This window comes from Phlebotomus papatasi, chromosome 1, assembly GCF_024763615.1.
Source record: "Phlebotomus papatasi isolate M1 chromosome 1, Ppap_2.1, whole genome shotgun sequence".
Lineage (NCBI taxonomy): Eukaryota > Metazoa > Arthropoda > Insecta > Diptera > Psychodidae > Phlebotomus > Phlebotomus papatasi.
Genome location: NC_077222.1, coordinates 4,503,810 through 4,607,986, shown reverse-complemented (window position 1 = coordinate 4,607,986; position 104,177 = coordinate 4,503,810). Strand labels below are relative to the sequence as shown.

General features: G+C 32.7%; 4 protein-coding genes and 1 long non-coding RNA gene across 12 annotated transcripts; 2 read left to right on the top strand and 3 right to left on the bottom strand.

Annotated features, from left to right (window-relative positions):
- Nucleotides 1-556: 556 nt before the first annotated feature.
- On the bottom strand, nt 557-2,240 carry LOC129798505 (ataxin-10). Its single transcript, XM_055841691.1, has 3 exons — nt 2,034-2,240; nt 846-1,975; nt 557-777 (listed from the first exon to the last, which is right to left on the bottom strand). The coding sequence occupies exons 1-3, from the start codon at nt 2,117-2,119 to the stop codon at nt 608-610; spliced, it is 1,386 nt and encodes a 461-aa protein (XP_055697666.1). The 5' UTR covers nt 2,120-2,240; the 3' UTR covers nt 557-607.
- Nucleotides 2,241-5,410: 3,170 nt separating this feature from the next.
- LOC129798511 (putative GPI-anchor transamidase) lies at nt 5,411-8,176 on the bottom strand. The gene is made up of 3 exons (XM_055841706.1): nt 8,053-8,176; nt 7,379-7,987; nt 5,411-7,316 (listed from the first exon to the last, which is right to left on the bottom strand). Exons 1-3 carry the CDS (start codon nt 8,119-8,121, stop codon nt 6,951-6,953), a joined length of 1,044 nt encoding a protein of 347 aa, XP_055697681.1. The 5' UTR covers nt 8,122-8,176; the 3' UTR covers nt 5,411-6,950.
- A 57-nt stretch (nt 8,177-8,233) lies between these two features.
- LOC129798509 (RNA-binding protein squid) lies at nt 8,234-37,874 on the top strand. Of its 8 annotated transcripts, none has more exons than XM_055841698.1 (8): nt 8,234-8,546; nt 18,200-18,240; nt 18,307-18,581; nt 22,612-22,843; nt 22,988-23,152; nt 27,380-27,406; nt 32,562-32,636; nt 36,377-37,874. In XM_055841698.1, exons 1-8 carry the CDS (start codon nt 8,398-8,400, stop codon nt 36,445-36,447), a joined length of 1,035 nt encoding a protein of 344 aa, XP_055697673.1. In that variant the 5' UTR covers nt 8,234-8,397; the 3' UTR covers nt 36,448-37,874. The 8 variants fall into 8 exon arrangements, with proteins under 8 accessions (XP_055697673.1, XP_055697675.1, XP_055697677.1 ...); XM_055841697.1 differs by having other exon boundaries at nt 8,247-8,546; nt 22,612-22,844; nt 22,968-23,152; XM_055841700.1 differs by lacking the exon at nt 27,380-27,406.
- On the top strand, nt 15,721-17,787 carry LOC129798528 (uncharacterized). The gene is made up of 2 exons (XR_008751425.1): nt 15,721-17,404; nt 17,512-17,787. It is a non-coding gene; the product is annotated as an uncharacterized LOC129798528 (long non-coding RNA).
- A 3,513-nt stretch (nt 37,875-41,387) lies between the features above and the next one.
- LOC129798492 (cadherin-99C) lies at nt 41,388-102,925 on the bottom strand. The gene is made up of 11 exons (XM_055841666.1): nt 102,678-102,925; nt 76,009-76,434; nt 65,272-65,416; nt 64,973-65,151; nt 64,783-64,905; nt 64,506-64,682; nt 60,152-60,217; nt 59,010-60,056; nt 52,094-55,110; nt 45,525-45,710; nt 41,388-42,204 (listed from the first exon to the last, which is right to left on the bottom strand). Exons 2-11 carry the CDS (start codon nt 76,009-76,011, stop codon nt 42,063-42,065), a joined length of 5,085 nt encoding a protein of 1,694 aa, XP_055697641.1. The 5' UTR covers nt 76,012-76,434; nt 102,678-102,925; the 3' UTR covers nt 41,388-42,062.
- Between the last annotated feature and the right edge of the window lie 1,252 nt (nt 102,926-104,177).

The following is a 104,177-nucleotide window of genomic DNA, read 5'->3' as shown; positions in this document are numbered from 1 at the left end:
TTTTTGAATGATCAACGGTTTTTCTATTTTGTGCAGTGTGAATTTATTTTCTGTCTGACAAAGAAAAAGAGAATTTTCTTCATGGTGTGCTTATGTTTCATTTTTTATCACAATTATGTATTAAAGACTTCGATACAATGTTAATAATACTTTAATTCACTCTGGACAAACTTCATGTTTAGTGAAAATAATTTTGAATATATCAATTGCCAGTGTTTGGCAGCTGTCACCCGGATATCGAAGTGCTGGATATCGAAGAGTCTACTGTAATATAATTCTAGGATTCTAGGTCGACTTAAAATAGTACGGAAGGGATCCGTCGAAATTATCCTACGTGAATCCAAATTTTCTAGGTATTATGATGCTATTTCGCGCGGTTTTTTCTATGTTCACGCGGTTTTATAATAAGCGTGATGAGCACTTCGACAAAGTATAAGCCCAATCTGGAGAATTATTATTCCGCAAAGACCACAGTGGATGGCATTATAAAGAGTCTCATCTAATAAAACGGCTCATTCATGAACTGAGGCTTCTTGATAATAAAATTACGCACAAGTTTCATCCATTTATCTTTATTCTTCCAATTTCTGAGCTTCTTACACCGTTTTTATTGCTCCTGATTGCGATTTATTCGAACTGTACCATTTTCCATCGTCAACTCACTTAGAACGTTGTTTGCTGCAGGACCCGTATTTACCATGGATTTGATGATGTTCTGATTCTCAAGATTGCCCTCGAGGAGATTTTTCAGTGCCACAATTGCCCATTCTTTCATCACTGCAAAAGAGATAGTGCATATCTTAGAAAGAGAATCTTCCGGGAAGGTTAATTATGGGCATTCTTACTTGGATTCCGGGCATCCATGGTCGTACAACTGCAAATGGTTAACACAACGTTGAGTTCTCTGGCTAAATCCTGATTCTTGCGATTTTTGTGGGATAAATTTGCTATCAGTCGGACAAGGAGGGTTTTCAACTCAAAGAATACCTCCTTTTCTGCTTCCTGAGCTGCCTGGGATTTGGTAGAAAAATCCTCAAGCTTTCCTAGTGGTTTAAATTGGGAATTTTCTTGGGAACTGAGTTGATGAACTGCGACTAGAAGGGCACTTGTATTGATGAAGAGAGAAGCATTATCCTTGAAGACTTTTCCATATGTATCACTTCCAGTAATTGCGACAAAACATCTCAGAAGAGCCATGACTTCCTTCGGATCATCCTCTTCGTATTGAAGACTACTGTTGAGAATACACTGGGATTTCTTGTTGAATTGACCAGGAAGATACTTGAGAACTTCTTCCTCAATTTGAGGCTGTCTGCTATCTTTCACATGGTCGGTTATGTAGAAAATTGTCCAAGTCCTATCAAAACCATTGAGCTGGGAATAGATATCTCTGAATTTATCAACTTTTGAGAGCACATACTCAAAAGATAAGTGCACAAAATCCATTTGGTTAGACTCAGCTGCTCCAACATTCCTCTCCAGAGTTCCTATCATTCGCCTGAAAATTTCTGCAGTGGGAATCTCCTGGACATTTTCCTCCATGGCTAATCTGAGGCAATTGTAGAGGACTGCAGCAGTTATTGGTGTATTTTCATGGTTCCCTGTCATCTCAGTCAGGAGAAAATCTCCAAAATCTGACCAAATCAGTCTCAAAGTGTCGGAATTGCCCACAATGACGTTGACCAGGAGATGCCACGTCCATTTTTTCAATATCCCATCTTCTGGGGAATTTAAAATGATTTTTATTGCCTCCAAAACACCCTCTTTTCCTGCAATCATTCCCTGAAGAGACTTTCCATGGGCGCAACTCACTTTAAGAAACTTCAAGCACGCCTGAAGAACTGTCCGGGAACCAATATTTTCAGCTTCTTGGCAATAAATACGTGTGATTTCTATGAAAATGTCGAGAATTTGAGGAAGGGCGTGCAGGAAATCACATTTTTCATCTGTTGGACAGAGTTTCGTGCTGGAATGCCTGAAAATTAATTTTTTTTATGATTTGTTTGTAAACAATTCCACGAGTTTAACCTCACTTTTTGATACTCTCTTCGATAAATTCCACAAAATTCGAGGTATTTCCTTCCTGGATGGAGATTTTGATACTCTCTGGAGTGAACATAGTGACTAAATAAAAATTTAATTGGGTCACACTTAAATTATCTAGTAAAATCCACGAAGATTCTGCAGCACAAACTTTTCCGGACGTTCCCAAACAAGGGGGAGATATTAGTCCGAAGTGGTGTACAGCTGAAAATGAAGTGCTTGGAAGTGGGAATATCAGAAAATAGGTCTTCTTTGTACAATTCAGAATTTAGCAGAAAATATGCTATTTACTTTTAAGTTCAGATTTTAAATTCATTTAAATTCGAGCGGCAGTATAACGTCAGTTAAATCAGCATTTGTCGTAACTTCATTTTTGCGATTTTTGGATATATACATATTTAGAATCGGCGTAATTTTGTTTATTAAATTCACTTGAGAAAAAGAAACATTTATAGGCCCATTAAAAATTATTTTAAAGAAAAATTATCGTAAGTGCCCTTAATTAATAAAAATTTATCAGAATTTGTCGTAACTTCCATTTTTGGGGAAGTTACGACAAATTTTCATACAAAATTTTCTCTAATCAGCATTTGCCGTAACTTCTTTTGCTCGTTTACGTGGCTTGTAATTTGCAGTAAAAATTTAATATTTCTCATTAAAACGTTCACAAATTCTTCCATATATCCAAAAACAGTGCGAATAATGCAACATTAAATCATTTTAATTCGATATTTGTGAGAAAAAAGTGAGGAAAAATCTCTGCCCATCTGTCATTAATTCAAAACAAAACAAGCGATGCGGCGCACAAAATTTATTAAATAAAATTTATGAAATAAAAGCTTTTAGAGACAGGGACCACAGTTTAATTGACTAATTTATGAAATAAAGGCACTCATTATCACTAGAGTAATTAAAATTGATATAATATGTTTTTGAAAATTGTCGTAACTTCCAAGATCTCCATACATTAGAAGTTACGGCTTTATAAACGATGCAAGTTACGATAAAATATTATTGTGTTTCTTCTAACATATATCTCAATATTTCAGCTTTTAAATAATTTTATAAAGATTTTCTCAAGTTAACTTGCAGTTTATTAGTGCCACTTTTATTATTTTGACTCAAAAGTACCGCATTTGGGGCTCATTTTTAAGAAAAATAATATTGAACTGCAAATTTCGTCTCCTAAAAAGTTATCAAAAGGAAGTTACGACAAATGCTGATTTAACTGACGAAACTGTCTATCTGAACGAGGAAAGCGATTATAAAGTTGTTTTCTAAAGGCTATTTTTGGCAAGAAAATTCTATTCAACCATTCTGAAAAAGCGAAAATGGCGAATTGGGCGAGATACATTTGACGAAATCTGCCGAAAAGTTGCCGAGTAAATATGTCACTAAAGTGCAGAATATAAACAAAACAAAAAAATGGAAAGAACTGTTTTGCGTTCTTTTTAAAAAAAAATCTTTGGATTCAGCTTATTTTGTCAATAGAATTGTCAATGTCAAGTCAATAGAAAAAACTATCTACACGTTTTCTCGTTCCGGATGGATTCATTCAGGGATTGTAATTTCATGAGTGCCAATGGAGCAATTTTATTTAGCTCACAGACATTAGCGATGGCGACAAGTTTTTTAGGTATATTGTTTTTGCTGGACGTCGTCCTCTCTTTCTTGTTTTTTCTTCTGCAGATTCCCTTTTTGATTTCGTTTTTTTTTTAGATTATGTCCATATTGGATCTACTCCCCTTTTGGTTGGTTCTTTAGCCCTTTGGTGCTGAATGGTGGCGTTTGGCGGGAGGGCGTCTTTGGCCTGTCGTCTTGTTTTTCTCACATAATTCCTTCGCTACATTCCTATACTTCTTTGAAGTTTTTCTACTGACCGTGTTTAATTTTTAATTTTTGCTCCTTCATTCTTAATTTTTCATATTTCATATTACACATTTTTGACTTCTTTACTACCTATACAAAGTCATCGTTATCATTTTTATAGATTTATTTATTTATTTTTCTCTTCTGATAGTTTATTTCCTTTATTTCGTAAAATTTGGCGGTTGACTTTACCGAAACACCACTTTCCAACATTCGCAGCGCCAGCGAGAGTTTTCCTGGATCAAATGCTTCATTTTTCATTTTATACTCACGCTCCATCTCACTTTTCTATATATTTTTTTTTAACAATAAATCATTTGTGAACTAAACTATTTAAATTATTACAATGCCATATTTTCAAACCCTAATGTTTTCTCATACGCTGAATAATAGAATATGGAATTTTCAAACTTTTGGGAATATGGAGAAACGGAAAAAACACACACGAAACTGCAAATCGTTTAGGTTTAGCCAATGCAAAATAAACAACAAATGGCGACACATACAATGACGTTTCTTTTCGCCGTGAGACATCAGAAAATGCTTCGATTTTTGTTACTTTCTGACCCATTTCTTTTATTACTTTTTACCCCAAGTGGTCATTTTTAATAAAATGATTTCTGGAGAAAAGAATATTCGGAATATGCTAAAACGGTTAGCGGCTTCGTATTCAAAGAATCCAAATCATTTAGAAAATATTTACCAGTGCATCAATATTGAAAAATAAGTACAGTAGACTTTCTCAAATTCGGGCATTTGAGACTGAAATGTCAACCGAATTAGAGAGAAATTCGGGCAGCAAATTGTTTGAAATGCAACGATTTTTTGTTCATCTGCATACTCATATTGAGTTTACATGCTAATTGCTATTATAAATTTCATTAAAACTTCTTAATAATGCAAAATCACATCAAAGCTAAGACAAATCATGATAAATTTGAGCATATTTGCGTTATTTGATAAACATAATCGAACTTGAAAAATGTCAACAAACTTTTTTTCGAATTTAACTGCTGCCCGAATTAAAAAGTAGCCCAATCTTAAAAGAACCGAATTATCGAAATAGGTAAAAATTAATATCTTTTGCAAGGAAAATATTTCAAAAATAGGACTAAAAATTTCAATATTTTGTATTTTCTAAATTCTTTGTTGGAATTCTAAGAAACTTACGACATTGAAGAAGGTCTATGGAGGCTATATATGGAAAAAAAATTGAAGCCACTATCTCTTTTATTTCGGAAGATATTGATTTATGAAATTTTCGAGTTGTGACATTTCATCCCAATCTAACCTAAATTATTGATTTCTAAATACGAGAAAGTGCATGAAGTGCTGGAAGTATTGCATCATTTTCGGGAGTATCCCGAAATGCTGGAAGTGTAAAGGCTTTTCCATGCAAATTGTGGAAGTGTCGGGTAGTAGTGTACACATTTTCACCTTAATATCTCCCCCTTGTTTCCAAAGAACATTGACCTCGCGGTTCAAAATAAAAAAAGGGTTAGGATGAAAAATAAAATTTAATGAACAAATTCACACAATAATTAAATAAAATGCTGAAGAATTCTTCCCCCAGAATAATCTAATGTCGTCGCAATTTTGTGTTGACATCCGGTTCCTTGAGATTAGTTGGTGCTGCTTTCCTTTTGGGTCTAGTCATTGGGATTTCCTCAAGATTCTCTACTTTAATTGGAATTGGGTAGTCTGGATCTTGAACTATATTTGTTTTATCTGCCAGCTTTACTCTCTTGTATTTCTTCTTTGGCTTAGATTTGGATGCAGCTTCAGTAGTATTTACTGATGGCTCAAGAGGAACTGGACAGGGAGAATTCTTGGTGTCAGGAGACTTATTTGTAAAAATCTTTTTTCTCACAGATATATTTGCCAAACGGCATCTTTCATCCTTTTCATCTTTCTTGGGAAATGCTATTGGTGACTCCTCCATTTGGGTGGTTTCCCTGGATGCCAAATTACTGTGTGGAGTGCTTGAAGCAAATTTAAGAACAGTCACGAGGGAGCTGTGAGAGCTCATTTGCAATGATGAAACATTCTTGGAGTTTTCTTCGGCAATTGTTGACATGAGTCTGCGGCAAGGCTCGTCCGGCTGTTCCTCTTCTTGGAGGGAATGTTCTTCAATTAGTGGAAGTGGTTGTTCGTCTCCAAGAGCGGAAGGATCTTCATTTTCCTGATCTTCCTTAGAAGTCGTCTTCAAGCTATCCTGGCTATTCTCTACGTCCATGTCTCTAACTGATAAACGATCTGCTTTAGCCAATGGCACAGGACGCACAGGACTGAGCTTTTCCGGATGCCGTGATCTTCCAGACCTTCGCTCAAAATTCACATTAACTGCAAAATCCTTTGCAGAAGACACATTTTCATCTTCTGATTCAGTCTTTCTAGAATTCTCCTCCTTCAGCCACTCTTGCATGCCATCCAGGTCCATGTTCTCCACATCGAGTTCATCTGTGGCAACTGGCGGAGGGATTATTGTTCCCAGACTGTGGCATCTTGAGTTCCGGCGTCTAATATTGACATTGTTGACGCGATCCGGACTGTGAATTGTGGACATTGCCATGGAATTGGTGACTGTTGAGTGCCTCACCTTCGATATTTCTTGCTCAAGACTCTTCCCAGGAGTCTCTCCGAAAATCTCCAATGCCAAATCCTGCATTGTCTCTGAGATCTTTGTGAATTTCTCCACGACGCTCTTCCTAAATCTCGCACTTTCTTCACTAATCCTCATGATTTCTGCCTTTTGGCTCACCACTATTTCTCTCAAATTACTTGATTCAGCTTTTAATTCTGTCACCTTGAGGATCAATTGGCGATTTAACGCCTGATACTGCTCCATTTCGTGAAAATCTACCAAAAAGATTTGGCGAGAAAAATTGGCTTTTTTGTCACAAACCGGTCTGCTGCAATTTTTCGTATTCAAAACTTCCCGTTGACCCGGCTGAACTGCTCAAAATTTCCCAAAATTTCCCATTACGCGTATGCAGTTGCAAAAGTGAAATTTAAAAAGATAGGTTATGTTTTTGTTTTTATTGGAATAATTTTCCGGGGAATTGTTCTATTAGATTCAGCTGGTAATCCACAGGATCTGAATCAACTGAATTTTCCTCTTTGGTATCCTCAGGTTCCTCAGGCAGAGTCAAATTCAAGCGTGTCCGGACAATTTCCGTTTGTCGGATGGAACCAAAAAAATTGGTAATTGGAACTTTGTATGGATCTTTTGGGTATAAATCCTTCCGGATTCCCACAGTTGAGATGCAAACTCGCTTTGGGCATACTTGAAGGAACTCCCCCATGGATTTTTTGCTGTCCGGTGTGACTTTTTCAAGGAATTCCAGGGCGTAGTAAGTGTATCTGTCGATAATGTAAACTCCAATGGCCGGATCAACGTGATGCTGGAAGAAAATAATAAATTACTAATTTTTCTGGGGAATATTTTACTTTCAGAGATACTTACAGAGAGAGAATCCTCGCCGACTAAACTGCTGGCAACAGCAAGGATGTTTGGGGAGTAAAACTTTTCATACATGGAAGCTGCCTGGCAGGTGTCTATCATGAAGAAAAGTTCATTGTATCTCTGTTTCTGCCACATCTGCTCAATGGCATCGGCAAGTTCTTGGCTGGTAATCTCCTCTGAATCTTGAAACTTGAGAAAGCCATCGCCTCCGTGTCCTGTGAGGTAGATTAGAACGTTGCTTCCGGGATCTGTGAGGAGTTTTTTGGATCTCGTTGTGCCATTCTTATTCCTTCCAGTCAGGAGTCTTACAAAGTTCTCCACGGTCACCTCATAGCCTCTGTAATCCACCTCAACGTCGTCTCCGTAAACATTGATGTGCTGATTGGCATTATTGAAGACAGTGGCTGGACGAGGATTTCTCGGATTGCATGCCATGTCGTCGGCTATCATGAGGATTATCTGACTGTCTGGGATGCCCAGTCTCTTGACTGAACGGTAGATTGACAGAACATTGGCCACATGCCTGTAATTGAACCAGAATCTCGAGGTATCCACCAGAACTGCCCAGTTGTTTGTATGCGAATCGCTTTGGACAAATTTCTCCGGCAACTGAAACCCCAAGGAAAATAAATATAATTTATTCTATTCACTGAATTCTATTTTGAGATTTTCACCTGGATTTCACTGGAAAATACTGTGGTCAGGAAGGAAAATAGCAATATTTGGATGAATGGGAAAATCATCTTGAATCTTGACTGGGGAATTCCCAATTCCGTGATTTGAGGTTATGTTGGTGTTTACAAAATGCCCCGCTAGAAAAGACCATGGCGCTGCATGAAGGGAAATTTTTAGTTAGCAGAACGACCGTCAACAACATTGGTGTCTTTTCCGGTCTTTCCATTTTCTCTAGTTTGTGGCTGCAGTTGAAGTCGAAGGTTAATCTTGCAAAGTTCTTTGAAAGTTCACTGAAATATTTGTTACCGTGGTTTTAAATCAAGAGTACAAAACAGTTTGAAGAGATGGCTGATCAGGAATACGATATGAACGGTGAGGATTTCTCTCAAGATGTTAAACCAAATGATGACGATCAAATGAATGGTGGCCAAGCCGGTGACAACGGGGTGAACAATGGAAATGCTGCCGAGGCTCCTGGGCGCGACGATGACAGGTAAAATAGATTAAAATTGCTGTAAAAACCATTTCCATATCATGTGGTGTCCATTTGATAGATTATTTAGGTGAAATAGGCATTTTTACATGGTATTTTTGGCGTGTGAAAAAGTCCATTAGATGAGTGGCGTCTTGGAAAATTTTCCAAGTTGGGCTATGGCCCCGAGAGCGTCTTTGATATTAAATCCACAATCATCGGTGCCATTTGCAAATATTATCATCATTTTATTTCATCATTCTCATGCCAATACCATTGCCTACATTTTTACTCAGTTATTTTGCTAATATCATTTACCCTTACCGTCGCAATTGTTCATTTTCCTTTTTCAATTGTACCACAAAACCCACGCAATGGTCGAAGCGTGTGCAAAAATGGCGACCGGCGATGATGCTCTTTTTTACTCAACATTTTATGTCCGGAAACAAAAAAAGAAGCTACACACGCTCACCTAGAGATTTTTACCTTTTTGTTGCATTTATTTTATTCTGGATAAATTTTTACTGTTTTCTGTGATATTTAGAGATTATCCATCTATTTAAATTAAAATGTTTATAAGTAATAAAAATGCTAAATAAGAAAAAAAGGAGGTTGAGTGGTTAATGAAATGCCGCAAAAAAATCCGGGTGAAATTTACGAACATCAAAAAATAATTGCGCGTCAATTTATTTACAAACAAATCGTGAATTTCTGATGAAATATCTAAATAAACTTTAATTTTTAAATCTAACAATTTCTTTTTCCAACAAAAAAAAATAATAATAATTGCAAAGCAGGATGGAGTTTATTGGCCTTTTGAGACTTGTCACACGGAAAAATATAATTAATTTTTCTAGCTTGGTATTTTGTTAAAAAAAATACAGTAAAAAAAAAAGATTTAGCATTCTTTCCAGCTCTAGATTTCATTGTGTTAATTCCAAGAAAAAAATCTAATCGACGTTTTCACTATCAGTTTTGGAGGCATTGAGTGAGAGAGAGACATTTTATCAGAATGATAAGAACATAGGATTTTCTTTATCAGCCCACTTGTGATTCTGTTATTGATCATGTTCTCTCAGGATGGTTTGTATTTAATATTTTTGTACAATTTCGTTTATAAAATAGACATAATTTTTAAGAGAATTCACTCAGAGATATTCAGGGAACAATTTCCAGGAAAAAAACAGGTAGATTTTCTACCTTAATCATTTACCTTCATTACCAAGATAATGTTTCTAACTTTATATTGTTTTAAAAGAAGTCCTTCTAGAGAATTTTTCTTTTGTCTAATTTGTAACGGCTTTTCCTAATGATTTTTGAGGGTTTTGGCGTCGGTTTTAAGTTAAAATTGAAGCCTGAAAACTTAAATTTCCAACTGAATTTTTCGACTTTACGCAGCATTCTAAATCTAAGGCAAAAAGACAGTTTTCTTTTGACTGAAACCGAGAGACGGCTTAACGTAATTATAATCAATATATTGATCAGATTACATTTTCATCAGTTTCTAACTAATCCATCTCTCGGATTAAGCCTAGAATCGGCGTAGTTAGTAGAAAACTGATAGAGATTTAGTCTAATATTGCTTATAATTACGTTAAGCGTCTCTCGACTTTAGTCGTAAGGGCTTCGGCAGACCTGAAGATTAGCCGAGAGACGGTTTAGCGTAATTGTATTCGAAATAATGATTAAACTACATTTCCATAATTTTCCACTAAATTGTCTCTCGGCTTAAGTCGTAAGTGTGTCTAATGCCCTACCTAGACACACTTACGAATAAGTCCAGAGACGAATAGGCTAGTTCATAGTCAAGTCAGTTCCTGACACTGAAAACGAGAAATAGCATTCACTAGTATCCACAAAATATAACTTTCGTGGGTTTCTATGCAGATATTTCTACTGAAATGCACTAATACTACTCGGAAAATGAGACTACTCGTAATATCATGTCTCAGTACACGTGCAATAATTATTGTTAATTACAATTATTTCTGAGGTGGAAGCTAACTCGCGACTTAAGCCAATTTAGGCGATTCTAGTGAATAATTCTTGTTATTATACGTGAATTGTGAAGTAAATTTAAAAGTAGTTTCATTTACTAGTGCATTTCAGTAGAAATATCTGCATAATAATCCACGAAAGTTATGTTTTCTGAGTACTAAAAAATGTTAAGCCTCGTTTGTAGTCTGTCAGGAACTGATTGGCTATGAACGAGCTCAGTCGTCTTTGGACTTTAGTCGTAAGTGAGTCCAGGACATAAGGGGCATATGGTAAACTGCCGTGCAATCGGCCGGTTCCTCATTTCGGTCAGTGGGGCTATTTATTGAATTTAGTTAGATTTGTTATAATATTCTTAACCATTTAATAAATGTATAACAATTAGACAACATCGAGAACACTTTACCCTGAGATTGAAACCCTAATTTGGCTTAAAATTTAGATGAAAAGTCGAATTAAAAAAAAAACAATATATTGATACTTGATATTTGAAATTTAGGAAAGAAATGAGGTTCAAAAAAATAATTTTATTATTAGAGGAACTGGGGTACTATCGAACACAGATTTTTTTAAAATTAGATAGACTTCATGGGACGAGACCTGGGGTGAAATGATAACTAGCCCATTGCAATGCGAGAGTAAGGTTATAATTCACTAGGTGTGGAAACCGGTGAGCGTCGGGTAAGAAGAAGCAAAGAAAATTTTCAAATTCTTCCCAAAGCTTTCGGCTCGGACTCCAAGCCTTCCTCAGTAGTGGTCAAATTTTTATTATTTTCTTGCTTTGTCAAAGGGTCTTTTTTGTTCATAGGGCATGTGATTTGGGGCACTGCACTTAATTTTCTACTTATTTTTAGAAAATTAAGTGCAGTGCCCCAAATCCCATGCCCTGTGAGTGAACAAAAAAGACCATTTTACAAAGCAAGAAAAGACAAAAAATTTGACCACTGAGGAATGCTTGGAGTCAGAGCCGAAAGCTTTGGGAAGAATTTGAAAATTTTCTTTGCTTCTACTTACCTGACGCTCACCGGTTTCCACACCTATTGAATTAATCCTCGGAAATTACCAAAAAAAATTAATAATTCACTGCCCCTAAGTGTCACAATAACGAGCCGATAATTCGCGTGAATGGCTTACACTCATTTTTCATCATATCATTTGGATCTAACGATACTAGAGGTTCAATAGAGTCGAATCGATACTAGCGAGAACCAAAGTTATAATTTCACACCGGTATAAATTCAGAGATACTATAGGGAAGCTTATCTACTGAAGAAATTGTCTAGATAATCCTCCAAGTAGTTTATAAAAATCAAATTAGTGTTCGGTGGCAGAGCTCCAGTCTGCCCTTCACGTTTTTTTTTCTTCTTTTTTTTTAATAAATCAATATTCCAAAATTTATTGATCCGTCAGAAGAGAAGTGGCATATCGTATATGTGATTTTTTGTTAAAATTCCTTATTCATTTTCTGAACGACGTTTAATGCCCATGTAATGTTAAGTGTCCATTTGAACACTTAAGGGATCAGCCTATTCAATCAATCAGATTACGCGATAGAGCTTTAAAATATTTTATCAGATTTATCAAATATTTTTAAAGAACGTGAGATGATTTACAGTAGACTCTCTCAAATTCGGGCATATGGGACCGAAATGTCAGCCGAATTAGACAGAAATTCGGGCGACAAACTTTTTGAAATGCAACGATTTTTTATTCATATGCATATAGATATTGAGTTTACACACTCATATATAACGTAAATTGCTCGAAAATCTCTCAATAATGCAAAATCACATCAAAACTAAGACAAACCATGCCAAATTTGAGCATATTTTGATTCATTTGATAATCACAATCAAACTTGAAAAATGACAACAAACTTTTTTCAAATGTAACCGCTGCCCGAATTAAAAAGTAGCCCGATCTTAAAAGAGCCGAATTTGCGAGAGTCTACTGTACCATTAAAATTATTACCGCTCGAACTCCATTGAGAGAGCAGTATGATTCCTCTGTCACACTGTTTGTCCGTCTGTCCATCCGGCTGTCATCAGCTCTAGAGGCCAAACGGTTAGAGATAGCGACTTGGGACCTAAGGGGGACGGATCCCCCCCCCATAAGTCAGTCGACCCAAGGATCGTTAACATGACCCTCATTTTATTGGCTATATGGACCTGATTGAGTCTGACAGCCAAAAACATAAAAAGAGAGAGAGAGAGAGACCCTCATTTTCCCCCACCCCTCCCCTTCCCTTCCAAAACCATGTTTTTTGGGATTGCTCGAAAATGCGTCGTGCGATTTTTTTCATTTTTGGATATGTTTTAGAGATTATCCAAGCGAACTTTTCGTCTATATACGAAAATAGCGTTGAATTATTCCTAATAACGGTTTCTCAAGGTCAAAGATTAAAAAGACACTAGAGAGAGCATTTATTAAGCGAATGGGTCATGTTTGGGGTCGTTGTAAAAGTCTTGAAGATTCCGACAAAACTGAACCAGTTCCCATCGGTTTTGAACCGGTGTTGGACAGGTTCATAACCGATAACTAATTTTTATGCGAAAATTAACTGTATTACTTTTAAATCTGTTTTGGGGAATCTTCAGTGATCAGTTCAAATCGGTTGAGAACCGCGGTAAACGGTAAATTATGCGAAAATATTTTTGCGGTATAGCATCTAAGTCACGAATTCGAGCAATTCGCAAAACCTGGGATGCTTTGCCACCCCTTTTTTCTAGAATAAGATTTCTTTTACAACAGTGAATTGCGGAAGGATTTTTTTTAACTTTAATTAATGATTAAAATTATAATTTCTTTTTATACTGCAATAACATTATCGAGGAAATTCAACAAAAATTTAAGAGTTTATAGAGGAAACACGAGAGACTTTCCTGAGAATTGTTTGCCTGTTCAGAAATTCACAATTTGAATAAATTGGAGGAAAATGCTAATCCTCCAGTTGAGATTAAGTGTTTCAAATCGCTAACCTCCATGTTGATTGCCGTATTTTTTTTATTATTAAATTGTATAATTGATAGTGAAGAAAAAATAAACTTTATAAAGATCATAAAGAAATAATTAACCATTTCCAGCTCACTATTATTGATAAATCATTTATTTAAACAAAAAAATGAGTAAATAAATAAGAATGAAGCAAGAACAATTGTGGATTTGTTTTTGGTATGATGCAGGAGAGAAAAGTATATTTGTGGAAGAATAATTTTTTTTTTTGTGAAGTAACAATTTCTTTCCAGCTATATAGTATGTCCTATTATCAAAATTCTGGGTATTATTTTATAATCCTAGTTCTATTTTTTGTTTAGTTTTAAAATTTTTATTTTGCTATATGTGTCATTGATTAATATTTTTACATAACAGCAATATATGAATATTTTTTTTTAGTGATTTTCAGATTGTTCCCTTCCCCCCAAAAAAGATTATTTGAGAAATGAAATATCCCCCTTTTTGAGAAATTTGTCTTGTTTTTTGTTTTCGAAAAAAAAAATTATAGCGTTTTGTGATTGGCGAAAACTATACAAAAAAAGAATTTTAAACAACGGATTTGTTGCGCTTTGTTGTGTTGAACGAAAAAATCTATAGAGTCACATCGAATAAGTATTACAAATTTTGTCATTTTTACTTTGAACAAATAACAATTTTTTTATCTTAATGTATTGTATCTTCTTTTCCTAGTGAATACTTTTATTGTAGATAAAACATCGTGGATTTGAGATAAAGTAAAGCAAAAAAAAGATCTTCCTTTATAGAGAACGTGTCTAAAGTTGTTGTGTCATCAAAAAAAAAGTAAAATTGTCTCATGAGATCCAGTTGAGCAAATTGATCCGTTTTATTCGACGCACACGCAATTTAATGGTAATATAAAACAAATATAATCTTTTTGTTGGTTAAAATGAGGATTTGGCTGAAAAAGAGAAAATCATCCGGAGAAAAATTACATTGCAAAAAAAAACAGTCAACTTTTAAAGCACGGAAAAAGGCGGGATTAAAGAAAGTTTAAAGAAAATCAATTTGATTTAGGGAAAAAAAAATTGTGCCTCCTTCTCTTCTGTGTCTTCCTTCCCCTGTTGAATAGAGCGAACTAACCTTGTTCCTCTCCGGCAGGTGTGTTGTTGAGTGAGAGTGATGAAGATGAATCCCCCACTGGAGTTGTGTCTCCTTCATCTCTAAAAAGCCGGAGAGACAAATATCCCGACAACCAGATGATGAGAGAGAGAAAACCTGATGGTATTTATCACACAAAACAAACCAAAATCAACCAAAATTCTCAAAATGCAAAACCAAAAAACCAAAAAAAATTGAATGGATGGAAATTTCGCACACACAAAGAGTCAAATGAAAAATTGAGATGAGATTTTTTCCTCTATCAAAGAAAAAAACATGCCAAATAACAGAAGAAAATGCAAGATGAGTCTCTGTTAGAGTCAAAATAATAGAGAGAAAGAGCAAATAATAAGAAAAAAAAGTTAACAAGACATGGGATGAAAATTTGTCAATGTTCCCGGAAAAGCTGTTGTGATCCAAATGTTTGTTGATGTTGCTGATGAACAATGATCATGTCGATGCGCTGGCTTTAAGATTTCACATGAATTTTCCAGTCAAAACAGAAAAAAAGTCTTAATATATTTCCTATCACTTCTTTTTGATTCGCTGTCTTGATGTTTTTGATTCACAATTCACTTCTTTCTCTCTTCCTTTGTTATTTATACAGTGGATGTCAAAAGTTTGTTGCCTCATGTATGTTCGGGAAACCAGGTGCAAAAAATGATAGAAAAAATTACTTTTTAAAATTTTTCTTTTTGCAAATTAGTAGCCTGTTATCCGTAGATCTTATTTATATATTTCGGAAAAAATTATTGCATTTTATTTCATATGAAAAATTATTGTTTTACAAAAGTTGTTCATTTTTGAAAAATCAAAAGTTTGTTGCTTCATTTGAAAAGTTACTCAAAAGGGTCAAAAACATGCAACTAACATAAAATAAACCGACCATATTTTGAGTTTATGTCATTTGAGAGGCCAATGGTGCGTTTGGACATTTCTAAAGTTGTATATGATAAATAGGGTAAGGGCTCATAATTTTGGACAGTCTGCTTATAAGCATCGAAGTTCCAAGTTTGAAGTGCGATATTTTCTATACTAATTGACATTTCTTGTTACTCTCTTTTCAGAAGGGTTGTTTAGAAACTTAGCTAGCTATTTATCGTCTTATTTTTATTAAAATTAGTTTTAATACGTTTAAAAATGATTTGATGTGTAGAGGTGACTTTGGCTCTTATTTTGGACAACTTGGTTATTAATTTGGCCAACTTGGCTGTAAATTTGGACAGCTAATCCGCCTCAACAGGATGCCCATTGTTCTTCATTTCATGAACTAATCTTACCAAGTCCTCTTCCTGTTCATGTAAGGGAAACGTAGAATGTCACAGAAGCCCGGAAACTTTCCATATCATTCATTAAAGTGAGTTGACTTCGATACTCCAAGTACGTGCGGATTCGCTCATTCCCTGACCTTTCCTAGTCATCACAAAAGGTAAAACTTCACGAAATTTCGTGAGAAAAACACCTGTCCAAAATAAGAACCATCACCTTACTGGTAAATGTCTTAAAAAAATTTCCCATTTTTCACACGAAAAATCTAATTCACAAGGCAAATATCACTTCAGATCAAATGTACAAATCACCACTAACGTGAATCCACACAATTTTCAATTAATATTCAATAATATCACTCAAAAAAAGCGAGGAAACATTGTTAGTACTTCACCACAGCTAATAAGACTAAACACGAAGTTCTGTCATATTTCTCATAAGCAATTGCTCACACTGAATTTTCAACAAAGCAATTTCAACTCAAATCATATTCAAAATTTAACGTATTTAGTGTTAAAATCTTCCAAAAAGAATAAATATTTAGATAGAATTCATTATTCATCAAATATTGGAATAAAAATCCATCATTTTAATTAATTTATTTTTAGTGTCCAATTTTATCCTCAAAGTGTCCAAAATAAGAAACTGGACAAAATTATGAGCCTTTCCCCTACCTCATTAATATAATATTTGAATATTTTATGTCTAACCTTTCGTAATTTTCTATTAAATTTGGCAATTAATGACGCAGATTCATTCCGGCAGTATCTCTGGACGATTTCTCACCTTTCAACTTTTTGTAATTTGCCATTTTTAACCTAAATTACAAATTATCAAAAAATAGATTATTTCTTGTTTTCTATAATCACTTTTATATACATATATTTACAATTGACAACTTTAAAAATGTACAAACCCACCATTTGCCTCTCAAATGACATAAACCCAAAATGTAACCGGTTTACATTAAGTTGGTTGCATGTTTTGATCATTTCAAATTAGTTTTTTAAATGAGGCAACAAACTTTTGATTTTTCAAAAATGACCAACTTTTGGAAAACAATTATTTTTGATATGAAATAAATTTTTTTTTTTTTTTTTTTTGAAAAATATAAATAATATCTACGGATTACAGGGAACTCATCTGCAAAAAGCAAAATTTGGAAAAGTAATTTTTTCTATAATTTTTTTCACTTGATTTCTCAAACATGCATTAGGCAACAAACTATTGACACCCACTGTACATAACGTAAATCCCCGGAAAAATAACCTCTCTGAAGTGTCTGTAAAACAAGAAAAATCTCATTGTTGTTTTCTTTTGGGGGTGATGCTTTGCCGAGCGATGAGCCAGTGTTCGAATTTTGTTCAGAGCAAAATGAAAAAAAAATCAGCTAAAAGTCAAATGAGAAAAATACTTTTATCAAATTGAGAGAGTCAACTACAGAAAGAAAAGTATCTTCATCAATTGAGAGACGGACGTTGCATTTCATACTGAAATTTGTGGTAAAAAAAAAACATAATGAATTTTTTTCTAATAATTCTTTTTTTTAATCTTATTAAAATAAACATTAAACAAATGAAAAACTTTTTCTATCCCTTCTTTTTTATAGAGCTTGTGTTTTTATTGCAGACGAGATTGTGATTTACCCATAAGTGAGCGAGTTTTCCAGTTAAAAAAAAACATTAAAAAAATTTCACACTGAGAAAATTGAGAGAGATAAATAAGTCGAGAGAAATTGAGATAAAAAGAATTTTCATCAATTGACAGAGCATAATTCTTGGATTTGAACCGAAACAAAAATTGATCAAGTTTTTTTTACAACTATAAAAAAAAGTTATTTGTAAAAATAATTGTAAGAAGTATTGTTCATTTTTTAAATAATTCTTGGTATAATAAAACAGATTTTTAGAATAATTTTTTTTCTACAACTTTGTTTTTTCATGTAAGAAAATCTTGTTTTTTGTTGTTGCATTAAATACAAATTAATCTAATAATCTTTTTCTTCCACCTCTATATGAAAACCAATTTAATTGATAAGTAATTAATAAATACGCAAAAATACAATTTATATTTATTAAGTGTAATCAAGAGAACAAAAAATTATCTTGATGGAAAATTTTTAATTTAAAAAACAATTGCCTTCAATTTTTTATTATTTATTTTTATTATTTTCTAGATATCCTAACGTAGATTTTGTAGAACATTTTTTTTTGTTTGTAATATTTTTTTTGTCCTTCCCCTCAAAATTTGCAAAAGCATTCACTAACACTGGCATTGTTTTTCTCCGGACTTTGCAGAAAACTTTTCGTTGGCGGTCTCAGCTGGGAAACAACGGAAAGTACGTTTTGTTTATTTGAAGAAAAAATTACAGGGTTCTAAATTGTTTAAATTGTTCGTGTTGCAGAGGAACTCCGTGAGCACTTTGGACAGTATGGCGAAATTGAGAGCATAAATGTTAAGACAGACTCACAGACTGGACGATCACGTGGATTTGCTTTTATTGTCTATGCTTCGGCTGATTCGATTGACAAAGTGACAGCAGCCGGTGATCACATAATCAACAACAAGAAAGTTGATCCCAAGAAGGCCAAGGCTCGCCATGGAAAGATCTTTGTCGGTGGCCTGACAACAGAGATCAGCGACGATGAGATCAAAACTTTCTTTGGGCAATTTGGAAATGTAAGTTTTATCTTTCTATTTAAAATATTTATTTTTCAGGATGGTAGCATTTGTAATAGGGTGGAAGGAACATCTATTGACACTTTAAGAACTCGTGTCAAGACCTTTTGATACCCTACTCTGTACCATTTGGAATACGAAATTTACTAATCTTTATCGAAAAACGTAGATTAATGAAAAAAAAACGCCAGTGAAGCTCACTGGATGCAATCCGAACACCTTTAACGCCAGAAAAATTCCTGGTGACCTAAAGGGGCTTCGAACCCGGGACACTTGCATCATAGAGCGAGTGCTCTATTGAGTCTAAGGAAGCCCCGCCTAATATTAAGAGTCACGCCCTTTTCAGGTTTTAAACAAGTTTTGATGAATTATAATAGAAGAAAGCTATAAAAAACATGGAAATCGTCTTCACCACTTCGTATTGAAAATACATTTTAAAGACTGCTAAAAATTCGTAAAGTAAAATTCTAAAATTCTTGTAAAATTTCATATGGGCGTGGCCAATTTTACTGCTGTCAGAAGTAATTGTGGATTTGACTTTTTTCAGAGCTTATTAGCAATGATTTAGACTGTTTTCCAGTTATTATTCAGTTGATTATAGAGAATATTCATAAATTTCTTCTCAGTTTGACTCTTGGTTCCGGAAAGATGGGTGTGACTTATTTTTATTGCTCGAACTCTACAGAGAAAGCAGTATATTTGATCTTCCGACTTTGTGATGTGTTACCAATACTAGAGGCCAAACGGTTGGAAATAGTGACTTGGGAACTTCAGGGACCCCTCATTAGTCGACAGTAAGGGAACCCTAATCACAGCGAACAGACTGGGATTTTTTACATGGTCATTGCTTTTTTACTCCTTCATTGCTTTTTTACACGTGGAAAAAATATCCAAAAAATTGAGTCATCAAACCAATTTTTGCATCAATTTGATCTTTTTCCATTCTCTGAGACAATATTCTGTAAAAAGAAAATGATATTTTAGTAAAATTAGCCAAATTTAAATACCTTGAACAAAAAGCAATTGCACGGTCAATTGCTTTTTCTTGACAATTCCATATCACATAGTCCGTTAACATTCTCTATTTGAATTCACTGTTCGAAATTTCATCGACCGCCATCGAAATCAGCTGATGCCAGGAAAAATCAAAACAAAGGATATTTTACTCATAAAACTCTTGTGAAAACTTCTGAAATACATTTAAAATGAGTCTAGGCTTAGTGAAATTAAAGTTTAGTATAAAATACATGTGAATAATGTGTTTTGAACAACTTAAAATATTTCCCGCCTTGTACATTTTACTTACACTGGATGGAGCTGTTCTCAGTGAGTTTTCTAATCGAAAACAATGAAGGTGTCATATTCATTTCTCCATTGCTTCTTTGAAAATCGATTAAAAGAGCAATGGCCCAGTCTGTTCGTTGCTAATCACATCGAACAGACTGGGCTTTTTTACATGGTCATTGCTTTTTTACTCCTTCATTGCTTTTTTGCACGTGGAAAAAATATTCAAAAAATTGAGGCATCAAACCAATTTTTGCATCAATTTGATCTTTTTCCGTTCTCTGAGACAATATTCTGTAAAAAGAAAATGATATTTTAGTAAAATTAGCCAAATTTAAATACCTTGAACAAAAAGCAAAAAGCAATTGCCCGGTCAATTGCTTTTTCTTGACAATTCCATATTACATAGTCCGTTAACATTCTCTATTTGAATTCACTGTTCGAAATTTCATCGATCACCATCGAAATCAGCTGATGCCAGGAAAAATCAAAACAAAGGAAATTTTACTCATAAAACTCTTGTGAAAACTTTTGAAATACATTTAAAATGAGTCTAGGCTTAGTGAAATTAAAGTTTAGTATAAAATACATGTGAATAATGTGAACTACATTGTTTTGAACAACTGAAAATATTTCCCACCTTGGACATTTTACTTACACTGGATGGCGCTGTTCTCAGTGAGTTATCTAATCGAAAAAAATGAAGGTGTCATATCACTTCTCCATTGCTTCTTTGAAAATCGATTAAAAGAGCAATGGCCCAGTCTGTTCAATGCTAATAAGTTCAATACTTGGTCCACTTATGTTTTGACTATTCATCAATGACCTTCCATCTGTATTGCAAGGTTGTTCGTATCACTTGTATGTAGATTATTTGCAAATATATTTTTTGGAGGGTGTCCCTTCAAATCCTTCGTCAGCCTTCGATCTAATGAATGAGAATTTATCTAAAATTGAGTATTGGTCGTCCAGTAATGGAATTCTCTTAAATTCTAAAAAATCACTGGCCCTCGTTATCTCTAAAAGATCTGCTAACTTTCCTGTAAGCCCTCTGTTTCTCCACGGAGAAATCATTCCGTTTACGGATCAGGTTATAAACCTTGGAATCATTTTCAACAGAACCCTATCATGGTCAGATCATGCTTTTTCCATTTGTCGTAAAATTATTCTCTATACCCTTCGACGCTATCGGGACATCACATCTTATGAAGAAGTAAATGCCGCATAAAGAGCGCATTAAGAGATATCGTTCCCGAAACTACACAATCGTAATCGTAGAAATTTAATAGCGGAAAAAATGCGATTCAAACTTTTACTGGAACTTGGGAGGATCTCTGAGCGATGGATTTGGGACTCTCTAGGAGCACAGGAGGTCCCACGGGGTAGAAATACTGAGGGAAATCGTCTGTTCCGGGAATAGAATGTGGAATTATGACAAGTTGTAACGAGTGCAATACCCGTTGAAATCTATGCTGATTTTCACACTGTATTTCTTAAAGATTGGACTGAAGGACTGATGACCACAAGGGGAGGGGTGGTTATTGTGGGGCCACTATTGGCAGAAAACTGCTTTTTGGAACGAAAATCTGAGGCAAAATATGCACAAATAGAATGCAACTCAAAGTGACGCCACGTAAATTTTAACACTGGATTTTTTCATAATCACTCGTATAAAATCTTGAAAATATGCACTAGCAGGATTTATTTCACTTTTTTCTTGAGGGATTGGGTGTTTTTCGTAAAATTAAAGGCTATAAAACTCAAAAAACCAAAGAAAATACTCACCGAGGTGGATGCTTCCAGCAGCTGTCAAATTATAATGGCGGTTTTACACGTTTCTGATTACACGCACCAAATTTTACACGATGCAGAATATTTACCACTTTTTAAGTGCACTTGAATAGTGGTAAAAATTACATGTTTGAATTACACGCTGAAAATTTTTACACAAATTATTTTTTACACAAAAATTGCCATTTTAATAGTGGTAAAAATCAAAATTACAATTTTTGAGTGGTGTAATTTAGAAATTACACGTTATTTTTTTTACACGATTTTTTTTACTGTGGTTCCAATCGGTTCTGAACCGGTAATTATACAGTAGACTCTCACTCAATCGGCTCTTTTTCAATCGAGCGAAAAATTTTGTTGACAATTTTCACGTTTAACTATGAAGCTAATTTGCTCAAATTCGCTGTAGTTCTTCCTATTTTATCGTGATTCTTTATAATTGAGCGCTTCTTGTTGAATTTACAAAGGCTTTGACGCTCAATTCTATCGCTAAACCGGATGACATTTTGCCCTAAATGCCCAATTGAGAGAGAGTACTGTATGCTCATAACCGATAAATAATTTTTATTCAAAATTCAATTATATTACTCCTGAGCTGTATTTTGGCAATGTTTTGAGTGATTTATAAAGCGGTTTTAAATCGGTTAAAGTCTAGTAAACAGTAAATGATACGAAAGTACTGTTGAGATATAGCTTCTAAATCGGGAGTAATTTATGGACTTAATACACTGAAGCAAGGGGGTGACATTACCTCTGAAAAATGCGACCGGTTTTAGTGTAATTTTTTCCCTGTTTTCGTACACATTTCACGAGATATCTTCATAACCACGTGCACTGAAGCATCCGAAACGATTAAATATCTGAATAAAAATTCAATATTACAAAAAAAAACAGCAAAATGTTCTGCTCTTTTCTTCTCAACTAAATTATTTATTATAATTTCTTTGTTGTGCAGATTGTTGAGATGGAGATGCCATTCGACAAGCAGAAGAACCAACGGAAAGGTTTCTGCTTCATTACCTTCGATTCGGAACAGGTGGTGAGTGAACTGCTGAAGACGCCCAAGCAGACAATTTCAGGGAAGGAAGTCGATGTGAAGAAGGCCACACCAAAGCCAGATAATATGCCCATGGGAATGATGAGGGGTGGTGGCCGCGGAGGACGCGGTGTTCGTGGTGGTCGAGGAGGTTAGTGCCAAAGAACTGCATCTGTAATATTTGATGAAAGCGGAGAGTCTTCATGTGGGAAAATGTCTTTTTTTCGTTTCGTTCTATGAAAATTTGCTTCTCATGTGCTTCCCGCCATCACTGGCTCATCAACGTCCTCATCAGGTGGTTATGGACAAGGATGGGGCAATCAGGGCTACGGCGGCTATGGCCAGGGCTATGGCTATGGTGGCTATGATAACTACGGAGGTGGAAATTACGGTGGTGACTACTACAGCGGAGGATATGGTGGATATGGTGGTTACGATTATACCGGATACGGAAACTATGGTAAATACCCGAATAACACCTACTATTCACAACAACATCAACATAAGAATAATCACTAGAAAAGAAAAAAAAAATAATAATCGGAAAAGTTTTTTTTTTGCTAAAGAGAATGTGAAAGCGAAAGATTCTTTTCTATATAAGACTTTATTTTATTTTTTTTTTTTTTTGAATATTGAGAGAAAGGGTTTGCGAGAGAAAAGTATATATAGAAAGTTTTTTATGAGAGAGAGAGAGGGAGACGTTGGAAAAGAGAGAGAGAGCGAGAGAGTTTGATTGAGAACGGAAAAGAAGATTTTTTTTTGCGAAAGAACCGTTTCGTATAATTCTTTAATTTTCCCCTTCAGTTCTTTACATATCACTCTTAAAACATAATTTTTTTTTTAACTTTAGAGAGAATTTTTTTTGTATCGTAACAATTTAATAATTTTCATTTTTCGTATCTAAATGAACTTTAGTAATTAACAATAATAATTTTTTTTTGATTTTCTTAGGCGATATATTTGGAAGTAGATTTCTTTTGTCGTAATTAAAATATTTTTTTTTTTTAGAAATAATTACAGTAATCTTTTTGCCTTAAAAATTTATGTCGTTGAATTTTGGATAAATTTGTTCTATTTTTTTGGAAAAAAGAGAAATAACACAGAATAAAATAAAATAAATTACGGGAATTATACAGAAAAGAGGAAGAGAATGAAGGATTACATTTGAGATCTGAGGGAACAATTTAGTCAGGAAGATGGAGAGAGAGAGACAGAGAGAAAGGGTGAAGGGAAGTTCAGGTGCGCACCATTAGTTTTGTTTCAAAACATTTTGAAGGAAAGGTTTTTGGCAACGATGTTTGTACAATTGGTTTTTTTCTGAAAGATTTTCCTACTTAAATTTTACGGAAAAAAAACACCAGAAATATCAGTTCAAAAACCTTTCAATCAAAGAAAAAGTTCTCAAAACTGAAAGTTTCAGCAATTCATCTAGAATTTTGAGCAACATGCAGAGTACATTTAGTTTTGTAAACTAGATCTTATCTTCTAAAGTCAAGAAAAATGAGCAGAATGGACACAAATTCGCATCTTTTATAGAAAAAAGTTACAGAACAAAAGTTATGGCTAATATTGGCCTACGCAGAACAACTCATTGTTTTGTAAGATTATTTTTGAAACTACAACAGTGAACAAGGAGATTTCAATCTAGATTCTTCTTTTCTTAAAATATCAAGCAATAGATTTTCAAGCAAAAATTATTTTGTGTTGCTCTGGAATGAGTTCGAGTAATTAATTAGTCGGTAAAGGATCTACCTAAACTCATACACTGAAAAATGAGTTTTTTGTTCGGGACACTGGTGTCCCATTCGTCCTTAAAGGAGTAATAAAATAATGTTATTTGATTATAGTACAAAAAATAAATAAAAGGTTTCTAAGCTACAAACCTTGGAAGGCTAATAAAACTTTATAGGTCATTAATATTACAAACTTTGCTCCTAGCAGGTCATGTCCCTTCTTGCAATATGTACTTTTGCATTCCTTATTAACCAAAATAGTGTTGTACAAAAGGGTTTTTCTCTAACCTATCTTGAATTTTGGGACAGCTCAAAAGAATATGAGTCTTCCAGCTCAAAATTTCATCCCAATTTTTTTGTTGTAATATCGACAATTATTCACAATTAACCCAAATAACTGTATTCAGCTAAATTATAAAAAGGATTTTCTTGTAAAAATGACTTATTATTATTATTATTATTTTATTCCACTCAGGCTTGTAAAAATGACTTAACTCTAAGGAATTAAACAATTTTCACATTAAAAAAACCTCTCATTTTCTCTACATGAATTTTCGCCGCATTTCGAAAAATGCCAACAGGCACCACCAAATTCACTTCGGTTTTTCTCTTATCTCAAGCCTGTTTTAGAGATTACCCCGGGGGGGGGGGATTCTGTAACTCTGTAAAGTGAGATTCTGTAACTTGCGGTAGCTTCATGTGAAAGGATCGCTTTGAGGTTATATGCTTCACTTGTCAATTTTTCAGTGAAGATGTTATCACTCGGTAAAGCCAGTGAAAAATTTTTCCATATACAGCTTAAAAACCAACACTACATCCTTTGTAACACCCAATTCTAGTGTTTTTTTATAGTCACTTAGCTGAAATATTGATGAAAATCTTAAATTTACGGAAAATTTCAACACACTTCTCTCGCTTCACGCAAAGTTACAGAAGCAGTCGTGAAGGGAAGCTCGTGAACCTTTCACTAGAGTTAGAGAATTCCTACTCAGGAGGGGAATTCTGTAACGCTCTGGCAATGCCATATGACAAATTGGATTCGAATCTTAGGAGAGCTTTTTCGAAAATGCGATTCAGTAGCCGTGACATTGCCATTTTAGCTCACGTGGCATTGTCAGAAGTCACGTATTTAACATTTCTGACATTTCAAATGACAATGAAATTTGTTAAACAAATTAACAAATACGTACTGGATTTTCATAAAATTATCATGAAAAGGGATTTCATTAAAAAAGTCAATGAATTGCATTTTCGAACTCATATGATATGACAAAAAAAGCTCGAATGGCATTGTCAGGTTTCGAACTCACGCGTGACAATGCCACGAAAATGACAGAATTTCCCTACATGTCGACATTTGAACATGTTTGAAAATCCCGTTAAACCATTATTAATAACGGGTTTTCAAGGTTAAAGGCTAAAAAAGGCTCTAGACTGAACCGGTTCCAATCAATTTGCGCAGGTTCTCCATTTTTATCACTTTTCTCAGCCAAAACACAACCTTTTTCAATATTTTTTTCAGAAATGAAAAGCTGGCGAAATTCTCTTGAAACGTCAAAAAAAATCAAAACAAAACTCAATTCCTATTGTGACTAACTTCATGTCGAAAACTTGACATTTAAATCCGGGACACGCTTTAATTCTGTGGGATCTTTTAAGTGATTTACAAATCGGTTTAACTCGGTTAATAAACCGGTAAACGGTAAATGATGCGAAGGTAGTTTTGAGGGATAGCATCTAAGTTACGAGTTCGAGCACTTCGCAAAGCCTGCGACGCTTTGCCACCCCTTTTTTCTGTGTATGATAATTTATATCAAGGATACTTTTACAAACAAACTTTCAAATTAGTTCACGACCAAAATGTTTGTTATAATTATTAATGAGCTACAAATCTCGGCCTCCAAAGTTTGTAACCGTATAAACCTTTGTTTGCAATTGATTTGAATTGCAAATTTGTCTGCTAAATTACAAACCTGCAACTTCAAAACTTGTTCAATGTTACAAATTTATCTCAAAGTTTACAAACTTTTGACAAACTTTTTGTCTCTGTCATTTCGAAATGAGTGAAAGCTGGTTCTAGTCATCTCTTTCACTCTCACAGGAAATTTCGCAAACATGATTTACAAAACAAAAGCTACTTTGCTCTGTTCAAAATTAGTGCATTGTTCGGTATCTTTTTGTTTTGAAAACGTATTTTGGCAAAAGGAAAAACAAAAATAATTGTGCGTTGCCTATTAGCGTGAGGTGTTAAAGGGGAGGGAAATGTCGTTTACAAATGAGAAAAGAAAATGCATTTGCAAAAGTGAATGTATTTTTTTGTAAATATTATTTTAATTTCGTTTTTGTACAAAAAGAGACGAGTGATGAAAGAAAGAGTATAACAAAAAAAAATTAGGCTAATAGGGAAGAACGAACACTGAGTGTTAGTCGCAGTTAATTCAATGTTAAAAATTGGATTAGTGCATTTAGTTTTTTTTAAATAGAGAGACGAACAAAAGGAAAAAGAACATGAAAACAACTCAGGAATAGCATTTTTTTTTAAAGTACCGCAAGGTGCACAGTGCCTCTGATAAATTATTGAGAAATACTTTCTAAGGATAATGGATCAACTGTTTTTTTATCCTTATCTTTAAGTATGGCTCTGAATAATTTTTGAGAAACTGTATTATTTTTTTTTTGTTTCTGTATTTACCTCAAAATATTCGTTTTTTTTTTATCTTTCCTCTCTCAGCTAAGATTATTTTTCTCTTAAATAGATATATATATTTTTTTTTAATTTCTTTAAATCCAATGAAGAGTTTAAAAAAAAAGAAGAAGAAATAGCAAAGCAAATACTAATCCCAAATATTTACAACAAAAAGAAATATTTTCATATTATATAAAATATCTTTTTTTTCTCCTTTTTATCTATATTCAAAGATGATAAATATTTTCTATTTATATTATATTTACAGATGATAGAGAGAAAAATGTGAACAATAGTAAGAGTTCTAAGAGAGAATATAGACCATATTCATATTCAAGGAAATAGATGAGATGAGAGAGAAAAAATATGCTTAAAAAAAAGAAAAGAAACAAAGCAAAAAGAAACGAGATATGTTTGCAATATCCGCAAAACAGAGCCTATATATTTTTAAAAAAAAAAATTAATGAATTACAAAACTGAACAATATTAAAAGAAAAAAATAATAATAATAGAGCGTAAAAAAAGAAGAGCAAAATATCAAATCAAGCTTAATGAATTAAATAGAAGAAAGATTATTCAAAAATTCAACACATAAAATTTAAATTTATTTTTTTTCACATTTGGAAGTATTTGGAAGGAAAATACTGAGAAATTTTGCTAAACTCTTCTTGAAAAAAAAAACAGTTTAAAAAAGAGAAAAAAAAACAGAAGAAGAAGAAAGAAATTGTCAGAATTTTTCGTTTATAATTTTTCATACAAAAAGATATTTTTTTCTTTCTGCATGGTTCCAATGTTTAGATTATAATTTCATTTCTTTTTGTTTTATTATCAATGTGATACCATATATTCCCCTAAAATGTGCCACCTTCATTCAACTATTTCTTTTGAAAGCGCGCGCAGCTTTTTTTTCTTCACCGCGAATTTCCATTGAGATTTATTCTCAGATTTTTTTTTGGTTGTTTTTAAGTTAAAAAATATATATTTTGAAATATGAATTTAATTGATAAGAATTTTTGAATTAAAAAAAAAATGAGTTGAAGAAAAACACAAAGTTCATTTAGTAGAAAAACGAAAAACAAAAAAAAACTTAAAATTTTCTTTTAGAAAATAACTTGAAGTATTTTATAGCGAAAATAATAATAATAATATTAATAGTGTGAATTTCTTAAGAAAAAGTTAAAACCACAAGAAAAACAAGATTTGATGTGAAGTGAAAAACAAATGTTAGGTGACACATTTTTTCGTGAAAATAAGGTAATAAATAATATATGGAAAATACATTGTGAAACATTGGGCTTTTTTAACGTCAATTTATTTTCGAGAAACTTTCAAAAAATTAATATTGGAAAAGATTATTTAGTAAAAAAAAAAATAGAGAAAACTGATGAAAAACCAACAGCGAAAATATTGTTAGAAAATGCATAGAAGGAAAAATAAGCAAAAATAAAAGACAATGTGTTTGCCATATATTTATTTATCCTTGTTTTCTTTCCGTTTTTACTTTACTCGTTCATCATCGAAATTTTCACACATCGCACAACCTTTTTAATATAATTAGTTCTTAATATCTATTGGGAATTTTTTTAGTCCTTAATTTTGAGATAAAAAATGTTTTAAAAAAAGTATTTTGTATTTAACAAAAAAGGTATCGCTTTGATTTTTTCATTTGCCAAGAATATTTCACTATTTTTGTCATACTGTTAAAAAAAATAATAATTTTTATTGACCAAAGTGCTGCATGTCCTAATAATTCCAAAAATGAAAGCAAAAGGAGTCCAATAGGATAAGATTGGATAATTTGGAATGATGTCTAATTTAGAACTTTGAGAATTCCTAGTACTTTTAGATGTCAAAAGGAAATAAAAAACGAAGAAGTACTCTAGAATGTAAAGTCTTGTACTTCTTCACGGTTTTTCCTTTTCTCTTTGATCATCTGACACAGTGAGAAAATCTCAAAATTTTAAAATAGACATGATTCCGAATTACCCGTTCTTACCCTATTTAAAAAATTTTGGTAATTTAAAGATTTAAAGATTTAAAACTACTAAAGAAAAATCTAAATTTGTAAAATACCTAGTCAAAAAGTTTTTTTTTAATGATCTACACAGGATTCTAATGTCTCCGGCACACCTTTTAAATCAGGAAATTTTCATAAAATCAAAATTCACTGCTACCCCTCTTTCTTTCTCAAAAGATTCGCCTAAGTCTATCCCACTCTTTCGGTCTCAACTCTCTGTTAGCACCGGGATTGCCCAGTGCTAACAAAGAGAAATCCCAGCAAAACCCAAAAAGAAGAAAAATACGTAAAAATTGTGCCAAATATTATAAAAATTGTGAAAAAAGTGTGAAAAATAGTGCCCCGTTCCCTCTTATGCCCTGTTATAATCCTGATCCTGACCAAATCCCTGAACGAGTCTCAGAGAAAAAATTGCAAGACTTGACCACTGATGAAGGCTTGGAGACTGAGCCGAAAGCTCTGGAGATAGTTCATGTGTTTCCCTGAGTGATTGTTTTTCCCTGACGACTTCCGGATTTCCCTAGTGTTGATTGTTGACATGCAAACCTTAAGAAAGAAATGATGTGAATTTTGACTTTATGAAATTTTCCTGATTTAAAAGGTGTAGCGAATGCGAACATTTTATTTTTCTGTTCCAAATACTTTTTTTCTTTATTATAATTTATCTCAGAATTACGGAATTTGTGTCATGTAAACAAGAAAATTAGTTGTACATTTTCTTCATTTTCTTTTTAGATTTTATTGTTTTACAGCTGAATGTTGAAACGGGGAATCAATTAATTTTACCATAAATTGAATATTCCACTCACTCAGAGCAAAAGTGGGCTATTTTAACAGGGATATGTATTTGCAATAGGCCCTTTTGCTTTTAACATCTGAAATGGTCTTCAGAGCTGGTTTGTCGACATAGCTTTACTATTTTAATTAAAGATCTTCGAGAACTGGGCTAAACTTCAACCGGCTTCAGACCTAAAGCGGTCTTCAGGCTAGTCAGCCCAATTCCTGAAGGCCTGAAAATCCTGAATATCAACCAATTTTATTGTTTTGTCAGAATCTAATCACAGCGAACAGACTGGGCTTTTCTACATGGTCATTGCTTTTCTACGCCTTCATTGCTTTTTTACACGTGGAAAAAATATTCGAAAAATTGCGGAACCAAACCAATTTTAGCGCCAACTTGAAGTTTTTTCCGTTTTCTGAGACATTATTCTTTAAAAAGAAAATGATTTATTAGGAAAAATTTGCCAAATATAAACACCTTGAATTACGAGCAAAAAGAAATTGGCCGGTCAATTGCTCTTTGCTCTTTTCTCAAGGTACTTATAAAATCAGAAATTTTTACTAATAGGGTAAGTGTACCAAATTCCGGCCAGCTTGCAATTCCGGCCACATTTTTTGTTCCTCGATTTTTCATGAATTTTTGGTTTTTACATACTTAGAGATACATTACGCATTGCTTTAGAGATTATACACTGCAAATTTTTTCCACGCGTAAAAAAGCAATGAAGACGTAAAAAAGCAATGACCATGTAGAAAAGCCCAGTCTGTTCGCTTAGGTATTCAAAAAGTAATAAAATTGCTCGCTTTTAAAGATTTTGAGACTAAACAGTCCTAAAAGTTATTTTTCCCAGGACATCCATTATTTTCATTTGGGATTTAGCACAGGTGAGATTTGCCGATAATGTCTGGAGGACGAAGAAGACAATATTTACATCCTGTGCTATTGTCCGGCATTTGCAATACAGAAGATATCTCTGGGCTCTGTTTTTGCCCTGTTTCGTTATTAAAACTTTCCAACTTGGAGCTTTACTGTGGTTTATTAAGAACGCCAAGATAAAATTCGAATAAGTGAAGAGGATGGATACAATAAACTGACTAGTCGCGATTCCCAGTCCTAAGACCAGCTCATGACACGTAATACTGATATTGATAACATATCGTCGGTTGGATCACCAACTGGGTTATTTGCTTTTGCTTTGTATCTGCATTAGTTGGAAACGACACAGTGCAATAAATGCAGATAGCTCAATTTGCTGATCCAAATGACATTTACGCGAATCAGACGATTCCTGCGAAATGATGTCCAACTATTTGTTCGTCCATCCTTATGCCTCCGGCACACCTTTTAGATCGGTAAAATTTCATAAAAACAAAAGTCGCGACCCTTTCTTTCTCAAAAGATTTGCATAAGTCTATCCTACTCTTTCGACTCCAAATTGGACTGAACTAAATATAATTTGATGTGATGTTCAAAAAAAGAAGAAGAGTGCGAAAGAGTAGGACATATTCGCAGAACTTTTGAGAAAGGAAGAGATGCGAATTTTGATTTTATGAAATTTTCCTGATCTAAAAGGTGAGCCGGAGCCACTAATATTGTCTTCAAATCTAGAAGCTAAACAATTAGGGGATAAAAACTTGGGATCTTCATGGACATTTCCCTGGAAGATTATCGATATTCCTTGTTTCGACATTCAGTTGCTAAAATCTCCCTATAATCTTGCAACCATCTGTAGTATTTACTGATTTCTATTTAATTTTTTTTTAATGGAGGGAAAAATGTTAGAATTATGCAGTCTGTGGAAAAGAATTTTCAACAGCGCATTATGCCCAACGCACAATAACTTTTGGTTTGTACAGATGTTTTCGAAACAGCTTATAAGAGTGAGTGAGATGACTAGATCTGTGTCCATTCGCTCTGCTCTCATTGAATTGTCAAAAATATGTTTTCAAAACAAAAGTTTTTGTGTGCTAGGCATTATACTATAAGTGCATTTACTTTTCTATTGCAAACATACTTTGGAAAATATAGTGATCGAGATGACTTACCCAATTTCTCGTTTTCTAGCTGAAGTGTCAAATCCACGTGAATGAAATCTAGATCTAGTCATCTCGCTCAGTCTTATAAAATTCAGAAGCATGTCTACAAATCAAGAGTTATTTGGCAATGCTTACTATGCCAAACGCACAATAACTTTTGCTTAGTAAACATGTTTTTGACATTTTTAAATGAGGATGAGTGAGATCTAGATCTAGTCATCTCGCTCTTTCTTATGGGAAATTTTGAAAACATGTTTGCAAACAAAAGTTATTGTGCAATACTCATTAGAATGCTGAATTATTGACATTTTTAGTTGATAGTGATATATTTCAAAAAACAAAAATGCCAAAAGAAAACAAATTTCAATTTTTTGACCAAAGGAAACACTCAAGACCTGTCTTCAGTTTCTTGCTCAGAGTTTTTATTAAATTATCCACTATAGTTTATTGAATTTATTTTCTATTACATAAATATTTATTTTGCTAAAAATTATTAAAGTAAAATGTCTGAAGATTTCTTTTTGATTGAAATTAAATTTTTGCAATGCTTTTGAGACATTTGCAAAAGAAGACAAAGAAAGAAAAAATAGTCTAAAAGAGACTCCTTTTTGCCCAGACTATGGTGGCTATGGCGGTGGTTATGACGGAGGCTACGGGAATGGCGGGCGCTCTGGAGGGCCACGGGGCAAAGGTACTGACAGAGATTTTCCATCCTGCAATGGCCTTTTTTATTGCATAATCCACATAAAAGCATAAAAGAAGACAAGTACAAGATGAGATGATTTGAGAGAATAATTTTGATTTGATAAATTAGAACAAAAAAAAAAACAAGCAATTGTCGGATTTTCTTGCACCCAAATCTTGCTTGAGTGTGCATTTTATCACAGAAACAAAAAAACATTTATTTTACAAATTTTATTTATCTTTTGAATATCCTCTTTTATCTCATTCTTGCTACTTTTTCGAATTTTTGTAACACTTTTTCTTTCAAACAGTAATTATTTCTCTTTTATTTTGTGTTCCTTAACGAGAAAGTGTTTGTGTTTCTTCCTCTTTTCCATTATATTTATTTGATGTTTAACTCATTGAGCAAAATTTTTCGTTCAAAAAATATATTAACTATCATTTATTTGTTTTTTTTTTTCTTCCAAATTATTACTATTGCTAAAAATGTCTTGGTAAATTTGGCATAAAAGTAATGTGTCGAAAAGTCGTTTTAGACGAGTGTGTGATTTGGTGTTGGTATTGTTTTAATTTATCCCCTTGGAATGTTTCCCATCCTCAGACTGATTTTAACCTGCAGCTTTGGTAGTTACACGGTAAAAAAGGGATAAGGGGGGTAATATTTACCCAATAGATGGCTTAAGGCCTCTACACATTGGGAGCAATTTTCGTTAAAAATCATATTTTTGACAGAATTTTGACGTTTCTACCTACAACAGTGCAGACGATTTCCTTCAAAAGAGACATTTTTGACGAAAACTGCTTGCAATGTGTAGACACCCTTAGTGAGAAACGTAGTGTGCTGAACAGACTTAAGGTGTCTACACATTGGGAGCAATTTTCGTCAAAAATTGCGTTTTTGACAGAAATTTGACGTTTCCCCCTATAACGCTGCAGGAAATTTCCTTCAAAAAAGCAATTTTTCACAAAAATTGCTCCCAATGTGTAGAGGCCATTATGGCGTAAGCTGAGAGATAGCATAACGTAATTATAATCAAAATAATGATTAGACTACTTTCCCATCAGTTGCCGACTAAGCCGTCTCTCGGCTTAAGCCGTAATAACATATCCTAAACTGAAAGTCATCGATTGTTTAGTTCTTCAGATATTCCCAAAAGAATGGTTTCTGGAGGATAAGAAAATTCATGTAGAGGAAATTTTAGTGTCATTTGGAGTCCTTATATCAACTTACGGAGGATAGTGAGAACATTTGAAGTCGATATCATCATCCATATGTCCAGAAAATAATATTTTTTGGAAAAATTTGCGCTAAGCTAGAGATGTCGTATTTTTAAAAAATGGCTAAAATAAAAAAAAATTAGGTATTTAGAGGAATCGGATCAGGATGTCATCTATGACCGAAATGTAGTCCTAAGTGGTATCTATTGTGTGCTGAAGAGAGTACATTGATATTTAGTTTAGTTTAATTTATATGATTTTTTAAAATGCTCCTCTAAGGTATTTTTTTGAGAATTTTTAGATAGACTTGATTTTTTTGCACCCAGGGAATTTTTCTACAAAAATCAAGTACATTACAAAGTTGAAGCACAACTAATTACCTTTCCAACGGACCTAAACTTATTAATTTATGTTCACTAGAACTCGCGATATAACGGATAATATAAGGCAAAGCAGAGAAAATATAAAAAAAAAATAATAATTAACAAAAATTGAGACGTCTAAGAACAAAACCAAAAACATTCTTGATCAGGAGACTCGACCCTATCAAACGTACCATGCGCGATCCGTGTACCAAAAATCGTGTTGCATAGTGATATTGATTTAGGGTTGAAGAAACGGGATCAGATGTCTTCGTTTTTTACACCTATGATTTTCCCAATTTCTCTTTGAAATCTGTCTTCGGTAATCTTTGTTTTTTGGACACTTTGTCGTTAGAAATCTCGTATTTCGTATATTTTACATTGATAACTTCCCAAAGCACAGAAAATTTCCCTTTTCCCCAAACGCGATTCTGATAATTACAGCTTGAAGTTTGAATTTAAACTCAGACCCGAGGCGCATAGCGTTCTTGACCTTGTAAAACTGCAATTTTATTATTGTATTCGTTGATATGCTTATGTGAAATGTATGGCAGACGAAATGTAAAATACGAAATATCCTAAACTACGAAGTTTCTGCAATACGAAATGTAAAATAGGAAGATACTGTAAACCTCCAGAAGGAGGTTATCTCCTCATAAGTTTACTTTTGTAGAAGAAATTAGGGCATTTTTGAAAGGCAGCTTTGAAATAGGTATTATTTTCCTATTTTTAAATGGAATTGAGCTATATCATAAAATAATTTAGTTTCACAATCTGTTTGTCGAACTAAATTATATCAACTTTATTTAAAATTAGGAGAAATATTCGAATTTCAATGCTGCCCTCTATATATATTTTTGGAACTTGCTCAAATGAGCATTTTGTTCTTACATGACAATAACCTTGAAGCATACCTTAATTTATTTGCAAGGTCAAAGGTAGGGGAAAGCGCGCTACCTTCGGACAATTTTTTTTCTATGTGCTTTATACGGCCTTCAAATCTAAGGCTTAGCCATGAGGTTTAACATCTATAATTTCTTATAAGTCGAAAATTTTTGGAAAATGTTGACTTAGAAGTGGATTTAGGGGAATTAATCTATTTTAATCTGAAGAACTAATTAAACTAGTTGCTATTTAGGATTTTGAGACTTTCGGAAACTGGTCTAAACTTGTTGTCTGAAGACAGTCTCTCAGTTCTGAAGGCATTGGATGATTTGAGACATTGGACTAGCTTTATTATAATGGGCCGAATAATTTATAACACATTGAAAAAAAAATGAATTGTTCGAAGCATAAATCGTCCGAAAAAAGCGTGTTTTCCCCTACTGCCGTTTCAAAATGTCTTTTCTTCAGCTAATCATAAGTCAACGCTAAGACGGCGGTGGACACTGACCCAATTTTCAAATGTATCTTATCTTTCCTGTGTTTTCATAAAAAAAAAGTTTATCTCGCAAGAACTTTTTGCTTTAAATTAATTAAAAAGAGGTTTTGTGAAATATAAAAATTGCATTACAAATAGTTTCGAAATGAGAAGAGGATAAGAAAAATTGAGTATTATATTTTTATTCCTGGATCGACTTATGGGGGAGGGTTCTGCAAACATTCTCACCTGTTATCTCCCGCCGCATAGCCTCTACGCTAGAAAAAAGCAATTTTTGGCCTTTTTGACTTTGCTTTAGAGGGTGCACATCAATCAAAGTTTCAATACATTCGTTTCTGAATAAGAGAGTTTACTTAAAGGATTTGGAATAGTATCCCATATTTTTTACCGTGTAAAAATGAAACCTGCATGCCCCTTTTTAGTAGTAACCATCTCATTTCTGTATCATACTTTCCCTTATTTCTATTTAAATTTATTTTCCCGTAGGCTTAGTAAATGTATTCTAGTGGCTAAACAATTGGGATTATGATTAAATTATCTATTGTACAACCTCAAGAGAGGTTGAGAAAAAACAGACTCAAAAAACCAAGGGTGTTTTTTTGAGAGCAATGTAAAAGAGTTTCTTTTTTTCGATGAAAAATCTGACAAATCAAAAATTTAATTTATATTGTTCACCAGGCTTATTTAGAAAAAGACAAAAAACCCACTGTGCTGGGTTTAGAATTTTAAGCTTTTTTTCAGTTTAGGAGACGCAGGAGAGATTAATTGCATTTCTTTCTTGTCCAGGTGGAAACTACCAGGGTGGTAAACAGCGAGGTGGCGGCGGTGGACGTCAGCAGAGGCACCAGCCCTATTAAAAAAAAAAAAGAAATTACTTTGGGGCCATCACAGCAACAACAAAAAAAAACATTGTAGAGTCCCCCTGAAGCGTCTTTTTCTTCATTTTAAAAAGAAAAACAATTACTTTTAAGAGACATAGCCCCTTACAATTTAAAAAAAAATAAAACAAAGCATAAAGAGATTTTTGAGAGTCTCTTGTGTATTTCATGAATTACAAGATTTAAAAAAAAAAAACAAGAGAAAGAATAATAGAAAGAGAAATATTAATATTTTTTAACGCCTAGAAAAAAGGAGAAGATTTTATTCTTCAGTCTCATTGAATTTTCTGTGTGTGTTGTACGTAAAAAAAAAACAAGGAGATGATAAAACAAATAGAGTTACAAGAAAATGTAGGATCAATAGGAATGTTTAATTTCAATGTGATTTCATAGATGAAAAAAAATTGTTGAATGAGAGGGTTTGAGGTTTTTTGAAGAAGAAAAAAAAACACAAGAAAAATTTAACAGAAATGACCTCTCTCTCAAGAGTTCAATATTTCTTGACCTCCATCCATCCTCATCATTCCATTTAAAAAAAAAAGAAAGATAGCGAAATCGTTAAATCCTGAAATTCATTTAATTTTGAGTAATTTTTTTTTATAATCATCACTTCAAATAAAAATATTTACTAATTAACACTGAGTTTCCGCCCAAATAAATTTTGATATACAAAAAAATAAATAGAAATTGATTTCCCGGATTTTCACTAAAATTTTTAAACTTACCGCTACATTTTATAAATGACAATTTTTCTCAATAATCCTTTGTAATATTTCTCGAAAAACAAAAAAACCGAGTTGTCTTTCCAAGAAAAAAAAACCTCAAAATATGATTCTCATTTAAGAAAGAGTTTGATAAACATTAAGAAATAGTGGATGAAAATAATTGTATTTTTTCTGCATAAACAGAATTTTAATTCTGGATTAGCCCAAAAAAACAAAAATAATCCAGATTTTATTGTACGAGATGAAGAACAATAAGTAGTTCACAGATTTAGAAAATATTTTGTAAAATCTTACAATATTTTTTTTATGTTCAAGCTTAGAGATTTTCAATAAAGTCTATTGAGTAGAGAAAAAAAAACTAAAGCGGAACTTGCATCTGGCTGGGGTTTGGGTTTAAGTGTGCCCCAAATAAAAATCTGGAGTCCAATTTGTGGGGGAATGCCGAATTAGCAAAAAAAACAAAAAGAAGGATTTTTTAGGAATATTTCACACAAATTTGTCCATTTTACCTTGACATTATTCTCTGTTCTTCGCTAGCATTTAATGTGTACAATTATAAGGAGAAAAGAAGGATTAGCCCGTAAGATTTAACTTAATTCTCTGATACAACATTTAGCATTGGTAATCAACTTTAATTCAAACTAACATGTACTTTGAGACATAATAAAAACCACCAAGATATTTCATGCCTTTTATTCGTCCTTCTTCGGGAAAACTCATTAACTTTTTCCAGAGCTTTCGGCTCGGTCTCCAAGCCTTCATCAGTGATCAAGTCTTCACAAACGTTCTCTGAGATTCGTTCATTAATTGGGTCAGGATGTTTACAGGGCATGCAGAGTGAATGAGGGCACTTTTTTTTACAATGTCCTAGAATTTCTCTTAACACGGTTTTTCACAATTTTCTTCACTTTTCTTTCTTGGGCTTTTTCGAGGTATCTAGCAGCTTGTCTTTGTCCGCACATTATTCTTCCTTTATTCTCCGAATATCAGGGAGACTTTTCCATCAGATTGTCCTGGACGGGAATTCTGTAACGCTCTGGCAATGCCATATGACAAATTGGGTTCGAATCTTAGGAGAGCTTTTTCGAAAATGCGATTCTGTAGCCGTGACATTGTCATTTCAGCTCACGTGACATTGTCAGAAGTCACATATTTGAGATTTCTGGCAATTCAAATGACAATGAATTTTGTTAAACAAATCAACTAAGACGTAACTGTATTTTCATAAAATCACAAAGTAAAGGGATTTCATTAAAAATTCAATGAATTGCATTTTCGAACTCATATGATATGACAAAAAAGCTCGATTGACATTGCCAGGTTTCGAACTCACGCGTGATAATGCCACGAAAATTACAGAATTCCCCTACTGGAGGGGATTCTGTAACGCTCTGGCAATGCCATATGGCAAATTGGGTTCAAATCTTAGGAGAGCTTTTTCGAAAATGCGATTCTGTAACCGTGACATTGCCATTTCAGCTCACGTGGCATTGTCAGAAGTCACATATTTAAGATTTCTGACAATTTAAATGACAATAAATTTTGTTAAACAAATCAACCAGGACGTATACTGTATTTTCATAAAATCATCAAGTAAAGGGATTCAATGAATTGCATTTTCGAACTCATATGATATGACAAAAAAAAGCTCGAATGGCATTGTCAAGTTTCGAACTCACTCGTGACAATGCCACGAAAATTGTGGATGTGGATCCTACTGGATGTGGATGTCTAAAAAATTGGAGATAATTCCTGGGGGCGGATTCAACAGGAAAAGTTAGAATGTCATCCCAGTGAATTCGAAATGAGACTTCTCACTTGAGCTTTCCACTTCTCACCTCGAAAATCTTGTCCGCACTAAATCGGATTTGTATTGTTGCTCACTTGGCCTTCAACCTAACATTGGAGTCTTTTTAACACATTTTATCACAAATTAAATTGATATTTCTTCACCAATTTGCACTCTCATAGTTAATTTGCTCAACAAAAAAAACTCAATTTGATACTACGATTTACACTAGAGCTTTGGCATTGCGAATATTTAGCCGAGACTCCCAACATTTCTAATGCTTTCGCAATCCCGCTTTTATAAAATATTCAAATATTCTACTCTGAGATATAAAATGTTCTAGTGAAAAATCCAAAAATCATATACAATTGAGTTGCTCGTAGTCAAAGTAGTCACTAGCCAAGAAAATTAGAATTGACTAGATTTATTTTGTTATGAAAAAGAATCGACGATGGATGTGAATTTTATTTTCTTAGGATGGATTGTTATTTCGGCAAGTGTTGATATTATTGAGAGCAATCCAAAATTGTAATAGACAATTTTCCGGAGCATTGAACATCTATTTATGTCTTTTTCAGTTGTTCTTAGTTTGTCTTTTTTGAGTATTAGTCAGGATTTTATTTAATTTTTCCTACATCAGTTATTGAAATTATAATTAAGAGAGAATTATATTCCCTAATTTCTTTACAGCAAAATAATTCTCTCCTAACTATATAATTTCAAAACCTAACGTGGAAAATTTAGAGAAAATCTTGAGTAATTTTCAAAAGAAAAGACAAACCAAGAACAACTGAAGAAGACACAATCACAAAATATTATTTGAAAAGTTAAAAAGACTACAATATTCAGGGTATTTTTTCTCCAAAGAATAAAAGTGATAGAAAAATGAACCAGTAGAGATTCAGTTAATGTACCAATATGATGATAGTGATGGATAGTGATGATCTATATATGTTAAATATTAAAAAGGGACAGATAATCCTAACCGGCTTATGTAGGTGAGATTCTTAACGTGAGCTAACTCGGAATGTACACAAATTCGATTTAGAGCTGAAGTTGGGGGACGCCATTCAGTTATCTTGAATAAAATTCGTGAAATTATACAAATTTTGTATTTAAACCAAAATGTCAAGGATTTGGATGGACTGGCAGAAAAGTGATATATGGTTGAAATGTAGGCTAGAATGTTCCCTATAATTTTGCCATAGAACTTGATCTCATAGATTAATCAGAAGCTGAGATAAGCGAGGTTACAGTAGACTCTCACTCAATCGGTTCTTTTTGAATCGGGCGCAAAATTTTGTTGACAATTTTCACGTTTAATTATAAAGCTAATTTGCTCAAATTCGCTGTAATTCTTCCTATTTTATCGTAATTCTTTATAATTGAGCGTTTTTGTGGAATTTCCAAAGGCTTTGACGCCCAAATCTATCGATAAACCGGATGAAATTTCGCCCCAAATGCCCATTTGAGAGAGAGTCTACTGTATTTGTTTCTAAACTCGTTTTTCGACCACAACGCCCCAAGTAATCATCAAAATCGGTTCAGCGACAGGCGAGATAATTGAGGTTATGTGATATTGAAATTGTTTTTTGACTGTGGCGCCCCTGGTGTTGGACCCACGAACTTCAAATGTTATAGAAAGTTGTATTATAACCACAGCGCACTTACGACCCTTTTTGGGAACATCCTAGACTTACTACACTCTAAAATTTGATCCTTGGAAAGTCCAACAGAGTCTGATTCGGTGTATTTTGTACTTCTATGAACGATAGGGACAAAAGTAGCTCAAAAATTAAGTAATTTTTCTGACAATACCAATGAATAAAATATTTTTCGCTTTAATGAAAAATATTACGTATGAGTATTGTAGTTTATATTGCCAAAAGGGTTTTGCTTAAAAAAATTGGAAGTACAAAAAATAAATAAAATCAATTATGAATTTGAGAATTTAAAAATTCGCTATTTTTTTAGCTTAAATATTTACTACATATCAAATAGCTAGAGACTTGCAAAAAATATTCTAGATTCCTTCAACCTTCTGCTTTACAATTATGTACAGACATAAGAAAAAAATAAATTTAGGTAGTCAGGAAAAATTATTTTCTTTATGGGACACCGATGTTCCAATCGTCCTTAAATTGTTAAATAATATACTTTATTTTTCTTTTTAAATATGATTACTGATCTGTTTTTAGCCATGTTGTATTGATATAGCACGACTTTGTTTACCTTCAAACATTGAGATCATACTTAAATTATGTATACACCCGATGTGTCTTGAGTAAAAGCTCTAAAAAGCTCCTCATTGTGGATCTTGGTTGAATGATTCTCCTAGAAGCTGAACATTTAAAATGTTTCCTCTATGAACCATATTTTCTGAAGAACTAAAACAAGTTCTATTGCTGGATCATTTTTTTTTTAAATTTATTTTTGCTTTATATAATACAGTGAGTAATCACGGAAGCATTTTATACTTATTACACATTCTATAAATTATTGTATAGTACTTTAATAAAATATATAATATTATAGCAATATTTACACTATTTCGTCATTTAATATTGTTACTATTTGCACTGAAATGCAATGACTGAATAAACTAAATTTCTAATGCTGGAGTCTCAATATTCTATCAAGAATTTATTGGCAAAGAGAAGTCATGTAGTTAATTGATTTAAGGATGGTCTTCTTTCTAGAACAATTATTACATTGCTTCGAAACTGTACACTTTCCCTCATTCTTACAACATTTCTTTTTTATTTTTAAATTTAAAACTAAATTTACATGGCCTAATTGAAATCATATAAAATGCTTTTGAGAAATAAACTCTCAAAAATACTCAGGCACTCCCTATAAAATAAGTATACATTTATTTAAATTTTCTTTTAAACAAATTTAGTCGATTTCTTTGAGTATAAAAGGAATAAATAATTAAGGATATTTCTTTTGCATCCTTTGACTCATTTCCTATGTAAAAAAAATATATTCTGTAAATAACTACACTCCTCCAAAAACTTATTAACAAATTCGAAAAACAATTACTGGTCCATTTGGCCTCGCCCCTACCTGAAAGCAGACTACAATTCGGTGGTGGTCTCCACATCGGATCGATCAAGATCATTCAGGTAGGCAAAGCCCAGCGGATTGTAGTCCTTATTGGCAAATGTGACATTCTCATTTGTTGCACTCGGATGATTAAAGTGTGATCCGCCGTATTGTCTGCCATAAGAAATAAACTAGATTAGAAACAATTGAAGTCAGGTGGGGATTTTTATTTTAGATGTTTAGCGCAATTTGCAATTCTAATTAACTTATGCCTCTCTCTCTAAGTATATGGCTTGCGTTTTCTCTGACATGATGGCTTTTTGTTGCAGAGACACATGACAAGTTCAAATGATTTTTGTTCTGCACAAAAACATAATCTTATGCAAACAATGACTTTTTTCCTTCTTTGTCAATTACAACCAAATTAATTTATTTATATAGGGCATCGCTCTTGAACTATTTGGGCATAAATAAACTTGCTCCTTCTGATACTGAATACAAAACCTAAAAAAGCATAAATAATATTGCAGAACAACAAAAAAATGAGATGAAAATCCTTTGGGTTCTTGGATAAATTCCCTGGTATCCTCTTTAGATAAAAATTCTTTTTTTTATGTAAAGCTATTTTATAAAACAAATTTTAATTACAATTACAGTAGAGGAAAGTGTCTGTCTTTTCCACGGTCTCAAGCCCTATAATGGCTAAATTTTTCAATAAACAGATAGGGCTTATCGCGCCCATATTTTAAAAACTAGGGAAAATTATCCTGTTTTTAAAATATATTTCGAAGTCACATTTATACAGAAACAGAGGAAAAATTTAGTCATTATAAAGCTTGGGACCGTGCAAAGCATGGGCATCTTCCCCTACAATGTGCCTCGGGTGCGAATTTCAAGAACGACTTGCCTTTTAATTTATTTATTATTTGTTTAACTAATTTCAAGAACATTGAAATTGTTCGAAGTAACAGTAAAATTCCACAGTTCGCAAAAAAGAAAAATTTTATTCTTCTTGAGAACGGTTAATTTTTTACGGTTCCTGTGAACAGTTAAATTCTTTACTGTTCCTAAGAACAGCAAAATTTCTTGCAAACAGTTAAATTTTTACTATTCTTGCAACAGTTAAGTTATTTACTGTTCCTAAGGACAGTAAACTTTCTTGCACAGCACATAGCACAAGTTTTACTGTTCTTATGAACAGTCATTTTTTTATTATTCCTCGAACAGTTAAATTTTTGCTGTTATTAAAAACAGTAATATTTTTTGCAAAGAGAAGAACTTTTTATTGCTCTTGGAAAGAGTATTAATTTACTGTATTTATTGTATGAATAGTAGATTTTATGATATTTCTGAGCACAAAAAAATATTACTCCTTTGAACAGTGTAATTTTACTGTTCTGTGAACAGCTAATTTTCTTACGGTTTCTGCAAACGGTTAAATTCTTTACTGTTCCTAATAACAGTAAACTTTCTTGCAAATAGTTAAATTTTTACTATTCTTGCAACAATTAATTCTTTACTGTTCCTAAGAACAGTAAACTTTCTCGCAAATAGTACAATTTTTACTGTTCTTATGAGCAGTGTGACCATTTTTTAACGATTCCTCAAACGGTTAAATTTTTACTGTTCTTGTAAACAGTATTACTGTATTTACTGTATGAATAAGTAGATTTATGCTATTTCTGACCACAAAAAAATACTGCTCATTTGAGCTGTGTAATTTAACTGTTCTTGTGAACATTTAAATTCTTTATTGCTACCAAGAACAGTAAAATGTCTTGCAAACAGTAAAATTTTCACTGTTCTTGTGAACAGTCATTTTTTACGATCCTTCGAACACTTTTTGCTGTTACAAAGAACAAAGAGTTACTGCCGTTTATATTTTGCAAAGAGTATTTTATTAAAAAATACTGTTCCTTTGAGCAGTATAATTTTACGGTTCTTGTAAAAGGTTAAGTTTTTACGATCTCCCCGAACAAGATAATTTTTACGGTTACTAAAAATAATAAAATTTCTTGCAAACATTTAAATTTTTTACTGATACTAAGAACAGTAAAGTTTTTACTGTACCTCTGAACAGTGCAATTTAACTGTTCTTGTGAAGAGTAAATTTTTACGATTCTTCGAACAGTTAAATTTTTGCTATTACTAGAAACTGTAATATTTTTCTCGAAGAGTAAAATTTTTACTGTTCTTATAAACAGTAGCTTTACACAGTTACGGTTACTGAGAACTGTTTTTATAGACAGTAAAATATATTTCAAGCAGTAAAATTTTTATTGCTTTTATAAACACTTCATTTTTTTTACTATTCCTGAACACAGTAAAAAATGTACTGTTCCTACAAACAGTTAAATTACTTACTGTTCCTAAGAATAGTACATTTCGTATGGAAAGTTTAATTTCTACTGTTCACAAGAACAGCAATCTTTTCTGCTCCTATGCACAGTACATGTTTGTTCGGTTCTTGCGAACAGTTAAATTTCAACGTGGGCTTACCCTATCTGTCTTTTCACTGGTCCAAAAAGAATTTTGTTAGAATTTGGTTAATCCAATGATAAAAAATCGATTACTAGAACCATTCTAAGAATCCTGTGTTGATTTTCTGCGAACACTTAATTTTTTGTTCTTCCTGCGAACAATACTGTTTACTGTTCTCAGTCTCAATGAATTTGAATGTTCGTAGGAATAGTAAATACAGTGCCCGCTTCGTTATCCGGATGATTGGAAGACAATATGACAGATGTCCGCTTCGTAATCCGGATGGATTTTTTGAATTTGTTCAACGTCTCGAAAATATAATACAAGGTTTTTTATAGAATTAGAATAAAAATTTCAAAGAAGCTTAAAAAGACATAATTAGAGAATTCTATGCTATTATATTTCATTTATTAAACAAAAACATCACAGAATAATTCATTTTCATTGCTGAACACACATGCATACATGACCTCAAAATTATTTTAAATGTAACGGTCGATAACTCGTCCGGATTACGCCGATCCGGATTAGAAAGCGGGCACTGTATTGATTGATATTTTCAAAAGCTCATTTGAAACCAACGAATTATGAAAATTTCATGAAATTCATTTTCAAAACAATTCTTTCTTGAATATTTTCCAGAGCAATATCTTGTTAATGCTCTGATTAGTTAATAAAAATGATTGGAATATATTCTGAGACAGTTGTTCAAAATTAATTCAAATATGAGTTCTTTTGTAAGCTTTTTGAAATGAGAAGTACGAATGTTAAAAATTTTTTGTAATGTATTTCTTAAAAAAAGTCTTTCAAAATTCTAACAACCTTTGAAAATTGCCTCATGGAAAGACCTCTAATGTACTCTAGATTAGAGAGGGTTTATAGCTCTACCTAGAGCAATCATGCGTTTTGCTACCATATCAAATCGTCTGCCTCAACATTATCCTCCAATCACTCTACTAATGAAAATCTTAAATTACTTTCGCAAATATCTCGATCTACAAAGATTGACTTACCTTTGTTGAAATAGGGGACTTGTGACTGGCATTATATCTTTCTGATGCCTATTATTTCGGCCCAAGGTGTTTGTCATGAGTTCGTTGCTGTCGCTACCGCTGTATATGTTGCATGTGTTGCCATTAAGAGTATTGAATGTGTTATTTTGGGTCAAGTTATTTCTACTCAGCGAATTCATGCCGTACCTGCGGATAGAATGAGCAAATATTTATTTTTATAATTAAAAACTATAACCTTATGATATTTCGTATCTCTTAAAATTTCTCCATTTTATCTCTAAAATTTATTTCCGCGCATAAAATAAACATTAATGCAAAAAGCACCATTGAGATGAAGCTTGGGGAAACAGGTTAAAAAAAAAACTACACCCTATGTTCTTGCCGGTATCAAAAGAATCGTCTCAATTTTATATTATTGTCTTTGAACTGGACTCTGACTAATCCCGCCCACTGTGAAAAAGGCAAACAGGAACAGACTACATTAATGCACATATGAGTCTGTATAAGCAAGTGTTTTTGTGCGATCTTTTGCTACAGGCCACGGTGGATTACAATAAAGCTCTCCACTATACCTTTGGACCAGAGGTGTAGACTATCCAGATAATAATAATAATCAAGATAATAATCTTATTAGACTTCTCTTGAATTATAATGAAATATATAAAAGATCTTTGAGAGGGACTTTCCGGTGTTCGCCAGTGAAAAAGGGTCACCCTAAGATGAAAACACTTTTTTCGTCTTGCCCAGAGCTTTCGGTCCCGATGTGGACCTTCTTCAGTGGCTAAAAAGGGCATGAATTTTTATTTTACAACAGATTGTGTTAAAAAAATTTTTACAAAGGTCATTTTTTGGACAATTTTGAACAACACTCACTCGACTAAATAATGTTCTCGCAATTACTCTTAGGGATCGTGTACTAACTTCACGGTTTGGAAATAAATACTAAGACGGCAGTGGACGTAAAACGTAAACAGTTCCTACATTTTTAGATCTTGATCTTCTAAAGCATTTTAACGATAAATATAATCTATGTATGAATATTCATTATTTATATCTCATAATTCATATATCTGGTTAATAATTCAATAATTAACAAAATATTGTCAATTAAATTGAAAATTGAAAACGGTGTACTGGCTACTGCGAACTCTTCTGAAAAAACTTTACGAACAATTAACAAAATTTAACAAATATTTTTCTGTATGTTTACGAATATTTAGGGTTAAATAAGGTAATTTGGAACCATTTACAATTTGGGACACTTGAGATTTTCTCACTGTTTCAGATGAGCAAAGAGAAAACAAAAACCGTGAAATGGAAGTAAAAGACTATTAAGAAGAAAAGGAACAGCATTTCTTCCTTTTAAATCTCTAAAACAGTGAAAATATCTCATATGTACCAAATTGTAAATGGTTCCAAATTACCTCATTTTACCCAACAAACAAATTTTTGTAAAAGAAAAAAATTATAAGATGCAGGGTGAGTATTTTTTTGACCCATTAGTCCAAGAATACTAAAGGAAAGCAATAATTTGACATCGCGGAAGTCCATACCAAAAAAATTGTGGTCCTTGACTTCCGATGGACGTTCAAATGTTGAAATTATAGTATGACATTTCCCTTAGGTAGACACAACCATTTTACTTGTTTACAGATTGCTGAATTTGATAATTTTGCCCTAGTCCCCGACGAGTGGCCTTCAAAGTTGAAGCCAATTTCTTACTTTCACATACAAATGCGTATGGGAATTTTTCTGCACTCGTGATCGTTATGCTAAATATTTAAAAAGTGAGAAGTTTTTCCGTATTATAAGATACTTTTCCGTATAGAAGGATAAATATACTAAATTTTTGCTTAAATAATTTTTTTCCTTGGAGCACTGTGAGCTAAGTCCGAGATCAATTTAGGAATTGGCTTCAAATAGCTCCATATAAAAAGGCCAACTTGCCAGGAGCTTGATTTTGCCCATCAGGGAAGCTTATCTTTAGAAATTGGCCTCTAACGGCCAAACGAAGCAATTCATTCACCCAATCGAGCATGACCTTTTCTTGAACACCGATAAAATTTAATGCATTTTGGAATTTTTAGTGTGCATATAGAGGTTCTCTTCAGATATTTGTCTCATGGTTATTTGCGATATGTCCATCTCAGGGACCGTTTGTCTACAGCTATGACGCGGATTTCGTTCAATTTGCTTCTTTACCTAAGGACGATGGTTGACAATGATGCAATTTTTTCGACGTCCACCATAGAGTTTTATAATGATTGCAGTAATCGCTGTATCGAGTTATATTTCAAAACTCAAAAGTTTTAATCCTATTCAGGTTTTGAAAGGACCTAAATATAACCATAGGAACTTTCCGGTCAAATATAGAGCAATCGCGCCACAATGTTTGAGTGCTACTACGGATAAAAAATCATTAAAAAAATTCATAAATGCTTTTGTGGGCTTGTAACCAATAAAATGAACTAACTTCAATGTTAGATTTAGTTGCAGTTCGATTGACCCACCCTGTAGATTGAGATATCTTAATTAAGATAAGATTTATTTTATCGAAAAATAAAAGTTAGTTTTTAAAGCTCGATTTAAAAAAAGAAGAACTTTAAAAACTAAATATTGATTGATTGATTTATTTTCATCTCTGTTTTTTCCCCACCCTCATGCGACCATCGCCGTCTTAGCGTCGGTTCCAGAATATGCTTCCAGAATGCTTCAGATTATTCAGAATGCTCCCATCTTATACAAACTGATGCTATATTAAAACATCTAGAAGGATATCTAAGCCAAAAATCTGTTTACCAATTCTGTTAAGTATTTTTGGAACAATGTTATGAAAATATTCTTATGAAAGACTGGGGCAAAATTTGTCAAAACGAAAATTTCAATATTCACTATTTTCTAAAATAAAAGAGACTGAGGTTTGAAATTTTTATTATAGCCCTCATGAACCTTCTTAAACTTACAAAGTTTCAAGGAATTCGCGGAAGGATTATGTTAAATAAAAAATAATGAAATTTTGAGTCCTTTTTTTTTGGAATATTTGGCTTACAGAAAATATCAATACTGATTAGCTCAATTTAAGCACATTTCTCGTTAAGATAGAGAAAAATTATCTTCGACAAAGTTGTAGAGGAATAAATTTCTTATCAAAATTTGTCTATTTGATATTTTTAACGTTTGCGAGAGTAAAATATCACAAATTATCCGAAAACTGACAAAATTTGCCCCAGCAATTTTGAGAATCTCCACAAAATCGACTTTTAGTAAATGATTCGAAAATCACATTTCTTTCGAGATAGAGGAAAATAGTCTTCTGCAATTCATTATAAAAAGTTTAAGTTTTTTCAGAGCTCGTGAAAGAATTAAATATGCGTTTTGACAAGTTTTGCCCCAGTCTCCCCTAAGTACGTCACTTAGAGAGCAAACTTTAAGCTTTAAGCCTTGGAAAAATTTGGTAAAATCGAACAAAAAGTCTTTGCTTACATTTTGGACTTTGGCTTTACAAAATTTAATTCTTTTTACTGTAATGTCACACTGAGTCCTTTCCATAATGTTTATTTAATTAGACTTTTCAAGTTCTTAATTCTCACAAAATTTTTATTTTTTATATCCTGTATCTTGAAATTTTTGCTCTTACCTATTATTCCAAATGAGACTAATTTATTTTTATGATCTACTTGTGTAAACTAATGGATTATATGCTCTTTAAATCAAGTATCTGTCATTTTCCTGAAGAGGCTAATTTTTATAAGGCTGCCGTAGTCGCAACCAACATACCACATAGGGAACTAAATAATAATATTTATAATAATTAGCTCAATGAACTAGGAAGCTCAATTTAATTTAGTTAATTAACGTATTTCTTTCTTCTTTCTCATTTGTTCTTAGAGATATCTTCCCTATGGTACATCTTGTTCTAAGAATAGAATTTAATTTCTTTTTTAGCTATTCTTTTTCCTTATTTAAGTAATATCATTTAAAAGTATATTATCTCTAATTAACATGATGAATAGTCATCTGATATCTCATTTAGATAATAAAAATAAAATATTATCTCTATCTTATCTAGAATAAAAGTTTTTAATTTCGCTCACAGCTCTACTTTTGGAGTGAGAAGCTGAATTTCCAACACTTGTGTAATTAAATCTAGTGATAGAGAGAGGTTGGCAAAAGAAGGCAATAACAAATGCATGAGTATGTGGAAAAAGAGACTCAGCGACTCTCGATATTGAGCCTGGAATTTTGCTCTAACTCACTTCTTGTATCTCAACACTCATACAATTAAAAATTGTAGTCAAGTGGAGTCAACCTACAGAGGTTCTAGTTTTTCTATTGAGCTTCAGACACAGCTCTCTTTAACAATCTCGAACAACTTGAGCAGGTGGTAATCGAAAAAAAAAGTCACAAAGTGGTTTCACGTTGTGTCGATTTGATCATCTAATAGCCAGAAGAGACTGAAGAAAACTTTGCTACTCAACGGGACGATTTCACAATCAATCACCCACACAATTCTAGTCAGAATTTTTGTGAAAGATCTTCGACACATTTCCGCTTTAAACTTTACTTCTTTATTTTGTCGGATTGACCATTAGGAAAAAACCTGTCTTGACTCAAAAGATTTTTAATCCGATTGTAAGAGACTTTGCCAAATTTATGCCAATACCTTTTTCACAGACAGATTTTTTTTTATGTTTTCAAGATCATGAAATGAGATGTTGAGTAATCATCTTGATGAAAGCTTTGCTATAAATCCTATTCATACAAGAACTTAATATTTAAATGTTTTTTCAAAAATGAAATGCATGGACCAATAGAAACGGAACATATTCAAAATGGCAGATACGTTCTTGAATTTTTCATCTCTTATTTTTACGATTAGCACCATAGGTATTGTTTTTACAAAGTCTACATGGTTAATTTTGAACTTAGAAAGCGACTGATCACTCTTTGCACTATTTAGTCAATTCTTAACAATTTTCTTTCCCGAAGTATACTCTTAAGTGTTAAAGATTGAGTTTAGATTTAATGTCTAAACTAAACGGTTTAAACACATTAGATTTTTTCTTTACTTTATTTAAATTTCAATTTATTTAAAAAAAAACACTACAAACAGGGTACAACCCTCTTACTTAATGCGTTGCAAGCAAAAGAATATACATAAAAAGGAAAATCTACAAAAAGAAAAAAAGGGAAGAAAAAAATAGAAAAGCAAAGTTAAGAAAAATAAATCACTGGTCAAGCCCAGACTGGAAATGTCTCTGGATTTCCCGTGGTACCGTACGGGCCTCATGGGGAAGAGAGCGTTATACAAGGAAACACAAGTTATACAAAGAAGATGTTTAAATGCAAGTCTATCCTCTGTGGTTCCAGAACGCTCCCACTTTTTAAAAGCCATGTCACGACGTTTATTATGGGTGACAATAGATTCATTGATCCATGGAGTTTCGAGCGAAGGGACTAGTACCCGCTTTTTGGGAACAACGATTTCAAACAGGCTAGTGAGCCTATCGGTTAAATTCTCCACTTTTTCAGAGGATGAAGAGGGGAAAAAGAGAGAATCCCAATCAATCCCCCGTACCGCTAAATTAGCAGTAGCACTATCACAATTCCCAATATAAGGAATAACCCTGTACTGATTTCAAGGTTTGGGAAGCCGTATGTTATATGAACCAAAATCGATTTTTCTCAAATGTTCCAAAATAAGTTTCAAAAGTAAATTAAAGGTACTTTTGATCCTAATTCTTAAAAAACTTATATTTTCGCTTTAAAAAAAAATTGTTAACGACTTAATTTGAATTTAAAAAAAAAATAAGAAGAAGAAAAAGAAACTTTGAAAGGTTTATAAAAAGGCCTGTTGAATGGAGCGATCTGCCATAATTTTTCATTTTCGAATCGCTCTCTCTCTCTCTTGCAATGTCAGGCGAAACTAAAACATCCATATTTTTTCATCGCGAATAAAATCCCAATTTATCATATTAATAATCATACTTTTGCTTCTGGATTTGTGAGTTTCTTAAAGAACTAGTGCTGTAGAAGATATCTAAATAAAAATTTTGTGAAAATATCAGTGAGTTGTAAAAAAAAGGAGTTTTCTGTCACCATCGAAGCATCTTGAAAAGACACTGGGAAAAATTTGATCCTCCTTCACACGGATATAAGCTCTGCCACTGACTCATCGTAATTTACAGGTTAATCCCCAACAGTAATAATATAGTTTATTAGGTATCCGAACCACTTTAAAATAATCAAAAACGGATAAAGAACCCAAAAAAACATCAAAGAAAAAGACAGAAATCAAATCCTAAACAAGTTTCAGAGAACGTTTGTGAAGACTTGACCACTGCTGAAGGCTTGGAAACCGAGCCGAAAGCTCTGGAATAAGTTGATGTGCTTTCCCTGAGTGAATTAATGTTTCCCAACGACTTCCGAAATTTCCTATTTCAAATTCGGACCCCTCTCAATAAAATCCCGGCCACGTCCTTGTAATGTAAACCCAAGAAAACTTCCCCACAAAACTCAAGATTTCACTTAAAAACAATTTATAAAAATATAAATAAAAAATAACTCACCCATTGTTGTAGTTGTTCCTGTCAGACTTTATTCTCCCAAGTGTGAGCGTTCCCGAGTTCTTAACCAAGGTATTGGCATTATTGCGGTTGACTTCGAGGGCTCTATTGTAAGTATTCTGGTGATTATTCCCATTACTGGTTTGATTGTTGAGATTGTTGTTGTTGTTGCGCTGAAGAGTGGACATTACAGCCGTTGTGGCTTCTGAATGCGAAGGACTCCGTCCACCATTCTCCTTGTGCGTAATATAGCTAACATTATCGAGCGTAAATGCATGATTCTTTGTGCTAAAGTCCATCTGAAGATCATCTTCTGTATCAGCATTGACTGCCATGGCCAACACCTGAGTTTCATATTCTTTTAGGCTTGTTGTACTAGCATCAACATTTTGATTGCTAATGATCACGGGATCGTATCGCATTGGATTCGGTGGGGTTGGATAGTGTCTCATTCTTTCCTTGAAATTCTTATATCTCGACCATGAGATACAAATATATATTATACCAATGGTACCAAGGATAAGGATTACTAGGGACACTGCTATTAGGGCGTAGGGGAAGACATCATTATCAACTGCTATGGCTGTACGGACTTTGTGTATATGCTTTCGAGTTTCAACTGGAGCAAAGATTCCCTGTGCTGTGGCTTTAGCTATTCCCGAGGCTGCAAAACTCAATTCAGACTGAGCATCAGCCTCAATCAGACTGGCTTCGACTACGGTGGAATTCCTTTCGAGGATCATCTCGGTTTTAGGATCTATCACATAGAACCAGACATCAGTAGCGTTGGGATCTTCTTCAACAGTTCCATTTGCCGTTAGGAACTTCCTACTGCTAAATCTCTCTATGCCAGCAATGAGACCAGATGTTTTCTCTGAGATCAGTTCCTCCAGAGCTTTACTATGACTCCGGACGTCCTTTGAGCTGGCATCTGAGAATACCAGAGACATCCTGTTGATGTCTGATATTGTGTTAATCACAATTCGCGCATACGCTGTATTGAAATGCCCATTGCTCTCGCCATTGTTGTCCATAGCTTCCACAGAGAAGGTTACTGGGAGATTCTTGATGTTCTTAACACTCTTCTGTAGCCGAACAATACCCGTATCTTCGGAAATTGTGAAATACGAAGTGATTTCTTTATCATTTCCCACAGAATTTATCCCAGGAGAAAATATTCTGTACTTTATCATCCCAAACTTTCCTGAATCCTTGTCTGTAGCCTTGACTTGGAGGATTGCGGTATCTATGTCTGCATCGACGGGAACTACCCCGTAGTAAGTGTCTGAATGAGGACTATTTGTGGAATATGAAGGGATCACAAATACAGGAGGATTATCATTTTCATCCTGAACGACAATTTTCAATTTTGTCACACTCTTCAAGGGATTCACGAAATACTTGAGAGACGAGAGTTTAACATCCAAATCATGGAAGGACTTATTCTCAAAGTCTAGCTGTTTGTTGATACTGATGATACAGGAGTGATTCTCAACAACTGACCAGAATTGCCCAAAAATATTCCCCTTGACTATGTCACACTTGAATCCCGGATTGACCTTTGTGGCTTTCTTCGAGTTAACTATTTGAATGGCCTTTACCGTTGTGTTAACAGGACTCGTTTCCAAAACATGCGCAACATAGTTATCTTCACTAAAAGCCAATCCAATCTGATTGCTGAAGGTACCACTGTTAAAATCTCCATTCTTCACTTCAGCTTCATATTCTTCAGCTCCTCCATTGGGATCATTCAGGAGGTGCCTCACGAAAACTGGCAAAGTAGCAACTGAAGAAAGTTGCGGATCACCCAAATCAAAAGCTCTAACATCAACCTGATACTCAGTATCATCATCCTTGTTCAATTCATCCCGAAGACGAATGACTCCGGTATCCGGATCGACTTGGAAGTACTTCTGAGCCTTGCCCCTACCCACCATTTCGTACCTAACTACATTCCCAGGAGCTGTACCATCAGCATCAATTGCCGGCATTGATCCAACAATTGTTCCAATTTTCTGATCATCATTCACTGTAATTGGTTCAGGTACACTAACAAATACCGGCGGAATATCATTGCGATCCTCAACATCTACATGAATCCTAACAACATCCCCAACATCATTTCCATCATTCTCCACAGTCCCTATAATAAGTTCATGTGTTTTCTCCTTCTCATAGTCCAATCCTCGAATGGTTTTAACTTGACCATTCTTCGGATCTACACGGAACAGTTCCACTGCTCCCTGACGCAATTGATATGTAATCTCTGGCCGAGTATCGGGATCAGTAGCTTTAACAGTAGCAATCGTGAGATCAGGAACATTCTCCGGAACTCTCACATCAATTCTATCATCGGAAAATATAGGAACTTCATCTGCCACATCAGTCACTTTAACAGAAACACTCGCAGTCCCAAGTCTCGTATCAGGAGCCCCATCCTTGGCCGTAACAACAAATTTGTACTCTTTCACCTTCTCATAATCAAGGGCAGTGATTGTACGAATTTCCCCAGATTGAGGATGAATCTTGAAAGGAATGTCCGATGGCAAGGAGTACGTAATATTAGCATTCATTCCCTCATCAGCATCTACGGCATGAACAACCCCCACAACAGTATCAGCTCGACCTTCTTCAACACTAAATTGATAAGGCAGGGAATTCTCATCAAATTCCGGATTATTGTCATTGATATCCGTCACGCGAATATTAACTGTGGCAGTTGAAGAAAGGCCCCCATTATCTTCGGCCCGTAGAATCAATTGATACCGCGTAAGATCTTCACGATCAAGTTTTCGAATCACACTAATAACCCCAGTATCAGGAGCAACTGAAAACTGCCTCAGATCATTTCCCGAAAGTATAGCATATTTCACTGGATCATTTTCCGGATCTTCTGCTTTTACCACCACTATTGTGGCATTTATATCTGCACCTTCACTCACCTGTACCTCGTACACGGGTTTCACGAAACGTGGAGGCTTGGTGTTAGGCCCAGGAGTTACAGATACCTCCACAATAGCCTGCATTAAAAGAAAAGGCATATAAAATCCAGCACTGAATTACAGCCAGGAAAACGTTAAATAAAACGTATTTTTAGGTTTGAAAAGTCAGTAAAATAATTCCGTTTCTTCATAGGAAATTAGAGAAATAGAGCGGTAAAACATTTGATAAGGAATATGTAAAACAAAAAGGTTTTCAGTGTGATTTTAATCAAGGGACTATTATTGATCACAAGAGATCATATCACCGGATATTACAAATCATTATTAAGAGATTACAGGATTTTACGATTAATACTAAAAGATAGCAGGATCTTATGATATTCTTACTCAAAAATAGGTGTGATTATGAAGGAATGACACCTAATAGCAGGATCTTACGATTTCTTGCTCAGAGATCGCAGGATTTTACGATTTCTTCATCAGAGATCGCAAGATTTTTCTTTATCTTGCTCAGATTGCAGGATCTTATCATTTCTTGCTTAGAGAATACATGATTTTACGATTTCTTGCTCAGAGATCGAAGAATGTAACGATTCTTTGCTCAGAAAATGCAGCATCTTTCTATTTCTTGCTCAGAGATCGCAGGATCTTATGATTTCGTGCTCAGATATCGCAGCATCTTTCTATTTCTTGCTCAGAGATTACAGGATTTTATGATTTCTTGCTCAGAGATCGCAGGATCTTACATTTTCTTGCTCAGTGATCGCAGGATCTTACGATTTCTTGCTCAGTGATCACAGAATCTTGAGATTTCTTGCTCAGAGATCGCAGTATCTTTCTATTTTTTGTTCAGAGATCGCAGGTTTGCGATTTCTTGCTCAGAGATCACAAGATCTTACGATTTCTTGCTTAGAGATCACAGGATCTTGAGATTTTTTACTCAGAGATCGCAGTATCTTTCTGTTTCTTGCTCAGAGATCGCAGGATATTACGATTTCTTGGTCAGAGATCACAGGATCTTATGATTTCTTTCTCTGAGATCACAGGATCTTGAGATTTTTTGCTCAGAGATCGCAGTATCTTTCTGTTTCTTACTCAGAGATGGCAAGTTTGCGATTTCTTGCTCGGAGATCGCAGGATATTACGATTTCTTGGTCAGAGATCACAGGATCTTATGATTTCTTTCTCTAAAATCACAGGATCTTGAGATTTTTTGCTCAGAGATCGCAGTATCTTTCTGTTTCTTACTCAGAGATGGCAAGTTTGCGATTTCTTGCTCGGAGATCGCAGGATATTACGATTTCTTGGTCAGAGATCACAGGATCTTATGATTTCTTTCTCTGAGATCGCAATATCTTTCTGTTTCTTGCTCAGAGATCACAGGATCTTTCTTTTTCTTGCTAAGAGCTCACAGGATCTTACGATTTCTTGCTCAGAGATCACAGGATCTTATGATTTCTTGCATGGAGATCGCAGGATTTTACGATTTCTTGCTCAGAGATCGCAGGATATTACGATGTTTTGCTTGGAGATCACAGGATCTCACGATTTCTTGATCAGTGATCGCAGGATCTTACTATTTCGTGCCCAGAGATCGCAGGATCTTTCTGTTTCTTGCTCAGAGATCGCAGGATCTTACGACTTCTTGTTCAGAGATCACAGGATTTTACGATTTCTTGATCAGAGATCGCAGGATCTTACGATTTGTTGCTCAGAGATCACAGGATCTTGCAATTTATTGTTCGGGCATCGCAGGATCTTACGATTTTTGGCTCAAAGATCGCAGGATCCTTATATTTTTTGCTCAGTGATCGCAGGATCTCGCGATTTCCTGTTCAAATATTGCAAAACCACACGCTTTCTCGGTAAGAGATCGCAAGATCCCATGATTTCTGCACTGACATTGCAAGAACCTATGATTTCTCCATGAATGATCACAACATCTCACGATATCTCGTTGAGATCGCAAGATTTCACGATTTCTCACACAAGGATCGTAAGATTAGAGTTTGAGTGAGCAGTAAATAGGACACCTAATAATTCCAACAAACCAAAGTCTTACAAGTGTTCAAATAATGTAATGAAAACGTTAGTTGCACGTCAATCAATTGACTTAGAGTTACCTTGAGCTCTAGGTACTCTATTACCTCAATATTACGTTATTTTTACTTAAAATAATTACGTCAGTCTCACGAAAGTATTGTTTATAAAGTTTCGGGACCATCTTTTCATATTTTCCGATAAAAAATATCGTTGTTGACTTCATTAAACTACTTGGGTATTGAATGTGTTATAAATCAAATAATATTTTTGGGAAAGAATATCTAATGTCTTTTAGACAAATATTCAGATTAATAAGGACAAGACGTATCAATACAAAGTAATAAAAAAATCCCAGTGATAAATTTAATAATTTAGCAAAAATTTAGTTGAATTGTGAATATTTTTTGACTAGTAAAATATGCAGACAGTGATTTGGTATAAAAAAAATTACGTTTCGGTATTTTTTCGTTTGCCTGTTATCGATTTAGAGGTCAAACGATGCGAGATATCAGCGTATGGTTTTCAGTGAACCTTCTGTTTTAACTAACTGTAATTATTGGGGATCTCAGTGGCGCAATAGGCAAGACTAATTAACTAATTTACTATTAAATATAAAAACTGCAATTATTGAAACCTCTAACCTCATAAAAATATTTTACTGTTCATTTTCTCTGCTGAAAAATTATTAATTCTTTTGAAAAATAGGGTAAATTAAGCTAATTCAAAACCTGCTCCAAATGGAAACTTTTCGCTACTCCAAATGGAAACGTCATTGTTTTCATGATAAATACAGTACTAAATTATTATATTTATATATTTTCTATACCACAGTTTCATTATTTAGTCAATTTTGCTCCAAATAAAGCAAAAATCCATTCATATTCACAAATTTTAATTTGTTAATTTCTCAGAAAAATTAAAAGTGTACCTTTTCACCATCGAATTTTTAATCGATCGACAATGTTTTCCGATGAAAAATACAATGAGGTGACTGTTGTTTATTCGTTTTGTTTAATATTTATGCCATATTTCTGGCTAATATGAGTTAAATTAAGTGATAATCTTTATTGATAACGGTATGTGAAATTTTCAAATGAAATAATTACCCATTTCGTGAACAAAAAGGGTTTTTCTGAAGTGTCTGCAAATGCTTCAATAGGAAACCCCGGAAATATGATTTTTTTGGAGAGATTTTCTTATTGTTTTAGATGGGAAAGGAGAAAAGATCAGGAATAAGAACAAATCCTGCATTCATTAGCAACTCAACAAGGTTTTGGAAGCCTTTAGTCGCGGTTTCACTTACACTGTTCGTCTCCAATTAGAAAATTTCCCTTGTCTCCATTTGGATTAATTTGTTTCCAATACAAGCATTTTACGCTCGCGTATTTTTCCTGTATTTAAGAAGTTTTCAAATTATATTTAAAGAATTTTCACTAAACAGTAACATTCTAGAAGAGTCAAGGAGCAAATTTATGTAATTTTTTTCAGAAAAAAAGAATAAACTGAATGTGTTGAATCTTCTGTCAAAGTCAAAGCGTCTGCAAATGGTTTTGTATTAGGACATTTACCCTACTAATATAATATTCTAATTTTACTGACATTTTGCTGTTTTACTGACTTTCTTATTACTTTTTTTAACACTTTATAGTCCTTTTTAAGATCGTTTTTAATTTTTTCATTATTTCATGTTTAAATAAAAGTCATTTAATTTTCTTTTAATAGAAAAAAAGCCAAATAAATATTCTGTATTTAAGTAAAATGGAATTTATCATATTTTCAAAGAGGTTTTCGCTATAATAAAGTATAAAAAAAAAGAAATTGGCGTAAAATGGCACTTTGGACTTTAAGTGTTATTCAATTATTTTTTAAAAATTTCTCAATTATGATAAAAAATTGTTTCACTAATGAGATGGAATTTTCTTAACATTGCTCACCTGAGAATGTAGATTTCCAATGTCTGATGCTTGAACGGTTATACTGTACTGTTCTCCTGCATTGAGTGGCCCCCTTGTCTCAATCACACCACTCCGTTCATCAATGGAGAATTTCTTCACGCCATTGTTGGAGACATGATATATGGAATAAGTAATTACGGCATTTTCCCCAATATCATTGTCCGTAGCAGTGACTTTGGTCACGAAACGCGTCTCATCTCCTGCCATTATTGTCACAGGTGGTATCATGGGCAATTTAGGTGGGTTATCATTCACATCCCTCAGTGTCACGGTCAAACTGATTGGTGCACTGGCAACATTTGTGGATTTCTCCCGTGATACCACCTGAAATCGGAACACCCCAAGATTTGGTGGATCACGATCGAGATTTTCTTCATTCACAAGGAGTATCTCATCATCAGACACGGTGAAATACGGGGTAGTTAACTCGTAGATATAGTCCGGTTTGGGATCGTCTGCCGAGAAGTCTGCATCGGTTGTCTTGAGACGAATGGGATTGCCCTGGATGTCGATAATTTTTGTGCCCACCGGTGAGTTTTCATCTACATAGCCTTCGGTGTGCGAAGATGAAATCACCGGGGGATTTGAGTCAACTGGTTTGACCGTTATTGATAACTTGGCTGTGGTAAATCGTCGCGACTCGGACACTTCTTCAGCTTTCACAATGATATCGAATTTCTTAGCCACCGATGTGTCAATCACCTTCACTTGTTTCAATATCCCCGTCTGATCGTCAATGGTAAAGAACTCATCATAATTCGATGGCATCCCACTGAGAAAAGTATATCGAATTGGAGAACTTATTGTATCCAAGTCAATTGCTTGAATTTTCTCAGGTAACACCGATAGGACACCCTGTAGTGATCCCGATGGTACAGAAGCTGAATATTCTGGATTAATGCAAGCCCCATCCAGAAGAATGCAGCCCCGGTAGATGAAAGATGGGTCCATATCATCGGAATCTGCCACATTAACTGTAAGTGTTGTTGTTGCCGACAAACGCTCTGAGACATTTCGCGCGCGATCCTACAGACAATTACACCGTTGGCAATTCATATAAATGGCTATTTATATACATTCTTTATATTGTGAGACAACCACTTATAAGTCAAATCACTCACCGATGCCACAATTGTTAGATGATATCTCTGAATTCGCTCATAATCCAATGTTTTAACCACAGTGACCTAAAACATTAAGTGAACTGTATAAGGCATTGTAATCATTGCTAATTCACTTTTAACTATCATTCAATGCATCTTGCATATATATTTTATTTAGAATCGAAATTGAATGATGTGATAGTAAATAAAAGCGAGATTTTATGTAATTTCTAGATTAAACTTCAATTATCTTTGAGCATTTAGCAGTTTGTAATTTAAAAAAAAACTATATTAGGGGGAGGTTTTTTTAAGATTTTTTACTCAATGTCACACAAACCAGATCAATTATACAACTATGTCAAAAAAATCTCTTACTAATTAGGTTCATAGTTCCGCCTCACAAAATTCGTGGAAATTCTTCGATTTTCCTCTACAGAAAAACGAAAATTTAGTGGCGATTTTTACGAAGCTGCCCTAGTTTGCTCAGCTTCGTACAACATTTCGCCCACTTGTGTAGGTCTAGTTTTCCCCGGAACCATTACACAGGACAGAAAATTTTGGGCATCACTGTCTAGAATGCACTATTATATACTTCTTTTCACCGTTTTCACCATTTCTAGGAGGTATCACGCAATAAAAAATCAATTTTATGCTACAGTAGACTCTCGCTAATTCGACTCTTTTAAAATCGGGCTACTTTTTGCATCAGTTAAATTTGAAAAAAGTTTATCGATATTTCTTAAGTTTTCGAATGAAGATAATATTCTGAAATTTGGCATGTTTCGTCTTAGTTATAATGTGATTTTGTATTATAAAGGGGGTTTCATGAAATTTACCATAAATGCGAGAATGTAAACTAAGTATGAGTAGGGTAAGTGTGCCAAATTTCGACATAGTTGCATACAAGTGCCAAAGTCTCAAGTTTGAAATGTAATATTTTTAATTACAAATTGAATTTCTGTGTTACTTTTTTATAAGGAGTGTTGCTTGGAACCTTGTAGACAGTTTATCGTCTTTATTTTCTCTAAAATCATTCTTAATACATTTTAAAATGAATAAAAATGTAGACATAGCATTGGTGGCCTATTCCAGCCACCTTCATTCTCATAGTTCCTTTCTCTTCCGGAATTCTTCCAATGCGTTTTTCAGATCATCTTGCTCGTCGAAGCGATATTTTTTGTTATTTTTTGCATTGTATAATCTCTAAAGTTTGCAAAAACTGAAAATTCATGGAAATTTGAAGAACAAAAAATGTGGCCGAAATTGCGAGCTGGCCGGAATTTGGTACACTTACCCTATGCAGAAGACGAAAAATCGTTGAATTTCGAACAATTTGATGCCCGATTTTCTCTCTAATTTGGGTGACATTTCAGTCCCAAATACCTGAATTTGAGAGAGTCTACTGTATTTTTATAACACATGTTTTTTGACATTTGGATTGAAAAACCATTTTTGCACTGCATTCTGACAGTCAATTAAGTGCTTTGTTAGGTGTAATTCTCTCATAATCACACCTACTGTAATCTTCAGATTTTCTATAACACCTCCAATCTGTCTTCAGAACATCTTTTGAACATAATTCATTCTGAAAATGATCAATGATCAATCTAAAGTAAAATGTGAAAAATTCCGCTTGAAAACAAGCAAATTGGATGAAAAATTCTCAAAACGTACCGTATGAGCAATGAAAGAACCATATTGATTGTTTAATTTGTCAGAAGCAAAACAAAAATCATCTGATGAAGTTTCATTTTGCTGTAAAAGTGCGTGTTTTTCTTTGAGATTTTCGTGAAAATTGTTTAATATTCCAATTTCCTTGTGAATTTATTCAATAGAATCTCTGGATGGGTCCAATATTCCAGAGCGGTGTACACTGTGTCACCGAAAACCGTGAGGAATTTTCAAAGTTGGTGGTCAATAATTTTGACAGATGTTTTTACGAAGCTACAAAATTCAATTTTCCTAAGCTGCAAATGTGGTAAATTTGGTGAATTTTCTTCCACCCACAAAAACGACCTCCTTCGAGCAAAAGATTTTCACAGTAAATTTTATCCCTGATAATCCCTTTATAACTTGGAATAGTTGCTTTTTTTCGAAAAGACACTGGAAGTGTGAAAAAATGCATAAAATATTACACATCAGAATTACGATTTCAGGCCCATTTTTTTATTTTTGCCTTTTGAACCCAGGAAAAAAAGCCTAGGCTTCCAAGTTTGTCAGGAAACGTGAGATGTTGGACTAGCTATTAGAATAGATCATCAACTTTTATTAGAAAATCAACTTTTACGAAGCTGTAAAACCTTCCCCTATATTACTTTTTCAATTAATTCTGGACACAATTTTAAATACAAATTTTGTAAAAATTCGAATTACTAGAGTAGGGGAAAATGCCCATGCTTGATACCATTGGAAGCTTCGTAATGACTAATTTTTTTCCTATGTTTCTCAATAAACGTAACTCTGCAATATATTTTAAAAACTAGCCACTTTACCATAGTTTTTAAAATATGGTTGCGATGAGTCAAATATATATTGTGAGACATAGAAAATTTAGTCGTTACGAAGCTTCCAACGGTATCAAGCATGGGCACCTTCCCCCAATTGTTTTATTTTCGATTCCATTCCATTCTATTCTAAATTAGAGTCAAAGGAACACCTTTTGGCACTTTAAAATATCTTATCGTGATCTATTGGTACCTTATTTTGTAACACTTGGAATGGGAAATAAGAAGAACTATCATAAGAAAAAGTATAATATATAATAATATAATATAATATATATAAGAAAAAGTAGATTAAAGAAAAAAAGTCATATTACTTGGATTTTATTAGATACATTAAATTAATTTCAATATTTTTGACGAAATTTTCAATAACTGTTCCCTGCCGAACAGGTGTTCCTTCACTGAGAAAAAAAGAGGGTGCGATTAACTTTTTTTCCTCGTAACTTTAACACTTTTTAGGTGTAAAAATGAATCAACATTTTTTAATGTTAATTTTACACTTTTTTAACGGTAAAATTAACATGAAATAGGATTAATTTAACCTCTAATACACCTAAAAAGCATAATATTTACATCGATTTCGGATCAATAATGCAGGGTAAAATTAACATTTCCGGAATTTTATTTTAACTTTTTCAGATTTCTCTCAGTGTTCAGAAGATATTTTATTCCTTCACTGAGAGAAATCCGAAAAAGTTAAAATAACATTCTGGAAATGTTAATTTTACCCTGCAGTATTGATCCGAAATCGGTGTAAATATTACCTTTTTTAGGTGTATTGAGGGTTAAAGTTACCCTTTTTTCATGTTTATTTTACCCTAAAAAAGGTGTAAAAATCACGTTAAAAAATGTTGATATATTTTTACACCTAAAAAGTGTTAAAGTTATGAGGAAAAAAAGTTAATCGCACCCTCTTTTTTTCTCAGTTTTGCATCAAGCGCAAATTTGGTCGTAATTGGACATTCGAGTAATGAGATAGGGGAGACTGGGGCAAAAAGTCACAAAACGGATATTTTATTTTTTTACAAGCTACTCAAGTAGCTTCAATAATTTCGAATAGGCTTCTAATTTCAAGCTATTTTAGAAAAAAAAAACACTTAAAAGACTACAAATCGTTTGACCAATGCAAACAACAAGCAGCGAAACATGATAATGACGTTTCTTTTCGTCGTGAGACATCAGAAATTGGTTCGCTTTTTTGTTACTTTTTGCTCTTTACCTTTTGTTACTTTTTACCCCAAGTGGCCATTTTTAATAAAAGGATTTCTGGAGAAAAGAACTTTTGTGAAATTCTAAAACAGATAGCGGATTCGTATTCAAAAAATCCAAATTATTTAAAGAATATTCACCAGTGCATCTGTTTTGAAAAATAAGTAGGTAATAATTGTTATCTTCTGCAAGTAAAATATTTTAAAAATAGGACTCGAAATTTTTTATATTTTTTATTTTCTAAATTCCTTGTTCGAATTCTAAGAAACTTACGACATTGAAGAAGGTCTATGGAGGCTATTTATAGAAAAAAATTGAGTCGCTATCTTTTTTACCTTGGAAGATATTAAATTTTGAATTTTTCGATTTGTGACTTTTTGCCCTAGTCTCCCCTATTCTTTATTTTTTCATAAACTTATCACTTTTAGATTACCGCATCAATATAGCTTATAGAGGATTTCAACGCCTTTCCAATGGACCCAGATATATCAAAATCATTTAAGATATTCAGAAAAATAAATCTAGAAAAGTATCAATTGAAAGAAAATCATTTTGAAGGCCGCCATTTTGATTTTTTTAACCCCAAATCGCAGTAAACTGTTTCATTTCTATTTATAGTAAATTTAAAAAAAAAATGTGCAATAAAACTCTTAAAGTACCTGTCCTTGATGAGGAAATCCAATGGAAAATGTGCCATATCCATCAGCTGTATGAACTTTGTCATCCGTGATGTTCTGAGTACCCTCTACAATGAAGTACTCCACGAGACCATTGACACCGGCATCTATATCTTGGGCCAGAATGTCTCTGAAAATTGTTGTACCAACAGGTGTTGACTGCAAATGAAGGGGGGGGGGGATAGGTATGAAAAAGGAGGGAATAATAAATTGCCTGTCTGACAATTATTCTATAGAGTCAAGTAAATTGTAATCTCACCTCAGGAATAGTTGTTTCATATGGAGTTTTAATAAATACTGGTGGATTATCATTAACATCAGAAACGCGAACTATTATTGGAATATTTCTCTTGCGGTTTGTTGATCTGATGGTGCAGGAGATCTAGAATTCCAGAACATTTCTGTAACACAATTTGCGGAGTTGACATTGAATTTATGTGACATTGTACCTGGAAAATAGTATGACTCAGATTTTCTTCATCCCTGTCCAAGGGTTTTATCAAATGAAGTGACTTTCCATCGAGGTTGAACATCTTGTTCCCCTTTGGGAAGACCAACTCCAGGAGGATTTCACTGTAGGGATCACCATAAATTGGCAATTCTGGTGGGTTTGTTCTCTGGCCGATGGCTGAAGTGGAAGAAGAAGCGCATAAAAGTACATTGCAATGATCGATGGTTTTATTTTTTAATAAAAAAAAGAAAATCAAGCAATGTGATACTTTTTAGTTGGATTAATTTGAATACTAACAGTTGCCACGACTCTCCTCAATATCCAGAATGATATTTGTTTGTCCAGTCTCCACTTCACATGGCTGCAATTTACCCCACGCACCTTGAACCGCCTCACAGCAAACTTGCAGAATTATGGGCAGTACCATCCAATGCCACGGTGTCTAGTTATTGCACAAAAGAAAGAGAAATATTTTATTTGCTGTGAACAGCATTTCATAGTCATTTTAATTCATCAGGATATTATAAGATATTATTCTTGTTTCACTCTTATACTTTGGCTATGTTGGATGATGTTTAAATCAAGTAAAAGAAAAATATCGTGCAAGAATAGCTATAAACTAAAATTTATCTTTCACATAATTGTTAACAAAGATTTATACCATTTTTCCGGTATATACTTATCATAGAATTTCTGTCAAGAATGGGTAACCTGAGAAGAATATACAATATTTTGTCAAAAGAGTGAATGTTTTATTTAAAATTCATAAAAATTCTAAACCAGCCATTCTTACTAAAAGGTCACAGAATTCGCACAGTTGGCACAGTCAGTTGCTTTTTTGTCGCTCTTTGGTTCTTTCTTAAATCATAAACATAAACTATAACATTAACACGGAAACAACAAAAAAAATCGGATAAAACTTAACCGTCACTTGCATATCTACCACTCGATATCTTTTCAAACTCTATCCAAAAAAAAAAAAAAACTGCAATAAGTTTTTGCTTTATGTAAGAAGTGGATGACTCAAAAAAGTACTTGAGGGTTGAACACTTTAACCAGTTCAAAAAACACATTAAAAGAGTGAGAAGTATATGTGAATATAAAAATCAAGTTTTACTCAAAATGTAAAGGTTATTTTGTCTGAGAACTGTGGCTGTAACAAGAGAAAATGTATAATAATACAAGTTGCAGGAAATTATTGACCCTTGGATTGTACCACCGTGTTACCAGGAGAAGAGATTCTCTTGCTCTCTTCAACATTTTCTTCCACTCCTTATATCTTTAGTACTGCCACACCAATTACATATATAATGCCATTCAGATTCATAAAACACACCTACACTGTCATGTAATTTTGGTATATATAATACAGTAGGTCACAAAAGTATCTGGACCTTAAAACGTACCTATACAAAGTATTAATGTGAACTAGGATAATTGTATCTTAAAAGTAGAATAAATCATATCTTTAGAATTTTAATACTATTTTTCATTCTTTTGTATGAGATCTTATTTTATACTTCAAACTTAAGATAAATCCCACAAAACCCAGAGTCACTATCGCTCACCGTTTACCCTTTAAATCTATTGTTAGAGGCGTACAGTGTGCAAGTAATACTTTACCAGTCTTTGATTACATTTAAGCAAATCTAAATTTATTTTATTTTATTTTTACTTATTTTCTTCTTAAAAATTACTTATTTTATTAAATAAGTAATTTTTCAAGTTCTAATGCAATATAGGGGAGGGTGGGGCAGTTTCAACTTTTGTATATTCTTCTTATTCCTTTGAAAGGAATGGGATAAAACCTTCATGTTACTGAAAAGATAACTGAGACTCATGTTCATAAAAATAATTAATTTCGTGACGCTTCTAGTTTGAATTCTGTAATTGATTTTATAAAACTGCATCAAAATGAAACTTTTTGTAATGTTTTATTTTCAACAATTTCTGAACTATTGCACTTATCTATCGAAGTAACATAATTTTATTAAAGTACCAGTGGTTTTATGATTATTATAAGGCACTTAAGACTGAATGAAATCTAAGACTGTTAACAATTTTCATTTGAGTTTCGAAAATTCGTGAGGGGCAGTTTCATGCAAGCACACGGAGTGTCTAACAATTTACTTTTTTAATCAAAATTAACTTAAAATGATCTTTTAAAAAGTTTTGTAGCTGTTTTGTCGATAAAGTTCGAAATTATGGAAAGTAGTATTTCCTAAAAGTTCATTAAAAAAAATTTTAAAAAAATCTTTCAGTGTTTTTTAGTTGTTTAAAAATGATGAATTTAATTGTTGTAATATATTTTCAGAGTGTTTTCATGAAGATATTGTAATTTTTTTAGTATTATAAAAATTTAAGACTTTAAAATACTATTATAAAACTGTTTTACTAAAAAGGACATGTTCTAAGGCGATATAATGATCCAATAATGTACTGAATTAGCTTAGCACTACAAAAGACATTTCTTTCGTTTAAAAAATTATAGAAAATTGTTCAATTAATGAGAAATAGGCTTGGAAATCTTTGGCGATATTTTATTTTCTCTGTATGATCAATTAGTGTTAAAATTCTGTTATAAAGTTCTTGTTCGATTATATTTTAAGGTTTTAGGGTTAGAGACTTAGAAGGCTTCAAAATAGTAATTTTAATCAATTCTGGTATCGCAAGTTTCCTATAAACACGTGTTTTATCTTTCTCAAAAATTGCCTCAAATTTATCATGAAATTGCCCCGCAATGGGGGACTTTCGCACATTCTGCCTTGTAAGTGAAATGAATTTCTTTACAATAGACTAATGAAATTAAAGGATTATTGTTATTATTTTTATTAACCCTAAACCCAACTGTAATTCACAGAATATACAAAGTTTTACTTCTATTTATCATTTTTTGCAAAATGGTGCCAAAATCCATTTTGCAATTTAGGGGTGAACTGCCCCATCCTCTCCTACTCGTACATGGCAAAATTATTTATATTATATTATTAAATTCCTTCTTAAACAAGGCGCCCTATATGAGATATAGCAATGACTAAATTTCTATTTTTTTTTCTTAAATAAATTAAGAATTATTTAAGAGAACAAATATATGATAAACTACTTTTCAAAGTTTCAAACAATATCTATGAAGAATTAATAACATTTGTATTAAAACTAATGCACTTAAAAGTTAAAACCCTGGTGTTTAGGGGTATGTGGGCATGGTTGACATGGATCAGCCTTTTAACGATGCTAAGTTCACAAATAGATAATTGACTGGAATTTTAATCATTCATTTGCAAGAAAAATAGTGCTTACATAATTACAAAAAAAAAAGTCTTGGAGTCTTGGAACTTTAGTCTATAACAATACGTAAAATTTTTTTGATTGCGGTCGAAATTATTTCTAAATGTAATAATGAACCTATACCCATCCATCGTTCTAACCTTGTCCTCGCAGACAAGGTTTGCATATAACCCCATTCCTTCATTTTTCTAAAAAAAAAAAACCTTAAAAAATCAGAGATTTTTTTGAAAAATTAAAGAAAAATGATTTACGAATCTAAAAGGAAGAAATATAAACATACTATTATCTCTTTTTTAATTTGAGGATTTTCAGACTTTTACTTTTAAATTAAAATTTTATAATAAATATTGGAAGATTTCTAGAAATTCTAAAAAAATTATTTTGGTTTAATAAACCTCAGTTAGACGGGCACTCAATGGGCCAAGTGGTAAAGCACTCGCTCTATGATGCAAGTGTCCCGGGTTCGAATCCCCTTTAGGTCACCAGGAATTTTTCTGGCGTTAAAGGTGTTCGGATTGCATCCAATGAGCTTCACTGCACTTGATTCTACGGGCATGGGACTGACAACCTCATCCCGTACAAGAAAAAAATAATAATGCATTTCTAGAAATCCCCTTGCGGGAAAGCCTTGTTCCTTCCTGGAATGTTGTGCCAGCATTATTATTATTAAACCTCAGTAATTATAGATTAGAACCCATAATTTAAAAAATTTAAAGCCCTTTTGCACTGAACTAAATTGTCTATTAGAATTAATTATTTTCTAAATTCCAACTTCTTAATGATACAGGAAAACTTATTAATTATTTTTTCGTATTTGAACGCCTTACACTCTTCTAACTAAACTAACTAATCAGCGATTTTTTTTTCAAATAAACTGTAAGGGTGAGTGGGGCAGTTTCAAGTAATTAAAGATTTTTTAAACTCATTTGCCGAAAGCTTTTGAACTATATTCAAGCTAATAAAGTCCAGCGAGTTTAACTTACTGAACTTTATTATCCCAAAGTTTTGTCCTGAAAGTCATGCTTTCGTGAAACTGACCTGCTCTCCCCTATCGACTAATTTTTTTTTCAGATTGTCATGGTACTTTTGTGACCCGCTGTTTAATAAACAAATTTCCTATAGAGATTTTTTCCTGATAAATTGTACAGCAAATATTATCACTAAAGTCACAAGAGTTGTACGAAAGACTTCAATGAGTGAAAACACGACGAACCTGTTATTCTAATGCCCACCACTTCAATTGTGCTAGGTATGGAATAATTATTGAGTAGTTTATTGTTAACTGACATTTGAAGATGTTAGTGAAATAGTGACACGATGTCTACTTTTAGCGCATTGAGATTGAGATTGATTCTTCTCCAGTGACTTTACTTTAAAGTTCTCTATTTATCTTGGCATTTTTCGAAAATTATGTCATGAAGCTATTATATGTATCGATGCTTCAGCATTTTGTATATACGAAAAAAAGGCGGCAAAAGAAATATACGAGTAGATAAAAAAAACGAACTCAAAAATATTGGATCTTTTTTTTATCTTTGTCGATTTCGAGAGTGAGATAAGTCATAAGATATTATTATCTTTAACATTTGATTGGTAAATAAATTTTCGCTCATACATTAAAGAATTATGGTCATACATTATACATTGTATGGTCCACAGTACATATAGAGATTGTTTCCAGCGAACTCGGAGATTTTGCACCCAAAGAAACACGATGTTGGATAATCAGTTGGCATTTCATTGTGGCATTACCGCACGCAGCCAATACTTTATATGAAGAAAATGAAATTTGTCGAAAAAATAACAACGCGAGATGAAACTTTTTTCCATCACAAATGTATAGGAAGAGGTATAAATATATTTTTCTCAACAAGAAATGAATGAAAAAAAGTGAATTAACAAACGTATCTTCAAGGGATCGTATAAAAAGACCATTCAAGAATGTACTGGGTGACTTCATATACTTGAGTTACTGACGATTGAGAGAAATGTGCTAACATCACTTAGATAAATCTTAAATGTATAGAATAACGGCATCGTGACATACAAATATCAAAAGAGCTTTTACATTCATATACTTATATATGGATATATATAATGTGCATGCAGGTAATATCAAATATTTGAAATATGTTCTACCTACACCAATATTACAATAATCCTATTGAATTCCTTTCAATGAGCATGCAAAAGGGAGATCATTAAGAATTCCTAAACATGAATCGAAATCATCAACTAATAATAATTCTTGTGATTCAGGAAGGAGAGAGAAGGCTCGGGTAAGCTACAAAAAAAAAGTATTAATCACCAGAGAATCGCAATCTGTTATGTTTATAGCCAAATGTTTTTGTGAGAGTTTGCGGCATATGAAAAGCCAATTTCATGACTTGATATGCCATATATGTACATATGTATACATCTCCTGAACAATCACCTAATGCGTCGGATATTTTGCTTTGCTGACAAACACAAGACTCTGTTTCTATTACTTCACGCCTCTAGCTTAGAGCGGCTTTAGAGGAAGTTATTGCACGCGATTGAGAGGTAATAGTTGTTTGGACATGACGAGTGCAACATGGGATGCAGAAAATGGTAAAAATAACCCTAATCAAATTTGATCTTTTGCCTGCGAACTGCTACACATTAAATGTTAATCACTTGTGGAAATACCATATACTAAAGAATTCATCAAACATGCTAATACAACTTCATGAGTATAAAAAGCAAAAGCAGAAAAAAAGTACCTCATAATTTATTACATTTTATATACATTACTTTCTTTTTAACTTTAGGCTTTGAGGTCAAAATAATTATCAACTGACCTGAACATATTAATCAAGTTACAAGCGTTGAGTTTATATTGCATTAAATGCGGCTGAGGTAGTTGTAATGCATCACTTTCGACAACAAATTTATTACTGTGATACTTAAAGATGCAAAAAAGAATCCTAAATAGCCCTAATAAAAAGAATATTCACAATCTTTATATTTTATTCATCAATCTTAGGGAATATGAGTTTCATAAAACAGTAATAAAGAAAAGAATTCAGTTGGGACTCGCTCATACATATTTGAAAGTATAATAACAAAAGAGATAACTAGAAAAAAAAATTTTATATTGATTACTGTCAATGAATCGCCATTTCCATCAGTAAGTATCGTAATCATTTTGCTGATTTCTATTTTTTAATACATTTGAAATCAGCATATCTTCCATTATTTATGCATATTGTAAAGAAGGGTCAATAAATAATAAGTAGACATATTCTTTCAGGAAATATAAAAATAATTACTAATTTAAATATTAAAAATTTCAACTTAATTAAAAATAAAATTCACGATTTTCAACTCAATAAAGTGCAGTTTTTTTTTCATTCAAACAAGTTTTTTAAACTTGCTGCACTTTATCCATATGTGTACCCTACAGAGTGAAAGGAGTAAGTTCTGTCACTATGGACTTTTTATTGTTCTAAAGTTTAAGTATGACTCGACTCTCGGTAACCAATTATGACTTCAATTTTTATAACTTTGAGTTCTTAAGGCGGTTTCCTTAATTAGGAGACCAAAAATGAGAGGTTTTTGCGATTTTTTGAGGAGCAGGAAACGACCAAGCTTCATGAAATTTCTAGTATAGTTTTATATTTCAAGTACTTAAATATATTTTTCGAAAAAAAAATATCACAAAGTAGTGGACTAATGAGTAGTCCACTGGAGAGCCTTGTCGCAGTGCTCCCTAATTGGCGGGAAATCTCAAGCACGTAGGGGAAAGCGCTCTTCCTTCGGACGACTGAAGCTTCACACAATTCATTTTTTTTTCAATGTATTTTATATTAATTTGGCCCATTATAGGGGAAGTGAGGGATGGTTCGCACGCTTTTTGGAAGTCAATATTCAAGATTTTTTTCTGGCTGAACGGTAAAATGGGCAATAAATTGCGCTATACCACAAGAATCTGTGGTCTTTTAAGTTTCTATGCGTGCTTATTCACTGCCGTAAAATATGTTCTTTTTCCTGGATAGGAAAATGAAAAAAGTATGATGATTTGTGCGAACCTTGCCTATGGAGGCAAGATTCGCACGATGGGTTGTTAAGGTTCGTCATTGCATTTTTTTCTGGAATAACTCTTGCTCACAATTAAAAATTATTTACCGATTATTAGATTGTTCCACGAATCCACAGAAACCATTATTTCACTAAAAGAAGGTATCTAAAACAGTTTTCTTCTAATTTTTCTGAAGCACTGTTTTTCTTCCAAATTTATGTCGAAAAATCGACTGAAATGTGAAAATTTCAAATGTGACAACCCTAAAAATTTATCAGCTGTCTTTTCTTTATCTTCCTTTTCCTTTGTTTTCCTCTTTGAGGTTATGTTGTGATTTTAAGCTGCTGGAGTTACCGGATGAGTTGGCGAACCATAACACTTTCAGTGGTTGAACCAATACGCAGTGTAGTATTTAGGATTTTTTCGCCACTCGGAAAATAATTTTCCTCCGATGCAAAAAATATTATGTAAATATCAACCCAGATTAACCCTTCATCTATTGGTGTAAGTGATTATTTCTGAAAATCAATTTAACTGTGAGAAATCACACGAAATGTGAATCATCAAAATTTCCCATTTTAGGCCATTTTTGCATTTGTGATTCTAGAACCTAGGAAAGAAGGGCTAGGTTGCCTATTTTTGCAGTGAAGATGAGGTTTATGATTATCTATCTAATGCCTAAGAAATGAGGAACTAGCACTTTTCAAACAAAGAGAAAACTCGGATTGTTCGAAGGCTCGAGCGTGCGAATCCCTCACTTCCCCTAATATTATATTTCAATAGCTGATCCAATGCCTCAAATTTCCAGAAAAGAAGTGTGTGTAAAATCCCTTAAGAACATAGGAAGAAATATGAGTTGTCCGAAGCTTGAGTCATCCGAAGTAGCATGTTTTCCCCTAATTCTTGTTTGGAGAAAAATATGTAAAAAAAATAAGTCAATTTTCATAAATATATTTCATAGTTAAACCAAGAAAACCCGAAGAAAATCGTGGAATAAAAACTTTACTTTTATTGTTAGGGGGAAGCGCGCTACCTTCGGACTACTTAAGCTTCGGACAACACAATTTTTTCTGTGCTCTTAATGGTTTTGACCTATGGCTATTATCAGGATAGTCGAAATACTTAACTAGTTATCAAATTAATGGATCAACTTCATTAAAAATTTGGTGAAAAAATCAGTTGTTCGAAGCTTGGATTTTGTCGTCTGAAGGTACGACAAAATCCCTTTGAGGATTTTCTGAATTGAACTAACGATAATCTTTATAAATAAATAGCATTTCTCGACTTTCCTTTACTGCACTGGACGAACAGATAGTGAAAAAATATTAATACTTTTTACCTGCATCAGACTGTGTAGGGGAAACTTCTCTCCTTTCGAACGTTCATACATTCGAATAATGTGAATTTCTTTAATTTTACATACGATACTTACACATAATTATCAATAACTGATTATAAGCTTACTATAATAGAAATGTGTAAGTTTGTTATGAAAAATAAAAGAAAATTCATATTATTCGAAGGCACGAACGTTCGAAGGGAGAGTACTTTCCCCTAGTACTTTGGTAAAAAATGTCACTAAAAATTAAATTTAGTCAGTGATTATAAAACAGAAATCGTAAATTTTATACGCTTAAAAGTAGTGAAATATCCATGAGCAAAGGAAAATGGATATTTTGAACCATATTCATATTATCGATTTGATTTAGAGGGATTTATGATAAATTTTTGCTTTTTATCTGTTCAAAATCGATTTTTTGCTCACAATTTTTCAGATATTTTCTGCTAGTTAATCCACTAATTTACACACTAAAAATGTTTTCTATTTGTTTTTTAAGTTTTATGAAAAATATTTGGTGCTGAACGGCGAAAGAATTGTTTAACTTAAAAATTCATATCCTGAAAAGTTTGACTATGATAGTTACGATACGATATTTGTTGATGAAAGCGTCAATACTGAGCAACAAAATTCGCCTTGATTATTTAAAATGCGAAAAGGTGTCACGTTTGGTATATCGTACGTGCTAAAATAGTATTTTCTTCGAACTGATGGTTGATGTGCTTGATTAAATTTTGGGTTTAACCAAACAATCTTACTCTCTCCATTTAAAGACCAAGGTATACTATCTCTTAATTTCACAAAAAGAATTGACTTGAGAACTTTGAGAAAGAAAAAGAACAGACTTTGAGAATTTGACTTGTAACTGGATGAAGGACTGGCGTGATACATATAGATAGGGGACTCTCCTCAAGAAAATTTACTAAAAAAAAAGTTGAAAATCAATGAAAATAATTTTCCAAAAAACTTTTCCAATTGTTAATTTGAAAGTAGTGATACCTCTTCCAAATCCACACGAAATAACGATCCTCATAAAGTACAAGAAACATGGTCCATATTCAGGACCGAAAGCTCTGGGCAAGATTGAAGAAGTGTTTTTTTTTTGAAGAAGTTGAAGAGGTGACTTCAAATTTAAACCCACTGACCACATCACCGGAGATCTCCCTATCTTGACTTGTAACATTGCAAAAACTTATTAAATACAAAATTTCTGACTCTCTTGTTATGTACGTTTTTATGTTTTATCTACAATTTAGTTATAAAAAATTTTTTATTTCGCCGATTTAACACCTAAAAATTAACGATCTTTATTGATCACATCTATACAACAACGATTTAAAGATTTAATAAAGCTTAAAATTTATTTTTTTTATTCAATTTTTCCTAAGACCGCGAACAGAATTCTAGACTCTATCTAAAGCTAAACAACTTTCAAGTTAAATTGTAACCACTAAAAATTTTTGGCAAAAATAAATAAATAACAAAAAAATTAAATTTTCTCAATAAAAAATTAAAGGAGGTCAGTAAAAAATTTTAATTGATCACAAACAATTAAAATCGTTCAGTAAATAATTAAATTTGGTCTGTAAAAAACTAGATCTTTACGAAAATGGGTCTATAAAGAAAAAAATATATTTTGTAAAATACTTCATAAATATTCGTGAATTCTCGCTTGGAACTCACGAAATGCTTAATAAATAGTCTACTAAAAAGTTTGTAAAAGTTTGTTCCTTTTTCACAAACATTCTTCTAACATAAGCACTTGATGAGCATTTCTTGTTCTTTTCCAAAGGTTTGTTCATTCATTTTGGTGTGACTGACAAAACGTTACGAACAAATGAAAAAACTTATGATTTTTTTTGTGATTTTAAAACATTTACGAGCAAGTGTTTGAAAATACCAAATGTTGTAGAGAGCAAAAAAAGCAAAAAACTTAAAATAACGTTTGTGGGAAAAGTACAAACTTTTACCAACTTCTCAGAGGATTTCGTAAGTTCCCAGTTACACACAAGATGTTCGTAAAATTTTGTCATTTGTATGTAAATTTTTGCCAGATTAACGAAAATTTACGAACAAATGACAAAGTTTTACGAACATTTTTTTGTGTGTTTAGAAACCATTATGAACAAATGTTTGGAAAAGAACAAAATATGCTTGTCAAATAATCATGTTACGAACACTGTTTGTGAAAAAAGCACATACTTTTGCAAACTTTTTAGTGGGAGAGATACGGTTTACGAGCATTTTGTAAGTCTCTCATATATTTTTTCTGTGTATATGAAATTGCCCGACCATCCTCTAGCACAAAAATAAGCAGACAATACTTATATTTTAATCTCTAAATATATTGATTGAGAAGTCTTACCATTTTTCATGTAGTTCGATGATGATGAAATTTTTTGTTTGAAGAAGATAGAGGTGGGTGTCTCCAAATAGTATTTAGATGTTGGACAGAGAAAATTGTGCGAAAAATAATCTCTACTTAATGATATCCTCACGATGCCACGTTCATGTACATAGTTGCCATCAGTGGGCTACACCAACACAATTTATTCACAAGTAAATTAAGCTTAATGCTGCTAATACTTAATAAAACAAAAGATCATGCGATGCACACAAAAAAATTCTCAAAATAAATGTCATTGTGGAATTCACATTACTTTTTGCACATAACTCTTTCAAGCACTATTTATCTCCAATGCAATTAATTAATCACACGGAGTCAGCAAATTTTTTTCCACTATTTTCTTAAAATAATATCCATTTTCTTGTCTGCTCCAATCAGCAAGGTCTGCAAAAATAAAAAAAAAGAAAAACACGGAATTGAATACATTTAGTATATGAAAATTATTGTTTATTTGTAACATCCGCAATTATAATGTATTTCATTAAATAAAACAACTTGCTAATAAATTTTAGGCAATATAGAGGAAAAAAATTATACAGACAAGACAGTTAAACCTTTTTTCATAGGCATAAGATTTTGGCAAAAAACTCTTATGGCCCACATTCAAAATAAACTTTTACCAAACACCATATATATCTTTTCACACCATTCATTGTCCTCAATCTTTGTATTCTTTTCTAATTTGCACAATATCGCAATAATTTGTAATCTTTTCGTTATTTACCGTCTTTGAATCCAAAATATTCTGCATTATGAGGAATAATTTAGAATAAATTTAAGGTTGAAGGTATTTTTCCAAGAAACTGCTAACAAATATTGAATGAATCTGATTGAAAATATACAAAACCTTAAAGACACCTCATCAAAATACAGCGAAAGTTTATTGTGCTGACACATATACGTATCGGTTATACCTACATATATTTAAGAAGGTGAGGCCTTTGGTTAGAGATTATAGAGAGAAACTCTCCGTGAAGGTATGAAAGAGATGAATTACACGAGTTCCAAAGAGATCACAAAATGGTAACCCTGCAAGACAAGTGAATAGAAAATTCTTCCGTATATCTTCAAGCGAAAGAATCCCGGGTTAGAACAATATATAAAGTAACATGAAATAGGAATGTTTGTTGCTCATTGAAGATTACAATCTTATTTAAAACCTCTAAATTGGTGCAAATTCTGCAAAATCATCACAAATTTGATTCATTTCCACTGAAAGCTCTGAGCTCTAATTGTACAATCGCATATTAAGTACAGATATAATTACAAAGTTTAAGTATGCAAATACACAGGGTTGGAATGTATTTAAATTGCTCATTAAATCAGTAAGTATTAGTATTAATTAGAAAGCAAAATAAAAATCATTGTTATGAGAAACTTAGGGTAAGTGTACCAAATTCCGGCCGGCCTGCAATTCCGGCCACATTTTCTGTTCCTCAAATTTGCATGAATTTTTAGTTTTTGCATCCTCTTGAGATTATACAATACAAAAAATAACAAAAAATATCGCCTCGACGAGCAAGATGATCTGAAAAACGCATTGAAAGAATTCCGGAAGGGCAAGGAACTATGAGAATGAAGGTGGCCGGAATAGGCTACCAATGCTATGTCTACATTTTTATTCATTTTAAAATGTATTAAGAATGATTTTAGAGAAAATGAAGACGATAAACTGTCTACAAGGTTCCAAGCAAAACTTCTTATAAAAAAATAACAAAAAAATCAATTTGTATTAAAAATATTACATATAAAACTTTATACTTTGGCGCTTGCACGCAACTATGCCGAAATTTGGCACACTTAACCTATATACATTTTGTTTATTTTCAAAACGAACACGTAGAAAAAAATCTTTTTTTTTTGTCTTTTGAGCTGCACAGAAAAAACTATTTTCCAAAATTTGTTTGCAAATGTTTATGAAATTGGAAAAAGGGAAATATTAAGATTTACGAAATTTTCATAAATTGTACGAGTATTTCGTATTTCGAACTTCTGAAACTCACTAAAAAAAAAGTCCGTAAAAGTTAGTGCTTTCTTCACAAACATTGTACATTATTTTCAATAATAAACTTTTCGTAGTATTTTGTCATTTGCTTGTAAATTTTTGTTTGTCTGCCAAAAATTTACGAACAAATACAAAATTTTAAGAAAAACGTTGATACTTGTTTACGATCAAATGTTGGTAAAAAAAAAGAACAAAAAAGTTAGTCAAGAGATCATGCTACGAACAATATTTGTAAAAAACTGAAAACTTTTGCAAACTTTTTAGTAAGGTTAACATTTCGTAAATTTCCACTGAACCTAAAAACATTAACAAAATCTAATTACAAAATATTTTTCTGCTTATTTATTAATTGATTTATGCATTTATAGAGTTCTTGAGAATTTTTTGAATACTGTGATTATAACCGACAATGTTGTAATTGGGCGCACTTAAAAAATATAATGATATTGAAAAATTACAAAATAATCAGTCTTGATAGCTTTTTCGAATTAAATTTAATAGAGTTTATGCTCTTGGATATTAATTTTTTTCTGGTGGAAAAATCTGATAAAGAAAAATGGTCTCTAAGGGCAAGGTGGGGAAGTTTGCAATCATCTCTAATTTGGAACTTTGAGATTTCCTAACAGTTTCAGATGGCAAAAGGAAAAAAACAACGAAGAAGTACTCTCGAATGTAGTCTCGTACTTCTTCTTGATTTCCTGTTTCTCTTTGACTATCCAAAATAGTAACAAAATCTCCCAATTACAAAATAGATATGATTCCAAACTACCCTCGCTAAACTTTAAGCAGATTTTGTAAGCTAAAAGCTTGGTAAATCCATCAAGAAGATTTTTTCTTAAAGAAAATGGCGGAAAATTGATCAAAAATTGAATAAAAGTGCTCTTCAAGAATCATAAAAACTTTTTGAAGGTTTTTTTTCCAAAAATTCAAAGCTATTAGTATTTTGATTTTGAGGCTATATGTGGAAAGCTCTAGATTCTCCAAAAGCTCTTCGGAAACGACATTATATAGCTTTCTTTGAAAAAAGTTAATCAAAAGCTTCCTCTCAATTCTCTCAAAATCCCATTTGAAAATTTTAAAGGCTAGAATTTGTGAAACGTTTGTAAAACAAATCACCATTATTCGATTTTTCATTCAAAATGAATTATTTTGAAGCTTTTTGGAAGGCTTATAAGGTTCAATAAAAGACATTTCAAGACAACAAAAGCACCTTTGGTGGAAATATCTTTAAGGCAGAGGTGAGCAAAACCGTTTGAAACCAAACAAACGTCAAATTAAAATTATACGTCAATGCCCAAAACGCTAGTTGACTATATGGACCCTAGTGAGTTCAACAGCCTAAACGTAAAATAGAAGAAGAAGAAGAAAAACCCAAAACGGTACCTGGACAAACTTATTTTGACGTTTATTTAGTTTCAAACGGTTCCTGCTCACCCCTGCTTTAAGATGAGCTACATCTTGTTCTTGAATTATTTTTGATTTTACCTCTTTAACGTTTTTGAATTATCGTGCGGCCCCTTGTGCCCACTTCGATACGCTTTGTGCAAGAATCAAGACAACACAAGTAATAAATTTAAATTTACAAAAAAATGGCATTTAAATTTAAAGAGAAAAAGACTAAGGTCACAATCTGATACCGAGATCAAAATCAAATATCTTCAAAATCAAGATTTCATATCTTGATTTTGATATCTTGATATTTTTTACCTAAAACAACTTGACGTTAACTCATAATTTGAGCTATAAAGATATTTAGACAGAAATCTAGTATATTTATATCTTCACAGGGAACAGGATCTTATAATAGGAAATAGAAGATCACAAATGTGAATGTTAAAAGGTGACTTTAACTGCACAGGCCACATGTCATGGGGTGTGGTCACCCTACGAATGAATTGATTTCCTTGTTTATTTATTTACTATCCTATTTGCTTCAAATCTTAATATGCGAGGTCTTTTTAAGTGTGTTTGAGGTATATCACTAATTTCTCTTAATTACTCATTCCGACTGTGAACTTCAATTTTAATTTGGATATTAAATGCGATTATACATTCGAGCAAAGAGAAGATATCGACGACTCAGAATGTAAGTCGAACATCTCGATTTTTTACAAAACTCGTTTTATTCGCTTTTTGGATAATTCTCTATACCCTCTACCTTCCCTGTGAACATTATACATGAAAGATACTAATTTTTAAAATTATAGAGATTTCAAAATTCTATACTCTGCATGTAAAATCTCAGCTTCAAATCGCTCTCCTGTAACCGTGCTATCACACTAGGATTTTTTCAATTTGTAAATTCAATTTAATTTTCAGATGTATTGTTCCTATACGTTATTTTGCATTAAAAACCTATTGAATTGATAGATCTTCACTTCTTTATTAATAAAAACTAATACTTGGTCCAAAAAAAACCTATTTAAATATGTTAAAATAGCATAAATGTAGTTGCTCAAATAAATATGAATTCAGCAAATTAAAATGTTAAAATTGCTCAATAATTTCAATTTTATTGCAGTTAAATGAGTAGTCTTTTGAAGAAAATTATTCTTATTAAATTTATTTACTCGTAATTAATATTATTTATGGCCAAAAAATAAGATAAGTACAGTGTTTTAGTGATAAACTTGCATGAAGTGAAGCTTGAGTATCTGGAGTAATTTATTAAGTTCCTCCAAAGCCATTCGAAGGAAATTGTTGTGTTGAGAAATCTCAGTTGGGATGACTTCCATACAGATTTTAAACAAAACTGTATGAGGGTCTCTTCATGAGCCCCCTTGCCTACAACCCTTTCTTCTGGTTTTGGAGATTCTTTTGCATAACAGATAAGTGACTTTAAGACATTTTAAGTACTATCACATATTTTCTGGAGTCATTCACAATCAAAAATCTCGCGGCACTATTTAAAATTGAGCAAATTTCTTGCAAAATGTGTCCTGACTGTGAGAATTTTCAAGTAAATTCTAGAAATCTTAATGCTCAATTAGCTCAATTGAATTTAAAATTAAATTGTAGAAAATTCTAGTATGATAGAGCCAGGATGGTGACATTAGCTCTGAAAAATGCGACCTGTTTCAGTGTAATTTTTTCCCTGTTTTCGTACACATTTCACGAGATATCTCCAGAACCACGTAAGTTGCCAATTTAGGGTTTTCGGTTGCCTCTTCTTTATTAAATTGGCTTTTATTTTGTATTAGTATTTTTTGCTTATTCATTCTACAATGACAGAAAACAGCTAATAAATTCAAAAGTTTTTTCGGCTCGATAGAAATTTATGGGAAACATAGGAAATATCATGCCCCTGGTGATAGCACCGTAAAATTTGCTTACTGAGAGTTATTCGTTTCTTATTCTGAGCGATCGATATTAGAATAAACAGTCCCTTGGCACTTCCATAATTTATGCAAAAAGTTTTTCATGTACACCACTTCCGATCGTAGTTAACTACCCCTTGTATTTGGACACAAGTTAATATTCAAGTTATGTATACGTTAAAGCTAAGGAACTTTTTAACAAGATGTTATAACACAAACAAATGAAAAAAATATAATCCCCAATGTGTGAAAGACTGGTGGAATTTATTGAATTGCGGAGACGTTGTGCAGAGTTGCGAGTTGAGATAAATTTTCTAGTTATGCTCAAAAGAGTGGCACAAGAAGTTGCCAGAAAGTAACTAAAGCACTATTTATGTACTTCTTGGTGCATTGAAGAAAAATGCTTACAACTTTACCATCTCTTTCACATCTACTGCAGCAATTTCTTGTCTTTTTGAATAAATATAGCTAAATTCCACCAAATTCATTTCCCCACAGCACTCTATAGGTGAATTTACATTCCATGCCATATCTATTCACTAAAACTAAAAGATTATAAATATATGGAAGTGAATTACATGAGGTACAAGATTGAGCCATTAGCTAGACAATTTTTATTTAAAAAAAAAAAGAAATAAGAATAATAAAAGCAACAGTCAAAAATTTAATGTGCATAAGAGAAATTTTCATGATATTTTAAATTTTTATATTTTATTTTATAGATTCCAAAATCCAACAATATTATGGCAAACACCTAACAAGATGCATTGCGGAACGAATAAAAAAACCCGCGCTGAGGCAGGTGTTTTACCAGCATGCGGAGGTTGACGCACACCCAAGTTGGGAAAAAGAAACATATAATATAACAAGACTAGCGAGTTTCAATCGCAGCTTAAGAGAGATTCGAAGACAAAATATTTCGCTAAAATGGTCGACCATGGACAAATGCATATTTTTCTCACTTAGACATATCCTCCTGAAGTTTTGCTGTGAAAAGATTCTTGCAAGTGAGAGATAGCACATGGAATGCAAATTACTAATCTGTCTTAATGGTGTTTATTTTAGCAGAGGTTAAGTTTAGAAACATAAATATATCCCCATTGGATTTCCTCAAAGTCATGAAATTGCTAAAAGCAAGATGGATGACCATTTTATTGTTAAACCAATTTAGCAAATGAATTCGCATATAATTAATACATTTGTATACTTTTCCGGGAAGTGCATATATTTGCACAAAGATGCATCATATGGTAACAAAGTTATTTGTCTATTTTTATATCAATTTATCTTTTGCTTAAAGACATTTGAGGTCTTATGCATAAATTAAAGACAATATGTCTTCCTTCGATATAAGGTATATTTCTAGTCCATGTCGCATCATGTGTACCCATGTATACCTTATTCTCTAAAAAAAAACACTATATACATGCAATTTTAATCATGACCACATTCCACAGAGAAACCTACTCTTTAATATGGCCCTCCCTTTCCCTACAGGAAATATTCCTTATCACATTATTCAATCTTCTCTGGATGTTTCTTTGCTAGTGCATTGCGTATAATTTTGCGCTGTTCTCATAAGATTTAAGTGCATCACTGGAAGAGTGGAAGAGAGTGAGAAAGACAGGGGTTGAAAGGAATTATTATGCTATGTACGTACATGTTAGATTTCAACTTTGAACATATAGCTTAGAAGTGCAATTCTGCGTGAGTGATGGGGAATGAGAAACACTATCCTTATGTTCACAAGTATACGTATAGGGTAAGTGTGCCAAATTTCGGCCAGCTTGCAATTTCGGCCACATTTTTTGTTCCTCGAATTTCCATGAATTTTTAGTTTTTGCGTACTCTAGAAATAATACAATGCAAAAAATAACAAAAAATGTCGATTAGACAAACAAGATAATCCGAAAAAGACACTCGAAAAATTCCGGAAGGGCAAGGACCTATGAAAATGAAAGTGGCCGAAATAGGACACCAATGTTATGTCAACATTTTTATTCATTTTAGAATGTATTAAGAATGAATTTAGAGAAAATAAAGACGATAGACTGTCTACAAGGTTTCAAGGAACACTCCTTACATAAAAGTAACAAATAAATTCAATTTGTATTAAAAATATTACATTTCAAACTTGAGATTTTGGCGCTTGCATGCAACTATGCCGAAATTTGGCACACTTACCCTATTTGAAGTTAGAAAGCCATTCAAAAATTCTATTGAAAGATCCACCAGAAATCTAAGATTAGAAGTACGCGTATCTTCCGCTTGAGAATTGGCAGTTTATGTTCGAATATTTGATTTTATTTTGACAATTAACTTCGAAACAGTAAAAGCCACGAAAATTCAATTGAAGAGTTTCGAACAACATTGTAACTAGGGGAAACTGGGGCACCACCAAACACGGGGTACCACCAAACACTAATTTTTAGTCCTAAACTACTTGGACTATATCGACCATTTCTTCAGTGGACAAGCATCCTTATAATGCGTATAAATCTCTATAGGGTAGAGTAAGTACTTTTCGCCAACTTAAGGTTTGACACCCTTATAATTCTTACACTTTTTGTCGAAATAAAATGAAATTTAAAGCATTGTCTATCTATTGAACCAGGAGACTTTCCGGGAACTTTTGAGTGTCTGGTTGAAAAAGTACATTTCCTGCAACAATGCATGTTTCAGTACTTTTCGCCACTTTGTAAACACTTTTTCGCCACTGTGTAAGCACTTTTTCGCCACTTGTTTTCAATTGATTTTTAAGAAACAGCAGCTTTCGAAAACTCCCAAGAGTACACGTCACAGTAATTTTCTTATTTAGCACCGATACCAGACAAGTATAAGAGTATTTCGAATGGTTTTTTGCACATTTTTTATTTGCGATAAAAATCAATTGAAAATTACGCCTGTTTCAACTAAATTCCGCAAGGAGCGCCACTTGTAAAATGCTTGGAAAAATTAGTGGCGAAAAGTACTCACACAACCGAAAAAAGTAAGCCCTATTACACCACATCCGGATTTCTTTATTTTTTTGGAAAACATTATTAAAAAATGATATTAGAACAAAGCTTAGTTAATAAAGGATTGACTTTCAGTGAAAAAATATCGAATACTGTATTGAAAAAACATAAAATAATGGAAGACAATTTGTCCGAGCGTTGACAAGTTTATTAAGAACTCCATATTTTTTTGGTGACTGTTCACCTTGTCGACAATTTCTTTAATTAACTTGCAAATAATCTAGTCGGAGGAGCATCTGATATGGTTTTCTGATTCATTTGGCTAGAGCTCACGAAATAACACTCATTTCGTAGTTTCACGAACTCATAATTTTCTTAAAATGTGATTTTAATTTAGGTAGCGAAAAAGGGCTTACTGGCGAAAAAGTACTGACTCTACCCTAAGTCTTGTCCTCTGAAGTCGAATATCTGATTAAAAAATCGCAGTGTTTGGTGCTACCCCGTGTTTGGTCGTGCCCCAGTTTCCCCTACAAATGTTTTCTTATGAATAGAAAGAACGAAGATTTCCTAACAATCCATTTGAAAAAACGATTTTATTTTTTTCTTCATTGCTTATTTTATTGCAGCCCTATAAGAGCACTAATGCACTGAATGAAAAACAAAAATCATGATCATCATCATTTCTTTTTAAAGATCTCCATTTTATCTCCCTTTTGATGAGTGATCACGGAGATTTTTAGCTGTTGTGAATGTGAAAGACGAGTATGTAATACATAACTGTGTGTGATTTCTCCACCTTGCATAAAATTTTTCGTGTCATATGAGAAAAATGGTAAAAAACCGGATTTAATAAAATTTCCCTGCACTTCTCTTATACAAAAAAGTAAACTTATAAAAAAAAATGAAGTAGCAGCAAGTGAAAGATCTCCTGCCATGCTTGGAATAAATAGATAGAAAAGTTGTTTTAACCCTTAATGTTTGCACTTAAAAAAAGAATCGAAAAATTATGTTATATGGATTGATATTAAATGATCTCATTCTTCTATTTTTTCTTTAAAGCAATTCTAAGTTGATATTTTATCTATACTCGATACAAAAAGGTCGTGATTAAAGTTTTTTAAAACAAGAATTATCAAAATAGAGTATTGCTTACATTTTCTTTCGTGGATTTCCCGCATTTTCCATCTATTGGCTAAAATTTACGCCTTCACAATAATGTTACATTTTTAGGTTATCCTCAACATAACCTAACTTTTTCAAATAACCTAACGTTGTGGAAAAGTAGGCGTAAGTTCAAGTATAAAAAACAGTGCATTTATAATATGATATATGTATCATCATCATTATCATTTTCAACCGCATATCAGTTTCGAAGACGTTCGATCTCAAGGTGCTTCAAGGCGGGATCCTGAATTTGACTCAGCCAGCTTATTCTAGGGCTGCCCCGAGGTCGATACCTCCTCAGAATGACTTGCATAGCTTACTGCATTTATTATTAATACAGACCGGTCTCTATTTTTTCATCAAATAAATTATTTTCTTAAATTTTAGGTTATGGTGAGTCTAATCAAAAAAAATTCAAAGTATACTTTGTGTTGCAAAATCTCGAAATCTGACATAAAAAATCCTTAGTCTCTTCTTAGTCTTCTTCTTAGTCAAACGCTTTTTATATGATATTTTAACCCATTTCTTACCATGGTATTATACATCATACGCAAATAGAGTGATATTAGGTGATTTATTCCTGGGCAATTGTTATCCGAATTGCAGTCGTGAATGGATTTTTAGTAACTTTAGTCCTTCAATTACTTGGAAAAAATAGTCCGAAAGGGATGGAAATACACTTTGTTGTTCTTTTTTCGATTCGCGTGAAGTCATGCACAATTTTTGCTCAAAATGGTGAACGGGAAATACGCGACATATGATCTGTAAGAAACTAATTCCCAGATATGAACATTCTATCTCAAGTATTTCTAGTACATTGACTGAATGGATTAAATGGATCATTTTCTAACCTTAGACAATAAATAACAGGTCCTTCTTATCTACAAGGAATCATCGTTATGTTTTGAAAAAAATAAATTTTCCCCCTATTCAAAGAATATCAAGTTTGAAAGTATAGTAGAGTCTCGCTATAGTCCACATTTGGTTCCAGATTTGACACTTGGGTCGCACTATAGTCCATGTCATTTTTTAAAATTACCAACGACTTTTGGTATTGAAATTACTTGACGGCTTCCACTTTCTTTGCGATTGTGGTACTTGTCCTCGCTCTTTTCATTATGGATCACAATTATCACAACTACTCAATAAAGTTTGCCAAAAATATTAAAATAATTATGACAACATTGCATGTCACGTACTAAAAATATAACCTAACTTAAAATCAGTGATTTGAAATCAACGGTCAATAAATTGTGGACTATAGAGCGATGGCCTATAGCGGGACTCTACTGTACATACAGTCGAGTTCCCCAAATTTAAACTCCTCAAATTTGAACGACGGTTGAATTCAAAATGTAAAATTTGAGGTTATGTGAAGAAAGTTTTGCGTGGATTCTGAATTAGAACAATTTTTCTCTGATGTTTCTTCAATATAATATTATCGTATTATATTACTTTCTGCAACAAATTCCATTTACTTCACAATAAATTACATTGATATAAGGGAAGAGCACCCCGGATCGGAATGTTAAGAGACATATTCGATATTTAGTTGAAAATATACGCCTTAAAATACTTATTTGATATTTTGTGTATGCTAATTGGTATATTAGTGATCCATTAAACTATATCTGTGTATTTAAATTTTAAATTTTTCAATAAATTAATAAAATATAGGTGTAATTGGAACTATGTACCCTGTACCTCGGATCGTCAGAAATTCAAACAAGTGTTTCACGGAAAATTGGTTATAATTTAAATCTAAGCTACATTCTTGTGAAAGTTAATTGGCAAAAAGTAGTTAATAATTTTTAAAAATTCATTTGAATTGATACAACAATACGGTAACTTGACGATCCAAGGAACACTGCCGATCGCTGGTGCTCTTCCCTTATTCTTCAAATTTGTTTTTCTTAATTTAGGGAAAGTGGGTTTCATGTGAATTCCGTTACATTTTTGAAAATATTGTTCAAATTTGAGGAGTAAGAAATGTCATCTCTACCTCCCAAATGTTCTAATTTGAGGAACTCTACTGTATATACAGTAGAGTCTCGCTATAGTCCATGTACTTTTTTAAAATTATCAACGATTTTTAGTATTGAAATTGCTCGACGGCTTCCACTTTCTTTGCGATTGTGGTACTTGTCCTTGCTCTTTTCATTGTGGATCACAATTATCGCACAACTACTTAATAAAGTTTGCCAAAAATATTAAAATAATTATGCATGTCGCATACTAAAAAACATAACCTAACTTAAAATTAGTGTTTTGAAATCAACGGTCGATAAATTGTGGACTATAGAGCGATGGCTTATAGCGAGACTCTACTGTAATCGTCTTTTTCGAAATGTTCTTCTTCTTAAAGATTATGTCATGCATAACCTCAAATTCTAGAATAATCTCCTTCCAAAGAAATTCAGATCATTCTCTCTTACCGATATGACAAAGCTTTGATATGGAAAATTTACATTAAATGGATGAATTGCATATCTTTTAAGTCAAAAGAAGACTAACAATGGTAATTGAGGGTTCATTTGATCTATCATCATCCGTCAAAAAATTATCATTAAATTAGACTTAGACTGCGTTGTTTCTTACAGATTACTTGAAGACTTCCATGTGAAAAAATATGTTCTTGAAATGCAAAAATTATAGCTGGACAGAATAATCACGCACTATCATGCTTTTTTTCTTATTATGCAGCTTAATATTTAAAAATCGTGAATACCACGTTCTAACGGTTAGCCATTCTTATTCTAGTGAATTAAAAAAAAAATCCGGAATAATAATAATCTTGTCCTTTTGTTTTGAATCTAATTCAAACCTAATGAGTATTATTAGCCTAACATTTTTTTCTCTTTTCCACTCTTTTTTTTTATGAATACATGTACCTACATTGTACATAATGCTACCTATTGTAATAATGCTACATATCCCCAGTGAACTACTGATTCACTATGAAATTGTGTGAATGTTTTTAATGTTATTATAATAATGCATTCAGTGAATACAGTGAGAATTGGTCTTTCTATAGTAAATTTATAGCTAATTTTCATTGGAAAAAAAGTTAAAACAATGCATTGAGATGCAAAAATAAAAATATGTGATGTACATGCATTACTAACAATTATTTTAAATTGTTTATTATCATATACTTATGAAGTTGTTAATTTATTAAGTCAGTAGACTATAACTGAATGTATCTCTTCAACATTCTAATGCTATTTTCTTGGCTTCTTCAAGCTACATTATTACCTTCTAACTCGTTGAACTTTTACATATTCAAAAAATGGTGACGGAAATAATTTATTCCATTCATTAAATGACACTTTTTTGTAATTAAAAAAAAAATGTTTCACGCATTTTAATTTTAATTTCTCTCAAGTAAATTGAAATTGAACATAAAAGGAGCCATGAGAAACCTTTTTTTCTACTATTTGTAATTCATTTAACCAGCAATATTGCAATTCGTGTCAATTTATTACGACTATTGTAATTTGGTTTGTAACATGAAACAAAACTTGTGGGCTAGTGATTATATTTCATGAAATTTGCCTGTCTAATTTAATTTTAAAGACACGTCTTTTGCAAAATACTTCCATGAAACGCTTCATCGATTACGTCCTCGCGAAGCAATCATTTCCTCAGATGTTGAGAAAGTCTTTTTTTAAGCAAAACGTTATTGGACAGATTCTTTCTTTTCATCAAATTTTGAAAGATCATTTTCTTCTTGTATATATTCAATATTCCATCTTTTCATTCACCAAGTATATAATTATTTTCTGTGTAGAAGACCTTTTCGAGATGACAAATCATTTTTCAAATACCATTGATAAATGGTATGTGGTTATAGCAATTATTGAAAGAACTTTCCCCTCTAAAATGCTATCAAAAGTGAATATCCGCAATATTAGGTTTTTCTTGCAGTCTGACCCTCATTTGCTCGGTGGATAATTGCATATGACGCTAAGAAACATGAATCGCATGAATCATTGAAAATTTTTTGAAAAAAGAGGTGCGTCACCTGCGTCACATTGGAATTCTGGAACATGAGCACCACATGCGGTAGTTTGCTGAAGTTTGCATATTTTAAAAAGTTGTATTATTAATAAACCTTTCAAATTTTTTTCTAGAATTAATGCACCCGTTTAGTAAATAACTAATATACCAATGTATGTCATATACTGAGAAAAATCTGAAAAAGTTAAAATAACATTCCGGAAATGTTTATTTTACCCTGCAGTATTGATCCGAAATCGGTGTAAATGCTTTTTAGGTGTATTAGGGGTTAAAGTTACCCTTTTCTCATGTTATTTTTACCTTTAAAAAGGTGTAAAATTAACATTAAAAAACGTTGATATATTTGTACACCTAAAAAGTGTTAAAGTTATGAGAAAAAGTTAATCGCACTCCCGTTTTTTTCTCAGTGTATGTTCATAGCCCATGAAGTCTATAAATTTTCTGGAATTTTAATTAATTTTAGCCCAATTAAGATAGTGGAGTACTAAGGATAAGACAGATAAGGCGTTAGCTAAACCAAGATTTATTATTTTTAAAACCTTGAATTTTGAATGTTTTATAAGACATTAATTAAAGAAAAACGTCCACAGTTAAGGGAGGTTACAAAGCACTATCATAAATACAAAGGAGCTTAGACTAAAGCGATCTTCAGACTAAAACTAGAGGTTTAGTCTAGTTCCTGAATGTTTCAAAATCTTAAATAGCAAGCAATTTTCTTGCCTTTTGAGAATCTAATAGGTTATTTAACTTTAATAATCCGATCCTAAGTTAATTTTTCCCAAAAAAAGAACATTGTTAAGAAATTAGAGCAGTTAAACGAATTAAACCATATAGCTAAGCTTTAGAACTAAAGCCCGTAAGGGACCCATGACTTCTACTACTATTCCCAAAATGCTAATATTTCTTTAAGATTTTTCGAATGCTATTTCTGAAAACAGAAGCGTATCTAAATTAACTGAAACCTTTTAAAATCCTCCTAAAGCGACTTTCAAACATTTGACATTCATCTACAGTAGGCTCTCGCTCAATCGGCTCTTTTTCAATCGGTCGAAAAATGTTGTTAACAATTTACACGTTTAATTATGAAGAAAATTTGCTTAAATTCGCTGTAGCTCCTCTTATATTATCATGATTCTTTATAATTAAGCGTTTTTTTTTGTAGAATTTACAATAACTTTGACGCCCAAATCTATCGATTATTTGGCTGACATTTTGCCCCATATGCCCGATTGAGAGAGAGTCTACTGTACTTGCATTTTCGCAAGATGCCTGCCTAGCTTCTGTATGACTCAGATATTTATTTTTTATCGTTTAACTCCTCTGCTTATTTCACAATATGTTTTACATCAAAATAAACAATCGGTTAAATCTTCTGATGATAATATTAAGGGATATGCAGAAGTGTTGTTCGCAGTTGCAAACATCAATACTATGAAATTTTATAAATTAAATAAATTGGATGTCATGAATATTTACAAAAGTAGGGTAAACTGGGGCAATATTGGTCTAAACAGATATTTCAATTTAGCATGAGCTCTCTGAGAACTTTGCAGATTTATGATGAGTATATTCCTATAGGAATTTACCGTTCTACAACTTCTCGGAAAATAGCTTTCCTATATCTCAAAAGAAATGGTTGTCGAGCCACTTTCTAAAAGTCGATTTTGTGAAAATTCTCAAAATTTCTAGGGCAAATTTTGTTAGACATGGGGTAATCTTTGACGTTTTTCTCTCATAAATGAATAGATATCATATTGACATGTTTTTATAGGAGACTTATGGTGCTATTCCAATGGAAAATTCTCATTGTTTTTAGAACTTTAATGTTCTTAAGGGCTTCTACATAATCGACTTTATTTTTGTCTTGGCCCCTGTCTTGAGTACCGTCGTTGCGGGTGACTTTGCACGTTTTTTCGCTGTTTTTCAACTTTGCCCTCTAAAAGTGTATAGTTAAAGTGAAGGGAGGGGGGTTTTTGAGTAAAATTATTTGTATTCAGTTGTTAATGAATGGATTTTGTGCCACTAGCATTAATTTTATAAAATTTTACTATGTTGAAAAAAATCAAGAAAAAAGGCTTGCACTTGGGGTAAGGTGCGGGTGACTTTGCACTTTTTAATAAATACTAAAAAATCAACAATTTCTGATAATAAACGACAATGAAGATCTTCACGTCTAAGGGTAATATGCACGAGATCTACAAGATGACATGATCGCCATCTTCATTTGACGTTTCTGTCTGCCATTTTGAATAACTGTCAAAACCTAAAACTGGTCCGATTGGGTTGAAATTTTAGTATGTTGTAGCTGATGTCAAAACCTTTCAGAACGTATCTATGTTCCAGTCTACGTCAAGTATTTACCTAGATACAGAGGCTCAAATTTTAAAATTTTGAAATATTCATATTTTGGCGATCTATATTTACTAATCCTTAATTTTAAAACCTAAACGAAATGCCTCAATAACCATTAAAAATGGTTAAGGCTTTTATTTTATATATTTATTTACTCTTACATAACTAAAAAAAAATGAAAAGTGCATTTATTTATTTTTTTATTTTTTTCATTTTTGCAAAACAGTTTTTCAGATCTTCAAATAATATGCTGTTACAAAGAAAAACATTACGTTTATTTTTGTTTGTTATTTAAATCTCATCGCCTAACGATAGTGCTGCCTTTTTTGTGATGGTTTCGATAAAAGAAGCTCTCCGTAGTTCAGTATTCATGAAAATGTCAAAATTTTGAACTTAGAGCACCAGTATCCAGACAATCGCTTGACCTAAGTCGGATGTTATATATGTTCTGAAAAGGTTTTGACATCAGCTAGAACATACTAAAATTTCAGCTCAATCGGATGAGATTTTTGTTTTGACAGTTATTCAAAATGTCGGACAGAAACGTCAAACCAAGATGGCAACCACACCATCTTGTAGATCTCGGTCATTTTATCTTAAATTATCAAAAAATTGGATAATTTTTAGCCAAATACTTCTATAATAAAGCTTAAGAAAGACCATTACATGCAATTTTATAATATAAATCATGCGTTCTTACGAAGATTATAGTGAAAAAAGAGTATTTTAATAAAAATAATGAACAAAATCGAAGTGGTTTATTCTAGCCAGATAGATTTAGAATAGATTTGGGCAATTTACTTCTCTGAATCCGATTTTGGAATTGCATCTTCAGATAACTTTTTCGCGGAGTCGTTTTTTGACAAAATACCTTTACTAGGATTTCATTGACTACTACTGAAACTACAAGAATCCTTTTGAGGATCATTGTACCTTATTTGGTACTTAACATATCCTTATATACTTTGACATGGTAGACCGGATCGGCGAAGACCATCAATAAGTGCTAGAATTGTTCAAAGTCTCACGAACAGCAGAGTGCAAAGTCACCCCCCGAGTGCAAAGTCACCCGCAACGACGGTATTTGATAGTTTTAGAACACAGCGAGGACTAAGAATAACAGTCGAGACAGGAATCAATGCAAAGGAAAGGCGATAATGCAGAAGCACTTTAGAAAAATAAAGTGCAAAAAATCACGTTCATTTTTCATTTTTCATTAATTCTTTACAACTTCTTAGAAGACCAATTTTCTCTACCTCAGCGGGAAATCTGCTTTAACTAATATGGACAATACAGAGTAGACTCTCCGAAATTCGGGCATTTGGGATCGAAATATCACCCGAATTAGAGAGAAATTTGGACGTCAAATTGTTTGAAATGCAACGATCTTTTATTCTTCTGCATATTTATAATAAGTTTCGATACTCATATTTATGGTAAATTTTATGAAAACCCTTTGATAATGCAAAATCACATAATAACTAAGACAAACCATTACAAATTTGAGTATTATTTGCTTCATTCGAAAACTGAAAAAATGGCATTAAACTCTTATCAAATTTAACTGCTGCCCTAATTAAAAAGTAGCCCGCTCTTAAAAGAGCCGAATTAGCGAGGGTCTACTGTATTGCTATTTTCTGTAAGAAAAGTGTTCCAAAAACAGAAACCAAAATTTCATGGTTTTTTCCGCAATAATTGCCCAATTTTTTTAGAACTTTGTACGATTAAGGAGGTTCATGAAAACTGTCAATGATCAAAAATTTTCATTTTAAGAAATATTGCCCCAGTCTCCTCTACTGTCGAATTGGGATCAAGAGCTATTGGCTTTTCAAGCACTTGTTCTAAAATCTTTTCAGCAAGTTTCTTGCCAGTAAATTTTTGTTCCTTTCACTTCTAGATTTATCTCTTCTAATACTCTTCTCGAAGTAGCAGTTGATTGGTGTCGCACTAATTGCATATAGTTTAACACAAACCACTAAGGGTCAGATATTTTATAAGATCAATATTTTATAGGTGTCTTGGAACACCTACATTTATACAAATTCATTAAAATTTCTTTAAATCACAGGTTAGCTTTACACAACATCCATTTATTTATCTGGAAGGTGTGCTTCTTTGTTGTAATTTTTAGTCTAACAAGGAAACTCCATGAGTTATCAATAATTGGAAATCATCTGCAACTTTGATTATAGACACGCTTAATTATTAAATGGAACGTATCATACTCAAAAAGTGTAATATACTCGTATATTCTGAATAAAGGCGATCAAAGGTCATTTAGATGACGACATTTGATAAATCTAGTTATCTAAACGGTGCTATCACACTAGAATTTTTCACGTTTTAATTTTAAATTCAATTGAGCCAATTGAGCATTATAAGATTTCTAGAATTTACTTGAAAATTCTAACAGCTAAGACACATTTTGCAAGAAATTTGCTCAATTTTAAATAGTGCCGCAAGATTTGTGATTGTGAATGACTCCGGAAAATGTGTGATCGTAATTAAAATGTCTTATAAGTCATATATCTTTTATTCAGAAGAATCACCAAGGTCAGAAGAAAAAGTTGTAGGCAAGAGGGCTCATAAAGAGACTCTTTTACAGTTTTGTTTAAAATCTGTATGGAAGTCATCCCAAATGTGATTTCTTGACACAACAATTTTCTTCGAATGGCTTTGCAGGAACTTAGCAAATTGCTCCCGATACTGAAGCTTCACTCGCGTACAAGTTTATCACTAATCACTGTACTTATTTTATTTTTTTGCCATAAATAATATTAAATAACGAGTAAATAAATTTTGTTCAAAAGGCTACTTGTTTAACTGCAATAAAATTGAAATTAATGAGCAATTTTAACATTTTAATTTGCTGAATTCAAAATTTAATTGAGCAACCACATTTATGCTATTTTAGTTTGTTTAAACATGTTTTGGTGGGCCAAGTATTAGTTTATATCACTAAATGAGCGAAAATATATCATTTAAAATGATTTTTAATGCAAAATAACGCAGATGAGCAAGTCATCTAAAAATTGAATTGAATTTACAAATTGAAAAAAATCCTAGTGTGATAGTACGGTAACACCAGTGGCGGTAGAGCAGTGGTCAAACAACAGAGAGATGATAATAAATTTAAAAAAAAAATTGTTATAAAATACTGCCCAATCTGCTGCACTCTTTTTAAATGTACACCTAAACGGAACTACCGCACCTCCTTCATGGTCAGCTAAGTACGCCCCTTAGTTTAGGATTAAATATATAAAACGGATTGATATTACCCAAAAAAGATTTAATTACTGTATAAGCTTATATAAAAATCACTTATCCCGTTTTCTATAACATTCAGCTGTTGTGCTTTGAGAAAACTGTGAATTGTTTGTCTTATATGCACCGTTCTGTCTTTCTTATTTTCCAACTATGTAGCACAGCACACGCTCAAGAATTTTTGTTAGCCACACAGAAGAATAGAAAAAGATGTAGGGTTCTTTTGCTGCATGAACAAGTCATGAAAGAAGCGACAGGTGAACGATAGCCAAGATATTGAGGTAAACCGCGTGAGGAGTTTCACGAACTTCTCTTATTCTTGTACTTTCCTATTTCGCACCATACCTGTGCTGCCTTATAACACTATGTCTCATTTAAATTGTGACGGTATGTGTAATATGATTTCAAAACTATTGAACCTTTCCTCACGTCTAATACTCTCATGGGGCTTGTGTATCTCTTAAGACTCTTGTTCGTGTAACTTCTTAATTTTTGGGTTGATTGCCTCACAAAAAGATACCTCTTACTCTCTTACATATCTGGAGAAAAAAAAGTGAATTTCTAAGAGAGATTAACACATTAAATTTAAATCAAATAACATATAATGTTATTGGTGTCTGTGTTATTACATTTTAGTGGACTGTTTCAAATTAGAAAATAGCAAAGAGTTTTTTTTTCTTAATATAATTTAATGCATAAATTTTAATTATAAAATTCGCAATGCAACTTTATGGATATCTCAATTTTCATTTTAAATTATTATCTTCGTAATATGTTCTTCTCGAATACAGTGGTGATAGAAAAAACAATGCCAATGTTTAGGATCGCTTTCGGATAGCTAACCAACTAATTGAGAAAATTATTAGACAGAATCTTAGGATTTGTATAAGATCAGCGGAACTTCTTTGTAAGCCTTCATTCATAAACCTGTTAGTCAATTCTGAATTTCTTTTTGTCAATATTTAAGATAATTTATTCTAAAAGCGTAAATATTTGTATAATAACTGTTGGAGACGAAGCGGCGCGTAGGAGTCAATTTGTATATTTGGCAGAGCAGTATTTTATTTTAGAAATAGTTCTTTAATAGTTTCTGAATTTCTATTAGGATTATATAGAGATTGAACCTGTTAGATATATTAAAATCCATATTAAATTAATATTAGAAGATCAAAATTTTGATTGATTTGTCTCACATTTAAAAAAAAGTAGGGGCAGGTGGGGCTACATTGTTATACGATTATTTCGCATATTTCTAAAGGAAACTGGGTTTTAACGTGATGCAATTTGGATAGACAAAATAATTGTGGATCTATATAAAATTATTGTAAGGATCAGCTTCATTTAGAAATAGGCGAAAAAGTCGTATAACAATCTAGCCCCACCGGTCAAAGTAGCCCCACCTCCCCCTATCTCTTCCTTATATGAATTTATTTCATTTAAATCTGGCGATTGTTTTTTATCTTCCAATTCAATGAAGTCAGACGTTCATTTTCAAAAATGGAAAAAATTGAATTCCAAAGAAACTTTGTTAAAATAAAAATTTAAAGGACAATGGAAATTTATTCTAAATCATAAATGTATGCTATTAGCATCTGTTCCTTCAAAGTAATGGGTTTGAAGTTGAATAGTTGAGAGTCAAAATGATCTACAAGCATTGAAGATGATCCATGCAGTGGACGCCCATAAGCGCATCAATACCCAAATCATAAAAAAAGTCCATGTTATTGCTAACTGAAGACGACCTAAGTGTGATTATATGCATAAAATTGCTCATAAAATAGGAATTTTAAATACACGAGTAGGGGGAGGTGGGGCTAAATTGATATACGATTCGCATATTGTTAAAAGAAGCTACGCCTTACAATTATTTTATTTAGTTCCACAATTATGTTGTCTACCTGAATTACATTACGTTAAAGCCCATAGTTTTCTGGGCTCACAGCTCAAAGTAGCCCCATCTATCCCTACAATATATTTTGCAAAAGAACTATGTAAGAAAAAGCTTCTTAATGGTAACGCTCATATAAATAGTTTAACAAAACTAATTTGGCTTTCTATTAAGATTAAGATTAACTCTTTTGGGACCGCATCATATTCAGTAAAGCCAATTCCAATTCAGAAATTAATCAAGCTCTTACAAAAAATATTCTAGATTTGGACACAAGAACCAAAATTTAAACAATTTTAAATAGTCCAAAAAATCACTCTTCCCACTCGGGGTATTCTGGGGTACTCAGAGTCCCAAGGAAGATATAGGGGAAAAAGATTACTCAAAAAAATAAAGTTAGTTCTGCTATTATGTTTCTTCCTTTTACGATTCCCTAATTTCTGTTCAGCCTGGTAATTTAAATCGAATATATTTTTCAAATATTAAAAGATATTCTTGATAAACATTGAACAAGAAATATGATTTTTGAAGAGTGTTTTAGGTTTGATCTTGAAAAATCTACGAAATGTGATTGTGAAGCACTAGCGCCACAAACGGTAGTACGACAAAGTTCGTATGGTTTAAAAAGTTGTGGTGCATCCCAAAGAACATCTGGTTCTAAAAGTTTGTGGATTTTTGTAACATTGAACTAAATTAAGGTAAAAGTATTCTTTTTTGGCATATCTGGAGGGATATGCAGTAGAGCCCCGCTATAGGCCATATTTGGTTCCAGATTTGACACTTAGGTCGCACTAGTACATGTCATTTTTAAAATTATCAACGACTCTTAGTATTAAAATTGCTCGATGGCTTCCACTTTCTTTGCGATTGTGGTACTTGTCCTCGCTCTCTTCATTATGGATCACAATTATCACAAATACTCAATAAAGTTTGCCAAAAATATTAAAATAATTATGACAACATTGCATGTCGCGTACTAAAAAACATAACCTAACTTAAAAATAATGTGTTTTGAAATCAACGGTAGATAAATTGTGGACTACAGTGCGATGGCCTATAGCGGAGTTCTACTGCGTTACTGTTTTAAACAGGGTAAGTGTACCAAATTTGGGTACAATTGCATGCAAAAGCCAAACATTTGGCCGCCAAAGTCTTAAGTTTTAAATGTAATATTTTTAATACAAATTGATATTTTTTGTTAATTCTTTTAAGGGAGAGTTACTTAGAACCTTGTAGATAGCTTATCGTATTTGTTTTCTCTAAAATCATTCTTAATACATTTTAAAATGAATAAAAATATAGACATAGCCTTGGTGGCTTATTTCGGCCACTTTTATTCCCATAGTTCCTTGCCCTTCTGGAATTCTTCCAATGCCTTTTTCACATTTTTTGTTATTTTTGCATATTCTAAACTAAAACTACTAAAAATTCATACACCGAGAAAAATGTGGATGGTAAAATTTACCATCCACAGTACCAAAGTTACCATTTACCATACATTTCTAATGGCCGGATAGTAAAAAAGTCACCCAGCAAACGCGATATTAAATTGGACTGTCAAAAATTGTAGAATCTATTGCATGGATAGTAAATTCTAATAGCCGGATAGTAAATTCTAATAGCCGGGGATAGTAAATTCTAATATCCCGGATATTTGATTTTACTAGCCGGATGGTAAATTTTACTGGCAGGATAGTAAATTTTACTATCCGGATATTAGAATGAAAAATTTCGGAAAAATTTATTTTTCCTTATTTTCATTGATTTTTGGCCATTGTTTGAGGGCTTGGGGCCCTTTTTGGATGACATTCTCTGTATTTCAAGCCATTTTGGTACATGAAAATCTTTTTCCGACATTGGCGACTTGCGCCGAGATTTGAACACGCGACCTTTGTGATGACAGTCAAGCATCTTCCAGCTGCGTCACGAATTGCTATAATGTATTCAAAGCATATCGGGAACCGGTGCATCGGCACCCGCGATATTCCAAAATGACATTCTAACAGCAGGATGGCAAATTTTACTGGCTTGGATACACTAAGAATAAACCTAAAAACTTAAAATAACTCTATGGCAGAGTTGAATTAACTCTACGACTATCGATGTAATTGTATCTCTTTTTCGTTGTAAATTTTAGTAAATATAGAGTTGAAACAACGCTTCATGCGAATTGAATTAATTCGTCGGATATCGATGTAATTATTACTCTTTTTTCTATGTAAAATTTCATCTCGACTGAAGTATATGCTTAAGTGTTTTCGTTTTAAGACTATACTTCAGTCAAGAAAATTTTCATGTGACAAAGTTCATATGGAACATCAACTAGAAATGTGGAGCTCAGAGGCAAAATGACACATATTCTATGCTTTAACTATAGGATATGTGTCATTTTGCTTCTGAGCTCCACAAATATGCCTAATAGTGTTTCATGAAGATATGTGCGTGCATCATACGTGATATTTCGATCGGAATATAGGAAGCTTGAGATCAAGAAAATGTGAATAAAGAAAATAATAAAATAAAAAAAAACATAAAATTGCAAAATCTATCCATTTTGGGATTTGAAAGATTTATTTTAACTCCAAAAAAGATTATTTTTAACTCTTAGAACGAGTTATTTTAACTCTTATAACGTGTCATTTTCATTCTTAAAAAGAGTTATTTACTCTCTTTTGTCATATAATTTTTAAGAAAAAAAAAGTTAAAACAACTCTTCCGAATATTACACCTAAATAGAAGTAAAATCAATTCTAAAATATAGTTAATCGAAAATCACAACGAAAAAGAGTCAATTCAGCATCGATTCGAGTGAGTTTTACTCAATTATTTTTCTGAGTGTAGTAATTTCAATCCAAATTACTATCCTCCGATAAAATTTACTGTCTTCCAGATAAATTTTAACATCTAATATGCGGCCAGTAAAATTTACTACCCGGATATTAGACTCTAAGAGAGGTCAAGGTAAAATCTAAAGGAGGATAGTAGATTTTACCATCCGGCTATTAGAATTTACTATCCATTGGATAGTCAATTTTAAAATGTCAAGATGGTAGATTCTAAAGGAAAGTTTCTATGGAGGATGGTATTTTCTACTATCTTTTGAGGCAGTAGAATTTAAAGACACGATGTGTAGAAAATACCATCCAAATTTTTCTCGGTGTAGAAATTCAAGGAATAAAACAGTGGCCGAAATTGCGAGCTGGCCGAAATTAGGTACGCTTACCGCATATCTTAAAACTTAAATTAAATCGGCATTATTTTCCCTACCACCACTGTAGTTATTTCTCAGAAAGAACATTTCATTACTTTTCATTATTTAAATGATTAGTAAAGGTACATAAATTATTGTTTGATTTTTCTTTTTGAAAAAGAATATCAAGAATAAAAGAGTGGTATAAAAATCAAAGTGAAGTGTGAGGCTTTTGGCCTTCGGCCTGAGAAAAAAAATGAATTTGTGGCTAGTTGGAGTAAAAGTTCTTTTCAATTCAAATCCAAAATAAAAAAAGATGAGATCAACCATTTCTGTTCCGTACAATCTCTTTTTTTTTTTTCTTTTGATAAACTTTTCAAGAAGATATTTCTTTTGATTTACAATAAAAATCCTCTGACCACAAGAAAAGATTAGCATTTCTAAGTAATTGTTTCCCACATCCGAGGAATACAAGTAGGTGGTTTTGAGTTTTGCTGTATATATAACAATTTTATCAAAAGACCTGTTCATATTTCTATCAAAGTTGCGATCTGATCCTTTTCATACACTACCACATAAATGTATATATAAAGTAATTCAGAAATTCCTGATCTTAATCGAAGTATCTCTGTCTTTTTCACTCTGTCTTATACCATCCAACTGGTTTTTCCTCCACGCATTGCCGCTCTGAATATGGATAGGGAAGTGAGCGTGTATGACAGCCTGCTGATGCCAAAGTCACACTAACACACATACGTGCAAGCGAACATTGCCGCTCTGAGGTGTTCAGTGCAGCAGCACAATGCGTTCCGCGTTGGAATTTGTTTAAAATTTAAAAAAAGTATTTTAAGATAATTTTATAGGATTTCCTTAAGTTTTTTCCATGCATTTTATCATTTATTGCAAGCGCAATTTCTCCTAAAATAAAATAATAATTTTCGTGTTTCCCAGATGAAATGTGACTATATCATAAGACTTTTCGAATTCTATCAAAATTTATTATCTTAAAGCATTATACGTTTTAGATATTTTTTCTTTAGTATTATATTTTTATTATTCAGTTGAATATTTAATCAATTAAATATTTTAAGCATTAGTTCAATTAAATTCTACTAGTAGATATCAAAAATTGATTAAACGCTGTAAAAGAAATGCAAAATGGAGATATTAAAAAATCTGAGTAGAGATGAAATCAAGTTTTATTTAAAAAACTATCGTCACTTATGAAAATGGTAGACTTTTTTGTCTTTGTCAGAGTTATTATCGTCCAAGCAGGAGTTCACATTTTTTGTATAATTGCTTAAAAGCAAATTCCCAAAGAAATATACATCCTTGGCAGCTTACGTGTTTTATCGTCGAATGAGAAGCAAATCCTGCAACATAATCTCTGGCGAGATCATCGATAGGCCGTCTGGTCAAGTAATCACTTTTTAACATTTCTTGGTACTTCCTTACGTAGTCCACAAGTTGTTGGTTTACATTACTTTCGTTTATTTGCGAGATGACCATCCACAGAAAAAAATATTTTATAATTGCATCCCGAATATTTGCGATATTCCCCAATTTTTTTCCAGTTCATCACTGAGCAACTGAGCTTCAATCTTGTAGAAATGTCAGGGAATGAACTATCCGGGAGTTCTTCATGTATTTTGTGTCATTCAAAACTACACAAAAATCACTTAATTTCTGGTTAAAATTACTGAGGACCTATTTTAGATGATCGAAAGAATCACTTTTCTAACATTTATTGACAATCCACTAAAAAAAGAGGCCCCATTCTTCCATAAAGTCCGTCCGGGAGTTAACTATCAGGGAGTTATTGGTGTATTTTGATTGCGTTAAAACTATTAAAAATTAACTTAATTTCGAGTAAAAATCACTGATAACTACTTGCACATGAATCATAGAACCAAGTTTTACCGATTTCTAAGCCCCATTTAATAACTTAGGCCCCATTTTCGAAGTAAAATATCGGAGTCCATTTGACACTTCAAAATTTAGGTTATGTTTCGTTCTTTTAGCGATTTTAAACATTTCTTGGACTGTTTTCATTCGTTTTTCATCACAATATGTTAAAAAGCCACTTGTTTTAAGTAATTTCAATGTTATTTTTTCACAAAAACTTAAGAAAATAGGGAAAAACTAAGAAAATGTGGGAGCATCCCGCATGCAAACAATTGAGCATTCTAAAACTCGCACACTAACTCAAAATCTCATCAGCAGGCTGTCATACACGCTCACTTCCCTATCCATATTCAGAGCGGCAATGCTCCACGCAAGTAAAATGGAGCACAAAACAAGAGAATGGATTAATCTGAAGGTGGCCATTGACACACAATACACCAAGAATATCCATGAGAATTCAAATTGACTAAAGTTTGAGATCAAATTATTTTATCATCTCAACAGACTTTGTACATAATATTGAGCAAAAGATGGATGAAATTTATGTAGAAAAAAAATCCCTTACTTTGTTCTTTTACTTTTAGCTATATATTCCTCTTAAAAAGTCTCTTGTCCACTTCTTTTTCACAACACAATCACACACTGAAGCACAATCTCAATAAAATGTCCAGCAAAATTCACGAACTACATCAATAAGCCTCTTTTTTTTACCTTCTTAATTATATGTAAAGACTATTTATGGAAAGTCAACATAAGCCGAATGTAAAAATATATCCACAACGGTCGTTCTTTGCGGAGAGTTAACTCAAAACTAACTCAACAGTGGCAGAGTGGGAAAGCTAAGACCCACAAAAGAGAATGCTGAGGTAAGCTATAAAACCTGTGCATTAATACATGTAAACTCATACAGGTTACCTATAGCATAATGTACAGAATTTTATGTATCCATCTTATGTATACATATGTATGTGTCATACAAAAGGCTAGAGTAAGCTTTTAAGATTTTGTTGAATTGAACGACTTGAAGTGTTGAAGTCGTGGCAAAAAGCCTTAACAAGATGAACTTTCTCAGGTTTGAATGAAAGTGATTAAATTTGGTTACTGAATTCCCTATATTTTTTTTCCATCAACAACCACAGTGATTGAAATATTTGATTTTCCTTTACAATGGAATTACAAATAAGAAAAGATGATATTTTTTTCTCACCACCAAAAGATATCTTTGTATTTTTTACCTCCCAAGAAATGATATATACCTTTAGAGAGAAAGAGAAGTGGGAGCATGAGAGCAACAGGTGGGTCTTTAATTTACACCCAAATGCAAAATGGTCAAGTATGAGAGTGACTTTTCACCTGTGATGGACATACCAAGGACTCAATCAACGCAAAAACGATCTCTTTTTGAATCAACATAATCACTGAACCATGTAAATAGTTAAATAAGGAATTCCTAATTATATTGTTTAGGGAAACGAAATGTTTAAGAATAGTTTGAATTCATAAATTTGATAACGAGATATGGAGATATGTATCTAAATGTATTAGGGGAAGATGAGGTAGATTAAGACATAGATGATTACAGAAAAAAAAATCGTAAGACTACGCGAAGAACGCTTTTTAAATAAAATTTGGTTAACAGTACTTAAGGCAAGGATGATCTTTTTGGCCAAGAACTGGAGTGAATAGTGTTTAGTGATGAAGTACAGTGCTAGGGAGTGAAAAAATAAATTTCCATGATCAGTGAAAACCTCGAATCTGAAGATTTCATTTAGTGAGTAAATCTTGAACTTTCTTTTTAGATATACCTAACCACCGAGGACCGCTATAAAAAAATGTTCTTCCACAAAAGGAAGATAATGTCTTTTCCGATTTTTTGGTCAACCCCAGGCAAATGGACATCAATTTGATAACGAACTATCAATAAAAAAAGCGTGAAGTGATTGAATTTGTTATAAAAGTGCGTGTAAAGCGTGTCCTGGATTTAAATCCAAGTTTTCGACATGAAGTTAGTCACAATAGGAATTGAGTTTTGTTTTAATTTTTTTTTTGAAGTCTCAAGAGAATT

Bases quoted from the DNA above. Each gene is read 5' to 3' on its own strand.
- LOC129798505 (XM_055841691.1), bottom strand. From the start codon at position 2,119: ATGTTCACTCCAGAGAGTATCAAAATCTCCATCCAGGAAGGAAATACC. The intron at 1,976-2,033 runs GTGAGGTTAAAC...ATTAATTTTCAG, and splicing joins ATCGAAGAGAGTATCAAAAA to GCATTCCAGCACGAAACTCT. The intron at 778-845 runs GTAAGAATGCCC...TCTCTTTTGCAG, and splicing joins CATGGATGCCCGGAATCCAA to TGATGAAAGAATGGGCAATT.
- LOC129798511 (XM_055841706.1), bottom strand. From the start codon at position 8,121: ATGATTTTCCCATTCATCCAAATATTGCTATTTTCCTTCCTGACCACA. The intron at 7,988-8,052 runs GTGAAAATCTCA...TTGGGGTTTCAG, and splicing joins TATTTTCCAGTGAAATCCAG to TTGCCGGAGAAATTTGTCCA. The intron at 7,317-7,378 runs GTAAGTATCTCT...ATTTTCTTCCAG, and splicing joins TCGGCGAGGATTCTCTCTCT to CATCACGTTGATCCGGCCAT.
- LOC129798509 (XM_055841697.1), top strand. From the start codon at position 8,398: ATGGCTGATCAGGAATACGATATGAACGGTGAGGATTTCTCTCAAGAT. The intron at 22,845-22,967 runs TTAGTGCCAAAG...CGCCATCACTGG, and splicing joins GTTCGTGGTGGTCGAGGAGG to CTCATCAACGTCCTCATCAG. The intron at 32,637-36,376 runs GTACTGACAGAG...TTTCTTGTCCAG, and splicing joins TGGAGGGCCACGGGGCAAAG to GTGGAAACTACCAGGGTGGT.
- LOC129798492 (XM_055841666.1), bottom strand. The intron at 65,152-65,271 runs GTTAGTATTCAA...CTTCCACTTCAG, and splicing joins TGAGGAGAGTCGTGGCAACT to CCATCGGCCAGAGAACAAAC. The intron at 60,057-60,151 runs GTGAGTGATTTG...AATTGTCTGTAG, and splicing joins ATCTAACAATTGTGGCATCG to GATCGCGCGCGAAATGTCTC.